This window comes from Leptodactylus fuscus, chromosome 11 (genome assembly GCF_031893055.1).
Source record: "Leptodactylus fuscus isolate aLepFus1 chromosome 11, aLepFus1.hap2, whole genome shotgun sequence".
In the NCBI taxonomy this organism is placed as follows: Eukaryota; Metazoa; Chordata; class Amphibia; order Anura; family Leptodactylidae; genus Leptodactylus; species Leptodactylus fuscus.
In genome coordinates, this window is record NC_134275.1 from 89,415,876 (window position 1) to 89,537,851 (window position 121,976).

The window sequence follows — 121,976 nt, forward strand, 5'->3', positions numbered from 1 at the left end:
ACACACAGCTCTGCTACATAACAGGACACACACACAGCTCCGCTACATAACAGGACACACACACAGCTCCGCTACATAACAGGACACACACACACAGCTCCGCTACATAACAGGACACACACACACAGCTCCGCTACATAACAGGACACACTGTCTAATCCCCTCAAGCCGACTCCTCCCACACATGTGACTGATCACATGGCCGTGACGTCACCACAGGTCCTGTCGCTCACCAGAGTCCTCCCTCTGACCCACCAACCTGCCGCTGCCCCGGAGACTGAGAGCAGAGCCCGGCCGGGCAGGTCTGTAGTACAACAAGTCCCAGCAGACTGGAGCCTTAAACCTTAATCATTGCTGTGGAACTACAGCTCCCAGAAAGCTGTCCGGGATCCTGCACACTCCATCGCTTCAGCAGAAGATGGAGAGTCTGTGTCTGCTGGGATTTGTAGTTCCACAAGGTTTGTATTTAGTGGGAATTATTCTGATTATCAGGGTAGAGAATTCTAGAGAAGTGGGGAAGCTCCAGAGAAGTCTCAGGGGAGGGAAGTGCTGGGGAGGGGACAGGGCAGAGAGAATGGTGCAATGACTGACAGAGGGCAGATATAATGGTGCAATGACTGGCAGAGGGCAGATATAATGGTGCAATGACTGGTACAGGGCAGAGGGAATGGTGCAATGACTGACAGAGGGCAGATATAATGGTGCAATGACTGACAGAGGGCAGATATAATGGTGCAATGACTGGCAGAGGACAGATATAATGGTGCAATGACTGGCAGAGGGCAGATATAATGGTGCAATGACTGGCAGAGGGCAGATATAATGGTGCAATGACTGGCAGAGGGCAGATATAATGGTGCAATGACTGGCAGAGGGCAGATATAATGGTGCAATGACTGGCAGAGGGCAGATATAATGGTGCAATGACTGGCAGAGGGAATGGTGCAATGACTGACAGAGGGCAGATATAATGGTGCAATGACTGGCAGAGGGAATGGTGCAATGACTGACAGAGGGCAGATATAATGGTGCAATGACTGACAGAGGGCAGATATAATGGTGCAATGACTGGCAGAGGGCAGATATAATGGTGCAATGACTGACAGAGGGCAGATATAATGGTGCAATGACTGGTACAGGACAGAGGTAATGGTGCAATGACTGACAGAGGGCAGATATAATGGTGCAATGACTGACAGAGGGCAGATATAATGGTGCAATGACTGGCAGAGGGCAGATATAATGGTGCAATGACTGGCAGAGGGAATGGTGCAATGACTGGAACAGGGAAGATATAATGGTGCAATGACTGGCAGAGGGAATGGTGCAATGACTGGCAGAGGGCAGATATAATGGTGCAATGACTGACAGAGGGCAGATATAATGGTGCAATGACTGGCAGAGGGCAGATATAATGGTGCAATGACTGGCAGAGGGCAGATATAATGGTGCAATGACTGGCAGAGGGCAGATATAATGGTGCAATGACTGGCAGAGGGCAGATATAATGGTGCAATGACTGGCAGAGGGCAGAGGGAATGGTGCAATGACTGGCAGAGGACAGATATAATGGTCTTTGTTCTCTCTGACATGTTTGATATTTTTTACCTTATTCTTATTGTATTATATGTCTTTCCTCTGTTTTTCTGCAGCTTTGCAAAGATAATCTTATAAAATGCAGCCCCAGGAATAATTGCCCTGCACAGGGGCACGATCCGGGGATGACGCCCGCTCACACTCGCCACGCTTCCTGCCTGCAGGCTCATCAGGTGACGTCTCTACAGTATAATGTATGTGTTGTATAGATGAAGTGCAGCACCCTGGGCCGCTTGTAGATGGGACCCAAAATCTTTCCTTAAAGGGATTGTCTGGGGAATGTAATTGCTTTGGGGTTCTCTTCATGCTGGACTTGGGGGTTCCAGGCTGGTTCTGTCCCCGGGTTACAGGATCGGAGACAATCTGCCCCAGGAGATGATCGAGGTCAGACCGTGGAAGGAATTGTTGGATTTCTCATGACTTTGTATATTAATGTGGTGTCCAGGAATTCGCTGCATCTACCGCAATGTGTAGCGTGGCCATAGTAACTAGCCACGTGCACCTATAAGCGACACAGAAGTACACCTTGTATAACGTTTGTCTCTTTCCCACAGATGCCGACCTTTGAGGATATAGCGGTGTATTTCTCGCAGGAGGAGTGGCAATCTTTACAGATAAAAGAGAAAGAAATGTATAAAGATGTGATGATGGAAAACTTCACTTGTCTCCGATCTTTGGGTAAGTTGTCAGTGCCTTCACGTGGTCCTAAGACGTCATACACACAGCAAGAAGAGAAGCTGTATGGCGGCACAATGAGTCAAAGATACCGAGCCATTCCTAGATAATACTGCACATAGTACACATGGACTACCCATCTCACTGGTGTACAAAGCATACATCCGGATGTTACCGCAGGGGATATGGCTGACTCTAAGGTGAAAAGTCGCCAAGTCCTCCATTGTGTGGACTTCAATGTGGTGCGTATATAGGACTGCTATTATCCCGCCAGGGCCTTGACACCTCGATACTCTTATCAGGGGCTTGTCTGACAGCAGACTCTTCTTGGAATTGACTAGGAAGTGTCCTAATAGAAGAGCGGAGCTGCTGCAGAGTCTCTTGTATTTGGGCATAGGACCTGAGGTTATAGATAGAAATCACCTACCATTACTACATTGTGAGACCTGCAATATATAAACATTCACTTCTGTTATCATCCAGGTAACATCGCTGTAAAACCTGAAATTATATCAATGATTGAGAAGGGGCAGGAGCCATGGATCACAGAGCGATGGCCGCCCAAGAGAACATGGAGTGGTCCAGGTAAGAACAGATCACGTCCGGGTGCTGGAGTAACATTATTGTTCTCACACATGAATATCTGGTGCTTGGTGTAATGTCACAATCTCTGGATAATGTCTCAGTCAACTCTAGTGGAAAGTGCAATAGAGAAACATGGCTGCTCTCCTTCCAGACCATTATGGAAGGCCTCCTGCACACGGCTGGGTTTTTAGGACACATTGGGGGGATTTATCGACCCATCTACTCCAGTTTTCTAGTGGTAATGTGGCACGTTTTTGACTCCTGACCCTTTCTTGCACTAAAGATGGGTCACAACCCCCATTTTGTTCATTGCTTACCACTTTCTTTGAATTTTGGTATATCGGAACAGAAAGCAGGCCATTGTGCGAACGCCTTTCTTATTTCCGTAGCCTGAGGAAATCTCCGGCCCTTCCTGGCTGCTGTAAGATTTCCCTTCTAGGACTCGGGCGTATGTCTAATTTATTAAGAGGCCGGAGCCAGTCAGGGCCTTTTCTAAGACTGATATAAGAAATGACAGTCTTAAAGGGTTTGTCTACCCCAAAACGATATTTCATACTGTTGATCTATCCACCAAATAATTCACTGGTATGTGATCCGTTGCAGTCTGACACTTGGGCCCTGCACAGATCAGCTTTTCCAGCAGTGGACTGGGAGTGGATACAGACCCAGTCCAAGCCTACATCCTTGTTCATTAAGCTTTGTTTTACTAGGAACTGAAATGGCATCTTCTTTTTGCAGATGGAGAGCCCATAGGGCAGTCAGTGCCTGCAGCCTTGAAGCCTCAGGAAGCCTCACAGCAAAGTCCTGGTGATATTGACAGTCTACTGCACCCTGCTGACCCCGTGCACACTGACAAACAGGAGCAATCGCTTTCTTTTTTGGAGCACAGGCGGCCATTTCCTACTAAACTCTCTCTTAAAAAACACCAGAAATCACTCGCCGCCATCAAGCCGTATTTCTGCCACGAATGTAGAAAGAGTTTTAGCACGAAGTCTCATCTTGTTAGACATCAAGTTGCTCATTTTGATAGAAAACCTCTGATTTGTCCAGAATGCGGAAAATGTTTTACACAATACTCAACCTTTCTTTTACACAGCAGGATCCATAAAGGAGAGATGCGCTTTTCTTGCTCGGAGTGTGGAAAGCTTTTCATGCAGAAGTCTGAATTTATCAAACATACGAGAACTCACAGCGGGGTGCAGAAGCCCTTTGTGTGCACCATCTGTAGCAAAAGCTTTGACATGAGCTCAGGCCTTGTCAAGCACTTGAGGATCCATACTGGTGAGAAGCCGTATTCGTGTTCTGTGTGCGCTAAGAGTTTTAGGCAGAAGTCACATCTGGTCAAACATCAAATCGTCCATTCTGAGGAGAAGTTCTTCTTCTGTTGGGAGTGTGGGATTCGTTCTTCATCAGCTGCAGAACACGCCAAACATAAACTGATACATTCTAGTAATAAGCCGTTCTCGTGTTCCGAATGCCAAAAGCGATTTAGATGGAAGTCGTCTCTTTTGGAACACGTGAGGATTCACACAGGTGAGAAACCATTTTCTTGCCCACAGTGCCCAAAAAGTTTTCGTTGGAAGTCTTCCTTGGTGGAACACCAGCGGGTTCACGCCATCGACAAACTTTTTCCTTGCACTGAATGTGATAAATCTTTCTATAAGCGATCTAATCTGGAGCAGCATCAAAGAACGCACACAGGGGAAAAGCCGTATGCCTGTTCAGACTGCAACAAGAGGTTTAGCCGCAAAAGACATCTGATACGGCACCAGCTGGTGCACAGCGAGGAGACTCCATTTTCTTGTTCCGAGTGTGGAAAGTGCTTTACCCGAGAGGTTGCACTAAAGCAGCACCAAAAGATCCACAATAAGATCATCTGCCCTTCCAAAGACTGCGGGAAAGTCTTTACTTACCAGTCCGAACTCTTGAAGCATTTAAGAGTTCACTCTGGGGAGAAGCCATATTCCTGCTCGTCTTGCGGCAAGTGCTTTAGCAGCATATCGAACCTCAACAACCATCAACATGTTCACACCGGAGTGAAATCACATGCCTGCCCAGAATGTGACAAACAGTTTGCTCAGAAATCTGCCCTTATCAAACACTTGAGAACCCACACAGGAGAAAAACCGTACGAGTGTCCTGTCTGTAAGAAAGGCTTTAGCCAGAAATGCCAAGTCGCCAAACATCAGAAAGTTCACACCAAAGTGCAGCAATTTTCTTGCCAGGAATGTAATAAAAATTTCCCGACCAAGTCAGACCTTACCAGGCATCTCGTAGTCCACACAGGACAGAAACCATTCTCTTGTTCAGAGTGTGGGAAATGCTTCTGTAGAAAGTCCAACCTTAAGCAGCACCAGAAAATCCACACAGGGGAGAAGCCATTTTTATGCAACCATTGTGAGAAGTCTTTTGTAACCAAAGCACATCTGGTCCGTCACCAGGTCAGTCACAATGAGGGAAAGCCATTCATATGTTCTGAGTGTGGAAAAACCTTCACTCAGTTTTCATCACTTGCTCAACACGAGAAGGTTCACAAAGGTGTCGCTCCGTTTTCATGTTCCGAGTGCGAAGAAGTCTTCTCTCAGAAGTCTGGTCTCGAAAAGCATGTTAGAACCCACACAGGTGAGAAACCATACTCCTGTTCAGACTGTGGAAAATCTTTCAACGTCAACTCAGCCCTCCAAAATCATAAAAAAATACATTGCGGGGAGAAGCTGTTTTCATGTTCCGAGTGTCTGAAAAGTTTTAGTCTGAAGTCCCGTCTAGACAGGCACAAAAGGGTCCATAGTGAGGGGAAGCCATATACCTGCTCGGAGTGTGGCCAAGGCTTTGTAAACAGCTACAAGCTGACGAAACATCAGGCCGTCCACAAAGGAAACAAACCCTTCCCGTGTTCCGAATGTGAAAAGAGCTTCAACTGGAGGTCGTCTCTCCTAGAACATCTGCGGCTTCATACAGGAGAAAAGCCCTACATGTGCGCCGAGTGTGGCCGGAGTTATTCCAGGAGGTCTGCTCTGAAGAAACACCAAGAAACTCATCCAACAGGCAAAGGAGATGCTTGGAAGCGCTCAGATCTCAATCCACCTCAGAAACAAAAGAATTCACCAAACAGAGAAGATTCTGGAATTTCAGAAAACCAGGAACATTTCAATGACATTACTGTAAAGGTGGAAATCAAAGAGGAAGAACATGCAGGCCTCGAATAATGGAAGAGCCATGAAATATGGACCTCATTGTCCTATGACCCTTCATAGATGTTCTCCATAACGGAGATGTATTAAAGGGCTCGCGTAGACAATTAGCTTATGGAAAAATCACTCAGATATATCACCAGTTCCAGTCTGTAGGTGTCCTGACTACCATGACCCCTGGCAATGGCTAGAAGAAAGTGGTTTAGTTGTCAGCCCAATGTGTCAACTCTTATCTTGTCGCCGGCACTTGGTTACATGTTTGCCAGTTGACTACAGTGAGCTTAACCGTAGGTCGAGCGGAGATGGAGCCACAAGGCTTTCCATGGTCACAGCAGCCTGAACCATCAGTCCTGATACGATTCCCAGTTGAGTCCAGACATGGAGAGAGGTGGAAAAGCTGGATTATCTGCCCTTATGTCAGAGGTGACCACCCTATGACCTGCCACCTAACATATGGCGGCACCCTGCAGATATATGGGCTGTTACTATGCAACAATTCTCAGCAATTGCAAGTGAATAACAATAGTAACGTAAATGGCTAACACTACTGACGTTATTAATCTTGTCCTCGCGTATCCATTTATAGTCTGTGTATTGCTATCTAGATGAAAGACGTCTTGGAATGTATTATAGCAGGATGACGTGTTTATGTACAAATACAGAAAAAAAATTACTAAACTTTATGTTTTTATGGTCATATTTTTGAACGAATTTCAGCCAGGTGTTCCATTTACTGGTCTCCTTAGTGATGAATTTACAGCAAATGCGGTATTTGTCATGGCCGCCACCCAGCCATGTTTAGGACACATGATTTACATACCTGGGGGTTTCCACTTGAGATGTGAGAGGGAAGTAGATGCTTTGCCAACGGTCCTCCTAAAATGATGGCGCTGTATACACTGTGATTGGGGGCAGCCATTGTGTATGTGTGACAAATCGCTGCAGGACAAGATAATAAGACCACCGGCGCGGCCACCGGAGCATCACCATATCGCGGGAACACTTTTGTTGTAGGGAAAAACACCATTGTAGGGCTTTTAAAAAATAATTTCCATATCCATTTTTGATGCACCGTCTCGCACAACTGACAAAAGACGAAGCTGCTCTGCTTTGTGTGTTTTGACGGCTACATAAATAGACCTGTAGATACAATCCTAGACATGTAGCATTGTGTCATGTGAATAAGGCCAAAAACCGATCGACACGTGCGTTTCTGACAGAGGTCGGTCATGTGACTAAGGCTTTCTTGTACCATGTTCTCTTCATTTAGGGGGGTTTCTTTACATTTTGAAACAAACCTAATAATTTGTCTCCTTCTTCTGTATCCAAGATGGATCTGTGTGATTTTTTTTTCTCAAGCAGGGAGTTGTGTAGCGGACCACATTAACCCTTTCAGTCATTCATCCTAGAAGGATATACTTCATGGCGTCAAGGAGGTTATTTGTATACAGGATTTCCATTTAGGTCACACCCAATAAAAAGGAAAAGTGACAAGGGCAGAATAACATCTGGAAAATAAGTGCAATTGCTTCATAAAGGTATAAGAAGAGCCCAGACAAAGCCGCACGTAGCTTAATAAATGTGACCCCCGCGGCAGAGCCAACCCGCTATAACCTAGGATCATAAGATTGCTGTCGCCCTGCACCTCCTGCACTCATATTACTGAATGGAGTCCCGTTGTGACCCTGAGGGTGCAGCAAGTGTTGCACAAAAGTCGAGCAATATTCGCTATTTTGCGACTACAAGTCCCGGGTGCAGCACCCGCAGTGCGACTCCAATCACTAACATGAGCAGGGCGATCCTTAGTCACAGCCGTATAGACCTTGATAAAATATCGCACATTATGAGCTGTGCGGAGACGGGACATTGCTGCGGAGATTTATCCTAATTCTGCTAGATTTGGAGCTGGAAGGAATTTTTCTATTAATATGCGGCATCTTCTTTATGAAGGATTTAGACGGCCTTGTGTCTTTTCTAGAACTTTATTGGCTACTCAGCTATAAACACACGGTTACCGGACTTAGATCTGCTCATTCACTTTGCACGAACATTTTTTTCTATGTTTATTCTTCTCTGATTTCCTTTATAGTTCCCATTCCTACTGCAGACACTTCTAGGTTTGGCTCAAAAAACTACAGAAAAATCTACAACCAAAAACAAAGTCGCAGTTCCATTATGTGTGACCTCAGCCCTAATCTGCGTAGCTCAGATTGCAGAAAAAATATTGCAGAAAATGCAGAAAGTTACGGTAACTTTACTTATGGGAATGTATTATATGCGTTATATGGGGAGAGGCAAAACTGAAAAACTCCAGGAGCCCTGTGGGCCCCATAAGGAGACGGGGATGTCAAGCGAAATATTATAGTTGGGGTCTGGTACAGGTTTTACTTTGGGGTTGATGACGTTTCTGCACATTACACAGAACTTTGCTGGACGCACATTACACAAACATTGATGCTGCGTGTACAATCCTGCAGCAGGTTTATTACCCCCACATGCACACACAATACACGCACAGGCAGGTGTCAGGCACTGTACACGCATGAACTGCTCTGCTATATGCAGGAGACGTGTTACAGCACAGTCTACAGACACATCACACACAGTTCTGCCGCGTGCACATTACTGATACAGCTTTGTGTCAGGCATGTTACATACAATACACGCACAGGCAGGTGTCAGGCACTGTACACGCATGAACTGCTCTGCTATATGCAGGAGACATGTTACAGCACAGTCTACAGACACATCACACACAGTTCTGCCGCGTGCACATTACTGATACAGCTTTGTGTCAGGCATGTTACATACAATACACGCACAGTTTGGTGTCAGGCACTGTACACACGTGAACTGCTCTGCTATATGCAGGAGACATGTTACAGCACAGTCTACAGACACATCACACACAGTTCTGCCGCGTGCACATTACTGATACAGCTTTGTGTCAGGCATGTTACATACAATACACGCACAGTTTGGTGTCAGGCACTGTACACGCATGAACTGCTCTGCTATATGCAGGAGACGTGTTACAGCACAGTCTACAGACACATCACACACAGTTCTGCCGTGTGCACATTACTGATACAGCTTTGTGTCAGACATGTTACATACATTACATGCACAGTTTGGTGTCAGGCACTGTACACGCATGAACTGCTCTGCTATATGCAGGAGACATGTTACAGCACAGTCTACAGACACATCACACACAGTTCTGCCGTGTGCACATTACTGATACAGCTTTGTGTCAGGCATGTTACATACACTACACGCACAGGCAGGTGTCAGGCACTGTACACGCATGAACTGCTCTGCTATATGCAGGAGACATGTTACAGCACAGTCTACAGACACATCACACACAGTTCTGCCGCGTGCACATTACTGATACAGCTTTGTGTCAGACATGTTACATACATTACATGCACACTATACGACGCCAAGGAGTATACAGCCCCCAGGTTGTCACAGTCTGACTCCGCCCACACATGTGACAGATCACATGATCCAGCCATCATCACAGGTCCTTGATTCCAGCAGGATACGGTCCTTACTAATGGACACAGGTGGGGCTTGTGGCCGTGTCTGGGGGACGGTGCGGGGATTACTGCTCATCTGTTCCAGGCTATAGTGACACCCAATGTGGAACTACAAGTCCCAGCCTGTGCGGCCCTGCTTGCTGTATATGGTAGTTTTACGACTACAAGAGACCTAGCAGGTATATCTGGGATTTGTAGTCCTACACCATGGCAATGCCTGGAAGGTTATTAGGATATGCTGGAATAAGTCGTCCTGTGTTGGTTATTGGGGCACTCGGGGGTTAGACTTTCTGTATAATGATGGCTGTGATATAGGATACGGTATAGTCCGGGAATACGACCGATACACTGACTGTATTTGCCGGACTATGACTGTGTGCAGAGCAGATCGGGGTTTTCTTCCAGAGACAACCATTGTATAGTTTAGTTAAGATAATCCATTAATAGTCCACCATCAAAGGATTCCATCCCATCAGGTTGATGTCAGAAGTGGGATTTGAACCCCGGCCTCCATGTCTAGGTAAGAGCTTCCTCTTGAGTCTGGCACCGTAGACCGCTCGGCCCTCCTGACATCCAGCTAAGTATCCGACCACATCTACTGCAGGGAGGATGGTCGGAGATGGCTCCCCTACAGCCGGCAGTCCGGGGGTCTCTACACCTGGATGATGATAGCAGGAGGCTTTGGGTGTTGTACGGCTGCTCGGCCATCCTGACATCCAGCTAAGTATCCGACCACATCTACTGCTGGATGGATGGTCGGAGATGGCTCCAGTACAGCCGGCAGTCCGGGGGCCTCTACACCTGGATGATGATAGCAGGAGGCTTTGGGTGTTGTACGGCTGCCCGGACCTCCTGACATCCAGCTAAGTATCCGACCACATCTACTGCTGGATGGATGGTCGGAGATGGCTCCCCTACAGCCGGCAGTCCGGGGGCCTCTACACCTGGATGATGATAGCAGGAGGCTTTGGGTGTTGTACGGCTGCCCGGACCTCCTGACATACAGCTAAGTATCCGACCACATCTACTGCTGGATGGATGGTCGGAGATGGCTCCCCTACAGCCGGCAGTCCGGGGGTCTCTACACCTGGATGATGATAGCAGGAGGCTTTGGGTGTTGTACGGCTGCCCGGACCTCCTGACATACAGCTAAGTATCCGACCACATCTACTGCTGGATGGATGGTCGGAGATGGCTCCAGTACAGCCGGCAGTCCGGGGGCCTCTACACCTGGATGATGATAGCAGGAGGCTTTGGGTGTTGTACGGCTGCCCGGACCTCCTGACATCCAGCTAAGTATCCGACCACATCTACTGCTGGATGGATGGTCAGAGATGGCTCCAGTACAGCCGGCAGTCCGGGGGCCTCTACACCTGGATGATGATAGCAGGAGGCTTTGGGTGTTGTACGGCTGCCCGGACCTCCTGACATCCAGCTAAGTATCCGACCACATCTACTGCTGGATGGATGGTCGGAGATGGCTCCAGTACAGCCGGCAGTCCGGGGGCCTCTACACCTGGATGATGATAGCAGGAGGCTTTGGGTGTTGTACGGCTGCCCGGACCTCCTGACATCCAGCTAAGTATCCGACCACATCTACTGCTGGATGGATGGTCGGAGATGGCTCCCCTACAGCCGGCAGTCCGGGGGCCTCTACACCTGGATGATGATAGCAGGAGGCTTTGGGTGTTGTACGGCTGCCCGGACCTCCTGACATACAGCTAAGTATCCGACCACATCTACTGCTGGATGGATGGTCGGAGATGGCTCCCCTACAGCCGGCAGTCCGGGGGTCTCTACACCTGGATGATGATAGCAGGAGGCTTTGGGTGTTGTACGGCTGCCCGGACCTCCTGACATACAGCTAAGTATCCGACCACATCTACTGCTGGATGGATGGTCGGAGATGGCTCCAGTACAGCCGGCAGTCCGGGGGCCTCTACACCTGGATGATGATAGCAGGAGGCTTTGGGTGTTGTACGGCTGCCCGGACCTCCTGACATCCAGCTAAGTATCCGACCACATCTACTGCTGGATGGATGGTCAGAGATGGCTCCAGTACAGCCGGCAGTCCGGGGGCCTCTACACCTGGATGATGATAGCAGGAGGCTTTGGGTGTTGTACGGCTGCCCGGACCTCCTGACATCCAGCTAAGTATCCGACCACATCTACTGCAGGGAGGATGGTCGGAGATGGCTCCAGTACAGCCGGCAGTCCGGGGGCCTCTACACCTGGATGATGATAGCAGGAGGCTTTGGGTGTTGTACGGCTGCCCGGACCTCCTGACATCCAGCTAAGGATCCGACCACATCTACTGCAGGGAGGATGGTCGGAGATGGCTCCCCTACAGCCAGCAGTCCGGGGGCCTCTACACCTGGATGATGATAGCAGGAGGCTTTGGGTGTTGTACGGCTGCCCGGACCTCCTGACATACAGCTAAGTATCCGACCACATCTACTGCTGGATGGATGGTCGGAGATGGCTCCAGTACAGCCGGCAGTCCGGGGGCCTCTACACCTGGATGATGATAGCAGGAGGCTTTGGGTGTTGTACGGCTGCTCGGCCATCCTGACATCCAGCTAAGTATCCGACCACATCTACTGCAGGGAGGATGGTCGGAGATGGCTCCCCTACAGCCGGCAGTCCGGGGGCCTCTACACCTGGATGATGATAGCAGGAGGCTTTGGGTGTTGTACGGCTGCCCGGACCTCCTGACATACAGCTAAGTATCCGACCACATCTACTGCAGGGAGGATGGTCGGAGATGGCTCCAGTACAGCCGGCAGTCCGGGGGCCTCTACACCTGGATGATGATAGCAGGAGGCTTTGGGTGTTGTTCGGCTGCTCGGACCTCCTGACATCCAGCTAAGTATCCGACCACATCTACTGCTGGATGGATGGTCGGAGATGGCTCCAGTACAGCCGGCAGTCCGGGGGCCTCTACACCTGGATGATGATAGCAGGAGGCTTTGGGTGTTGTACGGCTGCCCGGACCTCCTGACATACAGCTAAGCATCCGACCACATCTACTGCAGGGAGGATGGTCGGAGATGGCTCCAGTACAGCCGGCAGTCCGGGGGCCTCTACACCTGGATGATGATAGCAGGAGGCTTTGGGTGTTGTACGGCTGCTCGGACCTCCTGACATCCAGCTAAGTATCCGACCACATCTACTGCTGGATGGATGGTCGGAGATGGCTCCAGTACAGCCGGCAGTCCGGGGGCCTCTACACCTGGATGATGATAGCAGGAGGCTTTGGGTGTTGTACGGCTGCCCGGACCTCCTGACATCCAGCTAAGTATCCGACCACATCTACTGCTGGATGGATGGTCGGAGATGGCTCCAGTACAGCCGGCAGTCCGGGGGCCTCTACACCTGGATGATGATAGCAGGAGGCTTTGGGTGTTGTACGGCTGCCCGGACCTCCTGACATCCAGCTAAGTATCCGACCACATCTACTGCAGGGAGGATGGTCGGAGATGGCTCCAGTACAGCCGGCAGTCCGGGGGCCTCTACACCTGGATGATGATAGCAGGAGGCTTTGGGTGTTGTACGGCTGCTCGGACCTCCTGACATCCAGCTAAGTATCCGACCACATCTACTGCAGGGAGGATGGTCGGAGATGGCTCCAGTACAGCCGGCAGTCCGGGGGCCTCTACACCTGGATGATGATAGCAGGAGGCTTTGGGTGTTGTACGGCTGCTCGGACCTCCTGACATCCAGCTAAGTATCCGACCACATCTACTGCTGGATGGATGGTCGGAGATGGCTCCAGTACAGCCGGCAGTCCGGGGGCCTCTACACCTGGATGATGATAGCAGGAGGCTTTGGGTGTTGTACGGCTGCCCGGACCTCCTGACATACAGCTAAGTATCCGACCACATCTACTGCAGGGAGGATGGTCGGAGATGGTTCCAGTACAGCCGGCAGTCCGGGGGCCTCTACACCTGGATGATGATAGCAGGAGGCTTTGGGTGTTGTACGGCTGCTCGGACCTCCTGACATCCAGCTAAGTATCCGACCACATCTACTGCTGGATGGATGGTCGGAGATGGCTCCAGTACAGCCGGCAGTCCGGGGGCCTCTACACCTGGATGATGATAGCAGGAGGCTTTGGGTGTTGTACGGCTGCCCGGACCTCCTGACATCCAGCTAAGTATCCGACCACATCTACTGCTGGATGGATGGTCGGAGATGGCTCCAGTACAGCCGGCAGTCCGGGGGCCTCTACACCTGGATGATGATAGCAGGAGGCTTTGGGTGTTGTACGGCTGCCCGGACCTCCTGACATCCAGCTAAGTATCCGACCACATCTACTGCAGGGAGGATGGTCGGAGATGGCTCCAGTACAGCCGGCAGTCCGGGGGCCTCTACACCTGGATGATGATAGCAGGAGGCTTTGGGTGTTGTACGGCTGCTCGGACCTCCTGACATCCAGCTAAGTATCCGACCACATCTACTGCTGGATGGATGGTCGGAGATGGCTCCAGTACAGCCGGCAGTCCGGGGGCCTCTACACCTGGATGATGATAGCAGGAGGCTTTGGGTGTTGTACGGCTGCCCGGACCTCCTGACATCCAGCTAAGTATCCGACCACATCTACTGCTGGATGGATGGTCGGAGATGGCTCCAGTACAGCCGGCAGTCCGGGGGCCTCTACACCTGGATGATGATAGCAGGAGGCTTTGGGTGTTGTACGGCTGCCCGGACCTCCTGACATACAGCTAAGTATCCGACCACATCTACTGCTGGATGGATGGTCGGAGATGGCTCCAGTACAGCCGGCAGTCCGGGGGCCTCTACACCTGGATGATGATAGCAGGAGGCTTTGGGTGTTGTACGGCTGCCCGGACCTCCTGACATACAGCTAAGTATCCGACCACATCTACTGCTGGATGGATGGTCGGAGATGGCTCCCCTACAGCCGGCAGTCCGGGGGCCTCTACACCTGGATGATGATAGCAGGAGGCTTTGGGTGTTGTACGGCTGCCCGGACCTCCTGACATACAGCTAAGTATCCGACCACATCTACTGCTGGATGGATGGTCGGAGATGGCTCCAGTACAGCCGGCAGTCCGGGGGCCTCTACACCTGGATGATGATAGCAGGAGGCTTTGGGTGTTGTACGGCTGCTCGGCCATCCTGACATCCAGCTAAGTATCCGACCACATCTACTGCAGGGAGGATGGTCGGAGATGGCTCCCCTACAGCCGGCAGTCGGGGGGCCTCTACACCTGGATGATGATAGCAGGAGGCTTTGGGTGTTGTACGGCTGCCCGGACCTCCTGACATACAGCTAAGTATCCGACCACATCTACTGCTGGATGGATGGTCGGAGATGGCTCCCCTACAGCCGGCAGTCCGGGGGCCTCTACACCTGGATGATGATAGCAGGAGGCTTTGGGTGTTGTACGGCTGCCCGGACCTCCTGACATACAGCTAAGTATCCGACCACATCTACTGCTGGATGGATGGTCGGAGATGGCTCCAGTACAGCCGGCAGTCCGGGGGCCTCTACACCTGGATGATGATAGCAGGAGGCTTTGGGTGTTGTACGGCTGCTCGGCCATCCTGACATCCAGCTAAGTATCCGACCACATCTACTGCAGGGAGGATGGTCGGAGATGGCTCCCCTACAGCCGGCAGTCCGGGGGCCTCTACACCTGGATGATGATAGCAGGAGGCTTTGGGTGTTGTACGGCTGCCCGGACCTCCTGACATACAGCTAAGTATCCGACCACATCTACTGCAGGGAGGATGGTCGGAGATGGCTCCAGTACAGCCGGCAGTCCGGGGGCCTCTACACCTGGATGATGATAGCAGGAGGCTTTGGGTGTTGTACGGCTGCTCGGACCTCCTGACATCCAGCTAAGTATCCGACCACATCTACTGCTGGATGGATGGTCGGAGATGGCTCCCGTACAGCCGGCAGTCCGGGGGCCTCTACACCTGGATGATGATAGCAGGAGGCTTTGGGTGTTGTACGGCTGCCCGGACCTCCTGACATACAGCTAAGTATCCGACCACATCTACTGCAGGGAGGATGGTCGGAGATGGCTCCAGTACAGCCGGCAGTCCGGGGGCCTCTACACCTGGATGATGATAGCAGGAGGCTTTGGGTGTTGTACGGCTGCTCGGACCTCCTGACATCCAGCTAAGTATCCGACCACATCTACTGCTGGATGGATGGTCGGAGATGGCTCCAGTACAGCCGGCAGTCCGGGGGCCTCTACACCTGGATGATGATAGCAGGAGGCTTTGGGTGTTGTACGGCTGCCCGGACCTCCTGACATCCAGCTAAGTATCCGACCACATCTACTGCTGGATGGATGGTCGGAGATGGCTCCAGTACAGCCGGCAGTCCGGGGGCCTCTACACCTGGATGATGATAGCAGGAGGCTTTGGGTGTTGTACGGCTGCCCGGACCTCCTGACATCCAGCTAAGTATCCGACCACATCTACTGCAGGGAGAATGGTCGGAGATGGCTCCAGTACAGCCGGTAGTCCGGGGGCCTCTACACCTGGATGATGATAGCAGGAGGCTTTGGGTGTTGTACGGCTGCTCGGACCTCCTGACATCCAGCTAAGTATCCGACCACATCTACTGCTGGATGGATGGTCGGAGATGGCTCCAGTACAGCCGGCAGTCCGGGGGCCTCTACACCTGGATGATGATAGCAGGAGGCTTTGGGTGTTGTACGGCTGCCCGGACCTCCTGACATCCAGCTAAGTATCCGACCACATCTACTGCTGGATGGATGGTCGGAGATGGCTCCAGTACAGCCGGCAGTCCGGGGGCCTCTACACCTGGATGATGATAGCAGGAGGCTTTGGGTGTTGTACGGCTGCCCGGACCTCCTGACATACAGCTAAGTATCCGACCACATCTACTGCAGGGAGGATGGTCGGAGATGGCTCCAGTACAGCCGGCAGTCCGGGGGCCTCTACACCTGGATGATGATAGCAGGAGGCTTTGGGTGTTGTACGGCTGCCCGGACCTCCTGACATACAGCTAAGTATCCGACCACATCTACTGCTGGATGGATGGTCGGAGATGGCTCCAGTACAGCCGGCAGTCCGGGGGCCTCTACACCTGGATGATGATAGCAGGAGGCTTTGGGTGTTGTACGGCTGCCCGGACCTCCTGACATCCAGCTAAGTATCCGACCACATCTACTGCTGGATGGATGGTCGGAGATGGCTCCAGTACAGCCGGCAGTCCGGGGGCCTCTACACCTGGATGATGATAGCAGGAGGCTTTGGGTGTTGTACGGCTGCTCGGCCATCCTGACATCCAGCTAAGTATCCGACCACATCTACTGCTGGATGGATGGTCGGAGATGGCTCCAGTACAGCCGGCAGTCCGGGGGCCTCTACACCTGGATGATGATAGCAGGAGGCTTTGGGTGTTGTACGGCTGCCCGGACCTCCTGACATCCAGCTAAGTATCCGACCACATCTACTGCTGGATGGATGGTCGGAGATGGCTCCCCTACAGCCGGCAGTCCGGGGGCCTCTACACCTGGATGATGATAGCAGGAGGCTTTGGGTGTTGTACGGCTGCCCGGACCTCCTGACATACAGCTAAGTATCCGACCACATCTACTGCTGGATGGATGGTCGGAGATGGCTCCCCTACAGCCGGCAGTCCGGGGGTCTCTACACCTGGATGATGATAGCAGGAGGCTTTGGGTGTTGTACGGCTGCCCGGACCTCCTGACATACAGCTAAGTATCCGACCACATCTACTGCTGGATGGATGGTCGGAGATGGCTCCAGTACAGCCGGCAGTCCGGGGGCCTCTACACCTGGATGATGATAGCAGGAGGCTTTGGGTGTTGTACGGCTGCCCGGACCTCCTGACATCCAGCTAAGTATCCGACCACATCTACTGCTGGATGGATGGTCAGAGATGGCTCCAGTACAGCCGGCAGTCCGGGGGCCTCTACACCTGGATGATGATAGCAGGAGGCTTTGGGTGTTGTACGGCTGCCCGGACCTCCTGACATCCAGCTAAGTATCCGACCACATCTACTGCAGGGAGGATGGTCGGAGATGGCTCCAGTACAGCCGGCAGTCCGGGGGCCTCTACACCTGGATGATGATAGCAGGAGGCTTTGGGTGTTGTACGGCTGCCCGGACCTCCTGACATCCAGCTAAGGATCCGACCACATCTACTGCAGGGAGGATGGTCGGAGATGGCTCCCCTACAGCCAGCAGTCCGGGGGCCTCTACACCTGGATGATGATAGCAGGAGGCTTTGGGTGTTGTACGGCTGCCCGGACCTCCTGACATACAGCTAAGTATCCGACCACATCTACTGCTGGATGGATGGTCGGAGATGGCTCCAGTACAGCCGGCAGTCCGGGGGCCTCTACACCTGGATGATGATAGCAGGAGGCTTTGGGTGTTGTACGGCTGCTCGGCCATCCTGACATCCAGCTAAGTATCCGACCACATCTACTGCAGGGAGGATGGTCGGAGATGGCTCCCCTACAGCCGGCAGTCCGGGGGCCTCTACACCTGGATGATGATAGCAGGAGGCTTTGGGTGTTGTACGGCTGCCCGGACCTCCTGACATACAGCTAAGTATCCGACCACATCTACTGCAGGGAGGATGGTCGGAGATGGCTCCAGTACAGCCGGCAGTCCGGGGGCCTCTACACCTGGATGATGATAGCAGGAGGCTTTGGGTGTTGTTCGGCTGCTCGGACCTCCTGACATCCAGCTAAGTATCCGACCACATCTACTGCTGGATGGATGGTCGGAGATGGCTCCAGTACAGCCGGCAGTCCGGGGGCCTCTACACCTGGATGATGATAGCAGGAGGCTTTGGGTGTTGTACGGCTGCCCGGACCTCCTGACATACAGCTAAGCATCCGACCACATCTACTGCAGGGAGGATGGTCGGAGATGGCTCCAGTACAGCCGGCAGTCCGGGGGCCTCTACACCTGGATGATGATAGCAGGAGGCTTTGGGTGTTGTACGGCTGCTCGGACCTCCTGACATCCAGCTAAGTATCCGACCACATCTACTGCTGGATGGATGGTCGGAGATGGCTCCAGTACAGCCGGCAGTCCGGGGGCCTCTACACCTGGATGATGATAGCAGGAGGCTTTGGGTGTTGTACGGCTGCCCGGACCTCCTGACATCCAGCTAAGTATCCGACCACATCTACTGCTGGATGGATGGTCGGAGATGGCTCCAGTACAGCCGGCAGTCCGGGGGCCTCTACACCTGGATGATGATAGCAGGAGGCTTTGGGTGTTGTACGGCTGCCCGGACCTCCTGACATCCAGCTAAGTATCCGACCACATCTACTGCAGGGAGGATGGTCGGAGATGGCTCCAGTACAGCCGGCAGTCCGGGGGCCTCTACACCTGGATGATGATAGCAGGAGGCTTTGGGTGTTGTACGGCTGCTCGGACCTCCTGACATCCAGCTAAGTATCCGACCACATCTACTGCTGGATGGATGGTCGGAGATGGCTCCAGTACAGCCGGCAGTCCGGGGGCCTCTACACCTGGATGATGATAGCAGGAGGCTTTGGGTGTTGTACGGCTGCCCGGACCTCCTGACATACAGCTAAGTATCCGACCACATCTACTGCAGGGAGGATGGTCGGAGATGGCTCCAGTACAGCCGGCAGTCCGGGGGCCTCTACACCTGGATGATGATAGCAGGAGGCTTTGGGTGTTGTACGGCTGCTCGGACCTCCTGACATCCAGCTAAGTATCCGACCACATCTACTGCTGGATGGATGGTCGGAGATGGCTCCAGTACAGCCGGCAGTCCGGGGGCCTCTACACCTGGATGATGATAGCAGGAGGCTTTGGGTGTTGTACGGCTGCCCGGACCTCCTGACATCCAGCTAAGTATCCGACCACATCTACTGCTGGATGGATGGTCGGAGATGGCTCCAGTACAGCCGGCAGTCCGGGGGCCTCTACACCTGGATGATGATAGCAGGAGGCTTTGGGTGTTGTACGGCTGCCCGGACCTCCTGACATCCAGCTAAGTATCCGACCACATCTACTGCAGGGAGGATGGTCGGAGATGGCTCCAGTACAGCCGGCAGTCCGGGGGCCTCTACACCTGGATGATGATAGCAGGAGGCTTTGGGTGTTGTACGGCTGCTCGGACCTCCTGACATCCAGCTAAGTATCCGACCACATCTACTGCTGGATGGATGGTCGGAGATGGCTCCAGTACAGCCGGCAGTCCGGGGGCCTCTACACCTGGATGATGATAGCAGGAGGCTTTGGGTGTTGTACGGCTGCCCGGACCTCCTGACATCCAGCTAAGTATCCGACCACATCTACTGCTGGATGGATGGTCGGAGATGGCTCCAGTACAGCCGGCAGTCCGGGGGCCTCTACACCTGGATGATGATAGCAGGAGGCTTTGGGTGTTGTACGGCTGCCCGGACCTCCTGACATACAGCTAAGTATCCGACCACATCTACTGCTGGATGGATGGTCGGAGATGGCTCCAGTACAGCCGGCAGTCCGGGGGCCTCTACACCTGGATGATGATAGCAGGAGGCTTTGGGTGTTGTACGGCTGCCCGGACCTCCTGACATACAGCTAAGTATCCGACCACATCTACTGCTGGATGGATGGTCGGAGATGGCTCCCCTACAGCCGGCAGTCCGGGGGCCTCTACACCTGGATGATGATAGCAGGAGGCTTTGGGTGTTGTACGGCTGCCCGGACCTCCTGACATACAGCTAAGTATCCGACCACATCTACTGCTGGATGGATGGTCGGAGATGGCTCCAGTACAGCCGGCAGTCCGGGGGCCTCTACACCTGGATGATGATAGCAGGAGGCTTTGGGTGTTGTACGGCTGCTCGGCCATCCTGACATCCAGCTAAGTATCCGACCACATCTACTGCAGGGAGGATGGTCGGAGATGGATCCCCTACAGCCGGCAGTCCGGGGGCCTCTACACCTGGATGATGATAGCAGGAGGCTTTGGGTGTTGTACGGCTGCCCGGACCTCCTGATATACAGCTAAGTATCCGACCACATCTACTGCTGGATGGATGGTCGGAGATGGCTCCCCTACAGCCGGCAGTCCGGGGGCCTCTACACCTGGATGATGATAGCAGGAGGCTTTGGGTGTTGTACGGCTGCCCGGACCTCCTGACATACAGCTAAGTATCCGACCACATCTACAGCTGGATGGATGGTCGGAGATGGCTCCAGTACAGCCGGCAGTCCGGGGGCCTCTACACCTGGATGATGATAGCAGGAGGCTTTGGGTGTTGTACGGCTACTCGGCCATCCTGACATCCAGCTAAGTATCCGACCACATCTACTGCAGGGAGGATGGTCGGAGATGGCTCCCCTACAGCCGGCAGTCCGGGGGCCTCTACACCTGGATGATGATAGCAGGAGGCTTTGGGTGTTGTACGGCTGCCCGGACCTCCTGACATACAGCTAAGTATCCGACCACATCTACTGCAGGGAGGATGGTCGGAGATGGCTCCAGTACAGCCGGCAGTCCGGGGGCCTCTACACCTGGATGATGATAGCAGGAGGCTTTGGGTGTTGTACGGCTGCTCGGACCTCCTGACATCCAGCTAAGTATCCGACCACATCTACTGCTGGATGGATGGTCGGAGATGGCTCCCGTACAGCCGGCAGTCCGGGGGCCTCTACACCTGGATGATGATAGCAGGAGGCTTTGGGTGTTGTACGGCTGCCCGGACCTCCTGACATACAGCTAAGTATCCGACCACATCTACTGCAGGGAGGATGGTCGGAGATGGCTCCAGTACAGCCGGCAGTCCGGGGGCCTCTACACCTGGATGATGATAGCAGGAGGCTTTGGGTGTTGTACGGCTGCTCGGACCTCCTGACATCCAGCTAAGTATCCGACCACATCTACTGCTGGATGGATGGTCGGAGATGGCTCCAGTACAGCCGGCAGTCCGGGGGCCTCTACACCTGGATGATGATAGCAGGAGGCTTTGGGTGTTGTACGGCTGCCCGGACCTCCTGACATCCAGCTAAGTATCCGACCACATCTACTGCTGGATGGATGGTCGGAGATGGCTCCAGTACAGCCGGCAGTCCGGGGGCCTCTACACCTGGATGATGATAGCAGGAGGCTTTGGGTGTTGTACGGCTGCCCGGACCTCCTGACATCCAGCTAAGTATCCGACCACATCTACTGCAGGGAGAATGGTCGGAGATGGCTCCAGTACAGCCGGCAGTCCGGGGGCCTCTACACCTGGATGATGATAGCAGGAGGCTTTGGGTGTTGTACGGCTGCTCGGACCTCCTGACATCCAGCTAAGTATCCGACCACATCTACTGCTGGATGGATGGTCGGAGATGGCTCCAGTACAGCCGGCAGTCCGGGGGCCTCTACACCTGGATGATGATAGCAGGAGGCTTTGGGTGTTGTACGGCTGCCCGGACCTCCTGACATCCAGCTAAGTATCCGACCACATCTACTGCTGGATGGATGGTCGGAGATGGCTCCAGTACAGCCGGCAGTCCGGGGGCCTCTACACCTGGATGATGATAGCAGGAGGCTTTGGGTGTTGTACGGCTGCCCGGACCTCCTGACATACAGCTAAGTATCCGACCACATCTACTGCAGGGAGGATGGTCGGAGATGGCTCCAGTACAGCCGGCAGTCCGGGGGCCTCTACACCTGGATGATGATAGCAGGAGGCTTTGGGTGTTGTACGGCTGCTCGGACCTCCTGACATCCAGCTAAGTATCCGACCACATCTACTGCTGGATGGATGGTCGGAGATGGCTCCAGTACAGCCGGCAGTCCGGGGGCCTCTACACCTGGATGATGATAGCAGGAGGCTTTGGGTGTTGTACGGCTGCCCGGACCTCCTGACATACAGCTAAGTATCCGACCACATCTACTGCTGGATGGATGGTCGGAGATGGCTCCAGTACAGCCGGCAGTCCGGGGGCCTCTACACCTGGATGATGATAGCAGGAGGCTTTGGGTGATGTACGGCTGCTCGGCCATCCTGACATCCAGCTAAGTATCCGACCACATCTACTGCAGGGAGGATGGTCGGAGATGGCTCCCCTACAGCCGGCAGTCCGGGGGCCTCTACACCTGGATGATGATAGCAGGAGGCTTTGGGTGTTGTACGGCTGCCCGGACCTCCTGACATACAGCTAAGTATCCGACCACATCTACTGCTGGATGGATGGTCGGAGATGGCTCCAGTACAGCCGGCAGTCCGGGGGCCTCTACACCTGGATGATGATAGCAGGAGGCTTTGGGTGTTGTACGGCTGCCCGGACCTCCTGACATCCAGCTAAGTATCCGACCACATCTACTGCTGGATGGATGGTCGGAGATGGCTCCAGTACAGCCGGCAGTCCGGGGGCCTCTACACCTGGATGATGATAGCAGGAGGCTTTGGGTGTTGTACGGCTGCCCGGACCTCCTGACATCCAGCTAAGTATCCGACCACATCTACTGCAGGGAGGATGGTCGGAGATGGCTCCAGTACAGCCGGCAGTCCGGGGGCCTCTACACCTGGATGATGATAGCAGGAGGCTTTGGGTGTTGTACGGCTGCTCGGACCTCCTGACATCCAGCTAAGTATCCGACCACATCTACTGCTGGATGGATGGTCGGAGATGGCTCCAGTACAGCCGGCAGTCCGGGGGCCTCTACACCTGGATGATGATAGCAGGAGGCTTTGGGTGTTGTACGGCTGCCCGGACCTCCTGACATCCAGCTAAGTATCCGACCACATCTACTGCTGGATGGATGGTCGGAGATGGCTCCAGTACAGCCGGCAGTCCGGGGGCCTCTACACCTGGATGATGATAGCAGGAGGCTTTGGGTGTTGTACGGCTGCCCGGACCTCCTGACATACAGCTAAGTATCCGACCACATCTACTGCTGGATGGATGGTCGGAGATGGCTCCAGTACAGCCGGCAGTCCGGGGGCCTCTACACCTGGATGATGATAGCAGGAGGCTTTGGGTGTTGTACGGCTGCCCGGACCTCCTGACATACAGCTAAGTATCCGACCACATCTACTGCTGGATGGATGGTCGGAGATGGCTCCCCTACAGCCGGCAGTCCGGGGGCCTCTACACCTGGATGATGATAGCAGGAGGCTTTGGGTGTTGTACGGCTGCCCGGACCTCCTGACATACAGCTAAGTATCCGACCACATCTACTGCTGGATGGATGGTCGGAGATGGCTCCAGTACAGCCGGCAGTCCGGGGGCCTCTACACCTGGATGATGATAGCAGGAGGCTTTGGGTGTTGTACGGCTGCTCGGCCCTCCTGACATCCAGCTAAGTATCTGACCACATCTACTGCAGGGAGGATGGTCGGAGATGGCTCCAGTACAGCCGGCAGTCCGGGGCCTCTACACCTGGATGATGATAGCAGGAGGCTTTGGGTGTTGTACGGCTGCCCGGACCTCCTGACATACAGCTAAGTATCCGACCACATCTACTGCTGGATGGATGGTCGGAGATGGCTCCAGTACAGCCGGCAGTCCGGGGGTCTCTACACCTGGATGATGATAGCAGGAGGCTTTGGGTGTTGTACGGCTGCTCGGCCATCCTGACATCCAGCTAAGTATCCGACCACATCTACTGCTGGATGGATGGTCGGAGATGGCTCCAGTACAGCCGACAGTCCGGGGGCCTCTACACCTGGATGATGATAGCAGGAGGCTTTGGCTGTTGTACGGCTGCCCGGACCTCCTGACATCCAGCTAAGTATCCGACCACATCTACTGCTGGATGGATGGTCGGAGATGGCTCCCCTACAGCCGGCAGTCCGGGGGCCTCTACACCTGGATGATGATAGCAGGAGGCTTTGGGTGTTGTACGGCTGCTCGGCCATCCTGACATCCAGCTAAGTATCCGACCACATCTACTGCTGGATGGATGGTCGGAGATGGCTCCAGTACAGCCGGCAGTCCGGGGGTCTCTACACCTGGATGATGATAGCAGGAGGCTTTGGGTGTTGTACGGCTGCCCAGACATCCTGACATACAGCTAAGTATCCGACCACATCTACTGCTGGATGGATGGTCGGAGATGGCTCCAGTACAGCCGGCAGTCCGGGGGTCTCTACACCTGGATGATGATAGCAGGAGGCTTTGGGTGTTGTACGGCTGCCCGGACCTCCTGACATACAGCTAAGTATCCGACCACATCTACTGCTGGATGGATGGTCAGAGATGGCTCCAGTACAGCCGGCAGTCCGGGGGCCTCTACACCTGGATGATGATAGCAGGAGGCTTTGGGTGTTGTACGGCTGCTCGGCCATCCTGACATCCAGCTAAGTATCCGACCACATCTACTGCTGGATGGATGGTCGGAGATGGCTCCAGTACAGCCGGCAGTCCGGGGGCCTCTACACCTGGATGATGATAGCAGGAGGCTTTGGGTGTTGTACGGCTGCTCGGCCATCCTGACATCCAGCTAAGTATCCGACCACATCTACTGCTGGATGGATGGTCGGAGATGGCTCCAGTACAGCCGGCAGTCCGGGGGCCTCTACACCTGGATGATGATAGCAGGAGGCTTTGGGTGTTGTACGGCTGCTCGGCCATCCTGACATCCAGCTAAGTATCCGACCACATCTACTGCTGGATGGATGGTCGGAGATGGCTCCAGTACAGCCGGCAGTCCGGGGGTCTCTACACCTGGATGATGATAGTAGGAGGCTTTGGGTGTTGTACGGCTGCCCGCCTCCTGACATACAGCTAAGTATCCGACCACATCTACTGCTGGATGGATGGTCGGAGATGGCTCCCCTACAGCCGGCAGTGGGTGGGGGCCTCTACACCTGGATGATGATAGCAGGAGGATTGGGTGTTGTACGGCTGCCCGGACCTCCTGACATACAGCTAAGTATCCGACCACATCTACTGCTGGATTGGATGGTCGGAGATGGCTCCAGTACAGCCGGCAGTCCGGGGGCCTCTACACCTGGGATGATGATAGCAGGAGGCTTTTGGGTGTTGTACGGCTGCTCGGCCATCCTGACATCCACTAAGTATCCGACCACATCTACTGCTGGATGGAGTGGTCGGAGATGGCTCCCCTACAGCCGGCAGTCCGGGGGCCTCTACACCTGGATGATGATAGCAGGAGGCTTTGGGTGTTGTACGGCTGCCCGGACCTCCTGACATCCAGCTAAGTATCCGACCACATCTACTGCTGGATGGATGGTCGGAGATGGCTCCAGTACAGCCGGCAGTCCGGGGGCCTCTACACCTGGATGATGATAGCAGGAGGCTTTGGGTGTTGTACGGCTGCCCGGACCTCCTGACATACAGCTAAGTATCCGACCACATCTACTGCAGGGAGGATGGTCGGAGATAGCTCCAGTTCAGCCGGCAGTCCGTGGGTCTCTACACCTGGATGATGATAGCAGGAGGCTTTGGGTGTTGTACGGCTGCCCGGACCTCCTGACATACAGCTAAGTATCTGACCACATCTACTGCAGGGAGGATGGTCGGAGATAGCTCCCCTACAGCCGGCAGTCCGGGGGCCTCTACACCTGGATGATGATAGCAGGAGGCTTTGGGTGTTGTACGGCTGCCCGGACCTCCTGACATACAGCTAAGTATCCGACCACATCTACTGCTGGATGGATGGTCGGAGATGGCTCCAGTACAGCCGGCAGTCCGGGGGTCTCTACACCTGGATGATGATAGCAGGAGGCTTTGGGTGTTGTACGGCTGCCCGGACCTCCTGACATACAGCTAAGTATCCGACCACATCTACTGCTGGATGGATGGTCGGAGATGGCTCCAGTACAGCCGGCAGTCCGGGGGCCTCTACACCTGGATGATGATAGCAGGAGGCTTTGGGTGTTGTACGGCTGCCCGGACCTCCTGACATACAGCTAAGTATCCGACCACATCTACTGCAGGGAGGATGGTCGGAGATGGCTCCAGTACAGCCGGCAGTCCGGGGGTCTCTACACCTGGATGATGATAGCAGGAGGCTTTGGGTGTTGTACGGCTGCCCGGACCTCCTGACATACAGCTAAGTATCCGACCACATCTACTGCTGGATGGATGGTCGGAGATGGCTCCAGTACAGCCGGCAGTCCGGGGGCCTCTACACCTGGATGATGATAGCAGGAGGCTTTGGGTGTTGTACGGCTGCCCGGACCTCCTGACATACAGCTAAGTATCCGACCACATCTACTGCTGGATGGATGGTCGGAGATGGCTCCAGTACAGCCGGCAGTCCGGGGGCCTCTACACCTGGATGATGATAGCAGGAGGCTTTGGCTGTTGTACGGCTGCCCGGACCTCCTGACATACAGCTAAGTATCCGACCACATCTACTGCAGGGAGGATGGTCGGAGATGGCTCCAGTACAGCCGGCAGTCCGGGGGCCTCTACACCTGGATGATGATAGCAGGAGGCTTTGGGTGTTGTACGGCTGCCCGGACCTCCTGACATACAGCTAAGTATCCGACCACATCTACTGCAGGGAGGATGGTCGGAGATGGCTCCAGTACAGCCGGCAGTCCGGGGGTCTCTACACCTGGATGATGATAGCAGGAGGCTTTGGGTGTTGTACGGCTGCTCGGCCCTCCTGACATCCAGCTAAGTATCCGACCACATCTACTGCTGGATGGATGGTCGGAGATGGCTCCAGTACAGCCGGCAGTCCGGGGGTCTCTACACCTGGATGATGATAGCAGGAGGCTTTGGGTGTTGTACGGCTGCCCGGACCTCCTGACATCCAGCTAAGTATCCGACCACATCTACTGCTGGATGGATGGTCGGAGATGGCTCCAGTACAGCCGGCAGTCCGGGGGTCTCTACACCTGGATGATGATAGCAGGAGGCTTTGGGTGTTGTACGGCTGCCCAGACCTCCTGACATCCAGCTAAGTATCCGACCACATCTACTGCTGGATGGATGGTCGGAGATGGCTCAGTACAGCCGGCAGTCCGGGGGCCTCTACACCTGGATGATGATAGCAGGAGGCTTTGGCTGTTGTACGGCTACTCGGCCATCCTGACATCCAGCTAAGTATCCGACCACATCTACTGCTGGATGGATGGTCGGAGATGGCTCCAGTACAGCCGGCAGTCCGGGGGCCTCTACACCTGGATGATGATAGCAGGAGGCTTTGGGTGTTGTACGGCTGCTCGGCCATCCTGACATCCAGCTAAGTATCCGACCACATCTACTGCTGGATGGATGGTCGGAGATGGCTCCAGTACAGCCGGCAGTCCGGGGGCCTCTACACCTGGATGATGATAGCAGGAGGCTTTGGGTGTTGTACGGCTGCCCGGACCTCCTGACATACAGCTAAGTATCCGACCACATCTACTGCTGGATGGATGGTCGGAGATGGCTCCCCTACAGCCGGCAGTCCGGGGGCCTCTACACCTGGATGATGATAGCAGGAGGCTTTGGGTGTTGTACGGCTGCCCGGACCTCCTGACATACAGCTAAGTATCCGACCACATCTACTGCTGGATGGATGGTCGGAGATGGCTCCAGTACAGCCGGCAGTCCGGGGGCCTCTACACCTGGATGATGATAGCAGGAGGCTTTGGGTGTTGTACGGCTGCTCGGCCACCCTGACATCCAGCTAAGTATCCGACCACATCTACTGCTGGATGGATGGTCGGAGATGGCTCCCCTACAGCCGGCAGTCCGGGGGCCTCTACACCTGGATGATGATAGCAGGAGGCTTTGGGTGTTGTACGGCTGCCCGGACCTCCTGACATCCAGCTAAGTATCCGACCACATCTACTGCTGGATGGATGGTCGGAGATGGCTCCAGTACAGCCGGCAGTCCGGGGGCCTCTAGACCTGGATGATGATAGCAGGAGACTTTGGGTGTTGTACGGCTGCCCGGACCTCCTGACATACAGCTAAGTATCCGACCACATCTACTGCAGGGAGGATGGTCGGAGATAGCTCCAGTACAGCCGGCAGTCCGTGGGTCTCTACACTTGGATGATGATAGCAGGAGGCTTTGGGTGTTGTACGGCTGCCCGGACCTCCTGACATACAGCTAAGTATCTGACCACATCTACTGCAGGGAGGATGGTCGGAGATGGCTCCCCTACAGCCGGCAGTCCGGGGGCCTCTACACCTGGATGATGATAGCAGGAGGCTTTGGGTGTTGTACGGCTGCCCGGACCTCCTGACCTACAGCTAAGTATCCGACCACATCTACTGCTGGATGGATGGTCGGAGATGGCTCCAGTACAGCCGGCAGTCCGGGGGTCTCTACACCTGGATGATGATAGCAGGAGGCTTTGGGTGTTGTACGGCTGCCCGGACCTCCTGACATACAGCTAAGTATCCGACCACATCTACTGCTGGATGGATGGTCGGAGATGGCTCCAGTACAGCCAGCAGTCCGGGGGTCTCTACACCTGGATGATGATAGCAGGAGGCTTTGGGTGTTGTACGGCTGCCCGGACCTCCTGACATACAGCTAAGTATCCGACCACATCTACTGCAGGGAGGATGGTCGGAGATGGCTCCAGTACAGCCGGCAGTCCGGGGGTCTCTACACCTGGATGATGATAGCAGGAGGCTTTGGGTGTTGTACGGCTGCCCGGACCTCCTGACATACAGCTAAGTATCCGACCACATCTACTGCTGGATGGATGGTCGGAGATGGCTCCAGTACAGCCGGCAGTCCGGGGGCCTCTACACCTGGATGATGATAGCAGGAGGCTTTGGGTGTTGTACGGCTGCCCGGACCTCCTGACATACAGCTAAGTATCCGACCACATCTACTGCTGGATGGATGGTCGGAGATGGCTCCAGTACAGCCGGCAGTCCGGGGGTGTCTACACCTGGATGATGATAGCACGAGGCTTTGGCTGTTGTACGGCTGCCCGGACCTCCTGACATACAGCTAAGTATCCGACCACATCTACTGCAGGGAGGATGGTCGGAGATGGCTCCAGTACAGCCGGCAGTCCGGGGGTCTCTACACCTGGATGATGATAGCAGGAGGCTTTGGGTGTTGTACGGCTGCTCGGCCCTCCTGACATCCAGCTAAGTATCCGACCACATCTACTGCTGGATGGATGGTCGGAGATGGCTCCAGTACAGCCGGCAGTCCGGGGGTCTCTACACCTGGATGATGATAGCAGGAGGCTTTGGGTGTTGTACGGCTGCCCGGACCTCCTGACATACAGCTAAGTATCCGACCACATCTACTGCTGGATGGATGGTCGGAGATGGCTCCAGTACAGCCGGCAGTCCGGGGGCCTCTACACCTGGATGATGATAGCAGGAGGCTTTGGCTGTTGTACGGCTGCCCGGACCTCCTGACATACAGCTAAGTATCCGACCACATCTACTGCTGGATGGATGGTCGGAGATGGCTCCAGTACAGCCGGCAGTCCGGGGGCCTCTACACCTGGATGATGATAGCAGGAGGCTTTGGGTGTTGTACGGCTGCCCGGACCTCCTGACATACAGCTAAGTATCCGACCACATCTACTGCTGGATGGATGGTCGGAGATGGCTCCAGTACAGCCGGCAGTCCGGGGGCCTCTACACCTGGATGATGATAGCAGGAGGCTTTGGGTGTTGTACGGCTGCTCGGCCATCCTGACATCCAGCTAAGTATCCGACCACATCTACTGCTGGATGGATGGTCGGAGATGGCTCCCCTACAGCCGGCAGTCCGGGGGCCTCTACACCTGGATGATGATAGCAGGAGGCTTTGGGTGTTGTACGGCTGCCCGGACCTCCTGACATCCAGCTAAGTATCCGACCACATCTACTGCAGGGAGGATGGTCGGAGATAGCTCCAGTACAGCCGGCAGTCCGTGGGTCTCTACACCTGGATGATGATAGCAGGAGGCTTTGGGTGTTGTACGGCTGCCCGGACCTCCTTACATACAGCTAAGTATCTGACCACATCTACTGCAGGGAGGATGGTCGGAGATGGCTCCCCTACAGCCGGCAGTCCGGGGGCCTCTACACCTGGATGATGATAGCAGGAGGCTTTGGGTGTTGTACGGCTGCCCGGACCTCCTGACCTACAGCTAAGTATCCGACCACATCTACTGCTGGATGGATGGTCGGAGATGGCTCCAGTACAGCCGGCAGTCCGGGGGTCTCTACACCTGGATGATGATAGCAGGAGGCTTTGGGTGTTGTACGGCTGCCCGGACCTCCTGACATACAGCTAAGTATCCGACCACATCTACTGCTGGATGGATGGTCGGAGATGGCTCCAGTACAGCCAGCAGTCCGGGGGTCTCTACACCTGGATGATGATAGCAGGAGGCTTTGGGTGTTGTACGGCTGCCCGGACCTCCTGACATACAGCTAAGTATCCGACCACATCTACTGCAGGGAGGATGGTCGGAGATGGCTCCAGTACAGCCGGCAGTCCGGGGGTCTCTACACCTGGATGATGATAGCAGGAGGCTTTGGGTGTTGTACGGCTGCCCGGACCTCCTGACATACAGCTAAGTATCCGACCACATCTACTGCTGGATGGATGGTCGGAGATGGCTCCAGTACAGCCGGCAGTCCGGGGGTGTCTACACCTGGATGATGATAGCAGGAGGCTTTGGCTGTTGTACGGCTGCCCGGACCTCCTGACATACAGCTAAGTATCCGACCACATCTACTGCAGGGAGGATGGTCGGAGATGGCTCCAGTACAGCCGGCAGTCCGGGGGTCTCTACACCTGGATGATGATAGCAGGAGGCTTTGGGTGTTGTACGGCTGCTCGGCCCTCCTGACATCCAGCTAAGTATCCGACCACATCTACTGCTGGATGGATGGTCGGAGATGGCTCCAGTACAGCCGGCAGTCCGGGGGTCTCTACACCTGGATGATGATAGCAGGAGGCTTTGGGTGTTGTACGGCTGCCCGGACCTCCTGACATACAGCTAAGTATCCGACCACATCTACTGCTGGATGGATGGTCGGAGATGGCTCCAGTACAGCCGGCAGTCCGGGGGTCTCTACACCTGGATGATGATAGCAGGAGGCTTTGGCTGTTGTACGGCTGCCCAGACCTCCTGACATCCAGCTAAGTATCCGACCACATCTACTGCTGGATGGATGGTCGGAGATGGCTCCAGTACAGCCGGCAGTCCGGGGGCCTCTACACCTGGATGATGATAGCAGGAGGCTTTGGCTGTTGTACGGCTGCCCGGACCTCCTGACATACAGCTAAGTATCCGACCACATCTACTGCTGGATGGATGGTCGGAGATGGCTCCAGTACAGCCGGCAGTCCGGGGGCCTCTACACCTGGATGATGATAGCAGGAGGCTTTGGGTGTTGTACGGCTGCCCGGACCTCCTGACATACAGCTAAGTATCCGACCACATCTACTGCTGGATGGATGGTCGGAGATGGCTCCAGTACAGCCGGCAGTCCGGGGGTCTCTACACCTGGATGATGATAGCAGGAGGCTTTGGGTGTTGTACGGCTGCCCGGACCTCCTGACATACAGCTAAGTATCCGACCACATCTACTGCAGGGAGGATGGTCGGAGATGGCTCCAGTACAGCCGGCAGTCCGGGGGCCTCTACACCTGGATGATGATAGCAGGAGGCTTTGGGTGTTGTACGGCTGCCCGGGACCTCCTGACATCCAGCTAAGTATCCGACCACATCTACTGCTGGATGGATGGTCGGAGATGGCTCCCCTACAGCCGGCAGTCCGGGGGCCTCTACACCTGGATGATGATAGCAGGAGGCTTTGGGTGTTGTACGGCTGCCCGGACCTCCTGACATACAGCTAAGTATCCGACCACATCTACTGCAGGGAGGATGGTCGGAGATGGCTCCAGTACAGCCGGCAGTCCGGGGGCCTCTACACCTGGATGATGATAGCAGGAGGCTTTCGGTGTTGTACGGCTGCCCCGGACCTCCTGACATACAGCTAAGTATCCGACCACATCTACTGCAGGGAGGATGGTCGGAGATGGCTCCAGTACAGCCGGCAGTCCGGGGGTCTCTACACCTGGATGATGATAGCAGGAGGCTTTGGGTGTTGTACGGCTGCTCGGCCCTCCTGACATCCAGCTAAGTATCCGACCACATCTACTGCTGGATGGATGGTCGGAGATGGCTCCAGTACAGCCGGCAGTCCGGGGGTCTCTACACCTGGATGATGATAGCAGGAGGCTTTGGGTGTTGTACGGCTGCCCGGACCTCCTGACATACAGCTAAGTATCCGACCACATCTACTGCTGGATGGATGGTCGGAGATGGCTCCAGTACAGCCGGCAGTCCGGGGGCCTCTACACCTGGATGATGATAGCAGGAGGCTTTGGGTGTTGTACGGCTGCTCGGACCTCCTGACATCCAGCTAAGTATCCGACCACATCTACTGCTGGATGGATGGTCGGAGATGGCTCCAGTACAGCCGGCAGTCCGGGGGCCTCTACACCTGGATGATGATAGCAGGAGGCTTTGGGTGTTGTACGGCTGCCCGGACCTCCTGACATCCAGCTAAGTATCCGACCACATCTACTGCTGGATGGATGGTCGGAGATGGCTCCAGTACAGCCGGCAGTCCGGGGGCCTCTACACCTGGATGATGATAGCAGGAGGCTTTGGGTGTTGTACGGCTGCCCGGACCTCCTGACATACAGCTAAGTATCCGACCACATCTACTGCTGGATGGATGGTCGGAGATGGCTCCAGTACAGCCGGCAGTCCGGGGGCCTCTACACCTGGATGATGATAGCAGGAGGCTTTGGGTGTTGTACGGCTGCCCGGACCTCCTGACATACAGCTAAGTATCCGACCACATCTACTGCTGGATGGATGGTCGGAGATGGCTCCCCTACAGCCGGCAGTCCGGGGGCCTCTACACCTGGATGATGATAGCAGGAGGCTTTGGGTGTTGTACGGCTGCCCGGACCTCCTGACATACAGCTAAGTATCCGACCACATCTACTGCTGGATGGATGGTCGGAGATGGCTCCAGTACAGCCGGCAGTCCGGGGGCCTCTACACCTGGATGATGATAGCAGGAGGCTTTGGGTGTTGTACGGCTGCTCGGCCCTCCTGACATCCAGCTAAGTATCCGACCACATCTACTGCAGGGAGGATGGTCGGAGATGGCTCCAGTACAGCCGGCAGTCCGGGGCCTCTACACCTGGATGATGATAGCAGGAGGCTTTGGGTGTTGTACGGCTGCCCGGACCTCCTGACATACAGCTAAGTATCCGACCACATCTACTGCTGGATGGATGGTCGGAGATGGCTCCAGTACAGCCGGCAGTCCGGGGGTCTCTACACCTGGATGATGATAGCAGGAGGCTTTGGGTGTTGTACGGCTGCTCGGCCATCCTGACATCCAGCTAAGTATCCGACCACATCTACTGCTGGATGGATGGTCGGAGATGGCTCCAGTACAGCCGACAGTCCGGGGGCCTCTACACCTGGATGATGATAGCAGGAGGCTTTGGCTGTTGTACGGCTGCCCGGACCTCCTGACATCCAGCTAAGTATCCGACCACATCTACTGCTGGATGGATGGTCGGAGATGGCTCCCCTACAGCCGGCAGTCCGGGGGCCTCTACACCTGGATGATGATAGCAGGAGGCTTTGGGTGTTGTACGGCTGCTCGGCCATCCTGACATCCAGCTAAGTATCCGACCACATCTACTGCTGGATGGATGGTCGGAGATGGCTCCAGTACAGCCGGCAGTCCGGGGGTCTCTACACCTGGATGATGATAGCAGGAGGCTTTGGGTGTTGTACGGCTGCCCAGACATCCTGACATACAGCTAAGTATCCGACCACATCTACTGCTGGATGGATGGTCGGAGATGGCTCCAGTACAGCCGGCAGTCCGGGGGTCTCTACACCTGGATGATGATAGCAGGAGGCTTTGGGTGTTGTACGGCTGCCCGGACCTCCTGACATACAGCTAAGTATCCGACCACATCTACTGCTGGATGGATGGTCAGAGATGGCTCCAGTACAGCCGGCAGTCCGGGGGCCTCTACACCTGGATGATGATAGCAGGAGGCTTTGGGTGTTGTACGGCTGCTCGGCCATCCTGACATCCAGCTAAGTATCCGACCACATCTACTGCTGGATGGATGGTCGGAGATGGCTCCAGTACAGCCGGCAGTCCGGGGGCCTCTACACCTGGATGATGATAGCAGGAGGCTTTGGGTGTTGTACGGCTGCTCGGCCATCCTGACATCCAGCTAAGTATCCGACCACATCTACTGCTGGATGGATGGTCGGAGATGGCTCCAGTACAGCCGGCAGTCCGGGGGCCTCTACACCTGGATGATGATAGCAGGAGGCTTTGGGTGTTGTACGGCTGCTCGGCCATCCTGACATCCAGCTAAGTATCCGACCACATCTACTGCTGGATGGATGGTCGGAGATGGCTCCAGTACAGCCGGCAGTCCGGGGGTCTCTACACCTGGATGATGATAGTAGGAGGCTTTGGGTGTTGTACGGCTGCCCGGACCTCCTGACATACAGCTAAGTATCCGACCACATCTACTGCTGGATGGATGGTCGGAGATGGCTCCCCTACAGCCGGCAGTGGGGGGGCCTCTACACCTGGATGATGATAGCAGGAGGATTTGGGTGTTGTACGGCTGCCCGGACCTCCTGACATACAGCTAAGTATCCGACCACATCTACTGCTGGATGGATGGTCGGAGATGGCTCCAGTACAGCCGGCAGTCCGGGGGCCTCTACACCTGGATGATGATAGCAGGAGGCTTTGGGTGTTGTACGGCTGCTCGGCCATCCTGACATCCAGCTAAGTATCCGACCACATCTACTGCTGGATGGATGGTCGGAGATGGCTCCCCTACAGCCGGCAGTCCGGGGGCCTCTACACCTGGATGATGATAGCAGGAGGCTTTGGGTGTTGTACGGCTGCCCGGACCTCCTGACATCCAGCTAAGTATCCGACCACATCTACTGCTGGATGGATGGTCGGAGATGGCTCCAGTACAGCCGGCAGTCCGGGGGCCTCTACACCTGGATGATGATAGCAGGAGGCTTTGGGTGTTGTACGGCTGCCCGGACCTCCTGACATACAGCTAAGTATCCGACCACATCTACTGCAGGGAGGATGGTCGGAGATAGCTCCAGTTCAGCCGGCAGTCCGTGGGTCTCTACACCTGGATGATGATAGCAGGAGGCTTTGGGTGTTGTACGGCTGCCCGGACCTCCTGACATACAGCTAAGTATCTGACCACATCTACTGCAGGGAGGATGGTCGGAGATAGCTCCCCTACAGCCGGCAGTCCGGGGGCCTCTACACCTGGATGATGATAGCAGGAGGCTTTGGGTGTTGTACGGCTGCCCGGACCTCCTGACATACAGCTAAGTATCCGACCACATCTACTGCTGGATGGATGGTCGGAGATGGCTCCAGTACAGCCGGCAGTCCGGGGGTCTCTACACCTGGATGATGATAGCAGGAGGCTTTGGGTGTTGTACGGCTGCCCGGACCTCCTGACATACAGCTAAGTATCCGACCACATCTACTGCTGGATGGATGGTCGGAGATGGCTCCAGTACAGCCGGCAGTCCGGGGGCCTCTACACCTGGATGATGATAGCAGGAGGCTTTGGGTGTTGTACGGCTGCCCGGACCTCCTGACATACAGCTAAGTATCCGACCACATCTACTGCAGGGAGGATGGTCGGAGATGGCTCCAGTACAGCCGGCAGTCCGGGGGTCTCTACACCTGGATGATGATAGCAGGAGGCTTTGGGTGTTGTACGGCTGCCCGGACCTCCTGACATACAGCTAAGTATCCGACCACATCTACTGCTGGATGGATGGTCGGAGATGGCTCCAGTACAGCCGGCAGTCCGGGGGCCTCTACACCTGGATGATGATAGCAGGAGGCTTTGGGTGTTGTACGGCTGCCCGGACCTCCTGACATACAGCTAAGTATCCGACCACATCTACTGCTGGATGGATGGTCGGAGATGGCTCCAGTACAGCCGGCAGTCCGGGGGCCTCTACACCTGGATGATGATAGCAGGAGGCTTTGGCTGTTGTACGGCTGCCCGGACCTCCTGACATACAGCTAAGTATCCGACCACATCTACTGCAGGGAGGATGGTCGGAGATGGCTCCAGTACAGCCGGCAGTCCGGGGGCCTCTACACCTGGATGATGATAGCAGGAGGCTTTGGGTGTTGTACGGCTGCCCGGACCTCCTGACATACAGCTAAGTATCCGACCACATCTACTGCAGGGAGGATGGTCGGAGATGGCTCCAGTACAGCCGGCAGTCCGGGGGTCTCTACACCTGGATGATGATAGCAGGAGGCTTTGGGTGTTGTACGGCTGCTCGGCCCTCCTGACATCCAGCTAAGTATCCGACCACATCTACTGCTGGATGGATGGTCGGAGATGGCTCCAGTACAGCCGGCAGTCCGGGGGTCTCTACACCTGGATGATGATAGCAGGAGGCTTTGGGTGTTGTACGGCTGCCCGGACCTCCTGACATCCAGCTAAGTATCCGACCACATCTACTGCTGGATGGATGGTCGGAGATGGCTCCAGTACAGCCGGCAGTCCGGGGGTCTCTACACCTGGATGATGATAGCAGGAGGCTTTGGGTGTTGTACGGCTGCCCAGACCTCCTGACATCCAGCTAAGTATCCGACCACATCTACTGCTGGATGGATGGTCGGAGATGGCTCAGTACAGCCGGCAGTCCGGGGGCCTCTACACCTGGATGATGATAGCAGGAGGCTTTGGCTGTTGTACGGCTGCTCGGCCATCCTGACATCCAGCTAAGTATCCGACCACATCTACTGCTGGATGGATGGTCGGAGATGGCTCCAGTACAGCCGGCAGTCCGGGGGCCTCTACACCTGGATGATGATAGCAGGAGGCTTTGGGTGTTGTACGGCTGCTCGGCCATCCTGACATCCAGCTAAGTATCCGACCACATCTACTGCTGGATGGATGGTCGGAGATGGCTCCAGTACAGCCGGCAGTCCGGGGGCCTCTACACCTGGATGATGATAGCAGGAGGCTTTGGGTGTTGTACGGCTGCCCGGACCTCCTGACATACAGCTAAGTATCCGACCACATCTACTGCTGGATGGATGGTCGGAGATGGCTCCCCTACAGCCGGCAGTCCGGGGGCCTCTACACCTGGATGATGATAGCAGGAGGCTTTGGGTGTTGTACGGCTGCCCGGACCTCCTGACATACAGCTAAGTATCCGACCACATCTACTGCTGGATGGATGGTCGGAGATGGCTCCAGTACAGCCGGCAGTCCGGGGGCCTCTACACCTGGATGATGATAGCAGGAGGCTTTGGGTGTTGTACGGCTGCTCGGCCACCCTGACATCCAGCTAAGTATCCGACCACATCTACTGCTGGATGGATGGTCGGAGATGGCTCCCCTACAGCCGGCAGTCCGGGGGCCTCTACACCTGGATGATGATAGCAGGAGGCTTTGGGTGTTGTACGGCTGCCCGGACCTCCTGACATCCAGCTAAGTATCCGACCACATCTACTGCTGGATGGATGGTCGGAGATGGCTCCAGTACAGCCGGCAGTCCGGGGGCCTCTAGACCTGGATGATGATAGCAGGAGACTTTGGGTGTTGTACGGCTGCCCGGACCTCCTGACATACAGCTAAGTATCCGACCACATCTACTGCAGGGAGGATGGTCGGAGATAGCTCCAGTACAGCCGGCAGTCCGTGGGTCTCTACACTTGGATGATGATAGCAGGAGGCTTTGGGTGTTGTACGGCTGCCCGGACCTCCTGACATACAGCTAAGTATCTGACCACATCTACTGCAGGGAGGATGGTCGGAGATGGCTCCCCTACAGCCGGCAGTCCGGGGGCCTCTACACCTGGATGATGATAGCAGGAGGCTTTGGGTGTTGTACGGCTGCCCGGACCTCCTGACCTACAGCTAAGTATCCGACCACATCTACTGCTGGATGGATGGTCGGAGATGGCTCCAGTACAGCCGGCAGTCCGGGGGTCTCTACACCTGGATGATGATAGCAGGAGGCTTTGGGTGTTGTACGGCTGCCCGGACCTCCTGACATACAGCTAAGTATCCGACCACATCTACTGCTGGATGGATGGTCGGAGATGGCTCCAGTACAGCCAGCAGTCCGGGGGTCTCTACACCTGGATGATGATAGCAGGAGGCTTTGGGTGTTGTACGGCTGCCCGGACCTCCTGACATACAGCTAAGTATCCGACCACATCTACTGCAGGGAGGATGGTCGGAGATGGCTCCAGTACAGCCGGCAGTCCGGGGGTGTCTACACCTGGATGATGATAGCAGGAGGCTTTGGGTGTTGTACGGCTGCCCGGACCTCCTGACATACAGCTAAGTATCCGACCACATCTACTGCTGGATGGATGGTCGGAGATGGCTCCAGTACAGCCGGCAGTCCGGGGGTGTCTACACCTGGATGATGATAGCAGGAGGCTTTGGCTGTTGTACGGCTGCCCGGACCTCCTGACATACAGCTAAGTATCCGACCACATCTACTGCAGGGAGGATGGTCGGAGATGGCTCCAGTACAGCCGGCAGTCCGGGGGTCTCTACACCTGGATGATGATAGCAGGAGGCTTTGGGTGTTGTACGGCTGCTCGGCCCTCCTGACATCCAGCTAAGTATCCGACCACATCTACTGCTGGATGGATGGTCGGAGATGGCTCCAGTACAGCCGGCAGTCCGGGGGTCTCTACACCTGGATGATGATAGCAGGAGGCTTTGGGTGTTGTACGGCTGCCCGGACCTCCTGACATACAGCTAAGTATCCGACCACATCTACTGCTGGATGGATGGTCGGAGATGGCTCCAGTACAGCCGGCAGTCCGGGGGCCTCTACACCTGGATGATGATAGCAGGAGGCTTTGGCTGTTGTACGGCTGCCCGGACCTCCTGACATACAGCTAAGTATCCGACCACATCTACTGCTGGATGGATGGTCGGAGATGGCTCCAGTACAGCCGGCAGTCCGGGGGCCTCTACACCTGGATGATGATAGCAGGAGGCTTTGGGTGTTGTACGGCTGCCCGGACCTCCTGACATACAGCTAAGTATCCGACCACATCTACTGCTGGATGGATGGTCGGAGATGGCTCCAGTACAGCCGGCAGTCCGGGGGCCTCTACACCTGGATGATGATAGCAGGAGGCTTTGGGTGTTGTACGGCTGCTCGGCCATCCTGACATCCAGCTAAGTATCCGACCACATCTACTGCTGGATGGATGGTCGGAGATGGCTCCCCTACAGCCGGCAGTCCGGGGGCCTCTACACCTGGATGATGATAGCAGGAGGCTTTGGGTGTTGTACGGCTGCCCGGACCTCCTGACATCCAGCTAAGTATCCGACCACATCTACTGCAGGGAGGATGGTCGGAGATAGCTCCAGTACAGCCGGCAGTCCGTGGGTCTCTACACCTGGATGATGATAGCAGGAGGCTTTGGGTGTTGTACGGCTGCCCGGACCTCCTGACATACAGCTAAGTATCTGACCACATCTACTGCAGGGAGGATGGTCGGAGATGGCTCCCCTACAGCCGGCAGTCCGGGGGCCTCTACACCTGGATGATGATAGCAGGAGGCTTTGGGTGTTGTACGGCTGCCCGGACCTCCTGACCTACAGCTAAGTATCCGACCACATCTACTGCTGGATGGATGGTCGGAGATGGCTCCAGTACAGCCGGCAGTCCGGGGGTCTCTACACCTGGATGATGATAGCAGGAGGCTTTGGGTGTTGTACGGCTGCCCGGACCTCCTGACATACAGCTAAGTATCCGACCACATCTACTGCTGGATGGATGGTCGGAGATGGCTCCAGTACAGCCAGCAGTCCGGGGGTCTCTACACCTGGATGATGATAGCAGGAGGCTTTGGGTGTTGTACGGCTGCCCGGACCTCCTGACATACAGCTAAGTATCCGACCACATCTACTGCAGGGAGGATGGTCGGAGATGGCTCCAGTACAGCCGGCAGTCCGGGGGTCTCTACACCTGGATGATGATAGCAGGAGGCTTTGGGTGTTGTACGGCTGCCCGGACCTCCTGACATACAGCTAAGTATCCGACCACATCTACTGCTGGATGGATGGTCGGAGATGGCTCCAGTACAGCCGGCAGTCCGGGGGCCTCTACACCTGGATGATGATAGCAGGAGGCTTTGGGTGTTGTACGGCTGCCCGGACCTCCTGACATACAGCTAAGTATCCGACCACATCTACTGCTGGATGGATGGTCGGAGATGGCTCCAGTACAGCCGGCAGTCCGGGGGTGTCTACACCTGGATGATGATAGCAGGAGGCTTTGGCTGTTGTACGGCTGCCCGGACCTCCTGACATACAGCTAAGTATCCGACCACATCTACTGCAGGGAGGATGGTCGGAGATGGCTCCAGTACAGCCGGCAGTCCGGGGGTCTCTACACCTGGATGATGATAGCAGGAGGCTTTGGGTGTTGTACGGCTGCTCGGCCCTCCTGACATCCAGCTAAGTATCCAACCACATCTACTGCTGGATGGATGGTCGGAGATGGCTCCAGTACAGCCGGCAGTCCGGGGGTCTCTACACCTGGATGATGATAGCAGGAGGCTTTGGGTGTTGTACGGCTGCCCGGACCTCCTGACATACAGCTAAGTATCCGACCACATCTACTGCTGGATGGATGGTCGGAGATGGCTCCAGTACAGCCGGCAGTCCGGGGGTCTCTACACCTGGATGATGATAGCAGGAGGCTTTGGCTGTTGTACGGCTGCCCAGACCTCCTGACATCCAGCTAAGTATCCGACCACATCTACTGCTGGATGGATGGTCGGAGATGGCTCCAGTACAGCCGGCAGTCCGGGGGCCTCTACACCTGGATGATGATAGCAGGAGGCTTTGGCTGTTGTACGTCTGCCCGGACCTCCTGACATACAGCTAAGTATCCGACCACATCTACTGCTGGATGGATGGTCGGAGATGGCTCCAGTACAGCCGGCAGTCCGGGGGCCTCTACACCTGGATGATGATAGCAGGAGGCTTTGGGTGTTGTACGGCTGCCCGGACCTCCTGACATACAGCTAAGTATCCGACCACATCTACTGCTGGATGGATGGTCGGAGATGGCTCCAGTACAGCCGGCAGTCCGGGGGTCTCTACACCTGGATGATGATAGCAGGAGGCTTTGGGTGTTGTACGGCTGCCCGGACCTCCTGACATACAGCTAAGTATCCGACCACATCTACTGCAGGGAGGATGGTCGGAGATGGCTCCAGTACAGCCGGCAGTCCGGGGGCCTCTACACCTGGATGATGATAGCAGGAGGCTTTGGGTGTTGTACGGCTGCCCGGACCTCCTGACATCCAGCTAAGTATCCGACCACATCTACTGCTGGATGGATGGTCGGAGATGGCTCCCCTACAGCCGGCAGTCCGGGGGCCTCTACACCTGGATGATGATAGCAGGAGGCTTTGGGTGTTGTACGGCTGCCCGGACCTCCTGACATACAGCTAAGTATCCGACCACATCTACTGCAGGGAGGATGGTCGGAGATGGCTCCAGTACAGCCGGCAGTCCGGGGGCCTCTACACCTGGATGATGATAGCAGGAGGCTTTGGGTGTTGTACGGCTGCCCGGACCTCCTGACATACAGCTAAGTATCCGACCACATCTACTGCAGGGAGGATGGTCGGAGATGGCTCCAGTACAGCCGGCAGTCCGGGGGTCTCTACACCTGGATGATGATAGCAGGAGGCTTTGGGTGTTGTACGGCTGCTCGGCCCTCCTGACATCCAGCTAAGTATCCGACCACATCTACTGCTGGATGGATGGTCGGAGATGGCTCCAGTACAGCCGGCAGTCCGGGGGTCTCTACACCTGGATGATGATAGCAGGAGGCTTTGGGTGTTGTACGGCTGCCCGGACCTCCTGACATACAGCTAAGTATCCGACCACATCTACTGCTGGATGGATGGTCGGAGATGGCTCCAGTACAGCCGGCAGTCCGGGGGTCTCTACACCTGGATGATGATAGCAGGAGGCTTTGGCTGTTGTACGGCTGCCCAGACCTCCTGACATCCAGCTAAGTATCCGACCACATCTACTGCTGGATGGATGGTCGGAGATGGCTCCAGTACAGCCGGCAGTCCGGGGGCCTCTACACCTGGATGATGATAGCAGGAGGCTTTGGGTGTTGTACGGCTGCCCAGACCTCCTGACATACAGCTAAGTATCCGACCACATCTACTGCTGGATGGATGGTCGGAGATGGCTCCAGTACAGCCGGCAGTCCGGGGGTCTCTACACCTGGATGATGATAGCAGGAGGCTTTGGGTGTTGTACGGCTGCCCGGAGCTCCTGACATACAGCTAAGTATCCGACCACATCTACTGCAGGGAGGATGGTCGGAGATGGCTCCAGTACAGCCGGCAGTCCGGGGGCCTCTACACCTGGATGATGATAGCAGGAGGCTTTGGGTGTTGTACGGCTGCCCGGACCTCCTGACATCCAGCTAAGTATCCGACCACATCTACTGCTGGATGGATGGTCGGAGATGGCTCCCCTACAGCCGGCAGTCTGGGGGCCTCTACACCTGGATGATGATAGCAGGAGGCTTTGGGTGTTGTACGGCTGCCCGGACCTCCTGACATACAGCTAAGTATCCGACCACATCTACTGCTGGATGGATGGTCGGAGATGGCTCCAGTACAGCCGGCAGTCCGGGGGTCTCTACACCTGGATGATGATAGCAGGAGGCTTTGGGTGTTGTACGGCTGCCCGGACCTCCTGACATACAGCTAAGTATCCGACCACATCTACTGAAGGGAGGATGGTCGGAGATGGCTCCCCTACAGCCGGCAGTCCAGGGGCCTCTACACCTGGATGATGATAGCAGGAGGCTTTGGGTGTTGTACGGCTGCTCGGCCCTCCTGACATCCAGCTAAGTATCCGACCACATCTACTGCTGGATGGATGGTCGGAGATGGCTCCAGTACAGCCGGCAGTCCGGGGGCCTCTACACCTGGATGATGATAGCAGGAGGCTTTGGGTGTTGTACGGCTGCCCGGACCTCCTGACATCCAGCTAAGTATCCGACCACATCTACTGCAGGGAGGATGGTCGGAGATGGCTCCAGTACAGCCGGCAGTCCGGGGGCCTCTACACCTGGATGATGATAGCAGGAGGCTTTGGGTGTTGTACGGCTGCCCGGACCTCCTGACATCCAGCTAAGTATCCGACCACATCTACTGCTGGATGGATGGTCGGAGATGGCTCCCCTACAGCCGGCAGTCCGGGGGCCTCTACACCTGGATGATGATAGCAGGAGGCTTTGGGTGTTGTACGGCTGTTCGGCCCTCCTGACATCCAGCTAAGTATCTGACCATATCTACTGCTGGATGGATGGTCGGAGATGGCTCCAGTACAGCCGGCAGTCCGGGGGTCTCTACACCTGGATGATGATAGCAGGAGGCTTTGGGTGTTGTACGGCTGCTCGGACCTCCTGACATACAGCTAAGTATCCGACCACATCTACTGCTGGATGGATGGTCGGAGATGGCTCCAGTACAGCCGGCAGTCCGGGGGCCTCTACACCTGGATGATGATAGCAGGAGGCTTTGGGTGTTGTACGGCTGCCCGGACCTCCTGACATACAGCTAAGTATCCGACCACATCTACTGCTGGATGGATGGTCGGAGATGGCTCCCCTACAGCCGGCAGTCCGGGGGCCTCTACACCTGGATGATGATAGCAGGAGGCTTTGGGTGTTGTACGGCTGCCCGGACCTCCTGACATCCAGCTAAGTATCCGACCACATCTACTGCAGGGAGGATGGTCGGAGATGGCTCCCCTACAGCCGGCAGTCCGGGGGCCTCTACACCTGGATGATGATAGCAGGAGGCTTTGGGTGTTGTACGGCTGCCCGGACCTCCTGACATACAGCTAAGTATCCGACCACATCTACTGCTGGATGGATGGTTGGAGATGGCTCCTCTACAGCCGGCAGTCCGGGGGCCTCTACACCTGGATGATGATAGCAGGAGGCTTTGGGTGTTGTACGGCTGCCCGGACCTCCTGACATCCAGCTAAGTATCCGACCACATCTACTGCAGGGAGGATGGTCGGAGATGGCTCCAGTACAGCCGGCAGTCCGGGGGCCTCTACACCTGGATGATGATAGCAGGAGGCTTTGGGTGTTGTACGGCTGCCCGGACCTCCTGACATACAGCTAAGTATCCGACCACATCTACTGCAGGGAGGATGGTCGGAGATGGCTCCAGTACAGCCGGCAGTCCGGGGGCCTCTACACCTGGATGATGATAGCAGGAGGCTTTGGGTGTTGTACGGCTGCCCGGACCTCCTGACATCCAGCTAAGTATCCGACCACATCTACGGATGGATGGATGGATGGTCAGAGATGGCTCCAGTACAGCCGGCAGTCCGGGGGCCTCTACACCTGGATGATGATAGCAGGAGGCTTTGGGTGTTGTACGGCTGCCCGGACCTCCTACTGTCCAGGCCATCTCCCACCATTACTCTTAAACTTCTACCTCTCTTAGTCGGACCTACCTTCTAACTTTCTAAACGGCTTTATATTTTGACAGATTTGTTGGGGTTTGAGGGCAACGGCCTCCATGTATTAATATCCTTCCATTTATGATGGGAGATGATGTCATACACAGCGACCGCTGTACGAAAACACAGAACTCACATACAAAGAGGCAAAAGTGTAATCCTGAATCATCCAAAGGTCAAGACACTCCATCAAGTGGAAAAGGAACGCAACGCAAGAAACTGGAAAATAACACCTATGGGCAAACCCTGTCAAAAAGGATTACTCCATGTCTGGACAGACAGGAACAAGAAGGAGATGTGGGAAAGACGTTTATGTGTACAGATTGTGGGAAGAGTTTCACCAGGAGATCATCGCTGGTCACGCACCAAAGGATCCATACTGGAGAGAAGCCCTATGTCTGCATGGACTGTGGCAAAGGCTTCACGGACAGCTCAAATCTTGTAAAGCACCAGAGGACACATACGGGAGAGCGACCTTACGCCTGCAGCGAGTGCGAAAAAACATTCACTGACAGCTCAAACCTCATTGCACATCAAAGGGCGCACTCGGGCGAAAAGCCCTACGTGTGCAGTGCCTGCGAAAAAAGTTTTACTCTCATATCCAACCTTGTGACCCATCAGAGGGCGCACACAGGAGAGCGTCCTTATGGGTGCACAGAGTGCGGGAAACGGTTCTCTCGCAGCTCACACCTCGTCACTCATCAGAGAGCGCACAAGGGGGAACGGCCGTTCTCATGCAGTGAATGCGGCCGACGGTTTACTCAGATCTCCAACCTCATTGCGCACCAGAGAGCACACACAGGACTCAGGCCCTATATGTGTAGTGTCTGTGGGAAGAACTATACCCAGAGGTCCAACCTCATTGAACATCGGAGGACTCACACAGGAGAGAGACCTTATGTTTGTAATGAATGCGGGAAAGACTTTAATCAAAACTCCAGTCTTATCAAACACAGAAAGGTACACGTGAAACATGCGGAGAGGGTGCAGGGGTCAAATGAGAAAGTCAACATAGACTGGAGTCCATGAAGTTATGCCAGGTCAATGGGGTCTTCGAATTCTGTATGCCCAATATAGGATTAGAGTCCATTATAATAAGAAAACACAGTAAAAAATCTCATGTATTTTACCTGGTCAGAGTCATACAGGACTCACGCAAATCGCATTGAGTGTTGTCAAGTTCATGGCACCATAACCAAGGTTCTCCTTCCATCATCTTCAGGGGTTGATGATCTCACAATGGAAGAAATAAGTTTATTTACTGGTTAGAACTAATCGGACTCAGGGATGGAAGATAAAACAGATAATCCCTGGGGAAGGTGGAGGTTACCAATCTGGTTCTAGTTATATTTCAACACGTCGGAACGTAGACAAAAATGCAACTGCACCCAACCTCAGAGCCTGGTGTGGTGGCATTTTATGCTGAATTTTGTGAGTTCCTGGGTTGCCGAGGAGCCTTGTTTTGCACAGTTGTCCCAAATGGTGCTGAGGGTATACTAATACTCCTGTACAGGTCAGAACCTGGTACAAGTCTACATTGGTCCTGAGGTGTTAGGGGGCATTCACACGATGTAATGCGGCACTGATTCTTGCACAATAACTTGCAAAAGAGTCAGCACTGCAAAACAGAATCCCATTGACTTCAATGGGTTCCGTTTAACGCGCATAAAACATTGAAATTGATGGAAGGCTTTTTAACCCATTGATTTCAATGTGTTACGCGTGTTAAACAGAAGCCCTTGAAGTCATTGGGATTCTGTTTTGCAGCGCTGATTCTTTCGCAAGTTATTGTGCAAGAATCAGTGCCGCATTACATGGTGTGCATGCACCCTTAGTCTGGTTATGAAACATGTACGGTGTATTTTCTCAAAATTATGTCTTAGAAATCTTTCGGTTTTGAGACTTTTATTCTGTTTCTATAAACACTTTATCTTTGCATCTTCTGGGTATTTTTAGGAAATTGCGTTTTGTGATTTGGAATCTGCTGATAATTAGATTTTCCACCCGAAAAATACAGATTGGCCCCATGTTTACAGGGAATGAAAAGCAAGAAATTGTGTTTACTCCTTGGACGCTGCTTTTCATCTGTAAACATCTGATACTACTATGTTGTCTCATGATCAAGGGCTTCACTGCCTTCATAGGATAAGTTCACACGGAGGAATTTGCTGTGGATTTGGGGGCGGATTCCACTTATGAATCCGTGGCATACTCCATCCAGATTCTGCCTCCCATTGTTTTGAATGGGGTGTAGAGATTGCAGCTGGATGCTAAAAAAATAAGTGTCCTGCCCGATCTCGCTGCAGATTCCGCAGCTTGAGAGCTTACTGATTAGAACCATTCATTGGGTCTAACCAGCAGTGGAAAGCCCTGTATCCGCATCTCATCACGGGTAGTCTGTGGGTGAAAACGGCGGCGGAAAATGAAGAGGAATTACTCTTCATTTTCTGCCGGGTGAATTTAGCCTTACAGTTTTGTTCTCTTGTCCTTGGAACTCAAAGCATCCTGCAGCTTCAACACATCTGGTATTCTCCTATCGCTGCCCACACCGTATACTACATTAGGGTTTCTGTGTATTTTTTTTTTCCAAATTTAAGACAAAATTACTACATTGAATGCAGTTTTTCAAAAACTTTAAAGATATTGTGTTGTCCAGGCCGTATCGACCATTGGACTATATATATATAACCTGTGTAGAGAAAAAACATGACATGGTTCCAGAGCTGTGGATTTGGTACGTCAAGCCACCAACTCTGACTCCAACTCCTTCATAAATGGCTGACAGTCCTGGTCAGGCAGAACCCTTAAAAATCCGCTAAATTATAAAAAAAAATCTAGAGACCGATTCCTATGAAAGTAAATGTGCAACAAATTATTCATCTAATTAATTCTACAATACCAAAATTTCATTTAAAATAAATAACAATTTTTAATAAATAATATTTTTCTGACTCTAGCTCCACCCAAAACTGTCCCTGACCCCCGACTCCAACCCCACAGCCCTGCAGAGCTTTCCTATAACAGGACCTGCCCATATTTGTAGTTCTTCTAGCGCAGGGTCAGTGCAGATACGGAAAGGAAAAATGTGACAAATGACTCAGTCGTATATGGCAAGTGGGTTTACATGAGACTTTGCTTTTGCTCTGCGTCCTTGGTTCACCATGAAAATCTCATATACGGAGAAGACACTTTTCAAATTTGAGAAGTGATAATAAAAATCAATTTTCTAAAAATCTGTTGCACTGGTTAATCTGTTTAGCAAATGCGGCCAGTTAGGCTGAGACCTTACGTTGCGGAAAAGCTTCTTTTGTTTAGTTGCGGGAAAATTCACAGTACAGGTGAAGTGGATGGGATTCTAGCGAATCCCATGCCCACTTTGCGGTAAAAACAGCCATGCGGACACACCACGATTTCCAAAACCAGCACAGTTTTGGAAATCGCAGCATGCCAATTATACCTACGGAAACACCAGCAGTTTCCCCATAGCTATAATTGCAACAGAGAAGAAAACTCCACAAACTTTCTAATTAAACCGTTGTGAGAAGAACTGCAATGCGTTCCCGCCGCGGTTTTTCCGGCAGCGGATGTCCCGTGGGGCCTTAGCCTTAAGCTAAAGTTTGTTTTTACGAATTCTGGATACACATGATACAGTTTGTTATATTTTTATTGTTTTTCATGCAGTACTATTGTATTATTGTGAGTAATGGGTTTGCGGTTATATTATGTGAATGTAAAGCTAATATTCCAAGTAGCAGACTGTATATGGTGCAACAAGCGAATATCACGGCTTGTATAGATGGACAATATGATGTGAGGTTCTCCATGGAAATAATGCGGTCATGTATTAGAAAATAGAAAACCCACAGAACCCTCTAAAAGTAGAAGAAGTTCTAGAAGTTTCTGATCATGAAAGTCAAAGTTTTCGAACAAAATGTAGATAGAAGAAGGAAAAATCCCAAGAACATCTAAATATATGAGGACAAAAATGGCAGAAGTCATAGACGATATAGAAATATGCCCATGGTAAGTATATTGGCTCGATTACTTGGAGAAGCGGGCAGGAGGTAACCAACACTAGATTTTTGGCATCTTGCTCACTGTGTCTTTTCTTGAATCATTCTTTGATGTCTGGTCTGGATTGGTGGTTTTGCTATCAAGGTATAAGATCATCAGGATCGATCAGCTCAAGGCTTAAAGTGCGGCCATCTCTGGATGACCTTGTACAAGCTGTTACCGGGACAGCTTGTGCTCATTACGTTGCGATGCCCCTTCAGTGCATAACTCCCTCTGATGACATTTTTGGAGACTCCACAAGCAATGAGACTCCTCGCTGCATTAAGAGCTGCATTGTTGGGAGCACGGTCTACGAAAACAAGAACATAGGTAAGGACCGAGGGGAAACATTTCTGTATATTACACCAGTCTATAAAACAATAGCGAAACCCACCCCATCACATGTAAACAATTCATCTCAACCCCCCGACTTACTGGTGAAGGATCCTATGAAGCTGATGCCACTGGAGATGGGGTTGTAGGACGTTGCATGTGCTCCACGTGATGTCCATCCACGGCCTTCATACACAAGGCCGTCCTCTCCAATCAGGAAACTACATAGAAAATGGAGTACGTTACTTTTCTACAATATGGCTTCACACAGGTTCCGAGCTGTATGACATCACTCATAGCAGCCTAGTGGCCCCACCATACCTCTATAGACAGTCAATCTCAATTGACCATTGTTGTCCTTTAGAACAATTATGTAAATATTAAAAGGAATCCAATTATTGCAAAGACAATCCTGACATATTGATGTCTTGGTCACCATAAGTTTCATATGTGCCGGGCGCAGGTATTCCATCAAAATCTCAGGTGACTAACATATGATTGAAATGTTTTGGTCCAGCCCAAATGCAGTGCATCCTTTTGCCCATTGTATAAATATGACCTGTTTCAATTGGACATGGACACTTCTTTAGGTCCCATTTCCCATTCAGGCGTATACCTGATGACCCAAGGAGTATCCCAGAAATCTGAACCAACTGTTCCAAAAATCCCGTCATTTCGCAAGAAACTGGGACTCAAAGACATAATCCTCTTTTCCTCACCTAGGAACTCTCCTCCACTGGAGAGCTTGTAAATAGAAGTCTACACATAAGAGTGTACACATGAGGAGGGTCAATTCATGTGTCGAGCTATTCCTGATGAGTTTGATAGATAGGCCTTGTGCTCTCTAGTAGACATCAAGGACCTAGTCATCAAACTGGCAGATAAAGGGGAGCTCTGGGCGTGATGGATAAAGAGGAGATTAAGAGCCAGTTGCGGACACCGATATCTATCACATAACCTCACACGATCTGTAGTACAAAAATACACACTGTAAGAACTCTTAACTAAGGGCACAATAGACAAAAAAAACCAACACCCATCCATTAACGCCGCTATTTTATATTCTCTAAACAAGATCAGACCCGATACGCTACTGGTCACATCTGACAACTCTGTATAGTCCCATAGTGCACCAGAAGATTGCTGAGGCTGTCCCCGAAGGACTCGAGCTAATTTACAGTGCACCAGAGGGCAGGGCCAATACATTTACAATACCATGGAAATCAGAAAATAGATGAAAGAAGTTTAACCAGCCCTGGTGTGGTGAGGAGGAGCTGTGGGCCCCCCTGGCTTCTGGGACCATTGCGACCCGTATAGTGCCTTTAAGGTATACCCTACTCCAGGAATACTATGATATGTCAGGCCTACTGTGTTACTGGAATGGTTTGCCTATAATATTGTGAAATGACAATACTTCTTTCACTTGTTGCCAAGATATATTTGTTCCTACACAATTTTTCCAAGAGGAAGACTTGTCATGTGCTTAAGAATACGGAATACGATCTAGTTCCTGATATGTAATGGAAGCCAGAGACTTCCTCATATGTGTTGCTTTCACTTCTGATGCCAGACAATGAGTGATAGGATTGTAGTTACTTTGTTTCTACTTCCCTAGTCACAATCCTTCTACATATCTTTATCCAGTATCTGATGACAATCATAATTTCGGGATTTCCTATTGCAATAAAGAACATTTATGAACATTAACTAACGTTCAGTATTTATTTAGATTAAGACCTTACTCCGGTACTCAGGAATATGAGCGGAGTATGTTTAGTCTACCTAGTTTAGAACAATTGGCTCTGACGCTTGATTTATCTCTTACTTGTAGCCGATGTCGCACCAGCCTCTGGTCTTCATATGATAGTTTTGTATATTCCTGACTTGGGCGCTGCATGTCGACCTGGAGCTGCAGAAAGCTCCTTCCGTGTGGTGAATGATGACATTTGGTACAGGAGTGTTCAGCCTAGATCTGCAGGACGGGTTCTTTCCTCCCCACTGAGCCCTGGTTACAATAGTTGGACAACCTTGAACAATAAGAAGAAGGAAACATGGTGACATTGCCATTTGTGGAGAAACTGAATCTGAACACTGCACCATCAAATGCACAGAGGTATTCTCGGAGTATGGACGCTTCCACCATACCCAATAGCCATGATGTTCTTAATATGGACGGACTATCAGGAGGACACTATATGTATGAGAAGATAACCTGACCACAATAAGGACATCATGGCTGGTTATTAGGAGAGGACACTACATGTATGAGAAGATAACCCGACCACAATAAGGACATCATGGCTGGTTATCAGGAGGACACTGCATGTATGAGAAGATAACCTGACCACAATAAGGACATCATGGCTGGTTATCAGGAGGGGACACTACATGTATGAGAAGATAACCTGACCACAATAAGGACATCATGACTGGTTATCAGGAGGACACTACATGTATGAGAAGATAACCTGACCACAATAAGGACATCATGGCTGGTTATCAGGAGGACACTACATGTATGAGAAGATAACCTGACCACAATAAGGACATCATGGCTGGTTATTAGGAGGGGACACTACATGTATGAGAAGATAACCTGACCACAATAAGGACATCTTGGCTGGTTATCAGGAGGGGACAATACATGTATGAGAAGATTACCCGACCACAATAAGGACATCATGGTTGGTTATCAGGAGGACACTACATGTATGAGAAGATAACCTGACCACAATAAGGACATCATGGCTGGTTATTAGGAGGGGACACTACATGTATGAGAAGATAACCCGACCACAATAAGGACATCATGGCTGGTTATCAGGAGGGGACAATACATGTATGAGAAGATTACCCGACCACAATAAGGACATCATGGTTGGTTATCAGGAGGACACTACATGTATGAGAAGATAACCTGACCACAATAAGGACATCATGGCTGGTTATTAGGAGGGGACACTACATGTATGAGAAGATAACCTGACCACAATAAGGACATCTTGGCTGGTTATCAGGAGGGGACAATACATGTATGAGAAGATTACCCGACCACAATAAGGACATCATGGTTGGTTATCAGGAGGACACTACATGTATGAGAAGATAACCTGACCACAATAAGGACATCATGGCTGGTTATTAGGAGGGGACACTACATGTATGAGAAGATAACCCGACCACAATAAGGACATCATGGCTGGTTATCAGGAGGGGACAATACATGTATGAGAAGATTACCCGACCACAATAAGGACATCATGGTTGGTTATCAGGAGGACACTACATGTATGAGAAGATAACCTGACCACAATAAGGACATCATGGCTGGTTATTAGGAGGGGACACTACATGTATGAGAAGATAACCTGACCACAATAAGGACATCTTGGCTGGTTATCAGGAGGACACTACATGTATGAGAAGATAACCTGACCACAATAAGGACATCATGGCTGGTTATCAGGAGAGGACACTACATGTATGAGAAGATAACCCGACCACAATAAGGACATCATGGCTGGTTATCAGGAGGGGACAATACATGTATGAGAAGATTACCCGACCACAATAAGGACATCATGGTTGGTTATCAGGAGGACACTACATGTATGAGAAGATAACCCGACCACAATAAGGACATCATGGCTGGTTATCAGGAGGGGACAATACATGTATGAGAAGATTACCCGACCACAATAAGGACATCATGGCTGGTTATCAGGAGGACACTACATGTATGAGAAGATAACCCGACCACAATAAGGACATCATGGCTGGTTATCAGGAGGACACTACATGTATGAGAAGATAACCCGACCACAATAAGGACATCATGGTTGGTTATCAGGAGGACACTACATGTATGAGAAGATAACCCGACCACAATAAGGACATCATGGCTGATTATCAGGAGGACACTACATGTATGAGAAGATAACCTGACCACAATAAGGACATCATGGCTGGTTATCAGGAGGACACTACATGTATGAGAAGATAACCTGACCACAATAAGGACATCATGGCTGGTTATCAGGAGGGGACAATACATGTATGAGAAGATAACCCGACCACAATAAGGACATCATGGCTGGTTATCAGGAGAGGACACTACATGTATGAGAAGATAACCGGACCACAATAAGGACATCATGGCTGGTTATCAGGAGGACACTACATGTATGAGAAGATAACCTGACCACAATAAGGACATCATGGCTGGTTATCAGGAGGACACTACATGTATGAGAAGATAACCCGACCACAATAAGGACATCATGGCTGGTTATCAGGAGAGGACACTACATGTATGAGAAGATAACCGGACCACAATAAGGACATCATGGCTGGTTATCAGGAGAGGACACTACATGTATGAGAAGATAACCGGACCACAATAAGGACATCATGGCTGGTTATCAGGAGGGGACAATACATGTATGAGAAGATAACCCGACCACAATAAGGACATCATGGCTGGTTATCAGGAGGACACTACATGTATGAGAAGATAACCTGACCACAATAAGGACATCATGGCTGGTTATCAGGAGGACACTACATGTATGAGAAGATAACCTGACCACAATAAGGACATCTTGGCTGGTTATCAGGACACTACATGTATGAGAAGATAACCCGACCACAATAAGGACATCTTGGCTGGTTATCAGGACACTACATGTATGAGAAGATAACCCGACCACAATAAGGACATCATGGCTTGGTTTCTGACAAGTCCCAGACCATAGAAAGCTCCTAATTTCATTGGCAACAAGACAAAAGACTGTCACCACTAAGATGGTTCTTCAAAATTCTAAAAAAAAAAAATTGTATTTGAAAAAAAGTTTAACTTTTAATTGTCCACAAATTCAAATATTCTTAGTAAAATCCTTGTAAGTGATCGTCTCGACATGAACTTGACTTAGGTGGTGCATCATGTATTATCACTATTACCCTCATAATAGGTAGAGGAAAGGTGTGCATGTACTTGTGGCTCACATCAGGAATATCACTCACACAGCAGTAGGAAATTGCAAAACCATCTCTGAGTGTCAGAATTACATAATATACAATTCAGCAGTTTCTAGAAGTCACACTGAGATCCCGTCCATATGCAAGTACAATCCTACTAATATTATAAGTGTGAAAGTTTGTGTGTTTGGATGTTTGTGAGTTTGGATGTTTGTTCCTCAATCACGCTAAAACGCCTGGACGGATTTGCGTGCAATTTTCCACAAACATAGTTTTCCCTTAGGATTGAATCACAGGCTACTTTTGGTGCCACTAAACAACATGGCTTCCTAGCAGGAGACTCACAAAAGCAGGACTCCTAGCCCCAGCTATAGACTCACACACACTGCCTGGCATTTCCTGCCTCAACCTGCCTGCACACTCCTTACTGTCACCTCAGGAGTCGCCCTCACTCTACTCACTCACATTTACATATAGCTTTCCACTATATAACACATCACATTGTCTGTATCACTACATACACAATACAACACATCACATTGTCTGTATCACTACATACACAATACAACACATCACATTGTCTGTATCACCACATACACAATACAACACATCACATTGTCTGTATCACGACATACACAATACAACACATCACATTGTCTGTATCACGACATACACAATACAACACATCACATTGTCTGTATCACCACATACACAATACAACACATCACATTGTCTGTATCACGACATACACAATACAACACATCACATTGTCTGTACCACGAGATACACAATAAAACACATCACATTGTCTGTACCACGACATACACAATAAAACACATCACATTGTCTGTACCACGACATACACAATACAACACATCACATTTGCTAGCCCACCAAACTTTTTAAAGCACTTTTACAGTGTCACACGTCTGTGTCCGCCCAATTCTCAAATCACCGCAGACGAAGTCGCGGGTAAAAGCTAGTAAGCCATATATAGCCTAAATATTGGTGACATGAGGCTATACAGGCTGTGTGTCTGCACTATTTTCTAAGATACATTCTCAGTTTTTATCTCTGTCTCCCTATCCATATACATGCTATTCAGTAACTACTGCCAATAGACAGAATACAAGCTGCCATAAGGAGTAGCCTGTATTCTGCCGCTTATCCGCACTCTAGTAAATATGTTGCACAAAGGCCGATGACATTATACCTCCGAGTGTCACCTGCGTTGTCTTCGCACTTACTCTGAAACACCTTGAGTGATCATTGCACATGAACGGGGTTTCCCCACAAATCAGGGTTATGGCAAATCATCTCAACATCCAATAAAAAGGTGGGAAACCAGTTCATGGAGCAGCCATAAATGGTGTAACTGGTGCCAATCCCAGTTCCCTTAAAGTAAATAGCGTTTTGTAGATGTAAAATGATTTTTTTGATTTATAAAAATTCTATAAATTTAGCAAAAACGATAACACATTGAGCTTACCGTGTATGACCATGCAAGACAATGACAGAAGCAAAAGGAAAGGGATCATGATGCCTGGACACAGGAGCGACGCACTACAAGAGAAGGATATTGTGTAGAGTTATGTATAAGGGCCGTGTGGACGAGCTGCTTATAGAAAGATCTGAGCTGCTTCCTGGAGCTGCTATTATAGCCGTGCTATATATCATGTTGTCAGGGTTGAGAAATCAGGAGTGGTGGAACTTGTTTCTTTGTCTTCCCGTACATGGAATACCACACTTACCACAATGGTCATAGCACTTATATAGTAACGTAACCAGAAATCCCTTAACCCCTTCATGACCTCCCTACTTCGGGCCCTAAGAAGAAATCAATTAGGTTTAGTTTCTTCATTGTTGACTTCCTAAAGTTGTAACTTGTTTAGTTTTTTCAACACTGTAGCTGAATGGGGGCTTGTTTTTTTGTGGGAATGGCTGAATTTTTCAATGAATGTTGCCGTAATACAAGACATTCCAGTATGTACATTGTTTTCATCACAGTAATATACAGTAATGAGGTTATATAATGGCTCCCGTTATAAGCAGGATTGATTTATGGGGGATTTCCAGTTACCCCACAAATATAGGCAGTCTTTATGCTATCGTTGGAGCAACACACAATCACCATTACAGAATGACAAGTCTGATAGACAATGAAGGCTTTTTATTTGTGGGAAAAGAAGTATTTTTAATAACACTATTAAATACTAGCTGGTACCCGCGACTTGGTCTGTGGTGATTGTAGCAGTGGGTATATACAGGCGCGGGTAAGGTTTTCGTACTGTGTATAAGGGATGGGATATGAAATGTAACTGTGTATCTTGTTGTTGCTGTAATTCTGAGAATACGTGAGACTTTTGTGATGAATGTAATTTGTATTTCAGCCGCTATATATATGGTGTTGGTATAAACTGTACATACAGTCCTATGAAAAAGTTTGGGCACCCCTATTAATCTTAATCATTTTTAGTTCTAAATATTTTGGTGTTTGCAGCAGCCATTTCAGTTTGATATATCTAATAACTGATGGACACAGTAATATTTCAGGATTGAAATGAGGTTTATTGTACTAACAGAAAATGTGCAATATGCATTAAACCAAAATTTGACCGGTGCAAAAGTATGGGCACCCTTATCATTTTATTGATTTGAATTCCCCTAACTACTTTTTACTGACTTACTGAAGCACAAAATTGGTTATGTAACCTCACTGAGCTTTGAACTTCATAGCCAGATGTATCCAATCATAAGAAAAGGTATTTAAGGTGGCCAATTGCAAGTTGATCTCCTATTTGAATCTCCTCTGAAGAGTGGCATCATGGGCTACTCAAAACAACTCTCAAATGATCTGAAAACAAAGATTGTTCAACATAGTTGTTCAGGGGAAGGATACAAAAAGTTGTCTCAGAGATTTAACCTGTCAGTTTCCACTGTGAGGAACATAGTAAGGAAATGGAAGACCACAGGGACAGTTCTTGTTAAGCCCAGAAGTGGCAGGCCAAGAAAAATATCAGAAAGGCAGAGAAGAAGAATGGTGAGAACAGTCAAGGACAATCCACAGACCACCTCCAAAGAGCTGCAGCATCATCTTGCTGCAGATGGTGTCACTGTGCATCGGTCAACTATACAGCGCACTTTGCACAAGGAGAAGCTGTATGGGAGAGTGATGAGAAAGAAGCCGTTTCTGCACGTACGCCACAAATAGAGTTGCCTGAGATATGAAAAAGCACATTTGGACAAGGCAGCTTCATTTTGGAAACAAAAATTGAGTTGTTTGGTTATAAAAAAAAGGCGTTATGCATGGTGTCCAAAAAGAAACAGCATTCCAAGAAAAACACATGCTACCCACTGTAAGATTTGGTGGAGGTTCCATCATGCTTTGGGGCTGTGTGGCCAATGCCGGCATCGGGAATCTTGTTAAAGTTGAGGGTCGCATGGATTCCACTCAGTATCAGCAGATTCTTGAGAATAATGTTCAAGAATCAGTGACGAAGTTGAAGTTACGCCGGGGATGGATATTTCAGCAAGACAATGATCCAAAACACCGCTCCAAATCCTCAGGCATTCATGCAGAGGAACAATTACAATGTTCTGGAATGGCCATCCCAGTCCCCAGACCTGAATATCATTGAACATCTGTGGGATGATTGGAAGCGGGCTGTCCATGCTCGGCGACCATCTAACTTAACTGAACTTGAATTGTTTGTCCAAAATACCTTTATCCAGGATCCAGGAACTGATTAAAAGCTACAGGAAGCGACTAGAGGCTGTTATCTTTGCAAAAGGAGGATCTACTAAATATTAATGTCACTTTTCTGTTGAGGTGCCCATACTTTTGCACCGGTCAAATTTTGGTTTAATGCATATTGCACATTTTCTGTTAGTATAATAAACCTCATTTCAATCCTGAAATATTACTGTGTCCATCAGTTATTAGATATATCAAACTGAAATGGCTGCTGCAAATACCAAAATATTTAGAACTAAAAATGATTAAGATTAATAGGCGTGCCCAAACTTTTTCATAGGACTGTAGTGTCTTTGGGACAGAGGGATTACAAGTGAATATACTTGGATATACGACATTGTAGGATTTGTTATTTTCCGCCAGTACATGTCAGTTTTGGGCACAGGATACTCTTGAGCAGCCACATACAGTTGTCCCTGTGAGGAGCCTGGTGTGGTAAATGTATTCCGGCTACTCTCAGCGTTTGTCTTTGGGATTTATTAATGGTCAGTGTAAAAGCAACTTAAGGGGAAATTGTAGTCGTGTGAATTGTAATGGGGAATGATTTGGTATAATTGGGATGCGTGGGGTTAACACACTGTCACCTGTAGCTGCTCCTGTAGTGGCTGCAATGAGATTTGTTCCTAGTAGTGTGACACGTAGCCTCGCGCCATTACACAATCGGGTGCAGCGAGATTACGCATGAGTAGAACAGGGACGCCAATCTTCAGTTCTAGTTTATGTGAAGGGACGCCGGGTAATTCTAAGGTGGGCAGTAAGGCAGATTGGTGACATTATTATCCACCGTTACGTGTTCGTGGTGTGTTGAAACGGTACATCGGTGACTTTGGTTCATAAAACCGCAGCAAAATTTGCAACAAAAACGCTGTGTTAACGCAATGTGGTGCTTCAGCCTTAGGCCTCCTGCACACAAATGGCACGGATACGGTTTTCACTGACCTATAGATTAAAAATAAATTTACAGGGCTGCAAATATGTACAGGTGTAGGAAAGGTATAGGAAATATATAGGACAGGTGTAGGGAAGGTATAGGACATATATAGGACAGGTGTAGGAAGGTATAGGACATATATAGGACAGGTGTAGGAAAGGTATAGGACATATATAGGACAGGTGTAGGGAAGGTATAGTACATATATAGGACAGGTGTAGGAAGGTATAGGACATATATAGGACAGGTGTAGGAAAGGTATAGGACATATATAGGACAGGTGTAGGGAAGGTATAGGACATATATAGGACAGGTGTAGGGAAGGTATAGGACATATATAGGACAGGTGTAGGAAGGTATAGGACATATATAGGACAGGTGTAGGAAGGTATAGGACATATATAGGACAGGTGTAGGAAAGGTATAGGACATATATAGGACAGGTGTAGGAAAGGTATAGGAAATATATAGGACAGGTGTAGGGAAGGTATAGGACATATATAGGACAGGTGTAGGAAAGGTATAGGAAATATATAGGACAGGTGTAGGGAAGGTATAGGACATATATAGGACAGGTGTAGGGAAGGTATAGGATATATATAGGACAGGTGTAGGGAAGGTATAGTACATATATAGGACAGGTGTAGGGAAGGTATAGGACATATATAGGACAGGTGTAGGGAAGGTATAGGACATATATAGGACAGGTGTAGGGAAGGTATAGTACATATATAGGACAGGTGTAGGAAAGGTATAGTACATATATAGGACAGGTGTAGGAAAGGTATAGGACATATATAGGACAGGTGTAGGAAAGGTATAGGAAAGGTATAGGACAAATATAGGACAGGTGTAGGGAAGGTATAGTACATATATAGGACAGGTGTAGGAAAGGTATAGGACATATATAGGACAGGTGTAGGAAAGGTATAGGACATATATAGGACAGGTGTAGGAAAGGTATAGGACATATATAGGACAGGTGTAGGAAAGGTGTAGGAAAGGTATAGGACAAATATAGGACAGGTGTAGGGAAGGTATAGTACATATATAGGACAGGTGTAGGAAAGGTATAGGACATATATAGGACAGGTGTAGGAAAGGTATAGGAAATATATAGGACAGGTGTAGGGAAGGTATAGGACATATATAGGACAGGTGTAGGAAAGGTATAGGACATATATAGGACAGGTGTAGGGAAGGTATAGGACATATATAGGACAGGTGTAGGGAAGGTATAGGACATATATAGGACAGGTGTAGGAAAGGTATAGTACATATATAGGACAGGTGTAGGAAAGGTATAGGACATATATAGGACAGGTGTAGGAAAGGTATAGGACATATATAGGACAGGTGTAGGAAAGGTATAGGACATATATAGGACAGGTGTAGGAAAGGTGTAGGAAAGGTATAGGACAAATATAGGACAGGTGTAGGGAAGGTATAGTACATATATAGGACAGGTGTAGGGAAGGTATAGGACATATATAGGACAGGTGTAGGAAAGGTATAGGACATATATAGGACAGGTGTAGGAAGGTATAGGACATATATAGGACAGGTGTAGGAAAGGTATAGGACATATATAGGACAGGTGTAGGAAAGGTATAGGACATATATAGGACAGGTGTAGGAAAGGTGTAGGAAAGGTATAGGACATATACACTCACCGGCCACTTTATTAGGTACACCTGTCCAACTGCTCGTTAACACTTAATTTCTAATCAGCCAATCACATGGCGGCAACTCAGTGCATTTAGGCATGTAGACATGGTCAAGACAATCTCCTGCAGTTCAAACCGAGCATCAGTATGGGGAAGAAAGGTGATTTGAGTGCCTTTGAACGTGGCTTGGTTGTTGGTGCCAGAAGGGCTGGTCTGAGTATTTCAGAAACGGCTGATCTACTGGGATTTTCACGCACAACCATCTCTAGGGTTTACAGAGAATGGTCCGAAAAAGAAAAAACATCCAGTGAGCGGCAGTTCTGTGGGGGGCGGAAATGCGTTGTTGATGCCAGAGGTCAGAGGAGAATGGCCAGACTGGTTCCAGCTGATAGAAAGGCAACAGTGACTCAAATAGACACCCGTTACACCCAAGGTAGCCAGAAGAGCATCTCTGAACGCCGCACAGTACGTCCAACTTTGAGGCTACAGATGGGCTACAGCAGCAGAAGACCACACCGGGTGCCACTCCTTTCAGCTAAGAACAGGAAACTGAGGCTACAATTTGCACAAGCTCATCGAAATTGGACAATTGAAGATTGGAAAAACGTTGCCTGGTCTGATGAGTCTCGATTTCTGCTGCGACATTCGGATGGTAGGGTCAGAATTTGGCGTCAACAACATGAAAGCATGGATCCATCCTGCCTTGTATCGGTAACGGTTCAGGCTGGTGGTGGTGGTGTCATGGTGTGGGGAATATTTTCTTGGCACTCTTTGGGCCCCTTGGTACCAATTGAGCATCGTTGCAACGCCAAAGCCTACCTGAGTATTGTTGCTGACCATGTCCATCCCTTTATGACCACAATGTACCCAACATCTGATGGCTACTTTCAGCAGGATAATGCAATGCCATGTCATAAAGCTGGAATCATCTCAGACTGGTTTCTTGAACATGACAATGAGTTCACTGTACTCCAATGGCCTCCACAGTCACCAGATCTCAATCCAATAGAGGAGCATCTTTGGGATGTGGTGGAACGGGAGATTCGCATCATGGATGTGCAGCCGACAAATCTGCGACTGCAACTGTGTGATGCCGCCATCATGTCAATATGGACCAAAATCTCTGAGGAATGCTTCCAGCACCTTGTTGTATCTATGCCACCAAGAATTGAGGCAGTTCTGAAGGCAAAAGGGGGTCCAACCCGTTACTAGCATGGTGTACCTAATAAAGTGGCCGGTGAGTGTATAGGACAGGTGTAGGGAAGGTATAGTACATATATAGGACAGGTGTAGGAAAGGTATAGGACATATATAGGACAGGTGTAGGAAAGGTATAGGACAGGTGTAGGGAAGGTATAGGACATATATAGGACAGGTGTAGGGAAGGTATAGGACATATATAGGACAGGTGTAGGAAATGTATAGGACATATATAGGACAGGTGTAGGAAATGTATAGGACATATATAGGACCTGCTGTATATTTTACAGCTCAATTTGTCCCAGACACACAGCGGCAAAAACAGGATCTATGTGTATGGGCCCATTGACATGTACATGTAAAGTTTGTGAGATTGCAGAGATAGTGATGTGAGTTTGGGTTTTGTGGGGGTCCTGGTAAAAACGTATGTGCACTATTGTGACGAAAAGTAGCCTATTGCGCAATCGAGTATAGTGACTATGTTTGTGTAAAATTTCAGCCAAATCGGTGGAGCGGGTTTTAATTGAGGAACAAACATCCAAACACACAAACATCCAAACTCACAAACTTTCACCTTTATAATATTAATAGGATATCATATAATGTATAAAAAAAAAATTCCACTATTTTTTGGGAGGTATATATAGTTCTTGTTATGTTCTACAATGCAGGAAAAAAATCTATTAAGGTGCCACATTTTGCGACCCATAACGATTGTATTTTTCCATATAATACACAATTGGGTCTAATTTCTCATATTACACTGTTGTGGCTCAAATGTGTGGATAAAACCTCAAATTTTATTTGGAATATTTAAAAAAACACATATATACAAAAATTAGTGCTATCACACGCAGGTGAGGAAATAACGCTCTAAATCCCCGATCCTTCTCTATGGCAGTGAGGTTTGGGGCCCAGCCACCTACCCAGACCAGTCAAGGTGGGATTCCAGCCCAACAGAGAACTTCCACCTGGAGTTCTGCAAATACCTGCTCCATGTCCATCGCAACACCACCAACATGGCCTGCAGGGCAGAGCTAGGCAGACTCCCCCTATGGCTCACCATACAGAAGAGGGCGCTAGCTTTCCAGGCACACATCCAGGGGAGCGACTCCTACCACCACCAAGCATGGCTAAGCCACCGGAGCAAACCAGACATTCACCAACCAAACAGCAGCCAACCACCAAACCAAAAACACCAACAGATGATAACCAAGGCCGAAATAAAGGCGACCACAGAGGCAAACAGAGAGCGGTACATTGAAGAATGGAGAAACGAAATAAATAACTCCAAGAAACTCACCAATGTGTACCAATCCCTACAAAGGGACTACACCATGGCCACCTACCTGGAGAGAATACGCCACCCCAAGCACAGACAGACCCTGAGCCGGTACAGACTGAGCGCCCACAACCTAGAGATAGAGACGGGGCGATACAGGCAGACGTACAAGCCACGGGAGAAGAGACTGTGCCAGCACTGTGACCAGGGGGCCCTAGAAGATGAGACCCACTTCCTGCTACACTGCACCAAATACTCAGCTGTGAGGGCCGTCTACTACCAAAGACTCTCTGCCCACATCCCAGACTGGGAGAAGAGGAAACTACATCCTACTGGGAGAAGAAGAGGCCACTGTGGAGATCGCTGCCCAATACGTGTCCAGCTGTCACCAAACCAGAGGAAGATGAGACTCCACGGACTGTTATATTTATCCCAATACACCCGCCCCACCCCCACCTCCAACCCCCCCATATAGCGGTCACCAACGAGGAGGAAGATGAGACTCCATGGACTGTTATAACCCAAACCACCCCCCCATACCCATCACCCACCCAACCCAACTCTCCCCCCCACCCCCCCCATCGCCCACTTTACTAGCTTTGGCAATGCCAAATACCTATTCGGACGTGCCAATAAAGCATTTTTGATTTGATTTGATAATATCTTGTATACCCCGTTTTAAAGAACTAGCAGTTCCTAAATTGATCTGGGCATTAGGGAGGTAAACAGAATGACACAGTTCCTCACAAGATACATTGATTGTGGGAGTTGTAAAGATAAGGACACTCAGCTAAAATAATGGCAGGCAGTATTGGCTAGATAAGTGCGGGAGCTACAGATGTAATACTATGTTGACCAGAATATACACCCCCTACTAATGTATAGGAGGGAAGCAGCTGGATACAACACAATTGTCCCTGAATACTAGCAACAAAAGATTAAACACTGTGATATTTTATAGTGTTAAAGTGCTCCTGCCTAATTGAAAGTGTGACAGTCTTCTGATGAGTTTATGACCACTACACCCCTCAGTACAAAACATCAAGGGTCAATAGAGACACCCTGATAACATTGGAATGTTGTCTCTAACAACCTCCGCACCGCAAGACTCTCATATAAAGATGGGAGAGAAAATGTGTTTAAACCCTATGCTGGAGAAATACGAGCACAGATGGTAGACTAACTCTCTACGCGTTTCCCCTGGCATTAGACAATATACCAGGTTCATCAGGAGAGTACAACTGGTATATTGTCTAATACCAGGGGAAACGCGTAGAGAGTTGTTACGTCTACCATCTGTGCTTGTATTTCTCCAGCATAGGGTTTAAACACATTCTCTTTCCCATCTCTATATGAGAGTCTTGCGGTGCGGAGGTTGTTAGAGACACACACCTGGACAAAATTGTTGGTCCCCTCATTTAATGAAAGAAAAACCCACAATGGTTCCAGAAATAACTTGAATCTGACTAAAGTAATAATAACCAAACTAAATGCTGACAATCCACAAAGCTTCTGGGAGAATATTGTATCGACAGATGAGACAAAAATCTAACTTTATGGCAAGGTACATCAGCTCTATCAGAAGAAGTTGGAGGAAAAAGATGACCGGCAGCTCTCTGAGGAACGTTAAAAAATAACTTTTAATTCAAAAAACTAAAACATCTCAAACATAACAAAAAAGTGACAGAACTCAAAAATGAACCCCCATAAAATAAACGCTGCTGACGCGTTTCGAGGCTGTTAAGTCTCTATCTCAAAGCATAAATATCGAAAAGAATCGTCCTGATTTATATATGTGTGCAAGAAGGTTCAAGATTACATACACCGGATGAATTCAGTCATTCAAGCTGTTGCATTAACTCTTAATGTTCTACATTCTTCAAATTATGATATAGGTGCGAATGCACACTGGTATCGAAAAAGCATGTACTAGAAGGATGTGATTTTTTTCCTCCAACTTCTTCTGATTACATTACCCCTTCAAGTCTAGGAGTATCCATGCACATCACTGAGAAAATCTGCATAGGTGAGCCACAGTTGAGTTTTTTCTTTGTAACATCAGCTCTATGTTCACAGACAGAAAAATGAAGCCTATCTTGAAAAGAACACTGTCTCTACTGTGACACATGGAGGGGGCTCTGTTATGTCTCTACTGTGACACATGGAGGGGGCTCTGTTATGTCCCTACTGCGACACATGGAGGAGCTCTGTTATGTCCCTACTGTGACACATGGAGGAGCTCTGTTATGTCTCTACTGTGACACATGGAGGGGGCTCTGTTATGTCCCTACTGCGACACATGGAGGAGCTCTGTTATGTCTCTACTGCGACACATGGAGGAGGCTCTGTTATGTCTCTACTGCGACACATGGAGGAGCTCTGTTATGTCTCTACTGCGACACATGGAGGAGGCTCTGTTATGTCCCTACTGTGACACATGGGGGAGCTCTGTTATGTCCCTACTGTGACACATGGAGGGGGCTCTGTTATGTCCCTACTGTGACACAAGGAGGGGGCTCTGTTATGTCCCTACTGTGACACATGGAGGAGCTCTGTTATGTCCCTACTGTGACACATGGAGGGAGCTCTGTTATGTCCCTACTGTGACACATGGAGGGGGCTCTGTTATGTCCCTACTGTGACACATGGAGGGGGCTCTGTTATGTCCCTACTGTGACACATGGAGGAGCTCTGTTATGTCCCTACTGTGACACATGGAGGAGCTCTGTTATGTCCCTACTGTGACACATGGAGGAGGCTCTGTTATGTCTCTACTGTGACACATGGAGGAGCTCTGTTATGTCCCTACTGTGACACATGGAGGGGGCTCTGTTATGTCTCTACTGTGACACATGGAGGGGGCTCTGTTATGTCTCTACTGTGACACATGGAGGAGCTCTGTTATGTCCCTACTGTGACACATGGAGGAGGCTCTGTTATGTCTCTACTGTGACACATGGAGGAGCTCTGTTATGTCCCTACTGTGACACATGGAGGGGGCTCTGTTATGTCCCTACTGTGACACATGGAGGGGGCTCTGTTATGTCTCTACTGTGACACATGGAGGGGGCTCTGTTATGTCCCTACTGTGACACATGGAGAGGGCTCTGTTATGTCCCTACTGTGACACATGGAGGGGGCTCTGTTATGTCCCTACTGTGACACATGGAGGAGCTCTGTTATGTCCCTACTGTGACACATGGAGGGGGCTCTGTTATGTCTCTACTGTGACACATGGAGGGGGCTCTGTTATGTCTCTACTGTGACACATGGAGGGGGCTCTGTTATGTCCCTACTGTGACACATGGAGGGGGCTCTGTTATGTCCCTACTGTGACACATAGAGGAGCTCTGTTATGTCCCTACTGTGACACATGGAGGGGGCTCTGTTATGTCCCTACTGTGACACATGGAGGGGGCTCTGTTATGTCCCTACTGTGACACATGGAGGGGGCTCTGTTATGTCCCTACTGTGACACATGGAGGGGGCTCTGTTATGTCCCTACTGTGACACATGGAGGAGGCTCTGTTATGTCCCTACTGTGACACATGGAGGAGCTCTGTTATGTCTCTACTGTGACACATGGAGGGGGCTCTGTTATGTTCTGGGGCTGCTTTGCAGCATCTGGCGCAGGGTGACTTGAATCTGTGCAGGGTACAATGAAATCTCAAGACTATCAAAGGATAGATTGTAAGCCCTCGGGGGCAGGGCCCTCTACCCCACTGTGCCAGTCGGTCACTGTTAGCATTATATCTACCTGTGTATTGTATGTAAATCCCCAAATGTAAAGCACCATGGAATTAATGGTGCTATATAAATAAATAATAATAATAATTCTAGAAATGTGCTGCCCAGTGTCAGAAAGCTCGGTCTTAGTCGCAGGTCATGGGTCTTGCAACATTGGTCTTGTTAAATATTTGTCATCAAGCAGCTTATAAACGGCAATGACAAACATTTGTAATGCGCTTTTTCTCATGGAAACTCAAATTGCAGGGAGCACTGTGGAGTAGAATTAGTGGCTGGCGTGCAGGCACTCATCCCCAACACCCACAAAGGTCAGTTGTTTTTATGGCAAGCTAATTTAGCTATCAGTATATTTTTGGCAATTTGTTCTTATTAACTTCAGAATTGCATTGTGACTATTCCCGGGTACCATCTTATGTGAGACAGTAGAGATTTCTACACAAGCTGTTTCCCTTACACAACAGAACTTATGGTAAGAAATAACGGTAAGTCTTACACAAGCTCGGGGTTACAATTGTTTGTTGCCTATACTAGAAAACCACAAAAAGTCATAATAAATAACACACGATATTAATGTGATCTCACTATGGTTATACAGCACGTCCACATATTTTGGTGGGGGGTGGGGGTCAATTTTGCACTTGCTTTGTCAAATATGGTTCTTTAACCAAGAGGTTCATAGTCACCCTACACGTATTCATGGTTACATTGTTTCTAACTAAGTATCACAAGGCTCTTATGTCTGTGACACACCCAGGAGGCTTCATTGTTGATCCTTGAGTTTTTGTTCTAATCTACAGTATGTTTGGCTTCTCACCATAACATGGCCCCCACAGTCCTGATCTCATCATGCAGTCCGTCTGGGGTGACATGAAAAGACAGAAGGATTGAAGCAAGCGACATCCACAGAAGTTCTCTAACATGGTGGCAGGAACAGTCTTCCAATTCTTCCAAAAACTGTCCGCAAGAGATGAACTGATGAAAAGGTCAAAGGTCACACCAAATAATGACAGGATTTACTATACATTTTTTTTTCTTCAATCACTTCATTTTGTTAATTGACATACATTATTAACCTTTCTATTTCTAAAACCTCCTTACTAAGCAGCAGTTTTCCCCCCCACCGAACTTTTGCACAGCATTGTAAATATGATATTATAGTAATCGCTGATGGTTCACAACATGCACATACATCACTTCATCCATTAAGAAAGGAACAAGGCCCTCATTCTCAAGGGTAGAGAAGAAGTTGTGGAGCAACCCCTATAACCCTGACTTTATTCTACTAATTATCCTCGGATATACCCCCAGAATGACTCCCCCACTCCCTATGGGACAGAGGAGGGTTAAGGGTTTACGTTAGACATTGTGATTGGCCGGTCTGATAAGATGCGTCTTTAGTTTCGTTTGAAGCTATAGAAATTGGTAGTTAATCTGATTGTCCGGGGTAGAGCATTCCAGAGAAGTGGTGCAGCTCGGGAGAAGTCTTGTATACGAGCGGGGGATGTTCTGATAATAGAGGAGGTAAGTGTTAGGTCATTGAGTGAATGGAGAGCACGGGTTGGGCGGTAGACAGAGATGAGGGAGGAAATGTATGGAGGTGCGGCATTATGGAGAGCCTTGTGGGGGTGGGGGAGAACTTTATATTTTATTCTATAATGAATAGGCAGCCAATGTAGTGACCGGCACAGACCGGAGGCCTCGCTGTAGTGACCGGCACAGACCGGAGGCCTCGCTGTAGTGACCGGCGCAGACCGGAGGCCTCGCTGTAGTGACCGGCCTGATAGATGATCTGCTGTATTCAGAATAGATTGTAGAGGGGAGAGTTTAGTGAGGGGAAGACGGATTAGTAAGGAGTTACAGTAGTCAAGGCGAGAATGAATCAGAGAGACAATAAGTGTCTTTAGTGTATCGCTGGTGAGGAAAGGGTGTATTCTGGAGATGTTTTTGAGGTGGAGGCGACATGAACGTGCGAGTGATTCAATATGAGGGGTGAAGGAAAGGTCTGCGTCACACATGACCCCGAGGCAGCGGGCCTACTGCCTAGGAGTTATAGTAAGGCCTGAGACTGCAATGGATATATCAGGGACAGATCTATTAGATGGTGGAAACAGTAGTAGCTCAGTCTTAGAGAGATTTAGTGTCAGATAGGGCGAGGACATGATATTAGAGACAGCAGAGAGACAGTCAGTGGTGTTCTGTATGAGTGCAGGGGTGATGTCCCGGGAAGATGTGTATAATTGGGTGTCATCAGCATAAAGATGGTACCTGAAGCCAAATCTGGCAATGGTTTGTCCAATGGGGGCTGTGTAGAGAGAAAAGAGCAGGGGGCCTAGGACCGAGCCCTGAGGAACCCCAACAGCAAGGGAAAGAGGGGAAGAAACAGAGCCCGCAAATGATAGACTGAAAGTGTGGTCTGAGAGATAAGAAGAGAACCAGGAGAGCGCAGTGTCCATGAGGCCGACTGAGCGGAGCAGAGTGAGGAGGAGATGATGGTCAACAGTGTCAAAAGCTGCAGAGAGGTCCAGAAGAATAAGAAGAGAGAAGTCACCATTGGATTTAGCCATTAGGAGATCATTGGAGACTTTTGTGAGAGCCGATTCAGTAGAGTGCAGAGCACAGAAACCAGATTGTAAGGGGTCAAGCAGAGAGTTAGCAGAGAGATAGCGGATTAAATGAGAATAGACCAGGCGTTCCAGAAGTTTAGAGATGAAGGGGAGGTTAGAGACGGGTCGATAGTTAGCAGCACAGGATGGGTCCAGGGAGGGTTTTTTCAATAGCGGGGTTATAACAGCATGCTTGAAGGAGGATGGGAAGATTCCAGAAGAGAGAGAGAGGGGTTAAATATTTTAGTAAGGTAAGTCTTGACAGCAGGCGACAGAGATTGGAGAAGGTGTGAAGGGAAGGGGTCACTACTGCAGGTTGTAGGGCGAGATGAAGAAAGTAGTTGGGAGACTTCCTCTTCTGTAACAGGTTCAAAAGATGAGAATGGACAGTCTGAAGTGCGGTTGGTGAGGGGATCAGTACTATGGTAGGTGTGGGAATCAATGCCACCTGGGCTTGGGCAGTTATTTCCTGACGGATCTTATCAATTTTATCATGGAAATACGTGGCGAGGTCATCGGCACTAAGGTCTGTGAATGGCCACTGTACCTTGGGTGAGTAAGGAGTGAAAAGTTTCAAAAAGCCTTTTAGAGTTGCTGGAGAGAGAAGAGATGAGGGCAGTGAAATAGTCTTGTTTGGCGAGGTAAAGGGCAGAACTATATGTTTTAAGCATAAATTTGAAGTGGAGGAAATCTGCAGGTGAGCGTGATTTTCTCCAGAGACGTTCGGCACACCTAGAGCGCCGCTGAAGAAATCGTGTCTGTGGTGTGTGCCAGGGCTGCTGCCTCCTATGTGGGACTTTACGAGTGGAGGGGGGAGCCACCACATCCAATGCATTTTTAAGGGTTTCATTATAGTGACTGGTGGCCAGATTGGGACAGGAGATTGAGGAGATGGAGGACAGAGAGGACTGTAGAGTATCTGAGAGGTGCTGGGTGTCGATAGTACGCAAGTTCCTATATGCGTGTTGGGTAAGTGTATCTTGTGAAGGGGAGAGGGCGCTGATGGTGAGAGACAGAAGATTATGATCAGAGAGGGGCAGAGCAGAGTTAGTAAATTCAGAAACTGTGAGGAGTCGATGGAAGACAAGATCAATCGTGTTTCCACCTACATGTGTGGCAGAAGAAGAACATTGTGAAAGACCAAGAGAAGTGGTTAATGAGAGAAACTGTGAGGCAGCTGGGGAGTGAGGGGGGCAATAGGGATGTTACAGTCACCCATGATGAGGGTAGGAATGTCACTGGATAAGAAGTGGGGAAGCCAAGAAGCAAAGTGATCCAAAAATTGGTAGGGTGAGCCAGGTGGACGGTAGATCACGGTTAAACGTAAGGAGAGTGGGCGGAAAAGTCTGATAGCATGGACTTCAAATTAGGAGAATGTGAGTGAGGGTAGTGGGGGAATGGACTGAAAAATGCACTGTGGTGACAGAAGTAATCCTACCCCACCACCCTGCCTGTTGTCAGGCCTAGAGGTATGTGAGAATTGTAGGCCACCATGAGACAGAGCAGCAGGGGAGGCCGTATCTGCCTACTGGATCCAGGGCTCAGTAAGGGCGAGCAGGCCAAGGGATTTACTAAGGAATAAGTCATTAATATATTCTAGTTTATTACACACTGAGCGGGCGTTCCAAAGAGAGCAGGTAAGAGGTGAGGGGAAGGAACACGGTAAATATTGCTGAGGTTTGTAGGCCTTCTATGTGTTAGTGAAGGAAGGAGGGCCGGGGTTAGGAGAGATGTCCCCAGCAGCGAGGAGGAGTAACATGGACAGAGACAGAAGGGGGTTCAGTGATTTATGGGGGTGCTTATATTTGGTTTCACTGCTAAAAGAAGTAAAGGGGCGATTAAAGAAACTGAAAAGTGTGTGAGAGCTGCACATGGGAGAAGGAAGAAGAGAGGGACTGACATGGATGGAGTGTACTGGTTGTAGAGATGGAGGAGAGGTCTGATATGTATAGTGTATACTGGTGGTAGAGATGGAGGAGAGGTCTGATATGTATAGTGTATACTGGTGGTAGAGATGGAGGAGAGGTCTGATATGTATAGTGTATACTGGTGGTAGAGATGGAGGAGAGGACTGATATGTATAGTGTATACTGGTGGTAGAGATGGAGGAGAGGTCTGATATGTATAGTGTATACTGGTGGTAGAGATGGAGGAGAGGACTGATATGTATAGTGTATACTGGTGGTAGAGATGGAGGAGAGGACTGATATGTATAGTGTACTGGTGGTAGAGATGGAGGAGAGGACTGATATGTATAGTGTACTGGTGGTAGAGATGGAGGAGAGGACTGATATGTATAGCGTATACTGGTGGTAGAGATGGAGGAGAGGTCTGATATGTATAGCGTATACTGGTGGTAGAGATGGAGGAGAGGTCTGATATGTATAGTGTATACTGGTGGTAGAGATGGAGGAGAGGACTGATATGTATAGCGTATACTGGTGGTAGAGATGGAGGAGAGGTCTGATATGTATAGTGTATACTGGTGGTAGAGATGGAGGAGAGGTCTGATATGTATAGTGTATACTGGTGGTAGAGATGGAGGAGAGGACTGATATGTATAGTGTATACTGGTGGTAGAGATGGAGGAGAGGACTGATATGTATAGCGTATACTGGTGGTAGAGATGGAGGAGAGGTCTGATCTGTATAGCGTATACTGGTGGTAGAAATGGAGGAGAGGTCTGATATGTATAGTGTACTGGTGGTAGAGATGGAGGAGAGGACTGATATGTATAGTGTATACTGGTGGTAGAGATGGAGGAGAGGACTGATATGTATAGTGTATACTGGTGGTAGAGATGGAGGAGAGGACTGATATGTATAGTGTATACTGGTGGTAGAGATGGAGGAGAGGACTGATATGTATAGTGTATACTGGTGGTAGAGATGGAGGAGAGGACTGATATGTATAGTGTATACTGGTGGTAGAGATGGAGGAGAGGACTGATATGTATAGTGTATACTGGTGGTAGAGATGGAGGAGAGATCTGCAGGAAGACAATGGCTAAGATAGTAAGAGACAGTGTAGCTATAGCATACCATGAGGTAAAACTTGTTGTTTTAGGTTGCAATTTACCTGGTGTTCTGCCATGGTTAGCCGGTTCCGTGCCCTGTTTAAGTGCCATGTATAAGTGCACTTTGGTTAATCTGCAATTCGGTTAAGATGTATGCTGCAAATGAAATGCCCCTGCATATGAAATGCTGTCCCACATGCTATATCTACTTATATAGGAAAGCAGAGCTTCAGAACTAGCACTAATTTAAGTTGTTAACTAATTAATCTACAAACAGACACATGAGGAGAGGGCAGTGTGGCTCCAAGTAAACACTTGATTAGAAACAGCCATAAAATCAGTGAGGATCAAAAGACTGACACTAGTACAGATAAGAACACATGGAAATGCAAATATACAGCCTGGATGAAATGCTAGGATATAGTTCAGAGATCAAGCAAGGGTGGATGAAATAGATGATCATATACCATTCAGTATTACAGCAGACCAAGACCAAGTAACAAAATAAATACTCCCCAGACAACCACTTTTAATCCAAAAATGGACATGTAAAAGGTTGCCAGTTGGCCACAGCTCACCAATAGTTTGCCACATCTTACCCATTCACACACAGCTTACCCTGGGTCAGCCACAACTCACCAAGAGTCAAGCACACTGCCCTAAGAGTCTGCCTCAACTCATCCATGCAACTCCAGCTGCAACTCCCCAAAAATCTGCCACAACTTGACCAGAGTCAGCCACAACTCCCCTGGAATCAGCCACAACTCCCCTGGAATCAGCCACAACTCCCCTGGAATCAGCCACAACTCCCCTGGAATCAGCCACAACTCACTGCATCATCGGATCAACCATGGTGCACCATACTTGTTAAAGATACTTTCCCACAAGCAGAGAGTAATGAGTGAGTCAGTCAATATACCATGAAGGGATCACAAGGTTAAATATGGACTACCAGTAATGCAGGGAATAAAGGGGTTAAAGTAATCTAAAATATGTGACAACCTATATTAATCTGACTTACTGGTGAAAAGCATTCAAGAGAAGAGGGAAGCCTACATAGATGTACATTAGGGCACATGTTGTGGACCACACAGAGAACCCCTAAACAGCATTTCATGGAACGGTATCATAGGGTCATTTTAGATGTAGATCTACAGGGTTTTTATTCATTTTGCCAATTATGGTAAAATAAGAACAGCCCCCATAATATTGGTATGCATCTTTATTCGTCTGCATTTCTTGCAGTGTACGCCGATATCTAGGGCAATGTACCCGTCTTAGCCATGAATCTATCCCACTTTTTAAGGTTATTATATAAAGCATCTCCAGGACAAGAAGTGCTAGTGACATCTTTATGACCCTTCACGGTGTAGTTTACTTTGATCTTCTTGAGTTCAACACCGCAACGAATAAGACTTTTGGCTGCATTTATAGCGGCTTCGGATGGGAGACCATCTGTCCCAAGAGGAGAAGAAAGAAGATGTGAGAAGCAAAAAGTGGAAGTAAGTTCTGTGATGATGATCAAGACTTCTATAACTTATATCTGATCCTCTATTGTAACAGATTTAGGAATGAATAAAATAAAAATATCATAAAATGTGACTGATGGGGGTTTGTTTCCTTAGACCTCCCCCCATGTTCAGGAGGTAGGGCCTGCAGGACTAACCATGCATACAACCTGAAAGTTGTTTTTCTCTAAAGATATAAATGTGACCTATATTAGTGTAATGTGCTCGGTAATGGGGTGACAGGTGAATATAATACTGTGTGCAGGGGTCACTATGGGGGATAATACTGTGTGCAGGGACCACTATGAGGGATAATACTGTGTGCAGGGACCACTATGGGGGATAATACTGTGTGAAGGGACCACTATGGGACATAATACCGTGTGCAGGGGCCACTATGGGACATAATACCGTGTGCAGGGGCCACTATAGGACATAATACTGTGTGCAGGGGCCACTATGGGGGATAATACTGTGTGCAGGGGCCACTATGGGGGATAATACTGTGTGCAGGGGCCACTATGGGGGATAATACTGTGTGCAGGGGCCACTATGGGGGATAATACTGTGTGCAGGGACCACTATGGGACATAATACTGTGTGAAGGGGCCACTATGGGGGATAATACTGTGTGCAGGGGCCACTATGGGACATAATACTGTGTGCAGGGGCCACTATTGGACATAATACTGTGTGCAGGGGCCACTATGGGACATAATACTGTGTGCAGGGGTCACTATGGGACATAATACTGTGTGCAGGGGTCACTATGGGGCATAATACTGTGTGCAGGGGCCACTATGGGGGATAATACTGTGTGCAGGGGCCACTATGGGACATAATACTGTGTGAAGGGGTCACTATGGGACATAATACTGTGTGCAGGGGTCACTATGGGGGATAATACTGTGTGCAGGGGCCACTATGGGGGATAATACTGTGTGCAGGGGCCACTATGGGGGATAATACTGTGTGCAGGAGCCACTATGGGGGATAATACTGTGTGCAGGAGCCACTATGGGACATAATACTGTGTGAAGGGGCCACTATGGGGGATAATACTGTGTGCAGGGGCCACTATGGGACATAATACTGTGTGAAGGGGCCACTATGGGGGATAATACTGTGTGCAGGAGCCACTATGGGGGATAATACTGTGTGCAGGGGCCACTATGGGACATAATACTGTGTGCAGGGGTCACTATGGGGCATAATACTGTGTGCAGGGGCCACTATGGGGGATAATACTGTGTGCAGGGGCCACTATGGGGGATAATACTGTGTGTAGGGGCCACTATGGGGTATAATACTGTGTGCAGGGACCACTATGGGGGATAATACTGTGTGCAGGGACCACTATGGGACATAATACTGTGTGAAGGGGACACTATGGGGGATAATACTGTGTGCAGGAGCCACTATAGGGTATAATACTGTGTGCAGGGGCCACTATGGGACATAATACTGTGTGCAGGGACCACTATGGGACATAATACTGTGTGCAGGGGCCACTATGGGACATAATACTGTGTGCAGGGGCCACTATGGGACATAATACTGTGTGCAGGGGCCACTATGGGGGATAATACTGTGTGCAGGGGCCACTATGGGGGATAATACTGTGTGCAGGGGCCACTATGGGGTATAATACTGTGGGCAGGGGCCACTATGGGGTATAATACTGTGTGCAGGGGCCACTATGGGACATAATACTGTGTGCAGGGGCCACTATGGGACATAATACTGTGTGCAGGGACCACTATGGGACATAATACTGTGTGCAGCGGCCACTATGGGACATAATACAGTGTGCAGGGGCCACTATGGGACATAATACTGTGTGCAGGGGCCACTATGGGACATAATACTGTGTGCAGGGGCCACTATGGGGGATAATACTGTGTGCAGGGGCCACTATGGGGCATAATACTGTGTGCAGGGGCCACTATGGGGCATAATACTGTATGTAAATGGGGCATTATACCGTATGGGGGCTAGAAAAGAGGTCAAGTCAAATGTTTACTATGGGGCCCAGTCTTTGCTAGTTATGCCCCTGGTGTATACCATATGTTATAAACAACTAACTCTGGGCTCCTTCATGTGAATGAGGGCCTATGTCTATGTTTAACAGTTTCGTTAGGAGCTTTTAAGAATAGGCAAATTGTTAGTGAAGTGAAAATTTTGTTAGATGTCGACATCCTTCACGTAACCCATTTCTCTACTTACTCTGAAAGTTTCCAATAAAACAGATCCCAATGGACATAGAATTGAATCCTTTGGCATGTGCCCCGACCTTGGACCAGCCTCGACCTTCAAGTATCGTGCCGTCACTGCCGATCAAAAAGCTGTGAAAGGATCACGACAATATTGGTTGTTGTAAGAATCCTTTCCGTAAAGCTGGAAACATCCCAAATCCATTCATCAGGGCTAGATGGTGTTTGTGATGTCATAAAACTACCACCGTACACTGCAGAACTATATAGTGTAATATTTGTATATATATCACATAACAGACTGAGAAAGCTGTAGATACAGAGAAGAACATTATAGCATAGTCTATGGAAAGTTCTGAGAATGTTGCATTCTATGCTCATTGCTCTCATGGGGTTAATAGTTTAGAGCTCCTTTCCCCGTTTTTAGGGTTATGGTTATATAAACTGGTCCATAGAAATGAAGATCCCTACATACATATAACTATGATAAACTCAAAACGTCACCATTATAAGCTGGATACTAACTTGTAGCCGATATCACACCATCCCTGGGTACCGGTGTGGTAGTCTAGAATGTTTCTGGCCCGTGTGATGCAACCATCTTTTGACGTACAGGGAGGGGTGTCTGAATGATGGAAGATCACCCAAGGGACGGGAGACTTTAATGCAGTTTGGCATCCTGTTTTTTTTATACTCCAAGCGGACTTACTTATAATATTAGGACATTCTCCTGGATATTAGAGGGACACACAAAATGAGAGAGAATTATCAGTTCATTGTCATGTTCTCTATTGCATTCCCCATGTCATTCCTATTCTATTATGAATGTTTTCTGCCCTGTGTCTCTGCCCAGAAACCCTCTTCCCATCCCCACCTTGTATTCCATTAGAAGTTACCCATTAATCACATTTTCCTATTTTCCCGTGCAGGGTAATATGATCATTTTCCAGCATAATGATCAGGCCATTCCCAAGAACAGATTAGGCACAGTTCACATCAGTGTTCAGGTTTCCGTTCAGGGAGTCCGCTTGGGGACCCCCCCTTCCCCCCCGAATGGAAACCTATACGCATTAAAAAGTGGTTACCTTCAGGAAACCCGCGGACCCCAAAGACTATAATGGGGTCCATATGTTTGGGTCTCTTCTCTGGTGGCTTTCCTCTCACTGGACCTTGGGTAAGGGGCCACGCCACATTGAGACTTTACATACTTTCTGGTGCTTTCTGGATCCTAATCCCCCTCACCCCCTTTATAATATTGGGGAGATTTGCTTCCCTTATTTTGTACCTGTTTTGCCTTTACTTAATAGTAAACATCATTTGAAAAGAAACGTGGATCATTAGCAGACATGGAGGCTGACTTACCATAGGCCACGGCACAGACAGTCGCCAGGAGTAGTAGGAGACGAGTCATAGTGAACGCAGGAACAACACAGTAGACTTTACTAGAAGGATATTACAATAGAGTATCATCAGGCTCTGTTCACACCAACGTTGTAACAGAATAGAATAGCAGCCCTTTGAAATTCCATCCCACCATATACAGCCTGTACAAGATGCTTTGAAGTCTTAGGTTACAGCCCCACATAGTCACGTGGTTTTTTTGCTGCTTCATTGAAATTTTGCTGTGTTTTTCTCTGCCTTTCCCCCTCCTATTAGATATATAAGGAAAACGTTCACGATTTCACAGCTAAAAAAACTTACACTCTTCAATTTTTCCGCAACTCTTTTTTTCCTGCAATGTGTGGATAAGATTAACCAGAATCTCATTCATTTTTCTGTAGATCCTTAGCCTCAAACTGTCTTCAGACTTTCTTAGGTGGTAATTGTGTTTGCCATCATTACCATTATTTCCCATAGGGGGCAGTGTAAACTTTAAATTGTTACACTTTATGCTGCAATAGAACCTTTTCTATTGAGATAACTTTTTTTTTCAAAAATCTGTAAGATATGTATATAGTGAATCTGTGAGGTTGCAGTGAGACTCACCTTGAAGTAGAATCTCTTCTGGTATAAGAGAATTGATGCGTGTATCATCCTTTATAGATCTGTGAGCTGGCACTCAGTGTGGACAGGGAGGTACTTCTGCTAAACCTGGAGGTCACAGGATGAAATATACAATTAGAATTTGCATAAACGACATTGACATTACTCATCTGATATAATTACCATATTTATATAAAGTTACACAAAACAATGCTCTTTCATCTCAACCATTGTCATACTTCCCCAACTTCTAAAAGTGACTTCTCACCTGATATCCCTTCTTCTCCTTGTCTCCCAGCAGAGATTGGGGCCCTTCAGGTGACTTCAGCCTCTACCTGCAGAGTTTTAGGCCCTTTAAGTTAGTTCAGCCTTGCACCAGCAGAGATTGGTTGGCCCTTTGGGTGAGTTGAGCCTTTAAAAAGCAGTGTTTTTTTGGCCCTTGGAATGAGTAGAGCCTTCAAACTACAGTGCTTTTGGCCCTTGTCATGAGTAGAGCCCTTAGAAAGCAGTGTTTTTGGCCCTTGGAGTGAGTAGAGACTCTAACCAGCAGATTTGGGGGTATCAGGGTGGATTGATCCTAGTAGGATCAGAATTGTGCAGCGCTGATGGTGCAGGAGGAGGAGGAGGAGGAGGAATTGGAGAGGGTGAGCACACACATGAAACTTCATGTCGGGGTGCTTGACATCGGTGAACATGAAAATGATGGGTCTATCCAGTGGCGGTTCATTTTTATGAGCGTCAGCCGGTCAGCACTGTCAGCTGACAGCCGGCTGCTCTTATCCGTAATTATGCCACCGGCAGCGCTGAAGACCCTTTCAGAAAGCACGCTGGCGGCAGGACAGGAATGGACCTCCAATGTGTACAGCGCAAGTGTCAGCCACAAATCCAACTTGGAGACCCAATAAGTATAGGCCGCAGAAGGATCGGAGAGGACAGGGCTGGTGTCGGCCAGGTACTCCCGTAACATGCGCCTATACTTATCCCTCCTGGTGACACTAGGCCCCTCAGTGGCGGTACTTTGGCGAGTGGGTGCCATTAACGCGTCCCAGACCTTGGAGAGTGTGCCCCTGCCGGGTGTGGACCGGAGGACAGTTTGTGGCCTGTTGGAGGATCTCTCCTGTGTGCCACCAATGAGAGTTGATGGAAACCTCTCCATCATATTCTGCACCAGTTGCTTGTGGCAATGACTCATGTGACTGGCCCTCTCCTCTACCGGAATAAAATTACAAACAAAATTTTTATACCGGGGGTCGAGGATTGCAAAAATCCAGTAGTCATTCTCCAGGATTTTGGCAATGCGTTTGTCAGTTGCAAAGCACTCCAACATGTATTCAGTCATGTGTGCCAGAGTGTTACTTGGCGTCACTTGGCTGCCCCCACCAGAATGCTCACTCTCCATTTCCTCCTCTTCCTCCATTTCGCTCCAACCGTGCTGCAGCAATGGGACGCACTGAACTGCCCCGCTACCCTCCTGTGTGACAATGAGATCTGCCACTTCGTCCTCCTCCTCCTCCTCCCTCAATATACGCTGTGAAGCGGACAGGAGTGTGCCCTGACTATCCTGCTGGGATGTTTCTGCTCCTATGCCCGACTCCTCAGCGTCCAATGCGTTATTCCTGATGGCGATGAGGGATTCTCACATCACACACAGGAGGGGGATTGTGACACTCACGATTGCGTTGTCACAGCTGACCCTCATGGTGGACTCCTCAAAGACACGCAAGATCTCGTGTAAGTCTGCCATCCATGGCCACTCATGGTACAGAAACTGTGGGAGCTGACTGAGGAACCCTTGGGTTTTGGAGATGGTACTCCATCAAGGGTCTCTGCTGCTCACACACCCTGCACAACATGTGGTACGTCGAGTTCCAGTGTGTGGGGACGTCGCACATCAGCCGGTGTTCTGGCAGATGGAGGCGTTGCTGAAGGCTTTGGAGGCTAGCAGCGGCTACTGTGGACTTGCGAAAGTGGGCGCACAAGCGCCGCACTTTCACCAGTAGCTCGGCTACATTGGGGTAAGTTTTCAAAAACCGTTGCACCACTAAATTGAACACATGGGCCAGGCATGGAACGTGTCGGAGGTTGGCAAGCTCCAGAGCCGCTACCAGGTTGCGGCCGTTATCACACACGACCATGCCTGGGCCCAGGTGCAGCGGCGAAAGCCATGTTGCCATCTCATCAAGGAGGGCATCCCTCACCTCTGAGGCAGTGTGCTGTCTGTCCCCCAAGTTTATGAGCTTCAGCACGGCCTGCTGACGTCACCCCATGCCAGTGCTGCAGCGTTTCCAGCTGGTAGCTGGGGTCAATGTGATGGCGGAGGAGGTGGTGGAGGTGGAGGTGGAGGAGGGTGGTTCAGAGCCCCTGCCAGGAATGTTGTGCGGGGAAATGAGGTAGACCGCCCCAGATTGTGACCCGCTCCCAGCCTCAACTACATTCACCCAGTGTGCCGTCAGTGAAATGTAGCGTCCCTGTCCGCATGCACTTGTCCACGCATCGGTGGTCAAGTGGACCTTTGTGCAAATCACGGAACTTAGGGCCCGCGGGTTGTTGCGTGACACGTGCTGGTGCAAGGCGGGGACGGCACACCGGGAGAAGTAGTGACAGCTAGGGACGGCATAGCGAGGTGCCACACTTGCCATCAGGTCACGGAAGGCCTGAGTTTCAACAAGCCGAAACGGCAACATCTCCTGGGCCAGCAGTTTGGAGATGTGCGCGTTTAAGGCTTGTGCATGGGGGTGGGTAGCGCTGTATTTTTGCCTGCACTCAAAAGTCTGGGAGATGGTGGGTTGTTTTGAGGAGGCACACAGGGCCGCCGATAGGCCAGTATTACTGGTACTGGCGTCGGGCCTGGCAAAATTGAAAAATGGAGGGGACCCGGTTTTGGCCCGCCACAGTGTGCCGGCCCCCTTGCGCCCGCAGCAGTCATTCAGGGCCGGCGTCAGCGCAGGGCCCCAGCACTTGCCCGTCCCGATTTCAGCTCATCGGCGTCTGTCGGACGCCGATGAGCTGAATACATACGCGATTAAAGCAGGAGTTGTGACAGCTCAGCTCCTGCTTTAAACGCTGCTGCCTGGCTTCGGCGTGTGTAGGCGCGATGACGTCATCACATCGCGCCTACAATTATGTCAGTGGAGTGAGCAGAGAGAGGAGCGTCGGGGGAGCGATGGAAGAGGTAAGTGTGTTTGTTTTGTGTTTAAACATTAAGATGGAACATAAAGAAGGGGCCCATGAAACTGGGGGGCAAATGAAGGGGGGGGAAGACGGCATGACACTGGGGCAGATGAAGGGGGTGGGGAGAGAACGGCATGACACTGGGGCAGATGAAGGGGGGGAACGGCATGACAGACAGAAAGGCATGACACTGAGGAAGATGCAGAGGGGAGAATGGCATGACACTGGGGCAGATGAGGGGGGGGAACAGCATGACAATGGGGCAGAGACGGGGGGACATGAAACTGTGGGCAGTTGAAAGGGGGAGAACAGCATGAAACTGGGGACAGAGATGGAGGGGGGGGACATGAAACTGGGGGCAGAGGAAGGGTGTATATGAAACTGGGGGAGAGATGGAGGGGAGGCATATAATTTACGGGTGACTGTAGGAGGATTATACTGTGTGGGAGCACATGAAAAATGAATGAGAATGGGCGGAGTCAACAGAAAAGTAGGCGGGGCTAAATTTGTTGCGGCGTGCAGAGCGCGCCGCACATTTTCTCCCTCTTTCTCCTCTTCAAAAATTGGGAGGTAATACATAATTGGTATGTCACAAAATAAAGTATTTTTAAAATGGCGGGGGGGGGGGGGGGCAGACACTTAGGCTGTATGGGGACCCAAAATTCCTGATGGCGGCCCTGGAGGCACATTATGGTACAGGAGAAGGGGGGGATGAGGCAGAATTCCCCAAAGTGGTGGAGGAAGTTGTGGTTTCCTGGCTGCTGGTCTGGACTGCAGCGCCAGCACTGGCAAGAGTGGGAGAGGCAGTGGCGGCAATGCCGGACGACGATAGTACAGAGTTTGCGCTCTGCCACTGAGCCCAGTGCTTGCCTTTTTGAGGTTGCTCTTTTCAGAGCCCCTACTCAGTTTGCAGTTGCAGAGTGTGCAAATGGCACTATATTTGTCCGTAGCATAGACATAAAAAAAATTCCACACAACCGAAGACCGTGGCCTCGATGGGGGAGTTTTTCTAGGCTGGCTACAAGAGGGAACATTTTGGGCCCTGCTGGCTGTGGCCTGACTTCGGTGAAGCAGCCGTCCTCTGCCTCTCGACATGCCTCTGCCTCTAGCCACCCTCTTTGGTGCTACACTTCCCTTCACATCTCCACTGCTCTCCCCGCTTGACATCTGCCCTGCCCAGGTTGGGTCAGTGGCCTCATCGTTCACCACCTCCTCTTCCAAATCCTCCATCGGCTCCTCCTCCTCCTCTTGCGCAACGACGACGGCAACAGGCTGCCCTGATAACTGTGTCTCGTCATCGTCGTCACTGAGGGACGATTGCTGGTCAACAACAACAACAACCGGAGATAACGGATGCTCCAGTGTTTATGCATCAGGGAAGTCATCTGTTACCTCTGGTGATTCAGGACGTGGTGGGACAGAGAGGGACAGTGAATGGAGCCGAAAACAGCTCCTGGGAGGTGGGATTAGGTTGCTGGGAAGATTGGGCATGTTGTGAGGAAGGAGGAGCAGTCTGTTGGGTAGGAGGAGGAGTTGAGGTAGAGGCTGACTGGCTGGTGGAGAATGTGCTGAAAGCATTGTCCTCCAGCCATTGTAACACCTCTTCCTGGTGCTCGGGCTTACTTAGGTTTGTACCCTGCAGCCTACTCAATGTGGTCATCAAGCCAGGGACTGTGAAGAAGCGTAATGCTTGCTGCCGCAGAGCTGTAGGCGGTGTAGAGGTTATTGGTTGAGCGCAACCTTGCTGAACATCTGCATTTCCACGCCCCCGTCCCCTTGCGCTAGCTTTGCGCATTTTGGATGTACTATTCCCTTTTTGATGGTCTATACACCACAAAGAAAAGCTGTTTTCCAGCTCTATATGAACTTGGAAATGCAGTGGATTGCTTCAATTTTTCAGGCCCCCAAAAAATGCAAGGTTTTTAATCAGCTATAAGAACTTGGAAATGCAGTGGATTGCTGCAATTTTTCAGGACCCCCAAATTCAAGGCTTTTTCCAGTTCTATATGATGTAGTCACTGCTGTGTATTCCAGCTATTCTGTGTGCGGACAGCCAACAATGAACGCTGTTTCTCGGCTATATATGAACTTGTATCTGTTGTGTGTCCCTGTTCTCCACCATCCGGGGAAAGCTGGACTGATGTCCCTACAGTGTATAGCTCTGAGAAGAGCTGTTGGTTTTCTTCTTTAGTTCTTGCCTATCTGAAGCTAATCGCTATCTAGCCCTCAGCAGATGTCTTTTTCTCCCTACCTCTAACCGCTAAAATGGTGAATATGCCAGCAGCCGTTCTTATGAATGGGAGGTCACATGTTTTCGGCAGCTTTTTTTTTTTAATTTTTTTTTCACTGCCTCCGTTGTCGTACTTCCTGTGTGCAGTTATTGGTGCAAAAAACACGCCAGGGAAGGTGGGAGGGGACACAAATTTTTACTGCGTATGGGGCCTGGTATTCGATTGTGAATGAATACTTCGAACGCCATGATGATATTCGATCGAACGGCGTTCGCTCATGTCTACTCATGACTGATAACCCCCACTTCATCTGATTTTCACCTGCCTCTGTTTCTTTATCCAACCTCTCTAACTCTCCCACCATGCTCTCTAACAACTTACTTACATTCTCATCGCTTTCTTCTTTAGCAGATCCCCCAATCCTGAAGCTAACACCCCTCCGCAGGAATCTCTGACTCTCTTCTACTACTTTGACATTACCTCACTCCAGGACACAGAGGCTGCCACTGCTTTATATCACCACCATTATTTCAGCCCTAGACTCACTGACCCCCCTCACATACCAGAACTCAACCAATAAATAGGCAACTCTGACATATGGCCATGACAAAAAGACTAACACATTCTTCAATGGTTGCAGAACACCTTTGAAAGAAAAGCAAGATGGAAAACATTGGTTGAAGACAAGCAGCTCTCAACATCAAGAATTCCTCTGAAAAACAGGTCTATTTCACCATTCTCATATCTTCTCTATCTCACAACCCCAAACAGTTACTTAATACCATCAACTCCCTTCTCCGTCCCCCTGTGCCCCCTCCGACATCACTTAGAAGTCAAACTATATTAGCACATAAAATATAAAACAACTTTTATTAAAGTTGGCTAAAATTAAAAGAACAGAAAGTGACCCATGTCAAAAGCTAGTGAATGTAAAACCACCGATAATTGGAAAAAGGCATATACCAGGTTATTAACTGGTTATGCAACACTCAGGAAGGCCAGGGCTGGTATCACGGGTAATATATATCAGATGTGGCCGGCTTTCAGGGGGTCCCCGTGTCCCAAATGTGCACAAAATCTCCCTTTTTGATGTCCCCGATTACCCGCCCCAACTCTGATATCTGACAATGACAACAGACAACCAGGCTTCGGGGGTAATCGTTGCTTTTTTTTTACTAGCAGGACGAGTTGATACAAATATACAGATGACGGAGTGATTCTTCACATACAATACAGCGATCTTTATAGACAGTGTCCACTTAATCAGGTGATGGAGCTTTGAGCAAGAATACCTTGGGCTTGGTTAACTCGTAGTAGCTTGGGAAGTTAAACTTGTATATACTTGTAAGGATGGCCTGTATCCAGGGGGGTTAGACCCCAACAAAGCTGGGTACACTTATATAGAAGAGGAGATACAAGTTGTCGACGGCGGGGGACCCTCAATTTCCGTCGGACTAGCTATGGGCTCCTTAAATATAGATTTGTCCCAAAGACTTACTTGAATAGAGAGATACGTGTGGAGTTCCCAGATGTATGGATAACAGGACGGCCTACTCGTAGAGACGTGGAGCTTCAGAGGAAAACACTCTCTGAGGAACATCTTGGAGGCAGAGGAAAAGACATCTCTGCTTGGAGATTCAGAAGAAAGTATTCTCTGAGAAGAATCTTGGGTACAGAGGAAGAGACATCTCTGTTACAATTTCCCAGAGACTTAGCTGCCATTTTTACAGCTTCCCATATGCTCAGCTCCACACCGAAGACAAAAGACCAAAAAGTTCCCAACCCCCTCGCTAGAGAGGGCGGTCACTCAGCTCCGCCTCCAGGCCAGCCAAGCTCCCTTGAGTGGTCCTGGAGGTCACCTAATTATAATGGACACTCCCTTTACAGTGCCAGCTCAAATTACATTACAATGGTAAATATAGGCAGGTGTAGTACACAAAAACATCCACAAGATGGCGCATTAATAGACCCCCTATGTGTGCTGGCTCTGGTGAAATATAGAAGGGATGACGGGGGAGGAATCTTTTTACCTTATATGCAAATGTCCATACCATCTCGGTCTGCACGGACTACTAGAGGGAATTGGACTAGCAGTACCGGGACATTACAGTTACTTTAACCAATAAACCCTCCTTAATATGTAGTGGTAAATATCCCGGTCAATAAAGGATCCTACTGGGAATGGTTAGGTCGGCATTGGAGTGGAGTCGACTCAATGAATCAGCTGGGTATAGGTATTAAATGTTTCCCAACTCCTTCAGTCTTTGACTGCTCACAAAACCGTGCCTCACCTCCCTTAGTTAGGTATCCTAAAGCATAATAGCCGCAGCTAATCACATGACACCTAGTCTATCTATCCATTCCCTGTCTCAGTCCAGTTTAACAGGGATGGATAAAGATGAAAATAAAACACTTTCAACGCAAGCAGTTTGACACTGAGTACTGGCTCCCACCATCGGGGGGTCAGGAAATGCGGTTATAATAACCACAAGATGGCTTCTCCCTTCTAGACACCTACAAGAATTATCCTCTCCGGATGAGATAACTTAGCAAAACATTAATTCCCAGTAGGATCCTTTATGGACCGGGATATTTACCACTACATATTAAGGAGGGTTTATTGGGTAAAGTAACCAGTTAATCTGGTGTACGCCTTCTTCCAATTATCGGTGGTTTTACATTCACTAGCTTTTGACATGGGTCACTTTCTGTTCTTTTAATTTTAGCCAACTTTAATAAATGTTTTATATTTTATGTGCTAATTGTTTGTTAGTGGAATTTTAGCACTTAGTACCCAAGAAATTACTGATCACTTATAAGTTGTACAATTTTTCCAATATGCTTTCTGTATCAATTCCTCACGGTTTTCTAGATCTCTGCTTGCTGTCAGTCATTTTGTTTACTCCCAGTGGATAAAAATCAGCCCATGCTCACGTGATCTACAGTCTATGCTCACGTGATCTACAGTCTATGCTCACGTGATCCAACGTCCACGGTCATGTGATAAACACATATGTGTTCAAATTACCATGGACTGTACATCATATGACTTTGGACAGCAAGCAGAGATTTAGAAAACTGTGAGGAATTGATACAGAAAGTATATAGGAAAATTGTACAACTTTTCAATAGACAAAAAAATAACATTTTTCTATTAATATTGATCTGAAACTGGACAAGCCCTTTAAGCATATGTCATACTGTTATTTTGGATTACTTTATGAGGCATAATCCATAAACTACAAATAATGAGAAAAGTAATGTAATGGGTGCAGTTCCTCACGTGTACTCAGTTTAGCATGTGTAAGGGTAGAGTATATGGCCCCCCGACTGCAGACCTTGGGAGAAAGTAGCATTAGGAGCGATGAATTTCAACAGGCTTGATCCCCTGTTTCTATGAGATCTAACACGTTTGAGATATGATAGCATTATTTCTCCTCTCCACATTGAAATAAATGTGCTCATCTGGAATTGGCAGGAATAACTTGTTGGGTGACAGCAAGTGAATGACTACCATCACAGGTGAACTTTTAGTGATTGGAGATAAATAATCCAGGCCATACAATTTCAGTACATTACCATTAAATTATTACTTTGAACCATGCCACTACCCTAAACAAGGAAGAGCGGCATGGATCCTGGCAAGCAAACATGGGACATAGTTTGGTAAATAGGGACTGTCCAAGAGAAGGAGGAAGAATCTTTATTTGCCTAATTGCCAACACCTTGTGTACTAGGACACTAATAGTAAGTATAATGAGATGTATACATGATAGGAGGAACATGATGGTAGAACCAGTTCACTCCATGGTGTCACAGCCAGTTTTGGGCTTTATGACACAGCCCCATTTTTCGAGTATGACATGTGACACTATGTGGTGATAACTTTGGAAAGGTTTAACTTTTCCAGGAGGTTTTGAGAGTGTTTTTTATGACACATTTTACTTTGTGTTTGTTTCAAATGGTTTGTTTTTATTTAAGAAAAAAAAATAGGAAATTTGGTGAGGAGTTATATCAAATGATTAAATAAGCATAATTTACCAGATCTCTGCTTTAGGTTGACATGAAATTTTAAACTTTCCTTTAATTTTTTTCAGACGTTATAAGGCTTATAGTCTAAGGGTGCATTCACACTGAGTATATGCTAAGCTCTTTTGAATGTAAAACCCGTTCAGAATCAGTGCGTACAAAGCAGATCCCATTCATTTCTATGGGTGCCGGCATACGCACATATCACATTGAAACGAATGGGCTGCTTTTTTTTCCCCCCTATTCCTTTCAATGGGGAGCAACTGCCTCCGCGCTAAAGCAATCTAGCCTATAATGCCTTACAAAGGCTGTCTCTGCAAGGGTCGCATACGCCATTGTGCCCATGGAACTGCATCCGCAGCTGCCGACATTAATCCTAAGACCTTCATTGCAGGTTCTTACCTGAACCTTCCGCGTAACCGCCAGATGATGCACTGCCAGACAGATCTTCTCTTTCCAATTGGGAGGAAGAGATATCGCCATCTTCCCGGAATCTAAGATGAATCCTAGAAACTGGATTCTGGTGGAAGGGACAACCACAGACTTTTGCCAGTCTATTAGCCATCCTAGTTCTTCAAGGAAGGCGATGGTGGTCTTTAGGTGGGCAGCGAGAACCTCTGCTGACTGGGCCTTTAACAGCCAATCGTCTAGGTACGGTATGATAAAGATATCCTGGAGCCAAAGAGCTGCAACGACCGGGGCCACAACCTTTGTAGAGGTGAGGGGGGCCAAGTATATTCGGAAGAGCTGTGAACTTTAGATGACACAGAGTACCATCCAGCACAACTGCAATCCTCAAGAATCTTCTGTGTGGTGGAAATATTGGGACATGCCGAAAGGCATCCCTTAAGTCTAAGGTGACAAAACTGTCTCCAGCTTGCAGGAAAGGTAGAACCAACCTGATTGTCTCCACTGCCTTGCCACCACATGCTATGGAGCCTGCACAGGACCATCAACGGTTGTTAGAACAGCTGCTACTCAAAGTAAGTCAGAAAGGGACAGCTTGGCTAGAGTCCCTGCTCCAGGAGAGCGGGGATTCAGCCCAGATCCCCCCCTCCCTCAGCAGACAGTGGGGCACATGGCTCGTCCTGCAAGGACAGCCAGGCCACCATCTCGGCTCTCCCCAAGCCCCCCCACCTACTTGCAACAGGGTTAAATCCCCAAAAATAGAGCAACCCAGGCCCGTAAACGGAGGGGGGTTAGACGGAAACAATGCCAGCCATCTGACCCTGCCTCAATAAGGGCACAGGCCAGAAAGACCAGGCGGACCAAGGGCCTGGTAGGCCCTGGGGTCAGCACATGGCAGCCAGATGCAAATAGCTTCACCCCCTCCTAGCCAGTCCCAATGTAGTCCACCCTCCACACAGTTATATTTACCCCCACACCTCCAGGCCCAGTATGATAGGAACCCAGGGGAGGCGACTATTTTGGGCTCAATAGCCAACGGCCCCCTGGAAAACTCAGTGCTGATTGGCACAGGCCATAGTGGTGGGGAGTTATTGTTGGGCAATAATGCCCCATGCACCTAGACGACCCAGTAGGACCACTAGGTTCTGCAACTCCCAGCGCCAGGCTGAAACAGCTATTAGGTCCAGCACCCCAACATAAAACAGTAGGAGCCCCCACCGCAGTCGGCATAGATCCCTCAGAGGATCATCCGCTGGGAGTCCCTTAAGTCAGCTTAGCATGAGGTCCCGAATGCAAGGCGGCAGGCGTCATCGTGGTTATAGCAGGGAGAGGTCAGCACCACACTCCTCTGGCACATCCTCGAGGGATACAGACGTGGAAGGAAGGTCACATGGCCAGGTGGAATCCAAAAATCGGAGTATGGAGCCCACAGCCACTCAGGAACCGTTGGCAAAAGGATCAAGGCTGCTGCAGCCACCCGCAGACAACGCACATCCGACCATCATTCCGACCGGTGAGTTTGCTTGTTCGCAAGCTTGGTCTGCACAGACCTCAACTGTTGGGGATGTCTTGGATATGTTTAAGGCTATGCTAGCTAAGCTGGAGGGGAGGGCACCGCTTACACCTAGTGAGGCTACACAGCACCAGAATAATGGCGTTGTGATACAGATGATGAAGGCAATCCTAGATAAGCTGGAAACTGCATCCCCCCCTCCTAAGTCTGCAACGGGTGTGGCTGCGCAGCTGCCAGAAAGTTGGTTATGGAATGATACATTTTTCTGTGGAGTGGCACCACTGGGCACGCACGTGCCAGGGGACGTGCGGGAAAAAATTATGAAAGGGGAATTCTTGGATATATGGTCGCTGATATCTCAGGACCAACCTACAGTGGATAAAGAGCGGGAGTACAGGAGAGGAGAGGACAAAGAGCCCAGGGTGGCAAAGACTTAACAATTGGATCCAGGCCTTCAGCACAATGTCATGTATACTTTGCCAGGCTAAGCCAGAGAAAGCACCTGAGCTGTTTGTGTATCAGAATATCATTCTCTCAGCATATAATGTGTATGGTGGTTCAACATGGTGGAGGTATGACGAGGAATTTCGGCGGCGCTTAGCTCTGCGCCAAGAGGTAGGATGGGCCTCAAAAGCCAGTGATGTATGGTTTCAAATAATGATGAACCCCAAGCTGGCAAGGAATCCCTTTCGGCCCGCAGCCGCTGCAGGAGCATGGGTGCCCGCAGCGGCAACACACAAGACAAGTACATGTTGGATGTATAATGAAGGGTATTGTAGATTCCATGCCTCCTGTCGTTTTAAACATGAATGCACCACCTGTGGGGGGGCCATGCAGCCTTGCGATGCACAAGAAGGTTTAAGTCCCCCAAAAGGGTGCAGTGTCAGCCGGAGGACACCGGTGATCGTAGAAAGGATGCGCCCCTGGCTCGACAGATACCCAAGGAGGCGAGAGGCAGATATGCTCATTAATGGTTTCACGGTTGGTTTCTACATACCCCATTTACAAAGTTCATCTGTTACACTAGCGGACAATCTACGTTCAATTAAAAAGGACATGAGCACAGCACGTGCTAAAATTGAGAAAGAGGTGGCCTTGGGCCGCATGGCGGGCCCCTTTACCGAACCCCCATTTAAAAACCTGAGCGTGTCGCCACTGGGCCTGGTCCCCAAAAAAGAGGAAGGAAAATTCAGACTTATCCATCACCTATCCTTCCCACATGGTTAATCTGTCAATGATGGTATCCCTAAGGAGAAAACAGCAGTGTACTATGTATCCTTTGACAAGGTGGTGTCCCTGGTGGTGAGTGCAGGACGCGGCGCTCTGCTTGCAAAAACAGACATAGAATTCGCCTTCTGGCTCCTACCCGTACACCCAGAGTGTTTTCACTTGCTGGGTTGTCAGCTTGAAGGGAGTTTCTACTATGATATGTGCTTACCCATGGGGTGCTCCATCTCTTGCCTTATTTTGAGGTTTTCAGTACTTTCCTAGAGTGGGTACTGCGGCAGGAGTCAGGCTCCTCTTCGGTAATACATTACCTGGATGATTTTCTATTTGTCGGTCCTAAGAGCTCCCCACAATGCCTTTATTTACTCAACATGTTCCGTTTCCTTGCAGATAAGTTCGGAGTCCCTTTGGTCAGTGAAAAAAAACGGAGGGACCAGAGTCGTGCCTCTCTTTCCTGGGAATCCTGATTGACACTGACAGGATGGTTCTTCAGCTCCCGCAGGACAAGCTCATCAGGTTAAAACAGGACATAGAGGTGTGCCGCAGTGCAAAGAAGGTTCCATTGGTCCGGTTGCAGTCGCTACTGGGGCAATTGACCTTTGCATGCAGAATATTTCCTATGGGCAGGGTTTTTTCCAGGCGTCTGGCCATGGCCACCGCCGGAAAGAGAATGCCCCACCACTATGTCCGTATAACCAGGGTCATGCGGGATGATTTGGAAGTCTGGAAATCCTTTCTGTCTGACTATGCAGGCATATCATGCTTCCCAGAGAAGGAGTTGTCGAACTCGGACCTCCAGTTGTATACCGACGCGGCTGGCTCAACAGGCTATGATGCAGTGTTTGGCGAATGTTGGTCAGCGGTCCCATGGCCACAGGGTTGGGTAACTGCTGGTGCAACAAAGAACATGACCCTGCTGGAGCTGTTCCCAATAGTGGCATCGCTGGAGCTATGGGCGTCAGCCATGACTAACAAGCGCATTTTGTTTTGGTGTGACAATGAAAGTGTCGTCCTGGCAATTAACTACTTGTCTTCCAGCTCCCTACCAGTCCTAGCTCTTTTGAGGCACCTGGTATTACGTTGCCTGCAATTTAACATAGTGTTTAAAGCAAGACATGTCCCTGGTGTTGAAAACGTTGTTGCTGACTCTCTTTCTCGTTTCCAGTGGGAGCGCTTCAGGGATTACCATCCGAAGGCGGAGTTGGAGGGCTCCCCGTGCCCGCCCTTCCTATGGGACTTGGGGCTCCAATATTGACACGGCTACTGAAGGACGCGATAACAGTTTCTACCTGGGCAGGCCACGAGAAATCGTGGAGAGAGTGGTTATCATTAGGCCCTCCTGGCAGGGCAATGGACGCAGTGGGCTGCAGGGTTTTGACGTATGAGTACGTCGCTCATTTAGCAGCAGCAGGGGTGTCCGCCGCAACCGCGGCAAGGCGCCTATCTGGCGTGGCATTTGGGTTAAAATTGCTAGGCCACCCCGATGTAACTAAAGAGTTCCCAATTCAGCTGATACTAAAAGGGCTAAAAAAGGCCAGGAGAAAGAAGGATCACTGGCGGCCAGTATCATTCCTCCTATTGCGGCGCCTTGTGGACGTCACTATAACGGTCTGCACAACACCATACGAAGCAGTCCTTAAGTCCTGTGCCTTTGTGTTAGCCTTTTTTGGAGCACTAAGAATTGGGGAGCTAGTAGCGAGATCCCGGCGGGCAGCAACAGGTTTAGCAGCAGAGGACGTAGTCATTCTGGAGGCACTCAGGCTTAGGGTCCGCTGATCTAAAACTGACATTTACGGCCATGGGGTATGGTTATCAATAGCGAAGCTCAGTGGCCCGTTGTGCCCGGTCAAAATGGTTAAGACATATGTGGTATCCCGACCAGCCGCTACCCAGTTTTTAGTCCACAAGGATGGTTCCCCCTTAACAAGGTTCCAGTTTGAAGCAGTGTTCAAGAAGTGTCTAGAAGCCAATGGGGTATCGCCAGCAGAATTTGGTACCCACTCCTTCCGCATCGGAGCTGTGACAGCTGCTGATGCGGCAGGCCTGGCAGAGGAAGAGGTGAAACGCATAGGACGATGGCGCTCCAACTGCTATAGGCGTTACGTCAGACCTAACCCAAAAAAAAAAAAAAAAAAAAAAAAAGTTATATATAATATATATATGGGGAGGGGGGGGGGGGTGTCCTAAAGTTTGGTTTGCATGATGCTTCGTTGTTTTAACCCATGATGTTGCTCACAGGGTCCCCCACCGTGGTTTGGATCATCGGACACTCCTATGTCTTTTGGGCCGCAAAGCGAGCAGCAGTCCGGCCGATGGGCCTCCAGCTGGGTTTCAGAAACGTCCAGGTGCAGTGGCTCGGCATGCGGGGCATGAAGTGGGAACAAGTATTTCCGGAGGTCCTCAACGCTAGTAGAGCCACTCAGGTCCCGGTGGTGTTAGTAATCCATGCAGGTGGCAACAACATGGTCTCCATCCGGCGGCCAGAATTAATTGGGCGGGGTAGTGGTCAGGCACTACCAGCTTTAAGGGGACAATCGGATGCTGCTGCGAAAGGATGGGGTACACCTGAATGACATTGGGTTGGACTTTTTTCTTTCCAGGATTCAAGGTGGCATAGAAAGGGCGCTGTTCCTGCTGGGGGGGGGGGGGGGAGGGGTCAGACCTCGTTGTAGGCTTACACCGAGATCCGGTGGCATAGTAGCAGGACCTTGGCCACCTTTTTCAGCGATGTAGAGTACCAGCGACGTGCCCCACCGGGGGGCACACACCAAAACGTTAGCTGAGGAGGAGGGGGGGAACAGGGGTTACTGCTTATGTCAGATAATATATATTTAATAAAGCTGTGGCCGACCCCACCCATTCAAAGGTAACTTGGTCCGTATTTATGTGAAGGTCACACACAAGGGGTTTAGTAGAGGGGAAGGGGGGTTTTTGGTTTGGTCTCGATAAAGTCAAATACAGCCGGTCTTCACCATTCTCATATCTTCTCTATCTCACAACCCCAAACAGTTACTTAATACCATCAACTCCCTTCTCCGTCCCCCTGTGCCCCCTCCGACATCACTTAGAAGTCAAACGATATTAGCACATAAAATATAAAACAACTTTTATTAAAGTTGGCTAAAATTAAAAGAACAGAAAGTGACCCATGTCAAAAGCTAGTGAATGTAAAACCACCGATAATTGGAAAAAGGCGTATAACAGGTTATTAACTGGTTAACCAATAAACCCTCCTTAATATGTAGTGGTAAATATCCCGGTCAATAAAGGATCCTACTGGGAATGGTTAGGTCGGCATTGGAGTGGAGTCGACTCAATGAATCAGCTGGGTATAGGTATTAAATGTTTCCCAACTCCTTCAGTCTTTGACTGCTCACAAAACCGTGCCTCACCTCCCTTAGTTAGGTATCCTAAAGCATAATAGCCGCAGCTAATAACATGACACCTAGTCTATCTATCCATTCCCTGTCTCAGTCCAGTTTAACAGGGATGGATAAAGATGAAAATAAAACACTTTCAACGCAAGCAGTTTGACACTGAGTACTGGCTCCCACCATCGGGGGGGTCAGGAAATGCGGTTATAATAACCACAAGATGGCTTCTCCCTTCTAGACACCTACAAGAATTATCCTCTCCGGATGAGATAACTTAGCAAAACATTAATTCCCAGTAGGATCCTTTATGGACCGGGATATTTACCACTACATATTAAGGAGGGTTTATTGGGTAAAGTAACCAGTTAATCTGGTATACGCCTTCTTCCAATTATCGGTGGTTTTACATTCACTAGCTTTTGACATGGGTCACTTTCTGTTCTTTTAATTTTAGCCAACTTTAATAAATGTTTTATATTTTATGTGCTAATTGTTTGTTAGTGGAATTTTAGCACTTAGTACCCAAGAAATTACTGATCACTTATAAGTTGTACAATTTTTCCAATATGCTTTCTGTATCAATTCCTCACGGTTTTCTAGATCTCTGCTTGCTGTCAGTCATTTTGTTTACTCCCAGTGGATAAAAATCAGCCCATGCTCACGTGATCTACAGTCTATGCTCACGTGATCTACAGTCTATGCTCACGTGATCCAACGTCCACGGTCATGTGATAAACACATATGTGTTCAAATTACCATGGACTGTACATCATATGACTTTGGACAGCAAGCAGAGATTTAGAAAACGGTGAGGAATTGATACAGAAAGTATATAGGAAAATTGTACAACTTTTCAATAGACAAAAAAATAACATTTTTCTATTAATATTGATCTGAAACTGGACAAGCCCTTTAAGCATATGTCATACTGTTATTTTGGATTACTTTATGAGGCATAATCCATAAACTACAAATAATGAGAAAAGTAATGTAATGGGTGCAGTTCCTCACGTGTACTCAGTTTAGCATGTGTAAGGGTAGAGTATATGGCCCCCCGACTGCAGACCTTGGGAGAAAGTAGCATTAGGAGCGATGAATTTCAACAGGCTTGATCCCCTGTTTCTATGAGATCTAACACGTTTGAGATATGATAGCATTATTTCTCCTCTCCACATTGAAATAAATGTGCTCATCTGGAATTGGCAGGAATAACTTGTTGGGTGACAGCAAGTGAATGACTACCATCACAGGTGAACTTTTAGTGATTGGAGATAAATAATCCAGGCCATACAATTTCAGTACATTACCATTAAATTATTACTTTGAACCATGCCACTACCCTAAACAAGGAAGAGCGGCATGGATCCTGGCAAGCAAACATGGGACATAGTTTGGTAAATAGGGACTGTCCAAGAGAAGGAGGAAGAATCTTTATTTGCCTAATTGCCAACACCTTGTGTACTAGGACACTAATAGTAAGTATAATGAGATGTATACATGATAGGAGGAACATGATGGTAGAACCAGTTCACTCCATGGTGTCACAGCCAGTTTTGGGCTTTATGACACAGCCCCATTTTTCGAGTATGACATGTGACACTTTATGTGGTGATAACTTTGGAAAGGTTTAACTTTTCCAGGAGGTTTTGAGAGTGTTTTTTATGACACATTTTACTTTGTGTTTGTTTCAAATGGTTTGTTTTTATTTAAGAAAAAAAAATAGGAAATTTGGTGAGGAGTTATATCAAATGATTAAATAAGCATAATTTACCAGATCTCTGCTTTAGGTTGACATGAAATTTTAAACTTTCCTTTAATTTTTTTCAGACGTTATAAGGCTTATAGTCTAAGGGTGCATTCACACTGAGTATATGCTAAGCTCTTTTGAATGTAAAACCCGTTCAGAATCAGTGCGTACAAAGCAGATCCCATTCATTTCTATGGGTGCCGGCATACGCACATATCACATTGAAACGAATGGGCTGCTTTTTTTCCCCCCTATTCCTTTCAATGGGGAGCAACTGCCTCCGCGCTAAAGCAATCTAGCCTATAATGCCTTACAAAGGCTGTCTCTGCAAGGGTCGCATACGCCATTGTGCCCATGGAACTGCATCCGCAGCTGCCGACATTAATCCTAAGACCTTCATTGCAGGTTCTTACCTGAACCTTCCGCGTAACCGCCAGATGATGCACTGCCCGACAGATCTTCTCTTTCCAATTGGGAGGAAGAGATATCGCCATCTTCCCGGAATCTAAGATGAATCCTAGAAACTGGATTCTGGTGGAAGGGACAACCACAGACTTTTGCCAGTCTATTAGCCATCCTAGTTCTTCAAGGAAGGCGATGGTGGTCTTTAGGTGGGCAGCGAGAACCTCTGCTGACTGGGCCTTTAACAGCCAATCGTCTAGGTACGGTATGATAAAGATATCCTGGAGCCAAAGAGCTGCAACGACCGGGGCCACAACCTTTGTAGAGGTGAGGGGAGCCAAGTATATTCGGAAGAGCTGTGAACTGTAGATGACACAGAGTACCATCCAGCACAACTGCAATCCTCAAGAATCTTCTGTGTGGTGGAAATATTGGGACATGCCGAAAGGCATCCCTTAAGTCTAAGGTGACAAAACTGTCTCCAGCTTGCAGGAAAGGTAGAACCAACCTGATTGTTTCCATCAAGAAACAGATCTTGAGGACACGGCGGTTGAGAGATCTTAAATCAACTACCATTCTCCTGAAGTCTTTGGGACTAGAAATACTGGAGAATACCCACTGGCCGAGGCACCGGCTCTAGAGCGCCTTTGTTCAGGTACCCCTGAACGGCCTTCTCTAGAAGAACCTGCTTCTGACCAGTCCAAACGCGGGTTTTTACCAAGGTGTCGGGGGGGGGGGGGGGGGGTGAGAAATGAATTTTATTCTGTAGCCTGAATTGACGAGCTGAAGCACCCAGGGGTCCTGAATATGACGGACCCAGGCCCCCCAAAAAATAGAAAGGCGACCTCCTACTGGAACAGGGGCGGGCAGAGAGGGAGGAGGGGGAGGAGAGTGGGCGTCAGAAAGATGCCTTTTCCTTTTCAGGCTCACAGGTAAGACTAGCGAGCCCTCTCCCCTTAAATGAAGACCCAGTTTTCCCCCTAGAGCTTTGGGGAAGACGTTTCCCCTTGCCATCAACCAACCCCTCCATGATGGAGTCTAACTCTTTACCAAAGGGTTTGCCGGGTTCAAATGGGAGGGAGCAAAGATTGTATTTTGAAGTGTTAGGGCTAGCGTCTCCTCCTCCCCCAGCAGATTTTTCTGCTAGCAGAAAAAAAGAAGCGACATGACCTCTCTTAAGGCGGAAGCCGTGGCGCGCCGAGCCGCGGCTTCCGCCTAGCGGCAGCACCCTCCGGTATCGGCCCATTCATTTGAGCTGGCTACGGAGGGGAAAGCCGCGACCGCGATGGTTGTGGCAGGCGGGTCCCGACCAGAGGGCGACGTGAATCCCGCGTCACTGTCTATGTCAAAATCCGCCCCTACGTGCTTTGCTGCGATCTTCCCCTACCTGGTAAAGAGGTGCTTCTGCCAAGTAATCTACTGCCATGGAGGTGGAAGATAGAAATGCCAACAAGTGATCTCGGGGGACCCCCGAGTCAATATCACTATGTAGCAAAGATATGTTGCTACGCAGAAACTGGTCGACCTCACTAGTTGAAAACCCCATGGAGGCTTGAGCTGAAGCTGAAGTGTAGATGCGGCACAGAGACGCCCTCTATGCGTCTATCCATCGCGTCCTGTAAATTTGAACCATCTTCAGATGGTACCACCGGTTCTAACTGCGGTCTTTTGGCAAGTTGAGAAACGGATTCTTTAATTTCTCGCATCGACTCCTCCAAATAGTCCTCTACCCAGGACAACATCTTGGACTCACGATTCCTCAGTGGCCTTACACGCCAAGCGTCCGTGTCAGAGGTGGGCTTCCTACTGGGGTTTTCCCCCCCAATAGAAGCACAATCAGATATCTCTGGTAAAAGGCAAGATAATATACTGCTACCATAGGTGGCAGCTGGTAGTAGCTGGCAATCAAGTAACAGGCAGGTAGCCACCCCAGGTGGCCGGTAGCCAAAGTCAGGTAGACACCATACGCGGAGCATATAGAAATAAAAATCTGCTTCCCACAGACTGAACCGCAAAAAAACTTGTCTTTTTAATGAAACTTGCTTAATATCAAGAATAGACTTGGCGCATTCAGCTTACCTCACCTGGATATATGCAAGCCGCTGAGAATCCAGTGAGCCCTAAACTCACTGCATTAATAGGCTGTTGTTCACATTAGCTGCGATTTAAGGCAGCGGAGAAACCCAGCCCATCAGCCGAGTGAGAGTAACCGAGTCTGCAACAGCCGGCTGGAAGATAGGCACCATTACATAGAACTTAGAGAATACACCATCAAGTGAGCAATAAAGAAATCTGCACTTATCAAGCAGTGATAATACACAGGTATATGTGACCCGCTATACTCAGGTCCACAGCATATGGTCTGCACTGATCAGTGATATACACAGGTATATGTGACCCGCTATACTCAGGTCACAGTATAGGGTCTCCACTGATCAGTGATATACACAGGTATATGTGACCCGCTATACTCAGGTCACAGTATAGGGTCTGCACTGATCAGTGATATACACAGGTATATGTGACCCGCTATACTCAGGTCACAGTATAGGGTCTGCACTGATCAGTGATATACACAGGTATATGTGACCCGCTATACTCAGGTCACAGTATAGGGTCTGCATTGATCAGTGATATACACAGGTATATGGGACCCGCTATACTCAGGTCACAGTATAGGGTCTGCACTGATCAGTGATATACACAGGTATATGGGACCCGCTATACTCCGGTCCACAGCATATGGTCTCCACTGATCAGTGATATACACAGGTATATGTGACCCGCTATACTCAGGTCCACAGCATATGGTCTGCACTGATCAGTGATATACACAGGTATATGTGACCCGCTATACTCCGGTCCACAGCATATGGTCTCCACTGATCAGTGATATACACAGGTATATGTGACCCGCTATACTCAGGTCACAGTATAGTGTCTGCACTGATCAGTGATATACACAGGTATATGGGACCCGCTATACTCAGGTCACAGTATAGGGTCTGCACTGATCAGTGATATACACAGGTATATGTGACCCGCTATACTCAGGTCACAGTATAGGGTCTGCACTGATCAGTGATATACACAGGTATATGTGACCCGCTATACTCCGGTCCACAGCATATGGTCTCCACTGATCAGTGATATACACAGGTATATGTGAGCCGCTATACTCAGGTCCACAGCATAGGGTCTGCACTGATCAGTGATATACACAGGTATATGTGACCCGCTATACTCAGGTCCACAGCATATGGTCTCCACTGATCAGTGATATACACAGGTATATGTGACCCGCTATACTCAGGTCACAGTATAGGGTCTGCACTGATCAGTGATATACACAGGTATATGGGACCCGCTATACTCAGGTCACAGTATAGGGTCTGCACTGATCAGTGATATACACAGGTATATGTGACCCGCTATACTCAGGTCACAGTATAGGGTCTGCACTGATCAGTGATATACACAGGTATATGTGACCCGCTATACTCAGGTCACAGTATAGGGTCTCCACTGATCAGTGATATACACAGGTATATGTGACCCGCTATACTCAGGTCACAGTATAGGGTCTCCACTGATCAGTGATATACACAGGTATATGTGACCCGCTATACTCAGGTCACAGTATAGGGTCTGCACTGATCAGTGATATACACAGGTATATGGGACCCGCTATACTCAGGTCACAGTATAGGGTCTGCACTGATCAGTGATATACACAGGTATATGTGACCCGCTATACTCAGGTCACAGTATAGGGTCTGCACTGATCAGTGATATACACAGGTATATGTGACCCGCTATACTCCGGTCCACAGCATATGGTCTCCACTGATCAGTGATATACACAGGTATATGTGAGCCGCTATACTCAGGTCCACAGCATAGGGTCTGCACTGATCAGTGATATACACAGGTATATGTGACCCGCTATACTCCGGTCCACAGCATATGGTCTCCACTGATCAGTGATATACACAGGTATATGTGACCCGCTATACTCCGGTCCACAGCATATGGTCTCCACTGATCAGTGATATACACAGGTATATGTGACCCGCTATACTCAGGTCCACAGCATATGGTCTCCACTGATCAGTGATATACACAGGTATATGTGACCCGCTATACTCAGGTCACAGTATAGGGTCTGCACTGATCAGTGATATACACAGGTATATGTGACCCGCTATACTCAGGTCACAGTATAGGGTCTGCACTGATCAGTGATATACACAGGTATATGTGACCCGCTATACTCAGGTCACAGCATAGGGTCTGCACTGATCAGTGATATACACAGGTATATGTGACCCGCTATACTCAGGTCACAGTATAGGGTCTGCACTGATCAGTGATATACACAGGTATATGGGACCCGCTATACTCAGGTCACAGTATAGGGTCTGCACTGATCAGTGATATACACAGGTATATGTGACCCGCTATACTCAGGTCACAGTATAGGGTCTGCACTGATCAGTGATATACACAGGTATATGGGACCCGCTATACTCAGGTCACAGCATATGGTCTCCACTGATCAGTGATATACACAGGTATATGTGACCCGCTATACTCAGGTCACAGTATAGGGTCTGCACTGATCAGTGATATACACAGGTATATGTGACCCGCTATACTCCGGTCCACAGCATATGGTCTCCACTTAGGAACTAAATGCACCTTAAAAAAACTGCAAGACATAAAAAGTTTGGTTGGATCTTACCATAATGGCGGTGAGATGACTTCCACAGCTGAGCAGCACAGGTGAGTGCGCACGGGCGCTGACAAACAACAGGCAGGTGACAGAATGCACAGAGCAATAGAAATAGTGCTTTAGTTTCTGCACTGGACACAGGAAAAGTTGGAGAGGACTCAGCTTAACTTACTGCTGGGAATGAACAAGGTGCAACACAGCTGAGAAAATGTCAGTAACAGGAAAGACAAAAGACTGGAATATAAACCCAGATCCGTCTCAGAAAGAAAAAAGAGAATAAGAAGGCTCGAAGACACCTTCCTTCAAACCTTACAGGAGGCCAGACCAGCCTCCTCCACCTGTCCAGTCACACAGGACAGAAAAAACCACAAGGGGCAGGGGGTGGAGGTCTGCTGACCTCTTATAGGGGAGGTTTTCTTTGATTGATTAAAAATTCCACCTGTTCTAATTGCACGCAGGGGCAGGAATACCCCATCCGTTGTGCTGCTGGTTGATGTATGGGGAATGGTGGTCTGCTAGCAGAAAAAAGAAGTGACATCACCTTTCTTCTGGCGGATTCTGCCTGAGGAAACCAATAGTGAATGGGAGGCGAAAAAGACCTAGCGTTTTTTTGCAAAAAAAGCGACTGAAAACGCCTATTTTTTTTTTACAGTCCATTCACTTTAGGGTAAGTTCACACAGAGTTTTTTGGTCAGGTTTTTCGCATTGTCAAAACCTAACCGGAAAACACGTGAGGAGTTTCCTGAGGCGTTTTTTGCCATTTGAAGCTTTTCCTGAAGTGTTTTTTCAGGCATTTTTCAAGGCGTTTCCTGATCTGTTTCCTCTTTGAGATGTGGTCATGAATTGTATTTTAAAAAACTGCCTGATCAGGTTTTTGCCAAAAACGCTTCAGGTTCCGCTTCAGGTTTCTGACCAAAAAACTCCATGTGAACTTACCATTAGGGGAGGGGAAAACCGCCTGGCGTTTTCTGAAGCAGTTTTTACCAAAAACTGCTCCAGAAAAAGCTCAAAAAAACACCTCAAGGTCAAAAAACCGCTTCCTAATTGGGGAGCTTCTTTTTTTTTTCAGGATCAAAATAAGCCAGGAGGTTTTTATGTGTGAACTAGCCATAATGTCATTGCTCTCTGGGTACAAGAAAAAAGCAGAAATGTTTCTCAATATTCTGCACCTCTGCAAAAAGCTGATTCTGCCTATTCTGTCTACATGCTGTACCACCCTCCTCCTCCTCATGTCCTCCAACCGTTTTCTTACAGGTTTCGTTTTTATGGCGTTCAAAATGCCATGTCACCTGTACTCTATGTTTCGGTACGATTCCAGGGATACCAAATTTATATGGTTTTATTTACATTTTAACCCCTTAACAAAAATCCAAAACTGTGCCAAATTTTTTTTTCTAAAAGTCACCATATTCTGACACCATAACTTTTTTTTATACTTCTGTGTACGGGGATGCATAGGGCGTCTTTTTTTGCGGGGTCAGATGTACTTTTTAGTTCTACCATTTTGGGGAATTTGTTTTGCTTTGATCACTTTTTATTAAAATTTTTATAAGAGGCAACACAGTGAAAAAATGGCCCTTTGGCACTTTTAACTTTTTTTCCCGCTACGACGTTTACCGTACGGGAAAAATATTTTTATAGATTTGTAGAGCGGGTGGTTTTGGACACAGGGAGACCTAATGTGTAGGTGTTTCACAGTATTTAAATAGTTTTATATGTGTTCTAGGGAAAAGGGGGGGGGGGGTGAATTTTTAATACTTTTTATTTATCTATTTTTTACATTTGTTAGACCCCCAGGGAGTCTGATCGCTAATGCAATGCATTAGAAAGCTAACGCAGTGCAATAAAACATCATTTCTTTTGCAGACCACATAGAGTAGCAGCAACTGGTCAAGGCTAGGGCTACATAGAAATTTTGGCTGTGGCTCCCATCACGTAACCAAAGATAGCCATATTACCCTGTGACTCCACTCATGTTAGTAAATGAAATTGCATTATGACCCAAGGATGACTTGATATACTTTCTATAGTGGCTGTGCTTGTTATTGCAGGTCAGTCTCATTCATTTGTTTGAAACTGATTTGCAAACAGGCCACATGACATAACAGGCTACTAACAAGCAGCTGATTGACATAGGTGCTTGGTGTCAGAGTCACATCATTCGGATAATAACAACCAATCTTAAAAATAGGCCCTCATAATCATCATCCTCTCTTTGTTATATGTAGTAGTCGGAGAAAACTTGAATAGATCTTTGGTATACTGTGATGTTGTTATAAGTAAGTTCTATATGTTCTGTTCTGCTTACTTATTCTGCTTTATCTGCCTAGCAACAGTGAGGTAGTAATGGAGGAGGAGCTGAGCTTAGGGGGAGGAGTTGTTAGACAGGGAGCCATGATGGAAGCATGGAATAAAGGGTTCTGATCTATAAAAGTGACCATCTCATAGTGGAGTTATTCCAGAAGACCGGCATCCTCACTACAACACTACATATACGAGTGCTGGTGGGAGTGCTGTACAAGTGCTCATACAGTGCTAGGATGAAGTCATTGCTATACAGGGGAAATACCAAGTTCTTCAGTAAGCCTCCAATATTCACACATGAAAATAAACAACCAAAATTATCAAATGAAAAACAAACACAACTTAATTTCTGTATCATGCAAATGTTTAATGAAAAATATAACATTGCATTATATGTTCTCAAAAGTGAACTGGTAGTAATTCAGAATAGCTTTTGCTAACACAGCTGCAAATTTAGGACGTTCAGCACTGTCTCGAATCCACTTGGGTAGCTCGATCTGAATTGCATCAACTTCTCCAGAAATTTTAGATCCATGAGTGCTGGTAATATACCCTCCAGAGAAGTAGTTACCACCGTTCGGTCCTGGATTTAATGGAGAGGGAACACAGACATAATTTGTGTTCTGTTCTTCGATAAACTTTCCTAAACTTTCTCTTCCACGCAGCAAGTCTTCAAATGATGTACCCAGACGTCTTTTAGACAAAGCATTAATGGAGGTGTCAGAGGCTGTAAATTTTCCAGAATCTAAAGTTGTTTTGGAAAGAAGATAGCCAAGTTCAATCCACTGTTCAGGATGAGACTGACCGTGAATATCAATCAGTAAACCTTGTGACATACGGGATTTAGCACTACGAATAAAACCCATGAACTCATCCCAAGCTTGATCTGCGTCAGGGACACCAAAGGCTGCCTCGTCCTTGTCTCGGTTGGGATCCAACCTGGACCTTGACAGATGGTTAATAACAACATGAGGGCAGTAGCCGGATGTTAGACGACATATTTCTTTGGCCACGGCTAATGCCATTTCCTGAGTGTATAGATCCTTTACTGTCGTAACCGGACAATTCGCAGAGTCCTTCACTGCTCCTGAGGGACAGGAATGGGTATAAAAGCACTTCTTTATAGCTTTATCCCAACATCCTCCATCTCGGGTAGGTATTGAGGATGGTGTTAGTGATCCCCCATGTGGAGCAGTGAAGATCAAGCTCATGTTGCCAACCTGGTATTCGATGTACTTGTTCCGGCCATAAATCACTTCTTGAGCGTTACTTATATTAATCCATAAGCACAGAAGGAAGACGGCCCACAACATTCTTAGTAGAGATACTTCCTTACAAACAAAACAAAGGAAACTTTTATTTTTTTCAACACATTACCTAGAAAAACAGACTAAGGTATCGGTAACCGGTTCAAAGAGCACACTTTTTGTATGTAAAATCAGAATTAGCGATCATACCAATAATCACTAGTCTGGAACTATTTCTACTATTTATGTATTATGGTCCGACATACAGTCCTATGAAAAAGTTTGGGCACCCCTATTAATCTTAATCATTTTTAGTTCTAAATATTTTGGTATTTGCAGCAGCCATTTCAGTTTGATATATCTAATAACTGATGGACACAGTAATATTTCAGGACTGAAATGAGGTTTATTGTACTAACAGAAAATGTGCAATATGCATTAAACCAAAATTTGACCGGTGCAAAAGTATGGGCACCTCAACAGAAAAGTGACATTAATATTTAGTAGATCCTCCTTTTGCAAAGATAACAGCCTCTAGTCGCTTCCTGTAGCTTTTAATCAGTTCCTGGATCCTGGATAAAGGTATTTTGGACAAACAATTCAAGTTCAGTTAAGTTAGATGGTCGCCGAGCATGGACAGCCCGCTTCAAATCATCCCACAGATGTTCAATGATATTCAGGTCTGGGGACTGGGATGGCCATTCCAGAACATTGTAATTGTTCCTCTGCATGAATGCCTGAGTATTTGGAGCGGTGTTTTGGATCATTGTCTTGCTGAAATATCCATCCCCGGCGTAACTTCAACTTTGTCACTATTATTCTCAAGAATCTGCTGATACTGAGTAGAATCCATGCGACTCTCAACTTTAACAAGATTCCCGATGCTGGCATTGGCCACACAGCCCCAAAGCATGATGGAACCTCCACCAAATCTTACAGTGGGTAGCATGTGTTTTTCTTGGAATGCGGTTTCTTTTTGGACGCCATGCATAACGCCTTTTTTTTATAACCAAACAACTCAATTTTTGTTTCCAAAATGAAGCTGCCTTGTCCAAATGTGCTTTTTCATACCTCAGGCAACTCTATTTGTGGCGTGCTTGCAGAAACGGCTTCTTTCCCATCACTCTCCCATACAGCTTCTGATTGTGCAAAGTGCGCTGTATAGCTGACCGATGCACAGTGACACCATCTGCAGCAAGATGATGCTGCAGCTCTTTGGAGGTGTCTGTGGATTGTCCTTGACTCTTCTCACCATTCTTCTTCTCTGCCTTTCTAATATTTTTCTTGGCTTGCCACTTCTGGGCTTAACAAGAACTGTCCCTGTGGTCTTCCATTTCCTTACTATGTTCCTCACAGTGGAAACTGACAGGTTAAATCTCTGAGACAAAGTTTTGTATCCTTCCCCTGAACAACTATGTTGAACAATCTTTGTTTTCAGATCATTTGAGAGCGGGCTGTCCATGTTCGGCGACCATCAAACTTAACTGAACTTGAATTGTTTTGTAGAAAGAAATGGTCCAAAATACCTTCATCCAGGATCCAGGAACTGATTAAAAGCTACAGGAAGCGACTAGAGGCTGTTATCTTTGCAAAAGGAGGATCTACTAAATATTAATGTCACTTTTCTGTTGAGGTGCCCATATTTTTGCACTGGTCAAATTTTGGTTTAATGCATATTGCGCATTTTCTGTTAGTACAATAAACCTCATTTCAATCCTGAAATATTACTGTGTCCATCAGTTATTAGATATATCAAACTGAAATGGCTGTTGCAAACACCAAAATATTTAGAACTAAAAATGATTAAGATTAATAGGGGTGCCCAAACTTTTTCATAGGACTGTATTCATTATAACTCCCTACACCAGTTTTTTGGTGTTATACTGAAAATCTACACCAGTTGCTACCTGCCATAGATCTCTTACAAAACGCCAGTCTTAATAAATCTGCTCCATTTCCTTAGAAAGATCATCTTAGGACTTTTTTTACATCACATTATGGAGCTATGAGGCAAGTGCATAAGAGTATCTTCATAGTAGACTATGCTATTCCATATAGTATAAATATGACTACCACATGGCATACCTATCCCACTGTATGCCTATATAATGAGATAAGTCACAGCATTCTGTTAGAGGTACGCACTCGGCGCGTTTCTCAGTGTATATTGCCAACAAAGTCTGAAAATGTGATATAATATTTTTGGAACTACTTCCATAAGTTACAAAATAAGGATCCACTGGAATGTGGCTTCAGAAAAGGAAATCAATTTCTAAAGAATAATGTGACCTGAGCTTAAGACTCTCATATTCATGTTCAGTATTAGGGCCAGGGCTTTGGAATCATAGTCACTGGAGGAGCTGGGGCCAGTTTTTGGTGGAGTTGTAAAAAAAAAAAAGTTACCAACTCCAAAATAAAATGATTAATTATTGTATATGATATGGTACAATTATTTATATGGTATAATTAACTAGATACATAGCTTGTTCCATATTTACTTTCATAGGAATTTATGAAGGAGTCAGAATCGGATAAGTAGTCTGTGGTCTGGTCTACTGACTAAGTTTCTTCTCCTCCGGTGCACCAAACTCATGTATGCATTACAATGATGGCGTATTTATTTCAGTGAGTAATGTGAAATGCTGGACATAAAGAAATTAACACTAAGGTGTCTGTTTCTGCAGTAATAGTTGGTGTTCCCAGCTGTTAAGCAGGGTTCACACTAGCATCGGTGTCTGACAGCTAGTGTCCAATGCTAATGTCCGCGGAAGATTTTAGCATCAGACACTAGCTGTGTCCATTCACAATTTGTATTGTTTTAAATGGGACACCATGTAGTGTCCTTTAGTGTCCGTGTGTAGGATTTTGCTGTCCACTTGAAAAATCGGATATCTTTGCAAACGAGCACTAAAGGACACTACATGATGTCCCATTTAAAAAAATGCAAATTGTGAACGGACACAGCTAGTGCTAGTAATGCTAAAATCTTACGCGGACATTAGCATTGGACACTAGCTGTCAGACACTGACGCTAAACTGAAGTAAAAGTGGAGTCTTACATGTAACAAAACAAATTCAGGGAAATCTATATAGAGTAAATCCAAATCCAGACAATATCACTGTAAAATAGATAAAGAATTAATGTGAACCAGTTTCTTACCTTCCTACGTTTTCTGGAGCTACAGTATAAGGGGAATGTTCTGCTAAGACTGCGCTAGGCTTATGGTGGATTTTATCTTAGCTGTCTACGTTTCTTCTATAAATAGAATGGTTATCTTCTTCTAAAAATGGAAGGTCAGGCAGTTAATAATTACATAACCCTGGTGACTTAGAACCACCATGTTACCAGATGACTGGATGGCTATGCCTATGTGCTGGTAGTTGTAGTCTTTCCTGTATTTAGAGGTATTAAGGCATTGATAGCAAAGCACAGGTGAAGTCTAAAAATCAAGATGGAGCCAGACCAGACACGTAGCTGAACTGCCAGACAATAAGTACAATATGCATAAAAAGTTGAGGGTGTATTGGACCATCAGCTGGGAGGTTACAAAGGAAAGCTGTGTTTTTGCTGGATGTCTTCTTCAATTCTGTAAAACTGTTCTGTTACTAAATACATTTTGTTTCATTTCTTACCAATTAGAAATTAAACTATTTGTCATTTAGAATATGATTAAACTATAAGTAACCCAGTGGGTGTGCATCCACTACACCATGACACTGGCTACTCCAGAGGGCGCTGTCTAATTGATCCCTTGCTTTTCACCCTTTAACCCCAATACAGGGATAAGGCCTTCAATGCAGTCCCAGTTAAGTGACAGCTGACTGACCGAATCAGGAGACACTTGGGTGTGGCAACGAAGAGACAGGCATCGGCATAGTCAGTGGAGATGCCAAAGTTGAGGCAGGAACAGTTTTTCTTGCGATGGTATTAAAGGCAGAGGTGAGGGTAGGCGATACAGGTTTAGATAGGTCAGAATACAAGAAGACAAACTGTAGTCAAACACCTGTACAGGGACACTAGGAACCTTGTGGCTCAGGTGACTTCCTATGGACGAAGGTGTTTTGTGTAATCAAAAGATTATAGGGGGATTGACCGATGGGAACATAGGTTCGGAAAGGGGCGAGTAATTTTTTTGTTAGTGGCCCCATCAGCAGCCCCTTTAATCATATGTAGCAGGTAAGTACTCAGTCCTCAATATTCATGAGCTATGGATGTCTATTTACAGGGCCCCGCGGATCCCGGATGTGTCAGTACTGAGGATCACCAGACAATGATATTTACTGATACAGACTGAGGCCTTTGCAGAATTTTGTCGCACCAGGAGTGGCAGGTTCTTCTAATGCATTTTAAAGAGGAGAATCTCCTCTTTAAAATGATACAAAGAACTTGATGATTGACCTTACAGTTTTGGAGCGATTCACTGTTGAAAACGCTATTTGGCATTGAGATCTAACCGCAGATCTCAATTCCCGACAGCATTTCGACAGTGAATCGCTCCAAAACTGTAAGTTCAATCAAGTTCTTGGTATTATTTTAAAGATGAGATTCTCCTCTTTAAAATGCATTTTAAAGCATCAAGATATGTTGATGCAGTCCAAAGATATAGAGCTCTAAAGTCCCCCCCCCTCCTGTCTAAGCAAGCAATTTGTGAACTGTAACAGGAAAAGGAGGGGGCAGGAGCGGCCCAGAAGCTGGACAGAGACAGAGAAACAATCTGACTCTGTACATAACTTGTATGTGACAGCAGGAGGGGGGTGGCAGGGACTCTATTGTCCCTATTAACCCTTCTCCTGACAATCAGAGAGCATAGTATACATTTGTCTCTGATTGTCACATACAGGTATAATGTAATTCCCCTCTGAGCTTTTCTAGTGGGGTATTCTTATGTTATACCCCGTGAACATAACCAGGAAGTTTATTGGCGCTGTCACCCAGATGTCTACCATTGTCAAGGTCGCAGCGCCCAAAAAAAAAGTCGCACCAAACACACAACATACATACGAATAAAGTTTACATTTCACCCAATCCTTGTCCTGTCCATACCTGAGATTTCTACAGTAAAATACTTCTCTAGTGATGTCCGTTACACACTAAAATAATAGTAATAACAATGCAAAGTTGCATGAAGGTGGATGTGGCTATTGATGACCCATTAAGACATTTGTAATCTTCAGGTTGTCTACTTTCAAAAAATATATAGGGTTTAGGGGTTCACTTACTTTTCCTGGTGTGTAATCACTACATTTTATAGGATGATACTTTTTTTTTAACATTTCCAGCTTCAAAGCAGATTTTTGTTCCTTCCAGTTCTAGCGATTTTCCAAAGACACATGCATGCTGGTGCAGGCCATAGTGATATGTGTATGCGGGTGCAGGCCATAGTGATTTGTGTATGCGAGTGCAGGCCATAGTGATATGTGCATGCGGGTATAGCCCATAGTGATATGTGCATGCGGGTGTAGCCCATAGTGATATGTGCATGCGGGTGTAGCCCATAGTGATATGTGCATGCTGATGTAGGCCATTGTGATATGTGCATGCGGGTGTAGCCCATAGTGATATGTGCATGCGGGTGTAGCCCATAGTGATATGTGCATGCTGATGTAGGCCATAGTGATATGTGCATGCGGGTGTAGCCCATAGTGATATGTGCATGCTGATGTAGGCCATAGTGATATGTGCATGCGGGTGTAGCCCATAGTGATATGTGCATGCGGGTGTAGCCCATAGTGATATGTGCATGCGGGTGTAGCCCATAGTGATATGTGCATGCTGATGTAGGCCACAGTGATATGTGCATGCGGGTGTAGCCCATAGTGATATGTGCATGCGAGTGCAGGCCACAGTGATATGTGCATGCGGGTGTAGCCCATAGTGATATGTGCATGCGGGTGTAGCCCATAGTGATATGTGCATGCTGATGTAGGCCATAGTGATATGTGCATGCGGGTGTAGCCCATAGTGATATGTGCATGCGAGTGCAGGCCACAGTGATATGTGCATGCGGGTGTAGCCCATAGTGATATGTGCATGCGGGTGTAGCCCATAGTGATATGTGCATGCGGGTGTAGCCCATAGTGATATGTGCATGCTGATGTAGGCCACAGTGATATGTGCATGCGGGTGTAGCCCATAGTGATATGTGCATGCGAGTGCAGGCCACAGTGATATGTGCATGCGGGTGTAGGCCATTGTGATATGTGCATGCGGGTGTAGCCCATAGTGATATGTGCATGCGGGTGTAGCCCATAGTGATATGTGCATGCTGATGTAGGCCATAGTGATATGTGCATGCGGGTGTAGCCCATAGTGATATGTGCATGCGAGTGCAGGCCACAGTGATATGTGCATGCGGGTGTAGCCCATAGTGATATGTGCATGCGGGTGTAGCCCATAGTGATATGTGCATGCGGGTGTAGCCCATAGTGATATGTGCATGCTGATGTAGGCCACAGTGATATGTGCATGCGGGTGTAGCCCATAGTGATATGTGCATGCGGGTGTAGCCCATAGTGATATGTGCATGCTGATGTAGGCCATAGTGATATGTGCATGCGGGTGTAGCCCATAGTGATATGTGCATGCGGGTGTAGGCCATTGTGATATGTGCATGCGGGTGTAGCTCATAGTGATATGTGCATGCTGATGTAGGCCACAATGATATGAATGAACTCTGCACATGTTGAACTCTCATTTTTAGGAGGTTTGGTGCATTTAATTTTTTGTTTGGTTTCCGCTTTTAACAACTAATATACATTTATTTGCATTTTTTCATAAAACATTCACTTTAAATCAAAATTGCATGAAGGTGCCTGTTCGTATACAGTACCAAGTGGCATTCTGACAATGCTGCAGGTGTCTACTTTAAGAAAATATATAGGTATGGGGGGGTTGGATGCTTTTTTAATGTTGCAATTTAGGTTTGATTTGTCCACCTGAAAACTGTGAAAATTGCTCCGGCTACTGGAGGTGCAAAATTTCCAAAGACCCTTGGCAGTGAAAGGGTTAAATAGTCTCATTTAATAAATCAAGTGATTCTGGACCAAAATATTATGTATTTTAATTAAAATCTGGCTGCCTGAAAACCTCTCTAAAGTTCCTGCCACTAGGTGTCTTCCTTCTAGCTAATTTGCAGTTTACTTCTTTGTTCCCGGGGAAGTCCAACCCTAGATAGAGGATTGAGGCAAGATGGAAAACCAGTGGGTAGAGGGGGAGGTTCTTTTCCCTCTTTACACAGTGACTACAGATGAGAGGGGTTGATTCTCCTCAGCACCTCTAACAAACTACTCTGTGCCAAGGACTGAAGAATCTGCACATCTCACAGCTTACAATGTAAGAAAAGTCTTCTATGTACTTCTCTCTACTTCTGGCTACTTGGGTAGCTATCAGCAATGGATAGGAGAGGGGGCAGACTGCTCCTTAATATACACACCTACAGCCTGAGAGACACATGCCAAATGAGTTTATTAGCAGCAGAAAAACTGACAGGACACAATGTGTTTTACATTTACTTCAATCTACCCTATAAGTGCTGCAGTATCTGTTGTCACGTAGTAGTTAGCTATATACTGTGTGTGTATCTATCTATCTATCTATCTATCTATCTATCTATCTATCTATCTATCTATCTATCTATCTATCTATACACCCGCATTATGAACTTTTCACATTCAAGCTTATACATGTTGTAAATGATGCTACATACAAGCATTTATGTTCAATAAATTCTCTGACCTCATAAAAGCTTGATATCATTTAGCATGAAAACAATGAAACCCAATGCAATCTGACTAAATGTTGTAACACTCTCCATGTGTATCAAAGCCAGATATGTATTACAATGTTACATACAAAAGATAACAGTAATGTAATGATTCATGCAAAGAAGAATGTTCTGTATTACCTGTGTGTTCCTCTTATATTTATCCAGTATTTTATCAACTAGAGGTCACATGGCTACTATACTCGCTTTAGCCTCAGTTTTCCAGAAACCACATTCATTGTCTTCCTAGTTAGTGACAGGATAGTTCTAGAAATAACACTGAGATCAGACTCGCTGGTTGTCTGAAAGTAGAAAACCAAAACCAGAAATGACACCGCTCAGCTCCATTCAGCTGAGATCGAAAGAATCCTGTTGACGCCTCCCTGAGGGGGTTTCGAGAAACTGAAACAGGTGAACATGGTTATTCTACAGTTTCCATAACTACCATACAGGTAAATGGGAGGTAAGGAAACAGTGTGGCACTGTGAGCTTCTGTAACTCCTGAAGCAATGGAAATAACAGTCTGCTACAGTGTTTCCGTATCTCCTACTCACTACTATGGGAGTCAAAGAAAGAGCGTAGAACAGGCACTTTTGGCTGTTTTCATAACGTCCAACCCAGTGGACCATAAAATGAGCCATGTTTAAAAAAAAAAAGGCAATTCAGCCATTTTGATTTTTTTCTGCTACAGCATTCACAATATGGGATAGATGCTTTTACAGTATATTTTAATAGTTTGGCCATTTTTCGACTTGGGTTGCCTAATGTGTTCATGTTCGTTTTTATTTCTTTAGATTTATATGTGATCTCGGGAAAGGTTGATTTAAATTTCTATGTCTTTCAGTTTTATTTAATTTTTTTTTTTTTTTAAATGTTTAGCCTCCCCCCATATTCATATTCTCTCCTTTCAGTCCTGCAAACATTTACATTGATGATTGGCTGTTAATGTGACTGTTGCTAAATGTGGTTATGGCACGACAGACAGAGAGAGAGAGAAGATAATCCTTTAAGGAGACACAGAAGCTCAGAGTAGCAGATAGAAGAAAAATATTAGGAGTCACAGCAGCTAAAGAAAAAAAGAGGAAAGAAGACTTCAGGGTCATTTAGTTCTCTGTGCGGGCTGCTCTTCGCTTGGTCTGATGTATATTATGTAGCCTGACTGAGGTTGGGAGGAAGGACCACTGATACCTCCTTCTCACACTTGGAGTGAAGGGACATTAAAGAGGACCTTTCATCACCTCCAACAAGTCCAGCTCTTTACATCAATTAATAGCAGTGACGCACTGTTGCAAACATTTCTCTCAACCCCACTGTTCCCGGGCAATCAATGCTCTTAATTTTGGTATATGATTTATTACTTAGGCACCGTACTGTCAGGAGGGCGGTATTGGGCAGGAGCAGACAAGGGGCTTGGATTCTGAGCTACCACCCCCTGACATTAAAGAGTTTAAATTGCACAACTCCAAAACTAACTGCGCTTGCTCAGGAATAACGAGAGCAACAGAAAAAAATTCCAACTATGCTGAGTTCCCTGGAGCAGATACTATCGAGCTGCTAAGAACTTGAGTTGGTGGAGTAGGGGAAAGGTCCTCTTTAAAGAGAGCAAGAATGGATAGCCACTCTCTATATGTACTGTCCTTATATTACATGACCGTTCATTCATCTGATTGGCCACCAAGTAAAACTACATTTAAAAAAAAACAAAAACATTTTTCTTTGTATAACCTATTAGGAACTATTAGCCAAAGTGGATGCAATCCGTCTATGCACTGCCCATTGATTTAAAGGGATCCTATCATTTAAACTGAATCTTTTCTGCTTATCACGTAGGAATAGCCTTAAGAAAGGCTATTCTTCTCCTACCTTTAGATGTCTTTTCCGCGCCGCCGTTCGGTATATAATTCGGTTTTCGTCGGTATGCAAAACAGTTCTCTCGCTGCACTCAGGGCAGGCCCCAGCACTCAAACAGCACTGGAGGCGGTCCCAGTGCTGCAAGAGAATTCTCCAGCGCCACCTCCATCTTCTTCAGGAACGGGTCTTCTTCGCATCTTTTTCCAGGGGTTGGCTTCAAACTTCTAGGCCTCGGGCCTAGAGCAAAGCCGACTGCGCATGCTCGCCGGCCACAAGAAAATGGCCGCTTACACAGTATTGCAAACAGTCATTCTCTTGCAGCCGGTAGGCATGTGCAGTCAGCTTTGCTCTAGGCCTGAGGCCTAGAAGTTTGAAGCCAACCCCTGGAAAAAGACGCGAAGAAGACCCGTTCCTGAAGAAGATGGAGGCGGCGCTGGAGAATTCTCTCGCAGCATTAGGGACACCCCCAGTGCTGTTTGAGAGCTGGGGCGGGCCCCCAGTGCAGCGAGAAAACTGATTTGCATACAGACAAAAACCGTATTATATACCGAACGGCGGCGCGGAGAAGACATCTAAAGGTAGGAGAAGAATAGCCTTTCTTAAGGCAATTCCTACGTGATAAGCAGAAAAACTTCAGTTGAAACGATAGGATTCCTTTAATTTCTCTTGCGGTGGCATTGCTCAGGAAATTAACATTTGATGGCTGGTTTGTTAGGGAGAACCTTTCAACAAAAATAGATTATCCAAAGCAGACAACCATTTGCCCAAAAACTGATCAAACAGCACCTTTCAATAAAATATAAAACATTATTAATACTGTACATAAAATACATGTATTGATACTGAATACTAGAAACCATAGTTAAATACTATTAATAGAGATGAGCGAATACTATTGGAAACAGCAGTTTCGAATAACACACTCCCATAGGAATGAATGGGAGCGGCCGGCGCGCAGGGAGTTAAGAGGCCGGACGCCGGCTGCGTTCTGGCTGCGTCCATTCATTCCTATGGGAGCGTGCTATTCGAAACTGCTGTTTCAAATAGTATTCGCTCATCTCTAACTATTAATGATAAGGGTATGGGGACACTCGTCCACATTAGGGAGAGCGTGTGCCTACATAGACAGTACGGAGACTTACAAGTCATTCCTGCTCCGCTAGGGATTATGGGTAAAAAATATTCAAATCTATTCTCCTGGAGAATAGATATGCAAATCTATTCTCCGTACTGCCTATGTAGGCACACGCTCTCCTTAATGTGGACGAGTGTCCCCATACCCTGGTCTATAGTCTCTCACTCTGCTAAATCAGTATCCCTACGCTATGCTGAGGATGGCCCAATAGGCCGAAACAGCGCTGTCCATAGCTGGGAATCTGTTCCTTTTGGGACAGAAATACTGATTTGGCAATTAAATCCACATTATGATTAAAAGCCTTTATAACTGAGTCGTTCATGATGTTAAGGATGCTGCCCTCTATAGGGTGGTGTACAGAGTGCACTCTGCTCTCCTAATTCCATCCAGGGGAATAGATTTGCATATTTATGATAAATGAGACTTTGTGTGTCTCTAAATGGATAGCTTCTTGTCTACCAAGTACTAGTATTCTTTAAGAGAGGGGTGGAATTCTGGGTTATCTGGATTTGTGCCTACCCATTAGTAACCAGGATGCAGATCCTGGAATGTTAATTAGAATTTTCGTATTTATTTTAACATGAACATCAAAGTTTTATGAACCAGGAAGGATGCACTACTTTACTGATGTATTACATAAAGCTGTAAAGTATAAAGAAAAAAAAAAGCCAACTTGCCGTGACCCAGATTCCAACCAGGGTTGCTGCGGCCACAACGCAATGTACTAACCACTATACGATCACGGCAGCCACTACAAATGGATTCTTGTGGAAACATGTGGTAACATGAAGGCATCCAAGATGGCAGAAAAAAAAAAAAAAGAATTTTCAAAAAGTTGCAATACATCACACAAAAACGGTAAATACCAAATATCAATTCATTACTATATTAAGACTTGGGAGAGTCATAAGGTTTAGGTGAAATTTGTATTGTTTCTTCATAATCTTGAAGAAATGTACAATATTGTCCTATATGTATATAAAAATGATCTTAGAAAACATTTTAGCTAGAACAAAATCACTCCCAAAATATGTTACATATAATAATTGCCTAGGAATTATTAAGTGTACAACATATAACATGTAAGCATCACCATGGAAAGTAGAATAGGGGAAAAGCATAGAAGACACCTTAAAATGACATTTGTCAAATGTAGTGAAAACCAAAAAAAAATTGAAACCCCACGTGGTAACCCAGATTCACAACACACTGAACGACATGGTGGTCTCTGCAAAGGGTCACCTACAAAAACATGGTTACCTCCGCTCCAGGGCAGCCTTTTTTTGATTTTCGTTTTTTTATTTTTCCATTCACAGAGCCATATGAGGGCTCAGTGTTTGCTGGACATGCTGTACTTCACAATGGCACCATTTAGGGCTGTGTATGATGTATTGCAAAGGTGGGAAAAAATTCTGAATGCGGTGCAATTAGAAAAAAACTGCATTTGTGTGACTCTCTTATGACTTTGGTTTGATGGTGTTCCCTGTGCAGCCAAAATTATATTTCACCTGTATTCTGTGGGTCAGTGAACATTAGAGGGTTAATGCCTGTAATCACTGTGGGTACTCCGCCACATCCCTGTATAATATAGTGGAGTCCCGGCACCTATGCCCATATTAGTATAGTTTATATCAGGAAAGGGTTTGAATTGAAATTTTATTATTCTGAAAGAGCTAGTTCACATGGAGTTCCACAAGCACATATTCTGATTCAGCCGCGGAATCTGCGGTAAGATAGGGCAGCTCGCTTCTTTTTTCCACTACTAGCTAGCGGAAAAAAGAAGTCAATGGGAGCAGTGGATTTTGAGGCGGACTCCACGTCAAAATCCACTGCCAACTTGCCCCGTGTGAACTAGCCCAAAGCAGAATAGAAGTGAAAAAAAACAAGTATTTGGTAAAGAAATAAATATTTTCTTTCTATAGGTGGTAAAAAAAAAAAACAACTTTTGATTTATCAAAAACAATCCAGCTGTAACAAATAACAGACTAAATAATGTATATTACATATAGATATTTTGATATGACAAATAATACTATCAATAATTAGTATTAACAAAAAAAAAACCCATACTTAACTCTTGCCGTGACCCGGATTCGAATCGGGGTTGCTGCGGCCACAACGCAGAGTACTAACCACTATACGATCACGGCAGTCACCACATATAGGCTCTTCCAGTAACTTGTGGTTAAACTAAAAATGTTTGATGTTCAGAAAGCATCCACACGAAAAGAAAAAACTATTTCCATAAAGTTGCATCACACACCTGAATCCAATATACAATCCAAGTACAAAATCTCAATGAATTGTCTTATTAAGGCTTAGTTATAGGGGAAATTCTATTTCATATTTGTAACGTAGATAAAACAAGGGGTTGCAATATTCTGTTATGTATTTAAGATTTTTTGATGTTTAGAAACCGTTTGAGTTACAAACAAGGGATTTCTATGGGCTTATTAAAGGGATTCAACCACTAAAACACTTTTTTTTCTAGTTACCACGTCGGAATAGCCTTTAGAAAGGCTATTCGTCTCTTACCTGTGGAAGTGCTCTCCGCCGCGCCGTTCGTTCAAAATACCGGTTTGTACCGGTATGCTAATTAGTTCTCTCGCAGCGATGGGGGCGTCCCCATTGCAGCTCGAAAACCGACCGCAGCGCCGCCTCTCTGGTCTTCTGTATCCTCCCCTTGCTTCTTCAGCGTACTGTCGGACGCCTGCGCAGTACGCTCTGTTCGGCGAAGATTGCCGAACGTACTGCGCATGCGCAAAATTGCGGTCCCAGCCATAGTGTGGGCACCGCACTTTCGCGCATGCGCAGTACGTTCGGCGATCTTGTCCAAACAGAGAGCATACTGCGCAGGCGTCCGACAGACGCTGAATAGGCAAGGGGAGGATACAGAAGACCAGAGAGGCGGCGCTGTGGTCGGTTTTCGAGCTGCAATGGGGACGCCCCAATCGCTGCGAGAGAACTAATTAGCATACCAGTACAAACCGGTATTTTGAACGAACGGCGCGGCGGAGAGCACTTCCACAGGTAAGAGACGAATGGCCTTTCTAAAGGCTATTCCGACGTGGTAATTAGAAAAAAAAGTGTTTTAGTGGTAGAATCCCTTTAAACCATCGGCCAGAGCATGTGCGGAGCAGTACTGACGAGTTTGTGCTCTTTGGGATGGAGACAAAAGTTGCACTTGCAGGACATTTGCTCAGTCCAAAAAATTAGGATATACAACAGAAAGCAATGTAGCCATCTTTTAAACATTGAGGTCTATGAAAGGCGGACACAAACCAGATAAACTAACTGATGGTCCCTTTTGCAATCTTTTTTTCCCCCTCTTTATTTTTCTCTGTGCAGTCAGAATGAAGATGAGGGAGGAGGAGGAGGAGAAGGAACCACCACAAATGGACACTTTTTTTTACCGTTACCTGTTGACGGATTATGCTTTGGATAACCGTTTGTGTCCATTTTTTTTTATTAATCCCATTGAAATCAATGGAGTGGTGCATCACATGCCTGACCACTGCACCATTTACAATGAGGGACAAGTCTCCTTACAAGTAGGGGGTCTTAGCGGTCAGACCCCTCTGATCTGCAACTCATCTCCTGTCCAGTTTACTTTCTGCTGCAAAGGTTTTTTTTTTAGCAAACTGCAGAAAAGATTTACTAAAATATCATCCACAGTGCAAGGACTGTAAAACGTTGTGTTTTTTTCCTGCAAGTATTTGTGCAAGATTAAAAAAAGGCAAGACTCCTGTTCTGTGTCCCCCGCCTGATAATGATTTTCACACGACCTACTTAGCATTTTGGGCTTGGGGTAAAAGCTGCTTACAAATACCCTTTTAAGGAGCTGTCTCACAATAACAGCTTATATCACCGATTCAGAGGACAAGTAATAAGTGTCTGTTTGCATTGGGTGCACTGTGTGTATGGTACAATGGTCACACATCCACAATAAGATAGTTATCTTGGTGATTTTACAGCAGGTATCGGTTGCTGATGGCGTGGATACAACTTCTGACATGGTGCCATACGCTGAACATAACTTTACACCTATTAGTGGGAGTGCACCATTAGGGTAAGTTCACACTGAATTTTTTTGGTCAGGGTTTTGAGGCCATAATCGTCTCAAAATCCTGACCAAAAAAGACGGCTCCCATTGAAATCAATGGGAGCTGCTCAGGAGCTTTTTCCGGGAGCCATTTCTTCCGGTTCCCGGAAAAAAGAAGCAAGATGTTAATTCTTCAAGCTGAGTCACCTCGCGATTCGGCCTGAAGACACTCCCTCCTCCAGACTAGGCCCATTCCGGAGTGGAGTGCGCAACTGGATGCCAATGCAGTGACCCGGCTTTTGGAGGTTGCCTCAGGTTCTGATCCAAAAAACTACGTGTGAACTTACCATTACATTGGATGTACTTTTGGGAACAGGGTTAGCCTACATTCACACAACTGTGGGTGAAAACGGCCATGGGAAGCATCCATTTTTCATACTAACTGAGGGGCGGCCATTTTCACATATCCCTCATACACTGCGGTGTATGGTGGATCCGTGAAAACGGACAAAAATAGAGCATGACCTATACTTTGTCAGTCCATGGTAACAGGCCGTCCAAATATCGACCATGTGAATAGCCCCCATTCACCGACAGTGACATGAACACGGCCATCACAAGGCCAGTATTCATGAGTGAATATAGACTAGTTGTAGGTTAAAGTATTTAGCAGAATTTTAGGCAAAAATCTAAGTAATAATTAACTGCATGACCTTCAAGTGAAAATGAAATGTTCATTACCGTGTACATCGGAAATGTGGTAGTATGTAAGCACTATAGTGAGAAAGAGGCAGCTGCTACACTGCATTAACAGGCAAACATGGGAAAAAGTGGGCGCAATTCAAGTAGAAATGCACCCTAATAAATTCACTTTCACCTTACGTTAGGTTCAAACGTGTGCATGGATTGCATTTTGGGTTTCCATCCCTGAATCTGCTTGAAAAATGCAAGGAGAAAAATACTACAGGCAGGGATTTTCTCTTCATTTTTTGGGCGGACTCCATAGTATGTGAGCAACCACTTTTCAAGCGGGATTGGGTTTCCGTTTTTCAGGTCCCCATGCGACCCAAAGAACAGAAACCTGAATGCGGGTGTGAACCTAGCGTTAGCATAATCTACTTTTTTGGGAAAGGCAAAAAAGCCATGGAGGTATTCTGTAAAGTGCACACAACGAGCTGCATGGTTCAGTGGTGCACTAAAAGGGTTTTACATGGAACAGGCAGCAAGGAGTTAATTATCTCCAGAGACAATGGGTTAAAAAGCCTCCCATTGATTTCAATGTGTTACACGTGCTAAATGGAACCCATTGAAGTCAATGGGATTCTGTTTTGCAGCGCTGACTCTTATGCAAGTTATCGTATTATTATTTATTCTGCTTACTTATATAGCGCCATCATATTCCGCAGCGCTTTACAGATATTGTCAGTCATTGTCCCAGTCTACATTCCCTATCAGTATGTCTTTGGTGTGTGGGAGGAAACCGGAGTACCCGGAGGAAACCCACGCAAACACGGGGAGAATATACAAACTCCTTGCAGATGTTGCCCTTGGCAGGATTTGAACCTAGGACTCCAACGCTGCAGTGCTAACCACTGAGCCACCGTGCTGGGCCCTATCGTATTGGGTGGATGCTCCCGTATTTCGAGTGCTGTCCCACAGTTCTGGATGGTAGGTAGCGATTTCACCTCTAGGACACAGACCGCGTTTAATACATTACGGAGCGATAGTTATCCGCGGCAGGGGGTGCGCAATGAGCGCCGAGCCACAGATGTCGTCACAGTCGGAGCCTGCAGGTCTGTGGGAACAGTCCAGGGGTGGTATTTTTTTATATAAGGTCCCTCTACCACATAAAATATAAAGGACACACAGCAGGGCCCATAATAGATGTCGCACCGAGGCCCAGGAGGTTACATACATCTCTGCTTCATGTGAACAGACTCTTACACATTAGATTTTTCTGCCATATTAGTTCCATGTCAAAACCTCCTATGATTAATAATACAACAGGTATAGACAGTGGCTACAATTCTGGTGTGGCTGTTCTGTCATGGTGTGAATCTTCCCCTTATACAGCACTGTTCCACCTCAGGGCTCTTAAGTCACTTCTGGCGCGAAACTTTTCGCCACCTTATTTTTCGCGCCACATCCCCGTTGACGTAGAAATACCACGTGACCTCCCTAAGCGAGTCCAGCCGCCATCTTTAATTCCCGTCAGGGACTCTGTTATACCTAACACAATTCGGCTGCATTATAAGCCAAAGGCAAAAATGTGACCTGAAACGTTACCCCAGTCCAAAATATGTGTTGTAAGCTCAATAAAAAGCGGCTCACCCCAGCGGCACACTCCCCAGGCCGTGTAACTCCCTGACTTGTAATGGCGGCTAAAGTTCTCCAGCTCCGCCCCTTGG

General features: G+C 48.5%; 3 protein-coding genes and 1 long non-coding RNA gene across 5 annotated transcripts; 3 read left to right on the forward strand and 1 right to left on the reverse strand.

Annotated features, from left to right (window-relative positions):
- The first annotated feature begins 228 nt into the window (after positions 1-228).
- LOC142185104 (uncharacterized) lies at positions 229-6,702 on the forward strand. 2 transcript variants are annotated; one of them, XM_075260358.1, is made up of 5 exons: positions 229-302; positions 1,653-1,769; positions 2,151-2,274; positions 2,755-2,856; positions 3,595-6,702. In XM_075260358.1, the coding sequence occupies exons 2-5, from the start codon at positions 1,722-1,724 to the stop codon at positions 6,060-6,062; spliced, it is 2,742 nt and encodes a 913-aa protein (XP_075116459.1). In that variant the 5' UTR covers positions 229-302; positions 1,653-1,721; the 3' UTR covers positions 6,063-6,702. The 2 variants fall into 2 exon arrangements, with proteins under 2 accessions (XP_075116459.1, XP_075116458.1); XM_075260357.1 differs by having other exon boundaries at positions 251-458.
- Positions 6,703-9,565: 2,863 nt separating this feature from the next.
- On the forward strand, positions 9,566-46,688 carry LOC142185105 (uncharacterized). Its single transcript, XM_075260359.1, has 2 exons — positions 9,566-9,619; positions 45,152-46,688. The coding sequence occupies exon 2, from the start codon at positions 45,204-45,206 to the stop codon at positions 46,149-46,151; it is 948 nt and encodes a 315-aa protein (XP_075116460.1). The 5' UTR covers positions 9,566-9,619; positions 45,152-45,203; the 3' UTR covers positions 46,152-46,688.
- Positions 46,689-49,306: 2,618 nt separating this feature from the next.
- Positions 49,307-77,817, reverse strand: LOC142185617 (peptidoglycan recognition protein 3-like). Its single transcript, XM_075261042.1, has 8 exons — positions 77,769-77,817; positions 76,932-77,136; positions 76,420-76,538; positions 73,945-74,140; positions 55,975-56,048; positions 51,334-51,535; positions 49,611-49,729; positions 49,307-49,485 (listed from the first exon to the last, which is right to left on the reverse strand). The coding sequence occupies exons 1-8, from the start codon at positions 77,815-77,817 to the stop codon at positions 49,307-49,309; spliced, it is 1,143 nt and encodes a 380-aa protein (XP_075117143.1).
- On the forward strand, positions 71,671-72,651 carry LOC142184158 (uncharacterized). Its single transcript, XR_012711806.1, has 4 exons — positions 71,671-71,782; positions 71,911-71,998; positions 72,041-72,306; positions 72,391-72,651. It is a non-coding gene; the product is annotated as an uncharacterized LOC142184158 (long non-coding RNA).
- Positions 77,818-121,976: the final 44,159 nt, after the last annotated feature.

Coding starts and splice junctions, on each gene's coding strand:
- LOC142185104 (XM_075260358.1), top strand. CDS start 1,722: ATGACGCCCGCTCACACTCGCCACGCTTCCTGCCTGCAGGCTCATCAG. Junction 1,770..2,150: donor CCTGCCTGCAGGCTCATCAG/GTGACGTCTCTA, acceptor TCTTTCCCACAG/ATGCCGACCTTTGAGGATAT. Junction 2,857..3,594: donor GAGAACATGGAGTGGTCCAG/GTAAGAACAGAT, acceptor TTCTTTTTGCAG/ATGGAGAGCCCATAGGGCAG.
- LOC142185105 (XM_075260359.1), top strand. CDS start 45,204: ATGATGGGAGATGATGTCATACACAGCGACCGCTGTACGAAAACACAG.
- LOC142185617 (XM_075261042.1), bottom strand. CDS start 77,817: ATGACTCGTCTCCTACTACTCCTGGCGACTGTCTGTGCCGTGGCCTAT. Junction 77,137..77,768: donor TGTCTGTGCCGTGGCCTATG/GTAAGTCAGCCT, acceptor TCTAATATCCAG/GAGAATGTCCTAATATTATA. Junction 49,730..51,333: donor TGGTGCGACATCGGCTACAA/GTAAGAGATAAA, acceptor TTTTCTATGTAG/TTTCCTGATTGGAGAGGACG.